The sequence below is a fragment of the Sciurus carolinensis genome, chromosome 15, assembly GCF_902686445.1.
Source record: "Sciurus carolinensis chromosome 15, mSciCar1.2, whole genome shotgun sequence".
NCBI lineage: Eukaryota > Metazoa > Chordata > Mammalia > Rodentia > Sciuridae > Sciurus > Sciurus carolinensis.
The window spans coordinates 40,989,215-41,112,515 of NC_062227.1; the positions used below are offsets into that span (position 1 = coordinate 40,989,215).

At 36.5% G+C, this 123,301-nt stretch overlaps 2 protein-coding genes and 2 long non-coding RNA genes across 5 annotated transcripts; 2 read left to right on the forward strand and 2 right to left on the reverse strand.

Moving 5' to 3' along the window:
- The first annotated feature begins 11,144 nt into the window (after positions 1-11,144).
- On the forward strand, positions 11,145-44,435 carry Dsg4 (desmoglein 4). The gene is made up of 17 exons (XM_047526796.1): positions 11,145-11,185; positions 14,975-14,981; positions 18,640-18,675; positions 20,261-20,392; positions 22,811-22,966; positions 23,340-23,484; positions 25,215-25,381; positions 25,642-25,776; positions 26,603-26,788; positions 30,052-30,323; positions 31,627-31,766; positions 34,462-34,680; positions 37,109-37,414; positions 39,094-39,233; positions 39,386-39,449; positions 41,059-41,267; positions 43,695-44,435. Exons 1-17 carry the CDS (start codon positions 11,145-11,147, stop codon positions 44,433-44,435), a joined length of 3,096 nt encoding a protein of 1,031 aa, XP_047382752.1.
- Positions 44,436-81,234: 36,799 nt separating this feature from the next.
- Positions 81,235-111,501, forward strand: Dsg3 (desmoglein 3). Of its 2 annotated transcripts, none has more exons than XM_047526089.1 (16): positions 81,235-81,442; positions 89,908-89,943; positions 90,449-90,580; positions 91,637-91,792; positions 92,238-92,382; positions 93,066-93,232; positions 93,972-94,100; positions 94,329-94,514; positions 96,635-96,906; positions 97,534-97,673; positions 98,724-98,951; positions 100,532-100,789; positions 105,505-105,644; positions 105,953-106,016; positions 107,097-107,341; positions 108,829-111,501. In XM_047526089.1, the coding sequence occupies exons 1-16, from the start codon at positions 81,395-81,397 to the stop codon at positions 109,441-109,443; spliced, it is 2,961 nt and encodes a 986-aa protein (XP_047382045.1). In that variant the 5' UTR covers positions 81,235-81,394; the 3' UTR covers positions 109,444-111,501. The 2 variants fall into 2 exon arrangements, with proteins under 2 accessions (XP_047382045.1, XP_047382044.1); XM_047526088.1 differs by having other exon boundaries at positions 81,236-81,442; positions 107,094-107,341; positions 108,829-111,500.
- On the reverse strand, positions 87,804-98,939 carry LOC124965254 (uncharacterized). The gene is made up of 6 exons (XR_007105142.1): positions 98,769-98,939; positions 93,824-95,696; positions 93,348-93,440; positions 93,072-93,220; positions 91,676-91,951; positions 87,804-90,534 (listed from the first exon to the last, which is right to left on the reverse strand). It is a non-coding gene; the product is annotated as an uncharacterized LOC124965254 (long non-coding RNA).
- Positions 111,417-119,073, reverse strand: LOC124965255 (uncharacterized). Its single transcript, XR_007105143.1, has 2 exons — positions 117,412-119,073; positions 111,417-112,141 (listed from the first exon to the last, which is right to left on the reverse strand). It is a non-coding gene; the product is annotated as an uncharacterized LOC124965255 (long non-coding RNA).
- Between the last annotated feature and the right edge of the window lie 4,228 nt (positions 119,074-123,301).

Genomic DNA, 123,301 nt, shown 5'->3' on the forward strand with positions numbered 1-123,301 from the left:
TTATACCTAATTAGTGTTTTGTTAGAACTATAAGGTAAACTGAAAGAAAATCAGTTTACTTCCAAATATAGGAAACATTTGAAAAAATAGTGTAAAAAAAGAAATCTAAAACTGGGGGGAGGAATATGACTTTAATTACATAACTGAGACCATAGTAGCAATACAAATGTGTTCCCAAAACCCTGAGATATCAATAAATATATGTGTGTAGAAACACACACATATATAGTCACCTAGGAGATTAAATCAAACATATGCAAAGGTTCTAAAACTTTCCAAATACTATTCACTAGAAGAACAAATATAAGAATTCCCTCTCATGAAGCAAAATAACCCTGCAGCTCAGGTAAAGACAATATGGAAATATCCATCCATCTTTACTCTCTCTTCATGACCAACAAATATTTTTGAACTATTCCTTGTTTGCTAGGGCAAGCAGAAAATATTCTTTGCAGAGAGCATATAGTTATTATCCATGGATTAAATTATTACATACTAATACATATTAATAGATTAGTATTCTGCTTTAAAAACTTCATTTCTATTATTCAGTTATTGAGAATTCATTACTAAGAAAACTAATCTGCTTTCAAAATATGAACCTTGCAATGGGGGAACTGTAGTCAAACGAAGTAATTAATAAACCCCATTGTTATTTGAGCCCAGTCCTCCTTGTGAAAACCCTGGGAGACTGGGAGACTTCTGGCTGAACTTTTTTTTTTTTTCTGCAATACTAATCATTAACTGCTTAAAAGTCTTCCTTCTATGGCATTATTGTTTGTGAAGAAAGGTAAATGAACCAGATTTTTAAAAGATGCCTAATACATTTTAAAAGTCATTATAACCAAAATAAAAAGAAAATGAAATATAATTTTAAATACAGGAAGAAAGTTATCATAAACTAGATTTTATGAACTACAGTAGCAAATGAGAAATAGAAATCATGTTTTATTATATAAAAGTTTTGATATATAGAAAAACTTAGATTCATACCTGCCACCATAGACTTTAATAAATACCGAGTATGTTAAAGATATAAATTCTCCAGAAAGAGAACCCTTTACAAAATGCTAGTTTCTTTTTATAAATACATCCAATTTAATCTCCCAAAATTCTCCAGGGAGGGAAATAGATGAAGAAATTGTAATTCTGTAATTTAGAGAGTTGAATTTACTTACTCAAAAAAACATCAAGTTGCCAGGCACAGTGGCACATGACTGTAATCCCAGTGGTTTGGGAGGCTGAAGCAGGAGTATCACAAGTTCAAAGTCAGCCTTAGCAAAAGTGAGGTGCTAAACAACTCTGTCTCTAAATAAAATACAAAATAGGGTTGGGGATGTGGCTCAGTTGTAGAGTGCCTCTGGGTTCAATCCCCCAGTACCAAAAAAAAAACAAAAACAAAAAGAAACCAGATCAAGTTAGTGGAACGCCTAGAATTTGAACCAGATCTGAACCTTCAATGCTTCAATATACCATATTCACATAGCACATTTACCTTAACTGCGAATAGGGATAATTGTATGATTATTGAGCAATTAGAAGCCTTAATTAGGGACAAGATGAAGAAATAAGAATACATTTTAGCTTCTACACAACAAAAACTGACAACAAGGATGAAAATGGAGACATTGAGAATGTACACCAAATGATGATAGAGTCAAGATATTTTTACTCCTCTACTGGGCTCCATGAAACCAAATAAAAATAATAAGTAAAATAAGAATAGAAAATAATCCACCTTCAACAAAGAATTAAAAATGGTCACCAACCCCCTCTGTCCAAACACACCTAACACCAAGAATGGTGCTAAATCTAGCAAAATTTGTATCCAAACTTGAAAGGTCTAGAACTAGTGGATTTTCCTCCAGCTCTACTTAAGGATTGCTATTATCTAGATGTTTGGCCCTCTCCCATTCATATATTGAAATTCTAAACCCCAAGGTCATGATAGTAAGAGGTGGTACCTTTAGGAGATGATCAGGTCACAGGGCTGAGCCATCACTAATGGGATGATTTGTCTGATCAAGCAGGCTCAAGGGAGCTCAATCCCTTCCACCATGTTATCGTACAGCAAAAGATTCCATCTACAAACAGGAAATGGGCCTTCACCAAATACTGAATCCGCCAGCACCTTGATCTTGGACACAGCCTCCAGAACTGTGAGAAATAAATGACTGTTGTTCATGAGCATCCCAGCCTCTATTGTTTTAACGTTTTAGTCCAGTCAGTGGACTATAATAAGAGTGGAAATTTCCCTAAAAGTGACACAATCCTTTAGAATCTAGGGATGTAAGAGAACTATAAAATTATCAGAGAACATTCCTGTGGGGACCCAGTTCCACATCACTGGAGCAGGGGAGGGAAAGTTGAAGGTAAACTCGGTAAAAATGTCGCCTGCACTTTCTCTAATTAAGTTGCATGTGTTTACAAATCAATAATAAATATAATTGATAAAAGGAAAAGGAAATAAACATTTCACATTAAAAAGAAGCACAAATGACCAATTCCACCCCCCTGCCTGCACATGAAGAGATACTAAATGTTACTCACATTAGAAAAATTTCCTCATTTACATGATGACGTTTCTCCCTAGACCACTCATAGGACCAGATAATTATCCTGACTCAATGGTTCTTAAGTTCAGCCTGCAATCCCAGAATTACCTGGATAACATGTTAAGTATGAATAATTCTTGTTCTCATTCCCAGAGATTCTGAGTCAGTAAATTTGGGGTCAAGAAACAGGCACTTTCTATGTACTGGCCCAAGAAACATTTAAAAAGGCACTTACCATCTTTTGACCATCTTATTCTTGATTTCTTCCAAAACAAACTGAGCTGCCCAGATCCTGTCTCCAAGTTGGCCAGATGTATAACTAACTGCATCAAAGAAGAACCATATACATGGTGCAACTTTGCCCAAGAGGTCACTTCCAGTGTCCTCAAAGTAGTCAGAGTGATAGCTAAGTAACTACTGCACTATGATACAGGTACCACTGCCATGATCAGAAGTCAGGTATCAAACTAAGACAATACTCTCCAGGATAAGTATGTAGCAAGTATGCAATAAATATGGAAGTAGCACACTTTAATTAATACAGAGCTGGAAGCCACGCTATTCTATCTCCTTGTATTTGAAATACATCCCACACCAGTGACTCAAATTCACAGAAAGAATCAACAAGGTACCTCTCTGTTGGGTGTAAGTATGAATTTAGGGTGCACACTAACATCATGTTTATGGTATTAACATAACTCTTTAGGAAACTGACATTTAAACTCCATGATTTCTAACATCCATTAAATAACCTGGTTGGTGGGCCTCTTGTTGCCATACATAAATTGACTTTAATGAGGGGATGGGATGCTTATCTTCAGGGCTGTAGGTGAACCATCAGACATGTACTCACAACCACAATTCTAGGTCAAAACTCAGACAACCCTGTTTACCTTTCGTCCATCCCCCCAGGCCCAGGCTAATGAACACCTTTCTTCTTGTGTCAGCTCTACTGTACTACATTTGACAGTTAAGGACCATAATGTTTTTTTTTAAAATGTCCTTTCCTCTAACACATGCTTTCAAGAAATATAACTGCATTGAAATTTTTCAATCTATTAGTAACCCTCTACTATGACAATTTGTTGGATAACTTTTCTCTAATGTCAATTCTACAATATCTTTGCCTATGTAGATTACATTTTTTTTTCAAAGAGAACTTGTGCTGGCACATAATGAATTAGCTGCCTTCTTATGGCACTACTTTGAAAAACACTATGTTAAGAGTTCTATGCTCCACATGTAATAATTGAAATGAAAATGTCCTGCTATTTTGGACAATATTATACAAGCTCAAGAACAATCGTTAAATATTCAGAGCATCCCTGAAGTTCAAGGTACCCTTTTATCTGAGTAAATAAAATGACATCAAAGATAAACGCTATGAACATACTAAAAAAAATTCTGTTCATAGAAACAACTACTAAATTCAATAGTTTGGTAAACTGTAAAGTGTGTAAAAGTTATTTAAAACCAATAATATTTGACCATCAATTATTTTGCCTTCATGTGTGTAACTGATACTTAAAATTGGATAGATATTTATATAGATTAATGGTGAAGTAGGAGACGGAATTCTTGCCCTATCTTTGGTCTTTCTGGGTTACTGCTATATCAAGATCAGAAGAGAAAGAAGAAAAGAGACATTACTTTATATAATCTCTATGGTATCTTTAGGCACTAATAGTTCATGCTCTTTTTTCCATAGTATCTGGAAGTTCTCAGGCAAAAAAGAAGTAGCTGTTCTTTATCTACCCAAGCTCAGAAACATGACCCAGTACTGTCTTTGAGGACTATACTCTCCCAAGAAGTAAACACAAAAGAAATAATGGAGCATGAAGTAGTCTCTTCTTCATTATTACAGAATCTTTTAAAACTACTTGCTATGGTTTGACTCTGATTTGAGTGTCACCCAGAAGTCCACATGCTTGAATTATTATCTCCACTGTAGTTGTAGAGAAGTGATGGAATCTTTAAGAGGCGGAGCCTAGGGGAAGATAGTTAGGTCACTGGAGATACTCTCCTAAGAAGGTATTAATATAGTTCTTGAAAGGCCCTCGTTAGTTCCAAGGAGAGTGGTTTGGTATAGAAACAGCAAGCCTGGCCCCTAAATCTCACTTGTTTTCTCCCTTGCCATGTGACTCTATCCCACTGATGTGTGTGCTCTTGCAATGGTGCCATCCACCATGTTGCTTTGCAGCCTGAAGGCCCTCATCAGAAGCCAAACCAGTGGGGTTGCCTGATCTTGGACTTTCAGCTTCCGAAAGTGTGAGCTACATAAACCTCTTTTCTGTATACATTACCCAGCCTCAGGTATTTTCATAGAAAAATTAATCTCTCATGATGCAGAACAAAGGTGGAAACCTTCCTGAAATATTTCCATTGGACATAGTAACAGAGTAGAATATAGTTTTCTCTTTGTGAGAAGCAAAGTCACTTCAGGATCTAGACTTATTTCGCTAATTCTTTTAAGAAAATAAAATTATTCTAATTCAATCATACATAAAATAAAACAAAAATATCTCTATTGAGCTAAACAATGGTCAGCTTCCTATCTGATACATGTTGGTATTATACACTATTGTAAGTTGTCTCTGGGTCTGCTTGGAAGCAGTTAGTTCTGAACTTCTTACATTCTGACTGACTCATTGTGTATAACCATAAATGTACTAAAGTGTTCTTGCTTTGTCCCACAGTTTTTCCCATTGCAACCAAAGGTCTCTCATGTTTATTTTTAATTAATGGTCTTAGAAAATAGTACTAGAAGCACTAAAGCTCAAATTCCTCAAATTCCCCTTTTGTTGCAAACACTAGGAAGTATTTTACATGAATGGGCTCTGATGAGCTAGCTAGTATATAAAAAGAAAATGTCAGCCAAATTATATTTAGCCTGAAAGTCCATCAAATTGAGATCATTTACATTCTTGGCAGTACTCACTACTTCAAATAACCTTGGAACTACCTGAAGAAGTTTTTCAAAATATGATACCAAATATGCCTTACCTGGCCACCTTATACCTTTTCAAATTAGGCATATATTCCCAAATTTAAGGTTTGACTTGGGTAGACAACTTCAAATATTACTTCTTTGAGGCAATTCATTTTTCCCCATTGCTTAAATATAATTTTCTTTTCTCTTTCTCATAAACGTGTCCAACATATGATTCATTTTTCCTCACTTTAGAATACTATGCTGCCCCTCTAATTGCCTAGAGTCTTTCTTTCCCTTCCAAAAAGGCTACACTGTTTCTCAAGAAAGCAAGCACTATTTAGCATACATTCCACAGCAGAGTCTGCCTTGTTTATGAATTATAGTGACAGGACGGTGAAGATGCCTCCTCTCTTTGAAATTCTCCAACCAACATGTATTAGCAATTAGAGAACACTTAACTACATTTTTTTTTTTATGTTGGTTGATGTTGCTGCCAACCTGCAATTTTTTTTTTTTTTTAAAGACTCTGCCCTATTCAAGACACATACTAAGGGAAAGAGAGAAATTAAAACAGGAAAATGAAATCCCCAGTACCGCAAAAAAAAAAAAAACAGGAAAATGATATAAAAATACCATGATAAGCTCTGATTTTTGTTTTTGTTTTTTGGGTTTTTTTCTTAAATTCTCAGGTTTCCAACTTCAGCTTCTCCTTAACGAACATTTGTGATGGTTTAAAAGGTGTTCCTGGCTCAATTTTAATACGTTGCTGATTAGTGGTAATGCCCATGAGGAGCGAGGAAACTGTATTGTTATTTTAACATAATTCCATAAGTACTGTATCATAGAGATTCAATTATATAAATCAGGAGAAAGGTACCAAAATCTGTAAACACACATCCTTGTACTAGTTAAATCAGTTTCTTCATCTTAACTATGTTATTCCAAAACATTTTAAAAATTGAGAGTGCAGGTGAACCATAGGACTTCTTAAAGAGGAACAGGAAGCTTATGAAGTAAGGGAGGAGAGTTTCATTATTCTGCCTTCCTCCCTACACCATTCTTTAGGTCTGGTGCCTTTTTTACAATGCCCTTTGCTACGAGTATCATTCCTTGAAGTTGATTCTGTAGTGGACATGTGTGTGTCTGTGTTGTCAGTATATGTAATTTTGCTTTTACAATGTTGGCAGTAAGAAACAGCCTTCTAATTTTATTCAGCATGATGATAGGCCCTACCATTTTAATTATTTTTTATGTTGTGAGTAATTTATTATTCATTGGGTATCTTCCCTATAAATCTGGTCCTCCTCTGTAAGATGATTTTTTTTTTTTTTGGTGTCCCACAAAGGGTTTCATTGCAATAAGAATCAAGGTGTGTCTACGTTCTTACCCAGAGCCCAAACAATGCCAGCCTTCCAGACCAGCCCAGGAGTTTGGGGTGGGGAAACAGAGTCATTATAGAATATCTTCATCCCTCGGCCCAGAGAGCATCAGAGTTATCACCCATGCCCTCCTAAAAGGGCATCTCGAAGCACATCGTGCCACAGAGCCTAATTCAGGACCCAGAAGACCAGGACTAAAATTAAATCTCATTGGGGTTTGTGTGCAAGAGAGACCGACAGGAATGGATTGGCTCCTTCTCAGGAACATTTGTCTTTTGATCATTTTAATGGTAAGTAGAATTTAAAGACCAAGGAAGGAAATGCAGCCTTCAGGTCTTGTCTCTTTTGTCTCCTTTGGGCTTTCTACATGAAATCTGCTCCATTTTTTCATCTCTTTTTTGCAAAGAGAGATCTACTAGTCCAGCCTCATTTGATTTCAAAGGATTCTCTGTGCCTCAAGGGACCCAATGGCATAGAAAAACAGGGTGAGAAATTAGTTCAATTAGATTTAAATGACCTCAGAGACACAATCTAATTCAGATTAAATGCTAGGAGAGTTCTAAGATTTATAATCAGAAGTAAAATTCTTTTTCATTATCTTTTACTTATATTTAGATCTGAACGATTGCTGTGAAAATTCCTAGTATGAATACATTTGAAATTTGAAAGCGTGTAAAGTTGAACAAGTCCATTTCTTTTAAACAGTTATTTTCCTGAGTTTCTTCAAGGTAGAGGGATGTCAGGTATGTCAAAATTACATTGCAACTAATTATGAAATATTTAAATCCTATTATTAAATCATTCCTCCTACAGGCCAGGAAGGAAATTTATTTAGTTAGTTAGTTTTTGTTTTTTTATTTATTACTTTTTTTTTTTTTTTTACTTTGAACAATTACAGATTCACAGCAAGTTACCAAAATAGTACAGAGAGGTCCCCTAGATCCTTTTACCCAGTTTTCCCCAATGGCAACATTTTATATAACTACATACAATATTAAAACTAGGAAGTTAACATTGATACAATGCATAGACCTTAGGGAAATGACAGGCTTTTTGTCAACTTTTAGTCAGGAAGGAAATATTTAAATGATCTATTTATTTAACATAAATATGACTTTTAAGAGGTTATATTACTTTCCTCAACCCTGGGTGGCCAAGGTATGAAGTGCCTGTCTGGGCACCACACACAGTGAGTATCCTACCCTTGGACAAGGTTAACTATTGCCAATTCAATTAGAAAAGGTTATGTAAAGAAGCAATTAAGCTAGTTTAGATTAGATTAGACTTAAGTCTATGATGATCAAATGACAAAACAAATCAGTAAAAATACATTAAAAGAGTAAGAGAAAGATAAGGGGAGGGGATCATTTGGAAATTATATATTTTTTTTTCCAAGCAAATTAAGCAGATACCCCGTACTTGGCTCCACCTCAGTCTCCCAGGGATGTCTGCAGGGGTATTATGACATAGCTTCAAAAATGATTCCCATGCTATTCCCAGACAAGTGGTATTACATTCATGAACTTCAGTTCTAAAAGACCGGGCAGCCAGGGCTGGGAAAAATGGGAACACATGGTTGACCAGTTGGCATAGCAAGTGTCGTTTCTGGAGTTTACATTTCTATGAACTTCAAAAGCAGTGCAGGAGCCCAACACTGCCAGAGGGCACAGAGCCCAAGCTTGGTAGAGAACAAGAGAACAGTGGTAGAACATTCCGTTCCTTAGTTGAAGAGACATTATTAAACAAGACCATTTTTTAAAAATATTTTAAACTGGAAAACACCAGAGAAGTGCAATGCCCTATTAGAATGATTGCTATTAGTTACTAAATGAAAAAGTTACCAAAGGAAGGTTAAGAGTCGGACTTGTCTTTAAGTAAAAATATCAAATTATCTACATATACCTCTTGGCATACTTCTTCTCTGGGGTATATCCATGCTTTGGCTCAAATAAACATTTTGTTTTCTGCAAGGAAAACTGCATGGGTCAAGATTTTAGAAGCAACTTTTAAGCACTAAAGTTTGCCTCCTATTGCTGTCTGCACAGGCATGTTTTATGAAATGTGTTATTATTTAATTAAAGAGTTAATTCATCTTCTCCTTGATCTTGAAAGAGTGTTATATTTCAGATTCCCAGGACCTCCTTTTGGTAGTATTAATTTATTTTTCTTGGTAATCCTAGTGGTTTGATACTTAATTCTTACCCACTTCTCGTTGATACTAAAATATTTATTTTTGATATTTTATGATAATTGTGATAAACGTAAGTTCTTATGCATTTCTAATAGCTTCCTTAAGATAGCAATTAAAAATGGAACAGGGAAGTAGAGACTTATAGCATATTTTAAGATTGTGACAAATGAAAGAAATGTTTAAGGAGAATCAATATGATATTACAGGTATTATAGGAAAATAAGCATGCCTATTTTTCTTCAATTTCCTACACTTGAACTCTGCCCCTTTTTCATTAACTAAATCAAAGACTCTCTGGGGCATCATTGCAGCTTAAACTAATGAGGGTGTGGTGACCTCTCAGACTTATGGGTACTTTGTGTCAGCTACATCTCAACCACAAAGAGTACTTTAAACAAAGTTTTGACTGACTGAACCAATAAAAGTACCCCAAACTCCAGGTTTCAGTAGGGTGTTTTATTTTATTACTTGAGTCCTTTATCATTTTCTTCCTAAGGATGTTCATCATGTTCTTTTGCTATAAACCCGATGGGGAGGTGAGGTACAATCAACACTGAACCAAGACTTAGACATTCCAGGTTTGAGTCACGGCTGCCCTTCAAAAGGCTGTGTAACTTAGGCGAAAGCGCTCCACTCCTCGGGGCTTTATTTTAACCCAGGGAGAATGTGTGGTTAGACATGATGTCACTAAGCTTCCTCCCCTGTGGAAACTCTGCTATTCTATGACTATCACTACTGAATACCTATGCAGTAGAAGTGCATGTCTGGTTCCTGAATCTTGGTTTCATAAATTTGCCCAGAGAATCTAAAGATTTAGGTAAATGTCCTAGGTTGTGTACATTTTACTAGGAAGGAATCACTAGAGGCAGAAGAGTTACTAGCTGAATGAGGACTATACTTCATCAAGGGATAAACCCATAAAAAACAGCCATTGATCAGATTAACAAGTTTTGTCCATATATGGTAATCATTTATGCTTCATATGAGATATAAACACTCCAAGTAAACATTCTGATTCTTGGAAAGTAAAAAATATTGGTGGTTACATAGAAGCACGTCTCACCTCTCTTGTTTATTTTGGCTGGCAGGTTTCCAGAAATATAATAATGGGGGGCATATTATCTGATTGTTTTTTATTTGTACTAAACAGAGTATCCCAGATCACATTCAGTGGTTGGTTTCAGTACTGCATGTTACAGAAACTCCAAGGGTTACATGGAAGCATAAAATCTCTTACCTCTATTACTTTTTTTCCTTGATCTAAGTGGCTAAGGAATTACGTCCATTAAATATTATTTAAGTCAAGTGAACACATTTGTAATTTTGCCTTCAAATTCTTGCAAAGTCCATAATGGGAACTTCAACTTTAAAAATACATATATTTTATATTCCAAGAGATAGCAAGTATTATCACTATACTGTAACTTTAGTGCAGTTTCTTCAGTGATATCTACCTATAGAATTTCAGGATAAAAATCCTGCCTTAAAAGTATTTTTTGACTCAGAAGATTATGTGATGCTTCTCCTTTTTAAAGGCACTTCTCTTTTTTTAGAGAATGTTGAATCCTAAATGCCTAGTCTGATGATGATTTCTTTTTAGTGTTTAGGGGTCCAGGGAGGACTTCATCACGGAGCAATGAATTCATTGATTGATTGGGCTGTAGCCATACTGCCTTCCCTTTCCCAAGCGGGAAGTCTGTTGGAATTCCTCCCTCAAAGAGAGCAGTTTGATGACAGGGTGTGTGACGAGAGGACTCGAGTGAAGCCCTCAGATATTACTTGCATGAGAAATGTTTGCCCTTCCTTTCTACAGAGAAAATTACATGGCTTACAAACTAAAAGGCCATTACTTGATATACCTTCAATTATAAACAAAAGTGGTATAATTAGGCTTGAACTTGGCAGCTCCACCATATCCCTAGGAAGATGGCAACTACTTTACTCAATAATTTTTATAAGCATTATTCAAGAGAGAACTGCTTATTAATAGGATGGTCCTAGGTGTGCAAATGACTTCAAAACTGACTTCAAAAAGGCAAGTAAGTCATAGACTCACAAATAGCCTCGTTCAGTACCTCTGACTTTAAATGCACTCACTATGGAAGAGAATAATATGTATTCTAATATTGCACTGAACCCAGGAAATGATTTAGATTCCACATGTCTTTTATAAAGTCATCAGATTCCCTCTAGGAGCAAATATTGAAAGAGAAAACAAGACCTAGAAAATTCTCTGCGATTTGCTAAAAGTTAAATGGTCATATATTATTACCATATACTCTGTTATTCCTTTTGGAATTGGGTATATCATAATCAGTCAGAACTTGCATACAGAGAACAGTGCCTATCACATATTTTGTCAATGACACCTTTTCAATGAATGAATGGATCTAGTGTCCACCTTGTGTTTCTTTTGCCAAATCATTTCACAGTATTTCCCATCCACATGTTGATAGACATCAATGTGGTTAGTGGGCTTCAAAATGAGCTTAATCGTTTTAAACTCAGACAAGAAGGAATAGGCTCTGGAGGTAGGGTTTGTCATTGTACTGTCATTTCACCATATTACAGTAACAAAATGTTTTACAATTAACAAAGTTATTTTAACATATGACAAAAATCCTGAAAAGTAAATAGAAGTATTCCTTTTTAGAAATAAGAAAAACAGTCTGGGAAAGAAATGAGAACCCACAATTCGGACAGGCTGAATTTGAATCCAACAGTGCAAGACTAAAAACTCTTTCAACTGGGTCAGAGTTGACTCCTTACACAGGTCCCATTGATGTACTTCTTTTATAATGTCAAATACTTTCCCATATTTTTTTTCTTTTATCTGCTTGCCCTCTCTTTTAATATGCAACCCTTTCTAGGCAAGAACTATGTCTTACTCTCCACTGAATTCTCATAAATTAACACACACACACACATATAATTATTTTCTTCAGCACTTTCCAGTTCTTTCATTAATGCAATTTATTATAAGGACACACAGAGAAAAAGAGAAGACAAAAAACTCTGTCATCAATGAGGCCCACAGAAACCATCATACATTGAGGACGTCCCGCATATCTCCAGGTTATTCTGTTCCCTCAACAGCAGGTGCCTCCAACTCCCATTTCTAGTATTCTGCCACCATGGTGACTGGTTCAGCCAGTTCCATTCTGCGTGGGTGTCTTTTAGCTAGGCTTTCAGGCCAAGCCACATCAGAGGATCATGTCTGGCCCACCTATGCTCTGAAAAGCACAGGGCAAGGGATGTTCACAGGAGAGGAGTTCTGCAATTACCCAGGAGCCCATAAATATTCTTCAGAGCTTCAGGTTCACAGAGTTATGTTACTTTGTACAGTTTGGGAAGGCGATGTCATTTCACATTTTCACCCATCCCGGGTGTTTTGGAAAGTAAGGAGCTCCTGACAGGGTTCATGATTTCAGAGGGCTCCAGGGTAACACCTGCTGAGTTCCTTCAGGAAGACTCTCACATAAAGAGGTGGCTACTGTCATCCTCATCAGTAAAGTCAGCTGAGCAGAGAGCAGAAATACCAGAAATACCTGCACAACACAGGTACTGTTAAATGAGAATTTTGACATGGGCTGGGATCTAGCATTGCATTTCCCTGGCATAAAAAAAAAGTCAGGATCAGTGAAAAGACTTAAAGGAGGTTATTCTCTAGGATTCTTAGGGTTATTTGAACTGAGCTCCATAGAAAGGATGAGTGCAAAATAAGAGGAGCTCAAATGCTTTCTTATTCTCTTTGAGTCAAAGACAAGTCTGGTTGATGAGGCTACTTTGCAGTCTCTAAAAATGATTGACTAGTACTTTTTATATGACCTGTGTGCTATGAACACGTCCTCTCAAGCAGAAGAAAACTTCTGGCATTCTTCTCTTTCGAGATGCACCAAAGGTCTGCTGAGTCCTTCCATTTCTCACCGTGATTCCATTTGGATCAGAGCCTGAAGCAGGTGTCCTGGAGGGCTTGTCCAAAGGCACATTGCTGGCCAAGGACAGAAAAGACTCACACTCAGCTCTTCTGCCTCCACGTCTAAGGGATTTGTGTCTTTAAACCACATTGCTTTTTATCGAGCCAAACTTGATAATATAAGCCAAAGCATCCACTATGGAACAAAATTTATTTGACTTCATGTGCATCAATTTAAGAACCTTGATACCAGCTTAATTGTTATCATAACAATGGTCTTCGGTTGGGCACGTTCACTGACATGCACGAGCAGCTCAAAGGGTAGAGCGCACACATAGTCTTAAAGGAACCATTTTCTAGGTCCTCAGCATCTATATTCTTTCTGTAAATTGAACTAGCTGAATACACACCTGAACCCAAAGTATCAGGTGGTTCTCCTCTACCCATTCCCCTTTTTAAAAAAAATTACCCAAGGAATATATTACTAAGTTGCAGTGCAATTAATTGTAAAACTATCTGGGGCATTAAACTACAAGACAATGTTAGTATTGAGAAAGAAAATTGACTCAAATACTTTTTTTTTTTTTTTTTTTTTGGTAACCAGGAATTGAACTCAAATCAAGTTTTATTTTTGTATTTAAATGTATCACATCAAAATTTCTATATTTTCATATTGTTTGTTCTGTTCATTATTATTGTAAGGTTAGTCTAGTCCACCAGATCATCAATGGAAATAGGATATAAGAGTTCAAGGAAAAATAGGAATAAAATAAATACCAATTGTTAAAGAATTTAGATCCCTTTTTTTTGTCCTATTGGGTGATACTAGGCATCAAATGACAAGGTTTAGTTAACACTATAGAAAGATTTAAAGAAGCACATCTCTTTTCAAAAATTCTTTTTCTGTTGTTTGATTTTTGGGGGAAAGGGAGAACAATTTCTTTTATTTCTTTTTTTATTACTATAACTCAACTCACATTAATTGTACAAATTAATGGGTTTCACTCTGACATTTCTGTCACACACATTTATTGTTCTTTAATTGTATTCTCCACTCTCCCCCACCTGCCTTTCCTTCCCACTTCCCCTTCTTCTTTCAGGCCATCTTCTTCTGTTTTTCTTGTTGTTGTTGTTGTTGTTGTTGTGTTCACGTGTGAGAGAAAACATGTGGTACTTGTCTTTCTGTGTCTGACTTATTTCACTTAACACAATGACCTTCAGTTCCATCCTTTTTCCTATAAATGACATTTCATTTTTATTTATGGCTGAATGATATTCCATTGTGCATATATGCTATATTTTCTTTTCCATTCATCTGTCGTGAAAATGCCATAATAAAAATAGTTATGCAGGTATCTATTTTGTATGCTGACTTCATTTTCTTTGGGTGCACACCCAGGAGTGGTATGGCTAGATCATATGGTAGTTCTATTTTTAGTTTTCTGAGGAATCTCCATACTGTTTTCCATAGTGGTTACGTTAGTATTGTATTCCCACCAACAATGTATAGGGCTCTTTTTTCTCCACATCTTCACTAACATTGGTCATTTTTAATTTTTTTGATAATAGCCATACTGTGAGGTGGAAATTCAAGTGGTAGTTTTGATTTTGCATTTCCTTGATGGCTAAGGATGTTAAGCATTTTAAAATAAATTTTGGGGCCATTTGTACTTGTTTTTGGAGAAGTGTATGTTCAGATCCTTTGTTCATTTCTTTAACGCATTTCAAAATGTCTAAAGTTTTCATGAGCAAAATTTGTGAAGACCTTTGCAAAGAGAATATCAGTACTAGTCAACATAAACATTAACATTTACTCAGAGCTGGGGCACAATTATATGACTCAAATACTCAAACAGAATCAGACAATTTGATAACATAATACTAGGTGATTCCAAAAAAAAAGTTTTAGGTGTTGAAAAATATAAAAATGAGTCGGATGGGGACTTGGACCCATTCTCAGTTGCTGTTTTAATACTTTATGGGTACAGGATTAACCTGTAGGCTTGTCGTAAGCAGGCAGAAACCACAGAGAGAATGAGTTGCACCACAGAGTGAAAATGACCTTCCACATCTCTAAGTGAACTGTGAACAGAACCCAGCTACGGTTCACTCTCACTGCTTTCAAGTTAAAATTAGGTGATTAACTCTGAAGTTCTACAGCTCTGCTTGTCCACACCAAGGTGGGTGGGGAAGCAACATAATGATGCTACTGTGGTTCCATGGGGTCTGAGACAAGGTCCGGAAGGGAGAAAGGAACAACTGGAAGAGAATATCAAAGAGGAGAAAGAAAGAGAGTGGTGGAGAAGAGGGAGGAAACAGAAACTAGTGTGAAGCCAACGAGGAGGACAGGGAGATACTTGTTAATAAAGAGCTCGTGTGCTCTGAGCTCACCAACCTGGCATTCACCAAGGTAGGGCTTCCAGTTAACCTCCCACTGAGAACCACATGTCGGAGTTCAGTCTGCAGCATGAACTGCTCAAGGCATTGTTTCTCAGTTACCCTAATGTCCCAGTGACTAGCATGAAAAACAGCTACTACTAAGTGATATGTAAGGCAACCATCAAAATGTATGTCTATATGTATTCATGGACACAGAACTTACCATGATAGCCATTGAGTACAAAAGGAAAATCACGAAATTATATACAAATGGTTTCTTTTCCATTAAAAAAAAAAAAAAAAAAGTTAGCCAGACATGGTGGCATATGCCTGTAATCCCAGTGACCCAGGGGACTGAGGTATGAGGATTGCAAGTTTGAGGACAGCCTCAGCAAACTAGCCAAGCCCTAAGCAACTTAATGAGGCCCTGTCAAAAAATGAAAAATAAGAAGGGATGAAGATGTGGCTCAATGATAAAGCACCTCTGCATTCAATCCCCAGATCAAAAAAAAAAAATTATAGTTTGTAGAATATGGGTTTACAAAGAAAAAGTGTGAAAAAAAATTGCCAATCTCCTATTAGTGAGATCCTGTTTGATTTTTTCGTGCACCTTCTAGAATCATCTGCTTCTCTAACATCAAAAATTTAATCCCCAAAATAATTAAATAAAATAACACATTCTAGGCAACTGAATAATATTATCTTCTAGTAGCTATTGATATTCATTCCCAGGCATAGATATTTTACTAATGTCTAATAAAATTGCACATGAGAAAATGAGTTAAGAGGAGACTCAATTCCCACCAACGAATCTCTAATCTCTGTTGTTGCCCTTCTGGTCTCATCTGCCATTACAAATCTTGCCCATACCCTCCCTCTGCTCCATCTTACACCGGCCCCCACCTCAGAATTTACTCTGGCCCACACTACCTGTCCCAGTCTCCAGCCTCAATTCATGGTTCCCCCTGCTCCCTGATTGGCTGGAGTTCACAACAGCTCCTTATCTCCTCCCTAACTCCACTCTGCCTCCACCACCACCACCTCACCACCCTGGGGTAGTCCTTGTGTCCTCCTTTCCTCACTCCCAGTTTGCCAAGTTCTACAGAGAAGTCACCAAAGAGAAGAAATAAGCACCCTATTCTTACCTCCTCATCTCAACTTCTCCACAAACTCTTCACCAACTATGGAATAATGTTTTTTTTCTGTTTCCAATTTTCTGAGTTCTAATGTTTCCTAACTCAAGAATACAGGGTGGGCCTCCCTCTCTCTTCTATCCCATGGCATTTAGCTGGCTTCCTGTCACCTCCCTAAAGACATCTAGAGACTGTTGACAGTCACTTCTAGCCCTCCTCATGCCTGCTCACCACAAAAGTGAGGGAATAGAGATGTGAGTCATTTTCCTCCAATTATAGCTCTTGATTTTTTTTTCTTCTTTGTTGTATTCTTCTGTTGGTTTTTGAAATGTTTATTTTTCGTATGACATGCATGTGTATTTGATAACATATATATATCATACTTATGACATACATGTTGACATTCCACTCCAGAGGAAGAAATATTCTTTCTCATTATCATCTAACTCGTTTACTCATACTTTTAATTTAACCATTCCTACTCTCTGAATCATAACTATAACTACTCTTTCCTTTCCTCCTCTTCCTCCTCCCTTTCTCCCTTCTCATTCTGCCATTCTTTTCCCATAAACCCCTTCTCCTCTCCCTACAGATTATATATTTGGTCATGGTTTTCCAACCTAAAAAAAATATGCCTTGATTTAATGAGACTTTGAACTGCTTCAAACCTCTTATATTTCTCTTTCTTGCTAACTTATTCAAAATATAATCTATGATTGCTATTTCTATTTTCTTAATAGCTGATTTACTGCAGTCTGATATACGCCACTCACAAAAGTGAGCAATGACTGCCTGCTTTAAGGCCCCAAGGTCTCTCAGTTCCCTTTCTCCTTGACTTTGCTACCACACATAAGCCATTAAATAGTCCTTGTTTGTCTGACTTCTTAGCACTGTACTCCTTATTGCTCTGGCTATCTCTCCACCTTCTTATCCAATCTTGTCTTCTTTCTAAACTCTGCATCCATACCAACCATCCACATTTCTCATTCTTCTTACACTAAGAACCTGCTCTGTGCCACACAGTGTCCCTTGTCCTCTATCAGAGCCCTCTGCCTCCAGACTTCTTCCTACAGTTCCTTGCCCAAGAGTAAGCCTTTCCCACAAGACTCTGTTTACTCCATTTATCTTCTGAGACTGTTTCATTTCTTGTCCTTATTTCTTTCAACTTCAAATAAGGCTGTTCAGAAAACTTTCAGCTTTTCAGGTTTTGTGTCTATTCTGATATTAGAAGTGCATTGAAAATAAATGGAACAAATTTCAGCTATCATCTTCCCTCAGTGATAGTCTCTTGCTAAATTTTCCATTTCTGTTAGTAGTACTTCCATTCTCCCAGAAAGTTAAGCTAAAGTCACCAGAATTGTCTGACTCTTCCTCCCTCAAACCCTCCATCAGTTTTTGGGGTGATATCTTTGGGGTGATATCTCCCTTCTCTCTCCATTGCCACTGCAGCCCTGAGGGACCTATTCTAACTATGTCTTACCTAATCAATTGCTAATTCCTAAGTGTCTTGACTTAGAGTGCTTTGCTTTGTAGTCTTTCCTTTATATCAGTGTTTTAAAGACAATGTCTTTGTCACTCCCTGCCTCTACCCAGTTAAATCCAAGCTCCTTAGCCTGTTGCATAAAGCACCTCATGATCTTCCTTACAACTGACATTCTGAAATTTGCTCCAAGACACCTCAACCTTCCCCCTAATATTTACCATTTTTATAACATCCTCGGAAGCCTAGTGCCTTTCCATGTGTTCTGGTTTTACTCTAGCTGAAATGTTCTTCCTTATCAATTCCTCTTATCAAAATAGCTTCATCCTGCAAATTCTCTTCGTACCCCCACTTCCCTATGAGGCCTCCCTCAAACTTGTTACATGTAACCTTGAGTTACATGTTCTACCCTTCCTTTGAGTACATGAGTGCCTCCATTGAAGCAGGTAGCTTATCCTGCCTTGCTGAAGAGTTATTCTTTCATTTTCTCTAAAAGTTTAAAAACCCTTCAAATGAAAAAGTCTTACCTGCTTTTTTATTGCTCAGATTTATTCTATATTATTAATTAATGCATATTTAAGAAATAAGTTAATGAAAAAATACCGCCAATGCTTTTATGACACTGCTTCTTTTAAATATGAAAATGTATGCTAATACTGTGCCTTCCATGACAGGTGGTGTTGGAAGTAAACAGCGAATTTATTGTCGAGGTAATGTACAATAAAATTATTTTCTCTACCTAAAATTAAAAGAAAACTGGATTTTATAATGTATCATATGTCAAAAATTAGAATATTTGAATCTGTAAACATCCAGATCAAAATTAAGAGGAACAACCTCAACCACATTGACATAGCAATGACAAAGCCCAGAGTTCCAAACTTCTATTTAGAGCAGGCTTGCAACTGTTCAGTGTCTCAGTAATGACTCCTACTCATCAGACTATGTTAGTAGCTTAAGTATATGTCCCCCAATCTATGGCAAAGCAAAATAAGCAAAGAAATGGTTCAGAATGTAAGAGGAATTTTAGTCACATCAACAAGATTGACAATTGATGGTCTACGAATGAGGAAAAGATGCAAAAATAAAAAACATTTGCAAGCATCACTAACTAAGCCAACAGAGAATTGGGTAACTTTTCGAGTGAGAGTCACAGGGCTGGGAATATAGCTCAGTGGTAGGGTAGAACACTTGCCTAGTACCAGTGAGACTATGGGTTCAATCTCGGCACCCCCCACAACCCCCCTCCCACTCACACATGGAAAAAAAATACACTGGGACTCAGGAAATAAACCTATCTCTGGTGATGCTTAATTTTATTATCATAGCTTGATTTTCATTATAATCCTCTGGAATCATTGGAAAAGATGAAATTACTTTTCTAATCTCTATTTACAAAATATATGTACCTTTCAAGATATTGTATTAAAATGAGGGAAAATATAAATGAGTTGGTTTTTGTAAAAATAAATTCCATTCACATGGAGCGTCTTCTTCCCCAAAAGTGGTTATTAAATAAAATCTTAGCTTAAGTAAACATATAATCACTTATGCTTCAATAAGGACATCAGGACTTCCAAAAATAAGTTCACATATGTATATATTTATGCATGTAGTAGTGTTTTTAAACTCTATAGTACTGTAAAATTCTTAAGCACTCATCAACAATAGCAACATGAAGTTATAAAGTTATATAGCAAACAGAGATACAAATATACAACACTGAGAAACCATAAAGGTATGTATAAGATGATTTCTGGTCCCATCAATTCAGTTAAAAATATTCTTCTAATTTTGCAATAACATATTTGGATGTTTAGCCACAGTGGTGTCCCTTATCAAAAGAAAAGAAAAAATCCCTTCCCTCTTCTAGTTGAGCACAACTATCCAACTACCACTTTGCATGGGCCATGCTCACATAGAAGAGTGCAATCTGCACTCTAGAGATGGTAAAGTCTGATCCGAGCTCAAGGAAGGGTGAAGTAGACTAGGCCTCTACCTGGTCAGGATGGATGAACTAGAGAAAAATCCCACCTGCTGAGAGCACCATAGACAGCCAATGAAAGTTGTTTCACTAAAAGTAAGATGATTCCAAAAGAAATAGTAGTCAAAGGTGTGCAAGTTTTATCTATCCAGAGTTGTGATTTAGTATGGGGAAAAAAAAATCCGTTTGTTCCTCAAATTCAACACCATTGTTTTATTTCTTCTGGATGCTCCTTACAGTGTTAAATAAATGTCCATCCTAAGTAACAGTGCTTTAACACTGTAAGATATATGAGTCATGTTTTGCTTAAGGTGAAAGAACTAGACATTGAAAATGGCACGACAACTTGGCAAACCGTCCGAAGACAAAAGAGGGAGTGGATCAAGTTCGCTGCTGCCTGTCGCGAAGGAGAGGACAACTCAAAGAGGAATCCAATCGCCAGAGTAAGTGGTGACAAGTGGGACTATCCTGAGCTGCTAGCAGATGCTTTTGTGGGCAGGAAAGCTCTAGAACATGCGCAGTCTTTGCTATCCCATAGTGATTTAAGATGGCATGTGGCCATTTGCTTGTGTTACTGAGGCACTTTTTGAGTACCACGTCCTGGGTGGTATGGAGCAGAGAGTCTTTTACAAGTGGTCCAAGAAGAAGACTTGGATCTCCAACACCTGTGGATTTTATTTGTTTGTGTTCTGCTCATAATTGCATGTATGTGTTATAGGAAATTTATGGTAGCCTGAAGACTCTCTCTCCAAAAAGTCAAGGGTATACTGCTCTTGACTGAGTTAAGCAAGTTGACTGAGTTAAGCAAGATGGTATCAAATGTTCCCATCAGATCTCTACAACCAAGACAGAAAGGGTATTAAAAGGCCTTCAGAAGCCAGGCCTGATGGCACCTCCTGTTTCCCAGCTACTGAGGATACTGAGGTGGGAAGATCACAAGTTTGAGGCCAGGCTGGGCAATATAGGGAGACCCTGTCTCAAGGAAAACTGGTGGGGGTGCTGAGGATGTAGTTCAGTAGGAGATTGCTTTCCTAGCATACATGCTAGGGTTCAATAAAAGAAAAAAAAAAAAAAAAAACAAGAAAAAATTTGAAAAAGACTTCATAAACAATGGTTACCAATAAGGAAAAAGAGCTAAAGGAGGAATGATGTGTAATTGATTGATCCATGAAGGCTGGGATCCACATTTGCATTCACAGATTCACCAGCTCTTTCTGGCTGTCTTGACCTTGGGCCACTATTGAAATCAATAGCAGTTTATCTACCAAAATTTCTCCTACCCAGCTTTACATTAAAAATAAAGTATCAGCCAGGAATGATGGTGCATGCCAGTAATCCCAGATACTCAGGAGGGTGAGGCAACAAGATTGCAAGTTCAAGGCCAGCCTGGGCAACCTAGTGAGATCCTGTCTCAAAATTTTAAAATGGTCTGTAGCTCAGTCGTACAGCTCCCTTAGGTTCAAATTAACAAACAAACAAACAAAAAATAGAGTAAGTATTAGCAATGATGTTACAGGTGCAACCTCAGCTCAAAAAAAAAAAAAAAAAAAAAGGCTAGGCACAGTGGCACACAGTTATAATCTCTGCTACTTGGGAGGCTGAGGCAGGAGGATCACAAGTTTGAGACCAACCTGGGAAATTTAGCAAGACCCTCAAAAAACGAGGGTGAGGGGATAGGGAAAGCTTTTAAATTATATTTTATTTAAATTATTTTTAAATTATTATTTTTTGTTAATACTATAGGATAGATAGATTTTATTTTTAAGAGAAATGCTAATTATGCAGGGATAGAAGAAAATATTTGCCTAGATGTATAAGCTTCATTCAATTCAGAGTTACACCTTTATGTTATCCCCCTCATAATGCACATTCTTTTTTATTTGCTTTGTGGATATTCCTGAGTTTTCTTCCACATAAAAAAGATCTTTGGAATAGACCTGAGCTAACTGAAGTTTTATTCCCCACTGACTTGAATTAATTGTAGCTGTTTCGATAATAATTCCTAATGTTTACCAAATGTTTTCATCTTTAGTATTCAGATAAGATTTCAAAATGTAAACTATCTTATTTTGAATTTATTAGCAACAGTTACAAAGCTATTTTTAAAAATCCACATGGTAGAGAGCCAGGCATGGTGGCATACACCTGTGCTCCCAGTGACTTGGAAGTCTGAGGCAGGAGGATTGCAAGTTTGAGGCCAGCCTCAACAACTTAGGCCCTACGCAACTTAGTGAGACCCTGCCTCTAAATAAAAATAAAAAGGGGCAGGGGATGTAGCTCAGTGGTGAAGTGCCCTGGGTTCAATCCCCTGTTACCTCCCCCCAAAAAAAATCCATGTGGTAGAATATTAACCATAAAATCTATTTGTCAGAAGAGTGATACAATAAATCAAATTTTTTTTAATTTTCCAAACACTGTATCTCTCTTCCAATTTTCTTAATTTATCTGCCATTTTGGCTAACTCTCAAACCCAAGTCTAAGCAGGGTACTTATTAATATAACATTCTTAAATGCTGACAATTCTGATTTCTTCTATCAGATTGCCTATATGAAAACAAAATCAGAGAATTGAACGTATTGCTAATATAACAAATCTAACATCAAGTGTGTGTATCCCATATGCACATATGCATTGTGCTGGGGCTGTAAAAAATCATCTCATACAACAAACCTATCATGGAACAGTATTGTCCTCTCTATGAGCTGGTGCTTGATTAAGTTCAGTGATTCTAAGGTCACATGGGACCAAATCTTGGGCTTTCAAATCAAAGCCCATCTGACTACAATTCCTATTTCCTTTCATTCCATTACATTCTGAAGCTAATGATCTGCTCTCATAATCCTAACCACTTTGCCCACAGATTCGATCAGACTGTGAAGTGAATCAGAAGATTACCTACCGAATCTCCGGAGCAGGGATTGATCGGCCACCTTACGGAGTGTTCACCATTAATCCTCGCACTGGGGAAATTAACATCACTTCAGTGGTGGACAGAGAGATAACTCCACTATTCTTGGTAAGTCACAGCAGTGTGTTGTGATTTATTAATATTTTTTTTCTTCCTTTTTAAAAAATCATTTCAGGAGTATGGCTGACTTTTGATAAAACAGTACAATGAAACAAATGAAGGACTTGACGGGGTGGGAAAATTGTAAAAATGAAAGTTTATAGTGCAGGATTCTCTTGTGTGTTGCAGTTGCATGTGACCAAATGTCTTGATGACATTTAAATTGTAGATGATAATATGGTCCGACTTCGGTTAAAAAAAAAATGCTTCTTTACTTATTGCATCATGCATTTTCAAACACGTAACTTTATTTCCTTTGGTGGAGAATGATAGCTTTGTTTTTTGTTTTTTGTTATTTTTTCTTTTTTCCAACTTTCCACAGATCTATTGCCGGGCTCTGAATTCACGAGGTGAAGATTTAGAGAGACCCCTGGAGCTCAGAGTCAAAGTTATGGACATAAATGATAACCCCCCGGTCTTTACACAGAATGTGTACACAGCCAGCATCGAAGAAAACAGTGATGCCAGTAAGTCAGAAGATGCCCCTTCTTACCTACACCGTATCTAACTCCTTCCGTCAAAAGCGTTAGAACACTAAAATACTGGTAATTAAAGATCGGAAAAAGTTCGATTTACCTTTTGAATAAACTCTGCAAAGCTCATCCTAAAACTCAGGAAAAAAAAAAAAAAAACCTCATACCTAAAAATACTAAATAACCTCTTATTTTTAGAAATTCTTGCACATGCATCAAGCCAGTGCTCGCACCCTCCTCAAATCTTAGTCCACAAGAGTAACCTGAGGAAGAAACCATGAATGTTAAATAAGCCCCCGTTCAGGTCTGTCCTCAAAATTGTTGGCTGAACCACAGCAGGCAGAGTGATGGTCACACCTGCACAACTGAACCATGGGAGACTCACTGAGAGCACTCCTCTGTCCTCAGTCTATGCAGTCAGTGACATTATCTTCTCTCATTTGTTTCATTCCTTTCCTTCTTGCTTAATTCCGTTCCCAAGTCTAATGCCCCTTTGCTTTCTCCCTTCACATCCATTCTCCTGAACTTCCTTTCTTTCTTCCTCTTAGGCTTTGCTTCTGGGTGCTGGTACTCCTCTTCGCCTGTCTTCTTGCCCCCTCTTCCCCACAATCCTCTGACATCCCTTTCCCTTCCAAATCCTGCCAAAAACCTCTAAATCCACTTGGAGGGAAATCTTGGTGGAGGGGGAGACAAATTTCAGAAGCAAAGCAGATAAACCCAAACTGTTTTTTAATGTATAGATGGGAGAATATAAAGAGGCAGAGAGAAGGATTTGCCAAAAGGAGGCAAAGCAGAGAGTGCTTCCTTGGTAACTGACTTTAAAACAGCCTTGGTGAAGGAAGAGAAGGCGAAACCCTCCACCAAGCCCCCACCATCACTGATTAGAAGTTATTAATGTTTCCTCCAGAGATATTAGTTACTGGACAAAGGTTGTAGGGCCAGGGTACAACCTTCATAGACTGTGAAGCCCTTGAATCCTGGCTCTTTCTATTAAGAGGCTCCCTGGTTCCCTGGAGTAGGATTTTTTTTACTTTGATAGCTGCAAAGCAAAAGTATGTCAGGGAATCTGTCAACTCTGAAAAACGTGTCCCATGCACTACTGTCTTTGCAGATTGGCTTAGGATGCCTGTTCTTTGTTTCTATGAATAATCAAGAATGTCTTATTTTCCTATAGGCAAATCTCCTTTTCAATAATTATGTATTTTGACTGCTTAGAAAAGTGTTATTAACTTCCAGTGTAACCAATAGTAATTCTCAGGTTTCTGGATGAGTGACAATTAAGAATGTGGGTGCTCAGTAAATAATTGCAATGTTGAATTTTTTTACTAAGTTATAATCTTTCTTAATTGGGCATTTTAAATTAATTTCACAATATCATCGCAAAAAAATGAAACTGATAAAATCACTTCCTTTGTCTTTTGATAATCTTCTGAACTTCTTTTTCACACATTAAAGAACACTATATTTTGCTACTAATTTGCCATATAATTATTTAAGGAGTAAAGTACTTTATCGACAGTAGAAAACTTTCATAGAATCACACCACTGCTGTTTTAGTAATCACCAGCATAGCTATAAGTTATGGAAAATATTTTCATAGAAAACTCTAATGGAGGGAATTAAGAAGTCCAACCACTCTTCCTTTTCATGTCTACTGATTTGCTGAATTATGAATTAATTCTAATGGAGTCCCAACCATTGTCTGCCACAATCTTCATTTCCAGATGCACTGGTGATAAAGCTAAGTGCCACAGATGCAGATGAAGACAATCATTTGAATTCTAAAATCGCCTACAAAATCATCTCTCAGGAGCCCGCAGGTGCACCAATGTTCATTGTGAACAGGTACACTGGAGAAGTTCGCACCATGTCCAGTTTCCTTGACAGAGAGGTAAAGCCTTCTGTGAATGGAATGGTCAGAAATATAGAATTCATTTTTGAAGAGGCAAAGATGAAATGATCTATGTATGACCTTAATCCAATGTGAAGGAGGGAAGGAAAAAGATTTCAGTCGTTTTTAATGAAAAGATCAATTACATAGATTTTATTTAATGTGTATATGAAAGAAAAGACAAATGAAGGCACTGAAATGTGTTGGATTCTATTCAAGACAAGACCTAAGTCTTACAATTTTTTTTCATCTTAATTAAGCAACACAGTATGTACAACCTACTTGTGCGGGGCTCAGATCGTGATGGAGCTGCAGATGGGCTATCCTCTGAGTGTGACTGTAGAATCAAGGTTTTAGACGTCAATGATAATTTCCCCATCTTAGAGAAGACTTCAGTAAGTGGTTATTCTTATGATCTTTTTTCTATAAGAATCAGTAATCGATTTGATTTCCTACTAGTTTGTGAACCTGGTTCTGCTATTTGTGTGGATGGACTCTGCCTTCTTCCATAAACCTTGGAAATTCTTATGTATAATAATATAATTTAATGTTATATGTTTTTCTTTAATTCACCATTTCAAGAAAACCTCTTTGAAAGCAAAAACTACCTACTCCATATGCTCTCCTCACAGAAATGTATTGATATAACTGAGAATAATATAACAATAGTAATATGTTCATACCTGACTCATGATTGCCTGAATTAAATCCACCAGAATCTCAAGCAGTCTCAATTTCTATTTTCATATTCAGGCATAAAGAAACATAAAATTCAAAATACCAGGGACAAATCTGGCTTGCCACCTGTTTTGGTTTAAAAAAAAAAATGTATTTTATCGATCATTCCTTTCCCTTTGCTTCAACAGCAAAGATGAACAACTGAAAAACAGATTTTCTGGTCCATAAAACCTAATGTATTTATTATCAACCCTTAAAAAAAAAAACCCCTGATTCCTTAAAGGAATGGAGTCAATAAAAATAAGCAAGACAAAATGAAACAATGCCAGTTTGATCTTGATTTCACGAGTAGCACTTGAAAATCTCTTTTTATCTTAGCATCATTTAAATCTTCTATTTATGATTGGACATTTGCCATTTAATAACAGTATAAAATCACTGACATAGTTTATCATTAGCATTTTAGAAGATAACTATGTATAAGTAAATATCGTTTTGCTTTTAAAAATTCATTGATTATAAAATCAATCTATATCATTTCAGTACTCAGCAAGTATTGAAGAAAATTGTTTGAGTTCAGAACTGATACGACTGCAAGCAATTGATCTTGATGAAGAAGGCACCGATAATTGGTTGGCACAATATTTAATCCTTTCTGGAAATGATGGGAATTGGTTTGATATTCAAACAGACCCACGCACCAACGAAGGCATTTTGAAAGTAGTCAAGGTATTGTATGGGATCTGCAATATTTTCTTCCAAAGAATTTTTAAATAACTCTCAAAGACAGAATCTGCATTTAAAAAAGTACTCCATAAAACCTTGAATGCCCCTCATATTGGCATGTATCTCAAGCAGGCCACAGTGTCAGTCTGAGCCTTCCCTACCAGAAGCACAGTTGTTACCAAGAAAAAGAAGCCTGGTTTGTTCTCATAGTGCCCAAGATCTAGTTGAGAACATAAAGGAAGTACCTCCAAATTAAATAACATCTGTGAATTTAGCAATAAAATAAATAGTGGTACAGAAGTCATGATATAAAACCTAACTGATTGCCAAGAGGATGAAATGTCAACTAATTAATTGCATAACTGCAGGGGAGAGACTTCTGTGCTAGATTTGTCTGAAAAGCAGAGAGTAGGATTTAAGCAAGACCTTATAACTGAGATCGCTACTGTAGATAATGACAAGAGGAAACACACAGAGGCAAGAAAACAGGACATATGTTTGGGACCTGGTAAGAGCCCTGTGAGGCTGTGCCAAGCAGAGCATTCACACAGGGAAGAAAGAGAAGCAGGAATGGAGATGCCACATGGGGTCATTTTGCTGAGAATCTTGAATATAGAACTCTGGAATTTTTCTTACAATTTTTCTTAAACGACTTTATTCTTTTACTTCATGGGCAACAATAATATCTAAACATTTATAAATTAAAAACAAAACCACAAACCAATAAAATCACATGAGCATTCATATAAAGAGGGCATTTTTTTCCTCCAATGAGAAATTGCTATTAACAATATAAACAATACTTATAGGTAGGAAAATACATATTCACTTACACACACACACACACACACACACACACCTATTTAGGTTGGTACACAATATGCTTGTGTTTATTCCATTCTGTCACTACTTTTCTCTGTGGTTGGAGTTACTGTGAATTTTTTTTAAAGTATATTAGGAGTCCATTTAGCCTTCACCTAATACAAACATACCATTCGTGCATTGAGTCTCTTTCCTTAAGTGTCTGGATCTATTTTTAAAGAATTATTACTTTACCAACAAAATACAACCATGTACACAGAAATCATGCAGTGTATTAATTTATGATAGGTTCACCAAATTTATAGAAAATATCTCTATATACTTTTTAAGATTTTCATTCAAATGAAAGCACAAAATTTCAAAATTCTTTCAGATACATAAGAACTCAAAGAATATATAAAATGGTCTTACTGTTTGAAAACCTTGCTTTGAGGTCAAAAACTATGGCCCATAGGTCGAATCTGGACAACCTTCTGCTCTGCAAATAAATTTTTTGTTGGAATACAGCTACATTCATTCATTTATATATTTTCTGTGGCTATTTTCAGACTCCAAGGGTTGAAATGAATACTGAGACAGAAACTGCACATGATGCCCCCAAATCTAAAATATTTACTCTCAGATCTTTGACCAAAAAGTTTCCCAGTCCTTTCTTAAACACTAAGAAGTGCTTTGGAATTTTTAAAAAATAGTAATAGCATTGTGAGTTCAACTCTAGAAAGATCAAAATTCTGACAATAATCATTATGTTAACCAAGTCCTTAGGTCCTAAGAATCTGATTTAGTCATTTACTCCAAGAAGACACTTTGGGGTAAGCAGTTTGTTATTGTTCCTCTTTGCAAACCCCAGATGTCTAAATGCAATCAGAAAATCCTTGCCAGAGAGTCCCCCCTGCAAAGAATGAATGCAAATGTCTGCATTTCCTCTATTTGTCCTTTATAAACATCCCTGCTAGAAGGAAAATTGACCTTCTGTCCCTAGATTCTGTGAGTTTCTATGGTACAAATTTAAACACACATTAATATATTTGCATTACATCTGCTCAATAGGGAGAGAACAATTGTAATGAACAGAAATGTATTTGTGCATATATACACACCAGAAAACCCCAGGAGATTTCTCTATTAGAATAGAGGTTCCCAGGTTTTTCATTTACTTAAAGAAAGCATGGAATTCTAGAAAATACAAATAAAAAATAAAAATTGAGTTATAGAAGAGAGATCTCTTCCCATTGAAAATTCATCTTTGAGTATATAATTCATATTTAACTCTGTGGTTCTTCTCATGTGCACTGGAACATTCATATGTGAGTATTATGGTGACAACTGTCAAAAGATGTATAAAAGCAATCAAAATCCTAGAACTTAAGGGTTTTAGCTGAAATTCAAGTGAAGCATGCGAAATCATGTCCAAAGAAAAATCCAAGTGAATTTCTGCTTGTATTTCTGTTTTATCAGCACTTCTGGAAGTTTTAGCTCCAAAACCTAATAAAACATTCATGATGTCCTGGAACTTCCCAGGGGTCACACACATCTTGACTTTTGTTGGCAAATGAAAGCACAAAATTTCAAAATTTCAAAATTTCAAAATTTCTTTCAGAAACACAAGGACTCAAAGAATATATAATATGGTCTTACTGTTTGAAAATGTTGCTTTGAGGTCAAGAGATGCTCACCTAAGCTTCCAGAGTACTTCTGGATAGACATTGTCAGCACTCGCTTGTTTACAACAGCTTTTTCACTTGAGACTTTTCATGTCACCACATCAGTCATTCTGGATAAAAAGAATCCATTCATCTTTTACCCAGGAAACCCAGTTCAAAGGTTATTTTTCTCAGGGTGTGGTATTTACTTTTTTGAATGAGCTTCATAAAGGACTCTTCTTATCCACCAGGCCCAGTGCAGTTAAATTACAGTATAAGGCTGACTACAATATTTCTGAGTTCTTTAGAATTGCTTCTATCATTTAGAAAAAGAATTACTTGTTTAAATATATCATATATTTTGACTACTTTATCCTGCTGTTCATACTTCCAGGAGATTCTCAAATGTGAATTCGACAATGGAAATCTGAGTCCTATTTATTTATTCATTTAACAGTTTTGAACATTTTTTATTTCATTCTAAATTTATTTTTTATTTTTTATAAACTGTTCATTTGAGAAAATATTATTTTTCATTTTAGGGGTTTTGTATAAGAAATTCAAAACTCCAAAACATGATTCCAATTTAAAGTCACAGATGTAAATATCCTACATACCTGATCTTGCCAAAAGGCAAAAAGAATCGGATGTCTAAAATACCCAGTGCAGAAATAACTAATTTTTTCCCATTTAAAATCTGAATCACATTGCTTTAGTCTAGTGTACAGCTTGCCCACCATGACTTCTCGTTCTATAAAAAAAGAGTTGTTTGTTGTTTCAGAGTTTTTCACTTTTCTTTAGATGCTGGATTATGAACAAATACCTAATGTTCATCTTGGTATTGGAGTTAAAAACCAAGCGGATTTTCACCACTCTGTTGCTTCTCAATTCCGAATGCACTCAACCCCTGTGAGAATTCAGATTATTAATGTGAGAGAAGGACCCGCATTTCATCCAAGTTCCATGACTTTCAGTGTACGAGAAGGAATAAGAGGAGATTCCTTATTGAATTATGTGCTTGGCACATACACAGCCATGGATCTGGACACAGGAAATCCTGCCACTAATGTCAGGTACTGCAAATACTTGGTTCGTGTTGATATGGCCTGATTCTGGCCAGTGTTAATTTATGTGGTATATGCTAGTGTATTTTCGTTGTAATACCTTTTTGGGATTTTTGTCTTGCTCTTCTTTGTTTATTTATTTAAGAAAACTAGTATGGCATTTGAAATTTTCTTAGAATTGTAACAGTGTTTTAGATAATGAAGCTGTAAGAGCTCCAATTGATTTTAAGAGTAATCGTATGTTAAAAAAAAAATTGTAGGACCAAAGAGTCACCTAAGTTAGTGCAGCAGTCTCTTTGATCTCTTGTACCCAGCTGTCCTAGCCTGGACTAGGGCTGATTAAATCATATTGTAGACAGGAACACACTATAAAGATGCATCACTGCTTGTTTTCTTAAAGCCTGTGGGTGTCTATGACTTCAGATTCATTTCAACCCTCTGCTTAACCTAAGGGGATACAACAATGGAAGAAGCTAAAACACAGTTGTTTGATAAGCATAAAGAGTCAGAATGGGAGAAATAGAAAGGTAGGTATGAGGGGCACTAGGTACACAGACACAATGATGTAAAATGTTCTGGAAGTAACTACAGTGAAGTAGATGAGTCTTCTCTATATGCTTCCCATCTCTCTCCTTTTCTTCCTTCCAGTATTTTTGTACTGAAGGAAGTCTACTGACTTACAAATTACTTTGATAATAACAGTTTTAACTAATCAGATAACAAGTTGAAAGACTTAAAAAGGTATGAAGTCTGTTGGTATGGGGGAAAGGAAAAAGAGTATCAGATAAATGAACTGAAGATTTGAAATTATGCCTGGTACAGAGACCCAAATCTCCTAACAGTTAGGTCAAGCACTTTACATCCATTATTATAAAAAGACCCAGACAGAGAAATAAGGAGAAGATACCACAAGATGCCCTAAAATCCACAGCATATATACTAATATGCCCCATGTGAAAATGAATACACAATATTTGTTTTTTAAAATAAATACAGGATATTTAATATTGCTGTGATTTAATAAATAGATATGAAATAAACTCACACATTTTGTTAATTTTACTAAGAACTAGAAGAGTAAGAATGATGAAATTTCAATACTTTGCTGTCAACCTATGCATACATTTAATATTGGATTCTTACTGTCATATATATATATATATATATATATATATATACTTCTTACAAACTAAGGCAATTGTCACTATAAAGCAAGTAGAAACAATATATAAGTTTACCACATTGCAACTCTTATGTGATTGTAAAGTATTAATTTTCATAAAAGCATAATGATGAACTTATTTAAAAACAGGTATATCATAGGGCATGATGCAGGCAACTGGTTAAAAGTTGATTCAAGGACTGGTGAAATACAATTTTCTAGAGAATTTGATAAGAAGTCAAAATATATTACCAATGGGATGTACACAGCAGAGATCCTGGCTATAGATGGTAAGAACATTTATTTTCAATATGTAAAAAAATTGCTCCTATTAGATTAAATATTTTCAACATTATTATTCTAATAATGAAATATGAGTGACAAAATATATCACTTAGTGGTGCAGGCAAGACTTAAGGAACATTCTAAGCACCTCAGATCCAAAACTGAATTTAATTACACTTATAAATGTCATTTACACTTAAGGTATAATTTATTTCACATACATTCAAGAAAGAATTTAATATGGTTTATAGCATAAAGCATAAAAGTTAAAATATGTATATGTAGGACTGGGGAGTTAGCTCAGTGGTAGAGAGCTTGTCCTATATGTGTGAGGCCCTGGTTTTGATCTGCAGCATAACCAAAAAAGAAAAAAAAAAAAAGTATATGTAAAATTTTATTTCCATTTCTTACTTCATCTCTTAAGTATGACTAATCCCACTTGTCAAGTATGTGAGGATTGTTTACCTAAAGTAAATTTTACAATCTGTGCACAAAGTTCATTGTGGAATCACCTGCTGGGAAGGTAGTGTCCCCAAGAGCATAGTTATTTTAGAGCCACCAAAACTGAATTTCAATGACAAAAATTGCATGAATGTTGTTTTACATATTGTCCAGAATAAGATAGCATGAGCCAAGAAAGTACAAGTTTATTCCAAATATAAGATTCAAGTTTAAAGCCTAGAAACACAAATGCACTAAATGAATTTGTTATTGAGCCACTTCCCACATGGGAAAATCTATTACACATTTCTCTTGGTGAGTAGCAACAGGATTTGTTGATTTATCAGCAGTTAATGATTCTTCAGAGTAGTGCCTAGGAAACCAGCTGCTACAGAATGAAACAACAGAGAAAGGTCAGTAACCAGGAAAGAAGAGGAAAGATGGATTTCTCAAACACATGCCTAATGTAAGGTAAATACTGTAGGTTTGCATTACTTTTATATCTGACTTTTACCAAACGAAGATAAAGATAAATGAGCAGCATAAGATTCAAAAAGAAACCATGATTAAAATCCAAGAAAGGGGCCCACACATTCTGGTCTTTATCCTGAGGTTGTTACTCTTAACATCTGAGTCAGTTATATGAATAATATTTACTATCAGTATTCTGGAAGGAAATGGATTCTAACCATGTTGACCACACCCCATGTTTACATATTGATCATGTGTGAAATCTGCCTAAACTCGAATTAGAAAAGTAGTCATTTCAAGTGTAGAAAGAGAGAGTAAAAGTGTAGTCACAATGTACCCGAGGAAAACTAAACACAGGCTCATCATCTGTTCACCTGAGCAGTGTCTGCACAGGCACAGAGACATCCAGATGTTTCTGTTTTGACCCAGGTTGCCTGGCCATCATGAGAGGAGACAGACTTCTCTGGGCAGCAAACTGCATTGGAGAACAGATGCTGTAAACAATAGCTTGAGCCTTGGTTGCCACATCATGCGGCCATGAGAAAGCCAAAGAGGACCAGAGAATGTCAAAGCAATCTATGGGCTCATCTGATGTCTCGCTAATAAGAAACTAAGTAAATAGACACTTTAGAAAATCCATGGCTGAACAGGGTATCGGAACAGACTGTACAAAGCCATGCTAGACATGGATGGTCTCTTGGTTTATTATCAGTTGATAAACTCAGTGACTTCACTTAGGTATACACACAAAAACTCTAAACAAAATTTATTAACTTCTCAGAAAATGATGTAGTGAACTCCTAGAGGTGATAATGTTCTAGTTTGCAAATGATGAGGAAACCAAAGCAGGGCAAAAGCAAACATAGAATTCTTTATTCACCGTCAGAGAACATAGACTAGAAAAGTGGACCAGGCCCAGATTCCTAACCCAGATTCCTAATTCTTATCCCCTGACTTTTCCAATAAATTATGCTAACTAAAATATTGTTTCAAATGCGTTAGGGGAAAAAATCTAATAGATTCATATTTTTTTTCAGAAGTGCCTTTTCAGAGGGAAATGGGAAGGGATTAAAATCAACAAAGTAATGGAAAGAAAAATGCTCAATTATTTAATTTTAATTGCAATTATTTCCACACACCTACATCTCAGTAAGCATCCCAAATAGAAGGTTGCCAGCTGGTCGGGGGGGCCTAGTTTTTTGGGACAGTATGAGAATAGAAAGCAGTGAAACTTCCCTAAGGAAGAATATTTAATTTTCCATCTTAGGGGGCTGAGGCTGTAGCTCAGTAGCAGAGCACTTGCCTAGTACACGTGAGGCACTGGGTTCAATCCTCAGCACCGCATAAAAAACAAATAAATGAAGTAGTCATTGTATCCATATTCAACTAAAACAATATATTTTTAAAAATTCCATCTTAGGATGCAGAGGATTTAGAGGAATAAAATGAAGATGAAAATTACTTTAGGAAAAGTAAACAGAATGCACAAGAACCTCGAGTTAGGAAAAAACTTGTTCAAGCAACTCAAAAAGGGTTAGTGATGTAACTCAGTGGCAGAGCAACTTGCCTGGCAAGGCCTTAGGTGCAGTTCTCAGCACTGAAAAAAAAAAAAAAAAATGCAAAAGAAGCCAGCGTGACTGAATAAAATACACAAAGGAAGGGCCAAAATAACTGCAGGTTGATGAAGTGGTGCACGGTTCCTATATACTGCAGCAGCATCATGAAGATGTGAGACAAAATTTTCTCCCTGGCATGTTTTACCCCAACCCATAATGCTTTGCTTTTCAGATGGCTCTGGGAGAACTGCTACAGGAACCATATGTATTGAGGTTCCTGATGTCAATGACTACTGTCCAGTCATTTATTCTGAGAGCAGAACCATCTGCATGGTCTCTCCATCGGTCCAGATCTATGTTAGTGATCATTCTTATGGAGCTCCATTCACCTTCTGTGTTATTGATCAGCCAACAGGAACAGCTGACATATGGAATATCAAATCAATGAATGGTAAGTAGAATGTAAACTTGCTCATACTTTAAGTCCAAAAGCAAAACAGTTATCAAGTAATTAGTTGTCATTTAATTTTTTCTATGCCCTTTTCCATAATTCTTGCCATATTCACATTAAAAGGTATTTTAATCAGCTTTTTTGCTGCTGTGACTAAAGATTCAACCAGAACAACTATAGAGGGGGAAAGTTTATTTGACGGTTCACAGTTTCAGAGGTCTTAGTCCATAACAGCCAGCTCCATTCCTCGGGACTCAAGGTGAGGCTGAACATCAATGGAGGAAGAGTGTAGCAGAGGGAAGCAGCTCACATGACTATCAGAAAGCAGAGAGTCCACTTGCCAGATACAAATATATGCCCAAAGCCACGCCCTAATGTCCACCTTCTCCAGCCACATCCCACCACTTCAGTCACCACTCAGTTAATCCCTATCAGGGGATTAAATCACTGAGTGGGTTAACACTCTTACAACCCAATCATTTCTCCTCTGAACCTTCTTGCATTGTCTCACACATGAGCTTTTGACACCGCATCTAAACCATAACAAATGGAAAAAAAAAACTTTTCACATCCACACTTAGGATATTTGGGAAAAATTTTTTAAACTGAAATAAAAGTCAAAATATTTCATCAATACTGCATTTATAAATAGTGGTGTATAAATAACAGTTTACCCATCATTTTATATAGATAGTTAACCAATATTTGATCAGATAAAATAAGCAGAACTAACTCACCTAATGTAACAATCCCTATTCTGAATAATTTCATTCATGTCACTAGTCTCTAAAATTTGGGTATTCCCATAGATACATTCACATATAGTCTACTTACTTAGGAGCACATAAGATCCATGACATTGTTTCTAATCTGGAGCTGTTAGTTAGTAAGGATAAAAATTGAAACCCAAATTGCCCAGTATTAGAAGAAAGGTTGAGCAAATTCTGGTACATATTATCAAGATGTGGTACTATACAGCCATTAAAATTAGAACTATGCAAAGTATTTAAATACAAAGGAGCGCATAAACCAAAGAAAGTGAAGTGAAAAACTCATTCTGTGTATGTGTGCTGACTATAGCTACATAGAAATGAATGCCTGACGTTGGTTTAAAAGAAACAGTGAATTTCAGACAACATAATATATTATCTACCATGGATTTTTTTCTCCTGAAATGTTAATTGTATAAATAGAAAATGAAATACTATGAGAGGACCTCATTTGGACTAAGATATCACCCTGAGTTCACATTCATTTGGGGCATTACCAAAGACTTTTTGGGGTACCAAAATGGGGCTCAGACTGCCCTCAAGGTGAGAGGAAATTCTTCCCATCTCTCTGAGACCACCAGGCTTCATCATTCACAGACCTCACGGAATGTAGAAACCCTAATTGACAGTGGAAAAACTATCACCAATAAAGACTTAACAAAATGCTTTATTTTTTTTAAAACAAAACCACATTAATATTTGAAAAGTTAAACACATTAAAGCAATTCCACTGAAATCAAGACAACTCTGAATCCACCTTCCCCTATAAAGCTGAATAGGCCATTCTTAAATGGTAACTGGTAGCCACTTTTTTCTTCATTCATATTCTCGGTATTCTGAGTAAAAAATATTTTTAAAAATTGTTTTACATGGAGGTTGGCAAAGGTGTTCAAATGATATTACAAATTTGCCAATAAACATAACCACACTAGAGAGAATATTCCTAGAACCCGTTTCAGTGTTGAAGATGAAGAATGCAATGAACTTTGTCTACTTGCTGTGATGTTGCCTTATTTGATTCTTATTTTGCATGCAGGTTAGATTTTGGTAGACCCAGCTGGCTTGTCATAAAGCTAACTGAAGACAATAAAACAACAAAAAACATTATGTGCTACAATTAATCAGTTACTCTTCATGGTTTAGGTATAAATTTAATCATCTCTAAACCCTCCTTGGGTTGATAAATATATTTCAACTAATATTTTAAGCAATATTGTACATAGAAATTCATAAGCAATGGTAGCACCAAGAATTAGAATAGTTATTGAATTCATTTTAAATACAAAGGCAATTAATTTTAAACCATAAAATAACAGTCCTGAGGAGGTTATTTTATAAACTGTAACACTCAATAGAAAACTTCCAATATTTTCTTTCATATTTTCTTTTACTCATCATTAGACCAATTTTATTGAGTGTATATCAAATGCCAGGTACTGTTGCTCCTGAATTAACCAACAGAGTCCCTGTCTTATTTTTGTAGAAATAAGCAGGGAGCAGTATTGAACAATTAATTATAAATTAAAATACAAATTAAAGGAGAGGGTGCCCTGTGACTGACCAAGAGCATGTAAACTTCAGTTTTTAAGTTATTCTTGAATATTAAGGGCTACCCTCAAGGAATTTGAATTGATTCTGTTTCTTCTCTTCCTTTTCAGATACTTCTGCAATCCTGAGTACCGGTGAGGTCATATCTCCCGGACTTCACCAAATCCCAATCCTAGTGAAGGACAACTATAACAGGGCATGTGAATTGCCACAGATCGTGCAGCTAGATGCCTGCAGTTGTGACAACAACCACATATGTTTGCACTCTAGCACCCCGGGCATCTATACAGGGGACATCAGCTCATCTACTGATGACATGTATGGGATAATCACTGAAGACCAAGCTGGGAATTCAAATGTTGGTCTTGGCCCAGCAGGGATTGGCATGATTGCCATGGGTGCCTGCCTTCTGCTGCGTAAGTACTGTACTAAGTCCTCTTTTCATCAGTTCTTCAAAATAGGGCTGGTCACCAGGCTCACCAGGATGTTGAGGCTCACATGGCTGTTTCTTTTTGGAATCTATAGCAATTTTTGTGTGTCCTTGGAAATAAATGATGGGGCTGATACGATATGTACCTATTCCATAACGGTACCTGAGATGATCTAGAGTGAGTGTCCTGAAAATGAGAAACATGCAAATCATTGAGTGTACTATAGAAAAGCATAAAATAAATTTTATAATGGAATTTCATCAACACGCTTTAAGATTAGAAAGGCAGAAGCAATTAACTCAGAGTAGGAAGGTTGGGAAAATCTTTAAGGAAGAAGGGAATTTTGAGGCAGCCTCTGAAAGCTGAGGATTTTCTTAGAAGGATGATGTATGTGGGAAATCCAAATGGCCATCTAGAACTAAGAAACAGTACAAACAGGAGAGGGACTAGGGGTGTAGCCCTGGTAGAGAATATGCCTAGCATGAATGAGGTCCTGGGTTCAGTCCTCAGAATCAAAAAACCAAAATAAAACAACAGACAGGAGGAGGCTGGAAGGGCAGAGCACACTCAGAAAGTGGACAGGCAAAAAAATAGGTTGGGGACCCCCCTGGAGGCACATTCATGATACACCAAATGTTCTGGGCTTTGGTCCACAGGCAACAAGGAATCACTGAGGACCTGGAGTTCAGGTGACTGGTGACCTGCTCGCTGTGATGCAATAGCATACACGGAGGCGAGTTTAGAAAAGAGAATTAGCTTCTGGGCTCTGAACTAAGACCATGGTGGCAAGCACGTCAAGAGCCCCAAGCAAAACTTCCAAAATGAGGTTATTTTCTCCCTGTATCACCATGCAGAGCCTCAAAAAAGAAATACTCCATGCATTTGAGGTTGCCCTTGCAATACTTAAATTTCATGGGGATCAAACACTGGTTCTAAAATTTAAAAAGATTGAGTATGCATTAATAAATGAGCACAAATTAAAACATCATTTCAAAGTATAAAAAATTAACAACTGACCTTTGGACAGGTTATCATACTTAAAATTAATCTATGGTTTTGCAAAACTATTTAAAAACTATTTAAAAAATAATATTAGAGACATTTTCCCAGAACACAATTACAGAGCAACTGAGTAGAGGTGGCAGCTAGCCTTTAAATCAGCAGTTCTCAGCCCTAGCAGCACATAAGAAACACCTAGAAGGCTTTATAATTACTTATATCTGAGCCCTAACCCAAAACAAGACCCAAGCATCTGCATGTTTAAATAAGTCTTTGGGGATTAAAGGTTAAATCCCCAGAATCAGCTACATTTTTTTGCAGGATAGCACTAGAACTTCATCACTCTTCCTGACCTGAATATGCGACTAACAAGTTCAGAAGTCTTGGAAAGATTGGACTTTATTTTCTTAATCTATCAATAAAGGGTCTGGATTAAATGATCTCACAATCCCTCCATTTCAGTTCCAAAGTCCTAGGTGATTTGGTATGTTTGTACTTATAGACATGGATATGTGTTCTCAATTCTCTAGGGGGAAAATTGAATTTTTTTTACCTTAGTATTTATCCCTTTGGTTCTAACTGTAATGTCACAAAAAATGGTAAATTCGTTGGCTCCCTAGGTTGAGCAACAGGTGTTAACTCTTCCTTATTGCTTTCTTGGGTAGTGTCTCCACTCTTGCTGCTCATGTGCTGCTGCAAACGAAGACGGCCAGAGGGCCTGGGGACAAGGTTTGCTCCTGTGCCTGAGGGCGGAGAAGGAGTGATGCAGTCCTGGAGGATAGAAGGCGCCCATCCCGAGGACAGGGTGAGTGGCCTGTCACTTTCCAGAGAAGCAAGGGTTTCAATGGAAAATGTGCATGCTTTGATAATTACACATAACACAAAAGTGAATTGATGTCAGTGTTAAAACGTTTAACAAAATACATTTATTTTAAAATTTTTTTTTTTTTTTTTCAGGATGTGTCAAATATATGTGCACCCATGACAGCCTCTAATACCCAGGATCGAATCGATTCCTCTGGTCAGTGAACAACCAATTCTGTTTCTCTTTTTAAATCCGTTAAATTATTCAACCAAACCAATCTCATCTAAAAGTACTTCCTAAAAAAATAACGTATCTGTTGACCTCCTTAATGGATGATATAATCACAGGGAAAAGTGACGTGGCTGAAGCGGTCACTTTATTTTTCTATCTTAAATTCGTCTTTTACAACAAACTCTGAAATAAGAGTGCTTCCATTTGATTCCTGACTCAGTCACTCATTAGTAAGAAGTCCCAGGGCAAGATTCAACTTCCCTGAGCCTATTTCCTTCTCTTTAAAATTGAGGTTATCATAATACCTACTTCAAAGTGTTGCTAGGAGGAATCAACAAATATACACACACAAATATTAAATATGATACCTAAACTTATTAGGTATGATACATGTGTATGTCACAAAATATACATGAGAACAGTCCTTGGCAGAGTACAGTCTCTTGTAGGAATTATTTACAGTATAAATAAGAACAAAAGAAAAAGCAGCAAATATGTTCTTCTGATAACACACTGAAGACCTTCCTTAAATTTAAGTGTGCTTTTGCCTGAACAATGTCTTATACTCTTCTAACTTACCAGTCTCATCCATACCTTAGAATACTGAAAAATACCCAGATATTGTGCAATGATGGAACCTACCAGAGAGCTGCCCAATTCTGAAGCAGGCATGAGATTTCTTAGTGATAATTCCTTAGTATCCCAAGTCTGACAGTTTCCATGCAAAGGTAGGCATTAACTGAATATTCCTGTGAGAGCCAGATCTCTATTCAATACCAATATGAGTGAGGACTTGGAGTTTCAGTTGGAAACATGAGTCACATCTTTTCAAAGGGGTTGGGGCACCTCACCAGAGTTAGCAAAGGCAGGAACTGGCACCTGTGCAGAGACCCCGCTCCTCTTGGCAAGCTCTACCCCTTTACATGTAGAGGCAAAGGTTGTGCACACACATCAAGTCCACCTCCCATAGCTGGCTCCTTCTGTTTTGTCATCAAGCTTGGAGATTCTGGGTGAACTCCTGCTGCTCCTTGCCTGGTTTTCCAGAGCCTGCCTGTTGTATGGTGATGGACAGCAGCCAGCAGTGTTTGAGGTGCATGAGCGATGCCGCAACTCAAGCACTGTTATGGGGATGTTTTAGTCAGCTATTTCACTGCTGGGACTAAATGATCTGACCAGCACAATTATAGAGAAGGAAAGGTTTATTTGAGGACTCATGGTTTCAAAGATCTTAGTCCTCAGAAGGCAGGCTCTATTCTTTGGGGCTTAAGGTGAGGCTGAATATCATGGAGGGTGAGGGTAGTGGAGGAAAGCGGCTCACATCATCAGAAAGCAAAGAGAGAGAGAGAGTCTCCACTCTCCAGATACAAAATATATACCCCAAAGTCATACCCCAAATCCAACTCTTCCTGCCACACCATACCACTTCAGTTACCACTCAGTTAATCCCATGTGGGGGCGGATTAACTCACTGATTGGGTTAAGACTCTCACAACCCAATCATTTCTCCTCTGAACCTTCTTGCATTGTCTCACACATGAGCCTTTGGGGGACACTTCACATCCGAACCAAAACAGGGAACATCCTCTCTTTTCAGAAATCTACACCAACACCTATGCGGGCGGAGGAACTGTTGAAGGAGGTGTGTCCGGAGTGGAACTCAACACAGGCGTTGGAATGGCTGAGGGCCTGGTGGCTGGAGGAGCTATGGGGACCTTGAGGAGGAGGAGTTCTACCATAGGTACCCTTCGGGAATATGCAGACACCGGCATGAACATGGCTTTCCTGGACAGCTACTTCTCAGAGGTAATTCTCTTACACAGTTCCACACAACAGATCTGTGACTAACCGTGATAATAACGGCGGTGGGCCCCTTCAGAAATACATTCAAATATTCGTAGCCCTATCCTACTCTTAATAAAAAAAAAAATTTTCTTTTTTTAATTTTTACTTCTCCTTAACATACATAAAGGCAATTCACAGCAGTATTACATATTCAGTTATAATTCATAACATATATTAATACTGTAAAAAAAAGTCAGCATCCTTCTTCATTCTCCACTTCTCTTTTCCATTTTCCTGTCTTCTGTTTCCTTCTGATTTCTTCTTTGTTTGCCATAGCATCAAAAAACAAGAAGAATGCTGATCAAAAAACAGTGTGCATTCATGTCCTCTCTTTATGATGTCCTACCTGTTCTCCAAGAATGGAGAAAAAAAATAAATTAAAACTCAGGATTGGTAACTAAGGGAATAAAAGCTCAGGAACATATCATCACAACTTGGTGACAAATGAGGACCTAGAAGCAAGGTCTCCCATTCTGTCATCCACTAAACTAGGTCTATCTATGAGCATCCCAAAAGAGAAAAGCCATAGTCACTGAGCTGACCTAATACAATGGTGTAATGGGTAAACAAATCTTGTGTATTCTAGTCCGAAAGTTTAATTTGCTTAATCAGCAATTCATTGGATCTCATATTTGAGTAAGCCCATTTTATTCTCCATTACTGATACATGAATTTCATCACTGCTGTTCAAAGAAAAAAAATGCTGAAGATGTTGTTGCAAATGTAAACTACATATTAAAACTAGTAGTTAAAAAATACTTTGACAATAAGCGGGGCTCAATGGTGCACACCTGTCTTGGAGACCTGGGAGGCTGAAGCTAGAGGATCTCAAGTTCCAAGTCAGCCTCAGCAACTTAATGAAGCCCTAAGCAACTCAGTGAAACCCTATCTCAAAATTACTTTTTAATAAAGTAAAAATACTGTTTCAGACCATAAATTAATTGAAATAAATGGGAGATACCACAAATCAGTTCATTCAACAAATGGGCACAAATTATATGTCATAGAAGAAATATTTTTTAAATCATTCATAAGACCCACACCAGTATCAAAGGTGCTCTACTATTAATGTCGAAACTGCACCTGGCATTTTTCCTTCGGTTATCATTGGTGCTTTATGAGACAAATAAAAATGTGTTCTCCTTTATGGGAACTGAGTTCATCCTTCCCAAAACATTTTAGTTCTACACTTAAAAAATGGTGCGAAATTTCAGAGGTGACTTCAGGAGACTCAACCTCTCCCCACCCCAGGTGAACCTCTGCAAAATTGTAACAATGCTTCCTTCCTGCCACTTTACACATCTCCATCATCCACCTCAGCAACTAATTTGTGTTCCTTGTAAGAGATGACCCTCTTGCTGAGGTGTCCTTCTAAATATTACATAACAAAGCCTTAAGGTAATTCTAGACTCATGAATTATTGATTCAAAGCCTAAAAATCATTCATTTCTAATGGTAGACTTTAGAGGCTAGTACAGAGGGGAAGACGCTATATTGTGTAAAAGGGACAATTGGATTTGATTTTATTTTACTACTGTTTGGGTCTTGGGCATGCAATTCACCTCTTACCTTCTCTGGGCCTATAATTACTTTACGAGGTAAAGAAAAAAATTGGACTACAACAGGTGATTTCAAATGCTGGACCTGGAAGATTCCTTAAGATTTATGGCTAAGCACTTTAGATAAGACTTTTTTAGTTTTTTCTGATTTTCAATAACAAAGACCATAATGGGTGAGGGAAGGGGAAAGAAAGCAGGCAGGTCTCCACCCGCTTCAAACAGGGATTTTCTACTTATGTTTGTTTTATTCTATATATTGTACTCCTACCTATGATTCATTTAAAATGCCTTTCTTTAAAAATAATTTGAAAATTATGGTAGATGATCTCTTAGTGTCTTTCTTTTGTTAAAACTAACTCCAGAGGTCATCCCAACTCTTAAGTCACATGGAATTTCATGAACATTCTAATACAAGTCTCTGTAGCACAGAAGGATTTAGATCTTTATAAATGCTTTCATTCCAAGTTGATCAAATATCTCTATATAGTTTAAACATGACTAAATACAATTTTATTTCTAGATCACCTCAGAAATGAGACTATAAATCCAAAAGATTTAAATATTAGTTTGATTCAAAATGTGAACAAAATATAAACATTATCGTTTATTAGGTTTCAAATAAGAGAAATTCATATTTAATCTTCAAATCCAATGCTTCGTTAATGCACTCTGATCTCCTTTTAAAAAATTCTAGTTGCTTAGTTCTTTTCCTCAACTTATTCCTCGATTTAATCTTAGATCAGAAGTCTCTGAAGCATTGATGTTGGTCTTCTCTGATTATTTTAAGGGAAAAGAAACTTCTACTTCCCCATTTTTCTTCTAATTTTAGAAAGCATATGCATATGCCGATGAGGATGAAGGACGACCAGCCAATGACTGCTTGCTTATCTACGACCATGAGGGAGTTGGATCGCCCGTGGGCTCCATTGGTTGCTGCAGTTGGATCGTGGATGACCTAGATGAAAGCTACATGGAAACTTTAGATCCAAAATTTAGGACTCTTGCTGAAATCTGCTTAGACACAGAAATTGAGCCATTTCCTTCACACCAGGCCTGTATCCCTATCAGTACTGACCTCCCTTTGCTGGGACCTAATTACTTTGTTAATGAATCTTCAGGAATGACTCTCTCAGAAGCTGAATTCCAAGCAGAAATGGCAGCATCTGAACCCATGATGCCTGGGGATATCATAGTGACTGAGACTTTTACTACTACTGACCCATGTGTACAACCTACAACGATTGTTTTTGATCCTCAGCTTCCTCCCAATGTTGTAGTAACAGAAACAGTGATGGCACCTGTCTATGATGTTCAAGGGAATATTTGTGTACCTGCTGAGTTAGCCAACACACACAATGTATACTATGCTGAGAGAGTCCTGTCCAGCCCTGGTATGCCGGACATGAATAATGGTAGCATGACCGATGGTTGTATGGGACCTATGATGAGTGGTGGTATTTTGGTAGGGCCAGAAATTCAAGTGACACAAATGGTGAGTCCAGACATTCACATAAGCCAAACCACTACATCCCCAATGACATCTCGACACAGAGTAACACTATCGATATAGTAACATACATTACTCCCAACAGTAAGTGATTTATGACAAGTATACTAGATGCAGATGCTGCAGCTAATAGTCACCAAAATATCCATCAAAGATGTATAACATACTATTTTTAACATTTTAGTAGTCAACAAACACTCAAATATTCTAAGTTCAATATGGCTTTGATTGTATCTTTTGGGGGATAAATATGGCCAAGCACTTTAGATAATAAGTCTTTTTTAGTTTTTTTCTGTTTTAAATAATATGCCAAAAATCTTGGAGAAAATATATTTCATCCTTTGACATTGTCTAAAGTGCATAACTCATTTCACAAATCCAATAGGTCTTGAGGCCTGCAGCAAGTCACTTAAACCAGGATGTCCATATTTTGGAATTTGCAAAGAAGTCTTATCTGGCCTTATTATTCTTTAGAGAAATATTTCTATTAATTTTTTTTAATTAACAGGTGAATGAAAAGTACATTTCTGAAAGAAAATGGTAAAAGAATATGGAGCATATATTAATAGATATCTGAAGTCATTTGTTTTTTTTCAAATAATTTCTCAAGAAAAGCAATATGAAGTGATACAGGATGCTTAATTTTTGTTTTTTGTTTTGTTTTGTTTTTGCTGTGCTGGGGATTGAACCCAGGGCCCTGTGCTTGTGAGGGAAGGATTCTACCAACTGAGCTATATCCCCAGCCCAGCATGCTTAACTTTTTAAGAAGAGTTTGCCAACTGGAAGTGGCTCCTCAAAAGGATATATATATATATACACACACATATCAATTTTACTGCACTTTATTGATTTGTATCATTACTGTAATGTTAATTTAGAATTGCAAAAGAAAAGTTATGTCAAATCTACAATAGAAACAGATCTTAAGGGAAATCTTAGCATTTTTTCCTACTTTTTCTAATTATGTCTAAAAATATATGGAATATTGTTGAAGCAGTTTCATTGACCTGAATCTTTCATTTGGCAGCCAGATGTTCTCTAAAGTGCACCTGTAGTTTTTTTAATATACTCAATAATATTTACTTAGAAGCTACTGGATGTTGAACATTGGCCTTGGTTCTGTGAGCACAGAGGTAAAAAAGACAGACATGATTCCTGCCTTCATAGAGCCTTTAATTCATTTCTAGACTTAAAATAAAACTCTGAAATATGGTTTTGAGTTCCTACCAAGAATAACTAGTAACCTATTTGATCCATTACCTAGTTGGGTTTCTAATATTACTACTCATGCTGAATGACTGAAATGGAAATGTGCACAGATTGCTTTAATAGGCACAAAAGTTGACTTAAGGAAAATAAATTCTGGCAGGGTAGTTTTAATTCTGTAAAATATGTAAACTATATAGTAGAAACTATAATGTGACTAGAAAGATAATGTAAATGAAATAAAATAAACTTATTTTCAGGGCTTATTCCTTTTGGAAGAAAGTAATTGTAGGACTTCTTGCTTATTTTTTTGGTTTCTTTATGAATAAAATTATTATAGAAATTGAGTCATCTTATATAATCTTTTGCCCAGTTCTCTCATTTTATAGACAAGGGATCTATAAATAGATTAAATGATCATAAGGAGTCAGTTGCAGAACAAAACCTTGAACCCGTGACTCAGATACCCTAGCCAATGTTCCAATACTATAACTTCATCAGAATGAAGAGGATTCAATTTTGTCTATTGCATGGACTTTTTTATTATTATTTGGAACAAAAAGTATCTCTTAAAAATAGATTTTATGAAGTTTAAATACGAAATAGCTAAAACATTGCATACTTTATTTTCAAATTGTGTGTACTGCCAACTGTTACAGTCATCCCTCATTTTAGTTATTCACATCAAAGATTCTGCTACTCTTCACTAATCTATAATTTGATGAAATCCAGAGGGTAACCAAGCATCACTGATTTGTGTTCATTTTAACACTCACTCAACAGCCCATCCCATAGCCTCTTGCATGTACTCAATTCTGTCCTGAAATGGACATTACTCTTGAAATTTGTATTCTGTTAAGCCAATAATCCTAAAAATTATAAAACATTAGTGGATAATTGAATGTAAAGTGTTAGGTCAAAACTGAAAACACTATGAAATTTGAGAAATGAATAAATAGAAATAAGCATTAACAGATTAAAAGTTTGAAAGGAGATGAAACTACTTGTGAGAAGAGTAAGAAAATTTTTCTGTGAACTTTTTCCCCTCTCTTTACCAATACAAAAAGACTTATAAGTGCCTCCCAAAGAGGAAATTCACCTCTTGTGGATGCCTTCCCCCACATTCTCTGTGGAAACAAGAATAGAACCATCCATTTTCTCTCTCAGCATACAGTGAGAGGCAACTTTCCCATCATGCCAAGATGGTCAGGGTTGTTCACATATAACTCCAGCTTCTGAAAGTGAAACATTTCTAAATATCATCCCAAACAAAATAGAAAGCATAAACTAAGGTCCCTCTTTACTGCTTAAGAATTAGGATATTGTTTTATCTAAGAAGTAAACTTACTATAACATTTATGTTAAGGTTTGAAAATGCACCTGGAAGCCTAGGAAATGAAATTTGATAAATAAACATAACAGCATATAGTTTGAGTCACATTACCTGACCTGCGGAATCACTTAAGTAGATGGCATTACTAAATAAATAAATGAACTCTCTTGAAAAAGTTTTAGGCAAGGGGAAAGGAAATCACTTAAAATATGAGCATACTTATTAACTTGTTCAAAAAGAGTTATTCTTTTAAAAATTTCCTCTTTAAATATTTCTGATTGTAATGTCTTACTAAATGTAAAAATGTTTTATATATTTCTTCAATTAAAAAATATGTGCCAAGAGAGGGAAAAAATGCTTCTTTTTATCCTTGGTACGCATCATATTCCATACATAAACACAGATACCCATTGGGAGAAGCTTTTCTCATGTGTCACTAGGTAATTGTCATTCTTATCATTGTGTGCATGATACAGGGGCATGGCTTCATTTGTAAATTGAAATTCACAATAATCCATTTATTAATGGAAGAATTCTTAATAGAATCATTGAGTTTTGAATTGGTTGATTTTTGAATGCTCATTATAAAATAACAAATCAAATGAATAAACATCAGAAATTGTTCTAGACATTGTAATTATAGTCTCTTATACTGTCTCTTCCCACCGGATTTAAATTCAACAAGATTATTATTATCATTTCTGTACTGAGTATACCAATTTCTATGGAAACAAGGAAAGAATGATTAATTTCAGTTAGGGGAATTCAGGAAGCTGCTTGAAGATGGTGACATCTGGCTCAGTCAAGTAGAATTTTGTCTGACAGGAATTAAAAAGGTTCAAAGGTCAGAAATATATATCTAAAGACTATTAAGTAGTCAAGTTAAATATAATAAAAAAATCTGAATCAATATTATAAAATTGCCATGTAATCATAAATTATCCTATTCAATTCTCAAAGCAATACTAATGAGGTATGCTTTATATCCATGACACAGACGAAGATGCTCAAACTTAAAATTGTTACTTTTATGTTAGAGCTTAAGTGAGTAGCAGACTTAAAAATCAAATTGAGGACTACCTAACTCCAAAGACTATTCTTACTCACCAAATTCTGTTACTTTTTCTGGAGGGATACATGAGAGGAAGAGGATTTTAAATCTCATTTACGGGGTTGGATTTAACTGGTGAAACTTTTGTGCCTGGCAGTGGCCAGGTCCTATTTTATGGGACAGCTGATGTGCCACTGATCACCACAATAGAGACACCCTCATGATTGGATCACTGAGGCAGAGAACCTAGTATTTGCTTCTGTAGCAGTCAGGATCTGTTAAATCAACATTCCAAGACAAGGAGATCTTTTAGATCACCACTGAAGTGAGCTCTGGTTTGGGTTGAATTATCTAAAATGATGCTGATTAGTCATTCTCTGTTTATCAAGTTTGCACAATGAATGCCCTTGACCTTTTTCTTGCTTTAAGAGAAGTGAATGGCCTATTCATAATTTCTGGAACAAGGCATGTTTCCTCATACTTCTGTCACTCTGCACCCTAGTTCCTTAATCTGGAACTCTCTCCACTCCCCTCATCTGTTTAGCTTTCTCTTGCCCCTCAACACAGCTCAGGCACTGCCAAGTCTCAGGAACATTGCTGGATCTTCCTCCCACTGCCAATGCTTGCCTATCCAGCTCTCCTTCCTTGCTCCCTTCTGTAATGAACACACTATTTCTCTATTTGCTAGACTTTGAACTCCTTGAAAATAAAAACAACACTCTTCGGTGTCTGCAGTGTTAATAGAATGTCTGGGATGTAATATGCACTTATTAATTTTAGAAGAATAAAGTTCAGCTCTTTCTAGGACCTGAAACCAGTTGTCTTCAGTTCAATGGTGTGCCTCTAGATAGAAGGTTCTGGGGTGATCGTCCAAAAGCTTGTGCAAATGTCACCCCTGGCAAGAAGATATAGTTATGTAACCCACAATGACAATTCAGGCAAAAAGGATCTTTTGCATAAAAAGTAACAAAAAGAAGTTATGGCCTCATGCTTTTTGAAAGCACGATGGTGTAGATGGATAAAACAAATACTAAAAGTATTACAAAGAAAGTGAGTCTGGAATGTGAATCTGGAAAATGACCAGCATAAACATTGATTGAGATGGATTTCTTTATTATGTATTTAACAGGACGCACTGACTGAAGGGGACTTTGGTGGAATTTTAAAAACTTTAAAAGTGGATAAAGATAATAAGGCAAAGTTAACAATACCAATCCAGCACAAATATTCTTAACAGCCAGTGTTTACAGCCAGTGTTTACAGCCATGACAGCAGATTGGCTTTTCCTATAGTTAGCCAAAACAGAAGTATTACAATATGAGTTTGGTGCCATAATTTTGTCATTGAATATTTTTCTGTCATACTCATCTGTAACTTGATTTTCTCACATTATCATAAACATCATTCAATGTCAGCACATATATATTGTTTTAGTCAGCTATTTCACTACTGTGACTAAATGATCTGACCAGCACAATTATAGAGAAGGAAAGGTTTATTTGAGGGCTCACAGTTTCAGAGGTCGTAGTCCATGGAAGGTCAGGTTCCATTCCTCAGGGCTCAAGGTGAGGCTGAACATCATGGCAGAAGAGGGGGTAGGGGGAAGCAGCTCACATCATCACGAAGCAGGGAGAGAGAGTCTCCCCTCTCCAGACACAAAACATATACCCCAAAGACACACCACAATTCCAATCTCCTCCAGCCATACCCTAGCATTTCAATTAATTCCATCAGGGATTAATTCATGTATTGGATTAAGACACTTACAACCCAATTATTTCTCCTCTGAACCTTCCTGCATTGTTTGACACATGAGCTTTTGGGGGACACCTCACATCCAAACCATAACATATATCTACTTCATTCTTTCAAAAAATCTGCATAATATTCATAAATTTGCAACATGCATTGTTATCATTTTCTTGTTACCAAAAAACAGACAGATTCCAGTTTTCACTATTTAAAACAATGCTTCATTGTTATATATTTTATATATATATATTACATGCACAGTATACACACACATTCACATAGACACAGAAGCTGAAATACTCTCTTCAAAGGGTAATAGAAAAGAATATGTCAAATAATTTTTACAGAGTTTTTCCAAATTTCCCTCAATAAGAATTTAAATTTTCATTTCCACCAACTGTTTTTGGCAAGATTGCTTAACTATAAGCAATAATAATTGACTTATTGAATATTTTAATGTTTAATAACCACAGAATCTAACACTTAGTAAATATGTTGACTAAATGAAAGAAATGAATAATTAAATAAGTATTACATATTATCACAAATACTTAAAAAGAATCTATTCTTTCTTACATTAATATAGTATTATATATGCTGATAATTCTAATATTACAGCTATACTACACTGTTTTTCAGTATGTTTTAGTACTTGCTAGGTACAATACCATTCATTTCTTCTCTCTCTTTTTTTTTTAATTATCTGGGAACTTCTGGTACTTAAGTTAAAAATATAAACTTGAAGAATTTTCACTAGCAATAACTAATTAAATGGAATTTATAGTTTAATAACTTTGAGACCCTCAAAACTTAAGCATTAATCTATATTTTTGCCTTTTATAGTATGATACATTGCACAGGATACTTCAGAAAAATGTTTAAAACTTCTGGAAATTTGCAAGTCAGTGAACAAGCCCATTGATAATGAAATTATCTTTCATTATAACCATTGGTTGATAGATACCTTGTATTTTCTTTCAAAAGTATTTCTTATTATAAATTCAGTAAAAACAAAAAAGATCAGTCAGCTGGAGCAAAATAGAGTTGCCAATATTATAATCAGGATAAAAGTTATTTGCTTTCAATTATAATATATTTCTCAGAGTAATCATGAAAGCCAAACAATTGATCCCAAAATATCAGATTCCCATGCTACATGGAAAAAAATTTCATTCCTAGAAAGCCAACTTATTGTTACAAAATACAGTGTAATATTTTATTTTTCCATGAATATTACAATGTCTAACTATTACCATATTTTAAACATAATCTAAATGTTAAACACAGATAATGAAAGTTAATTTGCTAAAACAATATCTTTAAATTCTACTTCAAAATGTCAGTTTATTTGAAATAACAGTCTCCCAAGTTTATATTGGGTAGGAATAATTGGCAGCAACTTTGCCAGTGCTATTGTGGATGAAAACAGCAAATACACAAAAGATCATGAGATGTCATAGCATTTTTTTTAAATCATAAGATAAAAAACAAGAAAATTATCCAAACTATTTTTACAAATAAATTCTGTTTTACAGATAGAGTGATTCTCTTATTAATGTGTTGGCAGACAGCAGGATCTGCTAGGACAGCCAGACAGCGCTTGTTCATTGGTTCATATACATGTTGCATTGTTCATAAGAGGGGCAGTGTAGGGGTTAGGGTTGTGGCTCAGTGGTAGCATGCTCACCTTGCATGCATGAGGCCCTAGGTTCGATCCTCAGCACCACATAAAAATAAAATAAAGGCACTGTGTCCACCTACAACTAAAAATTATATTTAAAAAAAAGAAGGGCAGCGTAGGAGGGTCAATATGTGAGGTAGATAAAACAAGCTAAATGAAAGCAGAACAAATGAGAATTGAACACCACAACCTGTAACTGTTGGCATAAAAGATCAACCTTAAGCACTGAAAAAGTTTTTCTTAAAAAGAAGATCACGCTTTGGTTAAGAATTCATAGAGCTGAATGAATTCTCTATGACTAATAGATAACTAAGTTGAAGGTGAGAGAGCTGTTGAATGTGTGTCTAATAGGGAGCCAGTGAATATATGGGGAACGATGGTGGGTATGATAGAAAAGTCTCAGGGCACACTCTGATCAGCATAAACCCTGATTGCCTAGGACTTCCTCGTTACACACTTAACAGGAAGGCACTGACTGGGATGAGACTGGTATCAGTGAGGCATGAGCCACCAGGTGAAGGGGCATGAAATTAGACAGGGGTTAGAGAAAGGGGGGGAAAAAAGTATATATTATTACATGTCTAATGCAGTGCTGATTGCTTTTCAAAATCTTTCTCATTCAATCCACCTTATGATTTTTTTTTAAAGATGAAGGAAATTAAGAAAAGTTAAAATTATGTGGGAATCACGGTGACCCATGAGTACTTCCAATGTTCATTCATTAGATGTTTTTTTGAGAGTTTTCACTATTTGCCAGTGAGCTAAGAGCAGGGTAGACAAGTAAAAGAGGACCTTCACCATCAAGGCCTTCACAGTGAGATACAGGAAGAAGTGAAGGGCCAAAATACAGTCAAGCAAGTATCGTATGATATAAGTGTTATGAAAGAGTACAGATGGAGAGAAGAGGGGTCCCACCTAGTGGTCTTGGGGAAGACTTCTCAGAACTCACCTTTGAGCCCAGTCTAAAAGGAACCACAGGAAATAACCAGATGAAGAAGTGAGAAGGGCATTCCCAGCCAACAGAACAGAATGGGAAAGAAGAGGAGACACAGAGAAGCTGAAGAAAGAGCTTGGCTCCTCTGAACCCTGAAAGTAGTTGGTAAGACTGAAGGATGAAGGAAGATGTTTATGTGAACAAGCAGTCAGATGCTTGGATGTGTGGGACCTGCTAAGGAATAGCTATTTTTATCTGAAAGTAAAAGAGAATTGTCGAGCTATTTAAAGGAGAATGGTGAATTTGAAGTCACTTATGAAATTTGCTCTGGCATGAATAGAAGAGAAATGGAGTTATTCACAGGGAGACCATCAGGGAAGTTGTTTTAATGAACCAAAGTAGTAAGAAAATGATTTGAGTTTCATGTACATCCTAATCCTTGAGATAACTGATTTATTAACTGCCCATATCCCAAAATCATATGATAATTGTGCATTTGACATCAGCAGCAAATGGTAGTGGCCAGTTAGGCCAACTTTGTCCCAAAGATGGCACTGTAACCTAAAATCACAGAGCCCAGTGAATGCCCTTCTGTAGGATCTGCCTGCACGTCCATGTGCTGGAAGAGCAGAACAGGGAAATTCAGACCCAGTCCTTCACCTCCAGAATAATATGCTTTCTACATTTAGAAGGAAAAGTAGTGAAAACAAAAGAAAACTCAGTGTTGAGACTTTGAGCCTTTTTTTTTTTTTTGCTAGTAATTAAGTACTGATTATTTTCCTAGTACAACAGTAATGTGTGCCATCGTATGAAATTTGGAAAATATAAAGAGAAAGTAGAAATCATGTCCCATTACCCAGAAACAACTTCCGTTAATACTAAGATAGTTTTCCTCAGGTAATGTTAACACATTTCTCCCCCTCAGCAGAGAGCTAATGTCTATAGAATCCATATTCTGGGCTGTTATTGAGTTTTTCTCTACACATTTACTCACTGCATATATTTTTAAAGTTGAGATTATCATATGTAAAGGTTTCTACCTGTTAGTCTTTCTACAAGCATTTTAAGAGATATTGCATCCTAGGCATGAGGTTTTCCCTACTCTTTCTGTATTATGAATAATGATGTGATTAATATCTTTGTGCTTGAAGCTTTACATGCACTTTGCATCCTTTCCATTGCAATTGAAATTTCTGGTCAAAGACTATGTGCATATTTAAGAATCTGTGTGTTACATCACATTGTTAACAACATAGTCCTTGATATTAGTGAAAACCTTAGATACCAATATGAAATAATCATAGCTCCATGAATTGTTTTCATCTCTAGAGTTCCAGTATCCCTTTCAGTTCTAAAACTAAGTCTGTAAGCCTGTGTTCAACATATATGTATATCACTATGAAGCTTTTATTTGTTTGTAAGGATGCCAGCATTATAAAAGAATACTTAAATACTTAACCCCTACTTATTAGGTTAAGGTTGTCCCAGGATGTGTTTGGTGGCCATGAAAGTTAAATGTCTTTTGATATTACAAGCCCTGCTATCTACAGATGTGTTCAGCCCTTATTTATTTATAGTATAATTCTAGAACTAAAGTTATGGGATATAGTTTTCTAAGAAATTACCTAATGACATCTAATAATTTAAATCTTAAAAAAAAAAACCCTCTCACCCACAAGAGGCATGAGAACCTCTGAACCAGGATACTCCACTGTCATCTCCCAGCTTCCAACCATGGACTAATTGACTAAACTAGGTTAAATATCCATCAAGAAGGATCCTTAGATTCAAATAGTTTAGTAGAGGGAAAAATATTCCCAGCAAAAATAGGACATGATCTGATGTGATAATCATAGATCTCCTCCTGAGATAGCACTTATAACTTATCTTGATTCTTAATCTCAAAAAAATTAGAGATTTGTATGCTGTCCAGAGTACATGACATTGTAACTGATCTTTCCCAATGCGTAGATTTCATGTACTAGCCATGAGTTATTGTCCATTTTCCATTTTCATCCTTTTCCCTGCCTCCCTTAATGTGGGGAGTTTTTTTTCCTATCACACCCACACTGAGATGTCAGCAGGAGAGAAGTTCCAGTGACAAGTGACATTGAAAAACTAGGATAAGATGTTGAGTTTTATATCAAAATCTCTGGGACACTATGAAGGCATGCTAAGAGGAAAGTTCATTACCTTGAGCTCATTCATTAAAAGAATAGAAAGTCACAAATAAATAAACTAACATTACATCTCAAAGCCCTAGAAAATGAAGAACAAATCAACACCAAAAGCTGTAGAAGACAGGAAATAATTAAAATCAGAGCTGAAATCAATGAAATTGAAAGAAAAGAAACAATCCCCAAAAAATCAACAAAACAAAAAATGGTTCTTTTGAAAAATAAATAAAATTGATAAACTCTTAGCCAAGCTAAGAAAGAGAAAGAGAGAGAGAACTCAAATTACTGAAATTCACCATGAAAAAGGTATTTTCTCAGTAGACACTACTAAAATACAGAAGGTAATTAGAAACTATTTTGAAAATTTACAAATAAAAAAGTTTGAACACATCAAAAAATTTCTAGAGACATATGACCTACCCAAACTGAATCAGGAAGACAGAGAAAATTTAAAAACATCTATTTCAAGCAATGAAATTGAAGATGCCATCAAAAGCCTACCAACCAAGAAAAGCCCAGGACCAGACAAATTCTCAGTTGAGTTCTACCAGACCTTCAAATAGGAACTAACACCAATACTCCTCAAATTATTCCATGAAATGGAAAAGAAGGAAAACTTTCCAAATTCATTCTATGAAGCTAGTATTACCCTGATACCAAAACCAAAGAAACATTAAGGAAAGAAAATTTCAGACCAACATCCCTGATAAACATAGATGCAAAAATTCTTAATAAAATACTGGCAAATCACATACAAAAACATATTAAGAAGACAGTGTACCATGATCAAGTGGGGTTCATACCAGGAATGCAAGATTGGTTCAACATTCAGAAATCAATAAATGTAATTTATCACATCAATACCTCTTAAAGACAAGAATCACATAATTATCTCAATAGATGCAGAAAAAGCATTTGACGAAACACAGCATCCAAAAATTAGGGATAGTAGGAACATACCTCAACATTGTAAAAGCTATATGTGCTAAACCCAAGGCCAACATCATTCTAAATAGAGAACAATTGAAAGTATCCCTCTAAAAACTGGAACAAGACAGGGATGCCCTCTTTCATTTCTATTTGACATAGTCCTGGAAACTTTAGCCAGAGCAATTAAACAGAAGAAATTAAAGGAAAAGAAGAACTCAAACTGTTCCTATTTGCCGACAACATGATTCTACATTTAGAAGACCCAAAAAAATCCACCACAAAACTTCTAGACCTCACAAATGAATTCAGCAAAGTAGTAGGATTTAAAATTAACACCCATAAATTAATTGCATTCCTGTACATCAGTAATAAATCACTAAAAGAGAAATTAGGAAAACTACCCCATTCACAATAGCCTCAAAAAAAAAAATTGGGGAATCAATCTAACAAACGAGATGAAAGACCTCTATAATGAAAACTACAGAACACTAAAGAAAGAAATTGAAGACCTTAGAAGATGAAAAGATTTCCCATGTTCCTGGATAGGCAGAATTAATACTGTCAAAATGCCACACTACAAAGGTGCTATGCAGATTTAAAGCAATTTCTATTAAGGCTCTGATCATTTTCCACATAGAGATAGAAAAAGTAGTCATAACATTCATTTGGAAAAAAAAGAGGCCCAGAATAGCCAAAGCAATCCTCAGCGAGAAAAGTGAAATAAGAGGCATCACAAAACCAGACCTTAAATTATACTACAGAGTTATAGTAACAAAAGTGGCATGGTATTGGTACCAAAACAGACTCATAGACCAATGGTATAGAATAGAAGACACAGAGATAAACCCACATACAGTTATTTCATACTAGACATAAAACATTTCATACTAGACATATTTCATAAAACATTGGAGAAAAGATAACCTCTTAATAAATGGTGCTCAGAAAACTGGAAATCCATATGTAACAAAATAAAATTAGACCTCTCTCTCATACCTTCATAAAACTCAAAGTGAATCAAAGACCTCAGCATTATACCAGAGACCCTGTGCCTACTAGAAGAAAAAGTAGACCCAAATCTCCATCATGTTGGCTTAGGAACCAAATTGCTCAACAAGACTCCTAAACTGCAAGAAGCAAAATTAAGAATCAATAAGTGGGATGTTATCAAACTAAAAATCTTCTTTACAGCAAAGGAAACAATCAAGAATGTGAAGAGAGAGCCTACGGAATGGGAGAAAGTCTTTGCCACTTACACCTCAGATAGAGGATTAATCTCCAGAAAATATAAAGTGCTCAAAAAACTTAACACCAAAAACACAAATAACCCAATCAATAAATGGGCAAAGGAACTGAACAGAAACTTCACAGAAGAAATATGATCAGTCAACAAAGATATGAAAAAATGTTCAACATCATTAACAATTAGAGAAATGCAAATTAAAACTACACTGAGAGGTCTTCTCACTCCAGTCAGAATGGCAATTATCAAGAATCCAAGTAACAATAAATGTTGGTAAAGATGTGGGGAAAGATACACTCAGACATTGCTGGTGGGACTGCAAATTGATTCAACCACTCTGGAAAGCAGTATAGAGATTCTTCAGAAAACTTGGAATGGAACCACCATTTGACCCAGTTATCCCACTCCTCGGCATATATTCCAAGGTCTTAAAATCAGCATACTATACTGACACAGTCACATCCATGTTTATAGCAACTCAATTCACAATAGCTAAACTATGGAAACAACTTAGGTGCACTGCAACAGATAAATGGATAAAGAAAATGTTGTATATTACTCAGCCATGAAGAAGAATGAAATTATAGCATTTGCCAGTAAATGGCTGGAACTGGAGGTTATCATGTTAAGTGAAATAAGCCAAACCCAAAAAACCAAAGGCTGAATATTTTCTCTGATATGCGGATGCTGACTGACAATAAGTGCAGGGGAGGGAGGAGTGGAGGTTCACCAGATCGGACAGGGGGAATAGGGGGGAAGAGAGAGACAATGGGAATGGAAAAGATAGTAGAATGAATTGGACATAACTTCGTATATTCGTATATGAATACACAACCAGCATAACTACACATCAAGTACAATCACAAAAATGAGAAGTTACACTCTATGTACGTAGGATATGTCAAAATACATTCTACAGTCAGGTGTAACTACAAAGAACAATTCATTTTTTTAAAAAAAGAGATGTCAAGTTTTATCCCTTGAACAAAGAAGATGGAAGACCTGGACATGGGAAGGAACATTTGGTTTATACAGTCATCACTTTCCAAACAACTATAAGCTTGGGTGCCAACCCCCCAAAACAGATATCTGAAGCTAATGAGATTCATTAACTTTTTTTCTAATGGCTTTTATATTTTTATTCAGCAGCATACTCTCCAATCTCTTTAACAAGGATTGGGGATGCCTTCACTAACTACTAAAATCTAATAGTACTTGAAGACCAAATCACACACACAGCAAGTGCTATAAAAAGTTTACTGGGGGGAAAAAGAAAAAGTTAACTGGAAATTTAGCACCCATTCCAATTTTGTAAAAATGTATCAGTAAAAAATAACCAATTATTTGAAGAATTGAAAGTAAAGGAAAAATCCTTTATCCTATCCTGGTAACTGCACCTGGTTTAGTTTAGGAGTTGTGCCTCCCAGGTCAACCTTGCGAATTTCTGATGGGAGTCACAAGGAGCTTCTGCTAGAGAAAGCAAGCTGAGAACCTGGAAGAGGCAGCAATTCTATAGCTGAACAAGAGGGGGCAGCACACCTACCTTCCTTTGACTCCAGCCTCTCCAGTCTCTTGAAGGCACCAGTTACCTTCGGTCCGCACAGCAGGCTACCTCCAAATACAAAGTCCAGGGATTGAGAGAAAACCAGATTCCTCCCTTCACATACTTCCCTCCCCTAGAGCCAAAAGAAGGGGAAAGGGAGAGAAGACTCCAGAAAGTTCCACTGGCTTAGGAGTTGTTTCTGCAGAATAAAAAGAGAGGTCCTTTCTTTAAAGATGAGGGTGTGTTCAGTTCACTGTGTGTTTTGGCAAAATGCTTGTGGAGCACCCTCAGCTAAGGCCCAAAAGCATGTTGCTTAGCAGGAAAAAGACTTAGAAATGAAATCTGAAACCGAAGATCTTAAGCCCTGTGATATATCTCGCTGATTCACAGTGAGAAGTTGAAAGAGATTCTAACATCTGTCACTTTGTCAACTGGAAAATCTGGTCAAAGTAAGGAAATGCTTTATAATGAATTTTGAAATCTGAAGCAGTCTTAAGGTTGAGTGCATAATTAGTACAAACTATACTTTCTGGATTCCCAAGACAGTTCATGATTATTTTCACCACCCTTCCAGTCTTACAATCATCCACTTGTCGCCACCTTATATACAGTCTTGTTAGGTCAAGTTGAGTTTTTAAAAAATACAATGACATAATGGACTTTCATTAAATACTTGTCAATTTCACATGGCCAGTCATACATAACTTTTCATAGCATGCACTGAATTCTTTTCTTTCTTTCAAACCTGGGGAGACACTGATCCAGAATTGGATCACTATCTCTAGGTTCAGGATGTGTCTGGCACATATTAGATTCTTGATAAATGTTTGTGGAATGAATATTTGTTGATTGAATTATCTTCATCACTTTTTTTTTTTTTTTTTTTTTTGTACCAGGGATTGAACTCAGGGGCACTCCACCCCTGAGCCACATCTCCAGCCCTATTTTGTATTTTATTTAGAGACAGGGTCTCACGGAGTTGTTTAGCACCTCACTTTTGCTAAGTCTGGCTTTGAACTCACAATCCTCCTGTCTCAGCCTCCTGAGCTGCTGGGATTACAGGCATGCACTACTGTGCCTGGATATACTAACTATTTTTTTTTTTTTGTACCAGAAATTGAACCCAAGGACACTTAACCACTGAGCTATATCCCCCAGTCCTTTTTATTTTCTATTTTGAGACAGGGTCTTCCTAAGTTGTTTAGGGCCTCACTTAAGTTGCTGAGGCTGGCTTTGAACTTGCAATCCTCCTGCCTCTGCCTCTAAAGTCTCTGTGATTACAGGCATGTGCCACCAGGCCCAGTTTATACTAACATTTTAATGGAATTAAATAAAATATAGAAGAAAAAATATCAGAGTATGTCACACAAAGTAACAGGATTATTCTATAAAACTTTTTTTTTTTTTTTTTGGAAAGTTCAAATTTTAGATTTTAGTCTTGAACTATTTTTTCCAAAAAAAGATTTACACATCTCCTTTGAACATAAATTAGTATCACTGAATTTGTAAAATCAAACTCCCAAAGAATAACTCCAGCACTTATAAGCCATAGTAGAGGAAAATACTTAAAAATTCCATTGGTACAGTCCCTCAAAATGTTAAATAAGATTAGGATTTAATTTGTAGATCATAAGATACAGTAACAGCCACATGCAGAGACCCTCACAAACTTTATAAGTGATATTAAAATTTCTGGTAAATACTTCACTGTCTTATAAAACTTCAGTTAATTTAGAAAAGGGTGTTACAACAGGAAGTAAAAGATATATTTTCCTACACACCTTGGAAAACTAAAAATTCAAATGCTGATGGTTTTTTCCATGGGTGAACTGAATTGTACAATTCATACACTTATAGAAAAAATAGGTGATCATTTTTATGATTCACATATAAAAGAAAAATAAACTTTATGATACAATTTGATAGACTACTTCATACAAAAGTTTGTTCACATACAATTATGCAATTTCTGCAACACACAAATCCTCCTCGTGTGTACAAAGTCACGAGAGGCCTGTGGCTTCACCTGAAGCAGAACAGGAACCACTCAGGGTCACGGCTGAGCCACTCAATCATTAGGAAAGAGAATGTAAATTCATGGAGGACTCTTCACCAACAAGGTCAATGAGGTCAATGTTTCATTTCTGTATATGTATTTTTGTAGGTAGGTCTTTTCGAAAACATCAAATATGTTTTTGACCCTGAGTTGTGGTTCAAAGAAATCTGAGAACTATTAGACTAGTTCAAATTAGGTTTCTTCAAGTTCTCAAGTACCTGAATCCAATGGATAAGTTGAAAGAGTTAGGAAGTGTTTAATTCCAGGAATGGGGAAGCTATTCCCAGCTTCCACACTAGCCGCAGGGCAGAACCTCTTAGAGCAGTCAAACGCTATCTAGGAGAGGTACTTCAGTGTACTTGATATTATTCACATTACATGAAGGTCAGCACGGGGTAGGTATTTATACAGAATACCTCTTCCTGGAAAATGCTGGGAAGGTAGTGGCCATGACCCTGGTGTTCAGCAAAAGTATATGTAAAAATGAGTACCACCTACCACGGGTCTATTGTCACTGTCACTAATAGGAGACAGTTCGTCTACATGGAGCATAGGCAATGGGTTATAGGTGCCTCATATTTCTTTGCTCATTTAAATTAAACCAAGCAAACCTGCTTTTGATTCCCTTTGCTTTGATCTCAGCTTTTGTAGTATGAAACAGATTGCCTTTTGTAAAGGTTGAAACTCGTACCCATTACCCAGTGGTGCTTTGTCATGGTAACCTGAAAATTGGGAGTGAAATTCTGGTTCCAGTACCACCAAGAACAAGTTCCTTCCCTCTCTGGGCTTCATGGTCATCATCACCTTCAGAAAGTAAGTTTCTTGGCCAACATGGTCGGGGGTATTCCAGTCATTTTGTTCAAGAGGAAATCAATTTTGAAGGATCTCCTTTGTGGGAAAACCCCAGGCATGAGACTCCCGTGTTTATGGTCAATTGAGAAAGTTGGGAATTAAGCTTCTATGAGGGCAGGAAACCATTGTCCCTGAGGGATAACTTCTGAAAGACCTCAGGAATCCCCTGGGATATTGTGTTACACCCACTATGCTCTCTGTGCTGGTGTCCTGAGAAAAGAGACCTGAGCTCCAGCAATCCCCCTATTATTGGGGTCAGACTTAGGGCATCCATTCCCCACCCCCAACTCACAGCAGCCTGTTTTTCTTTAAGTTCTAACATAATGAATTTTAATTAATTCTAAATAAATATCAAGCAATTTAATTAGTTGATCTTCTAAAAGTATAAAAGGTGGGCAGGAAGGCATTTGGGGCATTACTTTTTTAAGTGAAAATGCAAAACATAAAATTTCCTCTGATCGGTAGAGAATACAAACTTAAACTTACATTCTGCCCAGATGTAGTGAAGAAGAGGGCCAAGACAAAGGGGGGAAAAAAATGAAAGAGAGGAATGGATAGGCAGAGAGGGGAAAACTGAAGTAGCTGGAAGGAAAGGAGGGAGAGGTAGGAAGAATAGAAATCCTGGGAAGAGGGAGAGAGGGAAGGGTGTGCCCTCAAGGCATCAGAAGCCTGTGCTCACCTGCACTGTGGGAACCTGCATGTTCTGGACTCAGCCACACCTTCCAGGCTTCCTCTCCAACCTTACCAGGAAGCCAGCACAGGGCAGAGCTGGAGGCCTTGTTCTAGAACAGAGAGTCACTTCTGGCTTTGGAATTGGGTAAACTAAATAGCTACCTGTTCAGATTCCTGATGTATTATTCCTACTTTATACTCTACTACCATTTTTTAATCTTTGTTTTTGTTTTTGTTTCTTTCGACCTAGTCTTTACCTCCAAATTCTTGACACTTTTTTTCTGACTGTATCTCCCCTTAACCCAGACTTGGATTTCTAATCGCTATCTTAATAGATAGCTTTTCAGCCACTGAAACTTGTGCACATCCTACAGTATGACCTCGTATCTCAGACTCTGATCTTAGATTTCCTCTCAGGACTCCCAGCCCTGTTCCTCAATATCATCTTCAGAAACACAATTTGTAACTCACATTTTGCTCAGCATTTCAATCCACTGAGTTTACTTCAGTTCAACAAATATTTATTGGGCATCTACCATGAATCCATGAGTCACTGGGATATGAAGAGAAACAAGGGACAGTCCACATTGTTGGGGATATTGCAGACTAATAGGACAGATCAACTCTTAAACAACCATTTCAGTATAACCCTTAAGTAAGCTCTGGGTTCAGAGTTAGCTCAGTAGTAGAGATCATGCCCAGCATGCATGAGGCTCCGGGTTCAATGCCCAACACCACAAAAAAAGAAAAAGAGAAAGAAAGCTCTAGCCAGGTGCTCTTGGCATTCAGACACAGACACAGGGCATATCCTAGTCTGGGAATCATAAATGGGTACCTGGAAGATTCTGAGCTCAGAGTTAGGATAGTGCTAATAAAGAGATGAAGAAGTGCTGTTCATGGAGGTGGGGTGGACAACAAACCGCAGTCTGCAGTCTGCTGTGACACAGGCAGAAAAGAGCATGAAGTGTTTGCCAGGGAATGGCAGGAAATATGGCTGGAGATGTTCCTAGAACCAAAGCATAGAAAACTGTGGATTTACTTTAAAGAGAGGCAAGTTTGTCTTGCAGGAGTTAAGGAGATGCTGGAGGGATACAAGCAAGGAAAACATGTCTAGACATGCATTTCACTGTGTCTTTTCAGTGCCTCTATGATGCCGAATTTGAGGATAATAAAAAGAGAGGAAAGGAGGAAATTGGGCTGACTCAGCTTTCAAGTCTGCACCTGCCCTTCTGTCTGAACCTGTGACAGCTTGTGATCTATTGAGCACCACTGAAAACAGCTGAAGGGCCAATGAGTTAGTTTAACATCTGATATATTTTTGAAACTTTACACAGCAGGTGAAATATTTTGAAAATGAAGTCATAGGTTAAATAGACCTTCACTTCAGATTACTAGAATCTTCTTTGAAGTTCGAATTCCTTGTTTTAACCCGAACTAATTTGCAGTCTGAAGAACAAACTGGAGAGAGAGAGAGAGGAATGGGTCAACCAGACATTACTCTATGTTCTAATGAGCTGCAGTATGAAATATCCAGAATGCATTCTGCACAAAATGTTTGATTTGAATCTCACAAATCTTTAGAGATAATAAGGAAAATAACACAGGATTAGACATACTATAATGATAGAAGGACAAGTTAAACAAAACCAAAGCAAAAGTAGGTCTTTGGCAGGATAACAACTCAACCTTTTCAACAAGTTGATGTCATTAAAATAATCACAAAATAGAGGGACACTGCTAGAGTAAAGGAAATTTAAATTATAATTGTCCTGAATCAGATCCTGATTTGGACAAATCATCCTTAAAAGTCAATTTTGGCTTATTTGAATTTTGAATATGAACCAAGTACAGAAAAGTGAAATTTTATTGACATGGCAAGGTAGAGCTAATTCATAGGTAAGAAGAAGCAAGTGACAAAATAGCAAGTACAGTAGAATCTTATTTTGGTTTAAAAAACAAATATGTGTAAATATAAAATAATTGCAAGGAGAAAAGGGAACTAATATTTACTAAGTACCTTCTATGTACTTAAATGTAATTCTAAGTATTTTCTTTAAGTTGTTTAATTACTTTATTATCCCCCAAGCCCTGCAAAGATAATTAGTTCAATTTTACAGACAAGGCATAAACATTAAGAGGTACACTAATAGAGGTAATTTGTGGATGATCAAAATTTGGTGACTTTATTTTCTTTTTTATTATTTTCTAACTTAATGCCAGGCATATTGACTGCTTTTGTAATAATAAATAAAGAGAATTTAAAGAATGGGATATATATAGTAGAAAAGAAGGAAGATCTAAAACAAGCAATCTAAGTTTCTACTTTAAGAAACTACAAAATGAAGAGCAAATTCAATCCAAAATTAACAGAAAAAGGAAATAATAAAATTCTAGAGCAGAAATCAATTAAATTAAAAACAGGAAACCATAAGATAAGGTCAATGAAACCAAAATCTTGTTCTTCAAAATGATCAATAATATCAATAAACCTCTAGACAGAAGAAGGAAAAAGAGAGAAAACACAAATTATTAATCAGACATAAAAGGGGTGACATCACTATAGATCCCATGGACATTAAACGAATTATAAAGGAATTCTGTGTTCGCAAATTTGATAATTCAGATTAAATGAACCAATTCCTTGGAAGTCACAGTCTTCCAAAGATTGAACAAGATAAAAAGACTACTATCATTTTTCACTAACAGATTGAGACAAACATCATTACCCTATGTACATGTATGATTACACAAATGTTATGACTGTTTCATGTACAACCAGAGAAATAAGTTTTACCCCATTAGTTTACAATGAATCAAAATAAATAATTTTTTTTTAAAAAAACTACTATCTGGATAGGCTTGTCTATAAAGAAATCAATAAATAACAACCTTCCAAAACAGAAGACAACGGGTCCAAATGTGCTCACTGGTGAATTCTACCACACATTGAAGGAAATTATACAAATTCTGTACAATCTATATCAGAAGATAAAAGCAGGAAGAATACTTCCTAACTCATTCTATAAAGCCAGCATTTACCTTAATAACTAATACCACACAAAGACATCACACACACATACACACACACACATATCAAAAAAAACCCACAAACCAATATCTCTCAGGAACATAGATGCAAAAATACTCAACAAAATATTAGGAAATTCAACAACTTATAAAATGAACTATACACCATAGATGAGTAGGATTTCTTCCAGAAATGCAAGGCTATTTCAACATTCAAAATCAATCAATGTAATCCATCACATCTACAGTATAAGATAGAAAAATGACACAATTATATCAATATATCAAAGAAAAAAATCACATGATTATATTAATATATTCAGAAAAAAGTATTTGACAAGACTCAATGACCACTCATAATAAAAACTCTCAGTAAACTAGAAATAGAAGAGAACTTCCTCACTTGATAAAGACTTTCTACAAAAAAAGGAAAAAAGGACTCATACAATACTTAATGGTAAGAACCCCTAAGCTTTCCCACTAAGATGAGGAGGGCAAAGATTTTCCCTCTCAGAACTACTTCTCTACACCCTCCTAGAAGTCCTGCTTAATGCAATAAGACAGAAAAGGAAATAAAAGTGATACGAATTTGAAAGGAAAAAATAAAACCAACTTTGTTTGCAAATGTCATGATTGTATACATAGAAAATCTGAATCAACAACACAAAAAATCTCCTGGAAGTATTAAGCAATTTGAGCAATGTTGCAGAGCACAAGTCAATATACAAAAGTCAGCCACTTTCCTATATACCAGCAATGAATAAGCAGAGTTTGAAATTTAAAACAATACTATTTAAATTAGTATCCCCAAATTAAGGAGTTAGTTATAAATCTAACAAGCTATGTACAAGACCTAAATGAAGAAAACTATAATAAAGTTTTGAAAGAAGTCAAAGAACTAAATAAATAGAAATATATTCCATGTTCATGGATAAGAAGGCAATATTGTCATCAATTATTCCCTACATGATCTTATAGATTCAATGCCATAACAATCAAAATTCCAAGAAGATATGTTTTAATAATGACACACCAATTCTGAAGTTTATATGGAGAGACAAAAGACCTACAGTAGACAAAACAATATTAAAGTGGAAAAGCCAAGTTGGAGTACTGACCCCACCTGACCTCAAGACTTACTATAAAGCTTCTATAATCAACAGTGTAATACTGACAAAAGAATAGGTAAATAGATGAATGGAACAGAACAGAGAGCCCAGAAAAAGATCCACATAAATATAGTCAACTAATTTTTGACAAAAGAGTAAAGTCAAGACAATGGAGAAATGATTGTCTTTTCAACACATGGTTCTGAAACAACTGGATACTCACATGTGAAATAAGTAAATCTAAATACAAATATCACAAAAAGTAAATAAAGTGGACCATAGACTTAAATGTAAGATGCAAAACTATCAAATTCCTAGAAGAAAACATGGGAGAAAAATTTAGGTGCAGAAATGACTTTTTCTGCAAAAATCTCAATAATTGGGAAGGTAGACTTCATTAAAATTAACTTCTCTGCAAGAGACAATGTGAAAAGAATAAGAAGACAATCTACTAACTGGAAAAAAATTGCAAAAGACAAATCTGATAAAGGACTATTATCCAAAATATATGAAGAAATCTTAAAATTCAACATTAAGAAAACCTGTGTCTCTGTGGGCAGTTAAGTCTTCATCTACTAGTCTTCATGTTCATGGTTCTTATATTGCTCATGAATCTTCATTACAAGGATCACAAATGTGACTCCAATTGATGTAAGCAAATCTAGCAGGTGAGGAAAGAAGAACAAGAAAATAAGAATAAAGAAAAGAAAGGAGAAAGAATGACAACTTGTCAATTTCCAATTTTCCAATTTATCTGCACCAACAGAAGCAGGCTGTGCAGAGAGCTATATGCACCGATGCCTTTCTAGGTACTAGAAAGGGAGGGGACTTATATTTTGTCCCCTGCACCTGACAAGTCCGGGACAAGTCCAGGATGAACAAGTGACTCTCCTTTTTAAAAGAAAGGAAGAGGAGGAAGACAGGAAGGGAGAATGTTTTGATTCATGCAATTGAAAAGTACAGAGCAGAAATCACTTCAGGCATTAGCACGAGTGACTCCCTCCACATACAGATTTCCCAGCTCCACATGCCTCAGTTCTGACTTCATTTTCCATCAACTCTTTCCACGCAGCTCCACCCTGGGACTTGAAACTTCTGTTCTGCTAGTTAGGCAACTTTGGTCAAAGTGATTCAGTTTCCCGATAGTACACATCGAACAACCCAAGGATTAAGTTCCTGGCAATTACCAATCACCAGGGTCTGGGGCATGGACTACAATGCTAATTCAACCTGAGTCACTTGCCTCATCCTGGACTTAGCACACATATCAGGAAAAGTGACTTTTAGTGTAATCTTCCAGGAGAACAAAATAAAAGTGATATCTAAGACCACAAAACCTCAAGAGCTGGGAGCTCACAGTCCGTTACTCAGGCCTTGGTGTATTTCTTAAATAAAAATAAAAATTAAAGATGGTAGTGAGGAGAAGATCAATAAAACTGAAAAAGTTCTGTACATTTCATGGAATTTCAGTGGGGGAAATGGTATCTGAGGTTTTTAGGGGCACACATTAAATGACCTCCAGGCCCATTTTACTCTAGGGCTGTGGGTGTTTTCTGCAGTTGACAAATGTATTTATTTCATGTGTATGTAAGCAAGAGGAAAGGAAAACAAAACAGGCTCCCTCCTAGGAACAGGGGAAAACTTCAGTCAACAGAGTAGACCACAGTACCTGACTTTTTCACCCACTGATATGCACTGCCTACTTTTGAAAAGTCAAATGTCAGCTTCTTTGGAATCAAATGACAGCTTCCCTGTCCTTCACTCTAAAGAATGGCTATAGTACATTCCTGCTGCATAAATCATACAAACTCTAGTCCTCTTCAAGCTTTCATGAAAAGAAATGATAAAACTTTTTCATAGAAGAAGAAAAGAGTTTCCAACATTCATCTAATTGATTTTGGTAGTAATGACTTTGATTAGGAATTTCATTTCTATGTATTGCAAAGATTAGCACTGTGGGGAGCTGGAAGGATCCACTGTTTTCTTTGTTTTACTTTCTTTCTAATATTGATAGTGATTTCCAAGTTTTATTACAGGTTTTCTTTAAGCAATCAGAATGTCTGAAAAACAAAAAAACTTTGTAGCTTTGGTCAAAGAGATTCTTCTGGTGCCTAGAGTGAGAGACCATGGCCCAGTCTCAGTGCATCCTCCTCACTGGCAACCAATGCCATCATTACAGTAACAAACGTGACTTCATTTCCCCTGCTTAAAGCTCTAGGTGGTCTTCCACCCAAGGATAAAGGTCCCTGATGATCTGATGTCTTCCTATATGGTCTCCTGCTGCCACATTGCCAAAGGCCCCCTTTGCACGAACCATACTAGACTACTTTGGCCTCCAGAATGAAGGATGGCCTATTATTTGACACATGCTTGTCTTCTTCTTGTTCCGTCTACCTATAATATCCTTCCTTCTAGCTCCTACTTAGCTCCTGGAAGCTTTTCCTAACATCTTAGTCCAAATGAGGACCCTTCTCTGCATCACACTCTATAACCACAGCAAGGTGACATAGTCACAGGGTACTGTGCCCACAGTTCTATACATTTAAGACTTCTAGAAGACACGGTCTGCTTCTCATTCAACTTCTAATCCCCAGTGTCTTATTTAAAAATGAGCCAAAACCTGAGCAGACACCTCATCATAAAAGATAAATTTATGGCAAATAAGCTAATGAAAAGATCCTCCATGAGATATGTCATCAGGAAAGTGCAAATTAAAACAGATACCACTACACACCAATTAAATAGTCAAAACACTGGTAGCACCAAATGCTGGTGAGGATGTAGAACAAGAGGAACACCCATTCATTTTTGGTGGAAATGCAAAATGCTGCTTTGGAAGGTAGTTGAGAAGTTCTTACAAAACTAAACTTTTCTTCCATACAATCCAGTCATTGCATTTCTTAGAATCAACGCAAAGGGGTGAAAACTTATGTTCATACAAAAACCTGCACACCAGTGTTTGCAGCAACTTAATTATAATTGCCCAAACTGGGAAGCAACCAACATGTCATTTAATAGGTGAATGATAAACAAAGTGTATATCCAGACAATGGAATAGTATTCAACACTAAAAAGAAATGTGCTATCAAGGCATAAAAAGACATGGAAGAACCATAAACACATGTTGCCATATGAAAAAGCCAATCTGAAGAGACTACATACTGTATGAGTCCAACCATATGGCATTATGGAAAAGGTGAAACTAAGGAGGCAGAAAATATCAGTGGTTACTAGGGTTTGAGAAGGGAGATGGATAAATTGGCAGAACACATGATTTTTAGGATAGTTAAAATACTTTGATATAACAGCAACTACATATTATTATATATTTATCCAACTCACAGAATGTATACCACCAAGAGTGAACTCTAATATAAACTATGGACTTCTGGTGATTATGATGTGTCTAAAAATAGAGGCTTTTAAAAATTCAGGGATGGGGTTGGGAATAAGCAATTCCTAGCTAAATATTAAGACATTGTAATTCTTTGATTGTTGATTTTTAGTAAAACTTTCAAAATAAAAGATTAAAAAATTAAGAAGAAAGTGAACACAAAATAGGCAAAAACAATTTTAATTGTCAGTTTCTCCACCTATTCTTATATCACAACAGCAATTTGGTGACCTCAAAATGTGTGGGGATTTCTCCCCCAACACCAGCAAGCAATCAACCCTATAGTATACACCACTAGCTGTCTCCTGATTCAATTTAGTTCAGACACTATTTGGAGATAGCTTCAGTCCCACATCTGGGGATTCAGGTCCAGGATCTGATACATTTTAGATGGCAGCCCCAAATCCTAGACCATTTTACTTGTTTTTGTTGTTCTTCTTCAGGGAATTGAACCCAGGAGCACTTTTACCACTGAACCACATCTCCAGCCTGTCTTAATTCTTACTTTGAGACAGGGTCTCACCAAGCTGCTTAGGGCCTCACTAAATTGCTGAGACTGGCCTCAAACTTGTCACCCTCCTGCCTAAACTTCCTGAGTTGCTAAAATCACAGGTGTGTACCACCGCGCCCAACTTTACCTGTGTTTCTGACCACAGACTATCAATCATGGTTCCTACAACTCCCTCCTCAGGTTACATCAATTTGCTGGAGCCACTCACAGAATTCAAGGGATATTTACTTACCTTTACTGGTTTATTTTAAAGAATATTACAAAAGAAACAGATGAAGAAATGTATTGGGCGAGGTCTATGAGAAAGGACACTGAGCTTCCAGGTCCTCTCCAGATACACCACCCTCCAGGAACCTCCGTGTGTTCAGCCATGCAAAAGCTCTCTGAGCCCTAATCATTTGGATTTTAAAGGAGCTTTGGTTGCATAGGCATGGTTGCTAATGGGCTGGGTGGAGAAACCCTGCAAGGCCTCTCTGCTTTAACATTTTTCTTGGCCTTCTCTGCAGCATTCCTCCCTCCAGGGTGCGGGGCAGGACCCTCTGGAATGAGGAGTGTCTTCTGGCCTTGGATCCAAAAACAGAGAATTTCTCCGCGACCAGTTACAAGACAGAGAGGCGCAAGGGAAGATTGAGTTCTGTAACTACCTTGAAGAGCAGAAATTCAAGTCTCTACAGCCAACCTTGACTCTAGCAACAGTATTTTCAACATCCCATTATGATATGCATACAAATCTTTGTAATCTGGAATTCCAGTAAATACCATATTTTAGGAAACCAAAGGAATAGTACACAAGTAGGTTCTTCAAGAACATTGCCTTGAATTTGATGAGGAGGACAACTGGCTGGCATACTGACCTGCTGGGATCTGCCCGCTTGTCTTGAGCCAGGCCCTCCTCCAGCACAGCTGGAATACTTTCTGGAAGCTTTCATGCTCCTAGAAATGACTAGTGACTCCCAGTTCACCAAGTACTGTCACTTTTTATTAACACCCATTGCCAGAACAGCAATTCTCTCATCTTCTGCAATAAAAAAATGTTATTTCCAAAATAATGAAAGATGCCGTTTGGGAGTTTTATTTCAAACTTCCAATAAAATAATGCTCCTTTTTTATTTTTGCTCTTATCTCTCTCAATTCAAGTGCACATCTCTACCAGTCACACCAGAAATAAATGTACACAATAAATTGATCACTCTGCCGACACTTTCAGCAGCATATGTATATAGCTGACTCCTATGTCTTTAGACCATCTTGTTTATTCACAGCAAAACACAGTTACAAAAAATTTAATAGCTTCACATTTTCATGCTATTTTTATTACCGGACAAGCCCATAAAATAATAACTACATATGCCTTTTCAGGTTTGGAGTCAAGTCCATTTTTATCTAAATGGTTTAAACATCAAACAGTAAAATTCCTATTTTCTTAATAGTTAATGCTTTGAAAAAAGGAAAGAGTAACTATAATTTATCAAAATGTTATTTTTATTTTTCATAATTTATACATATCTATTTAATTTGTTATAGATGAATAAATGTGATATTATAATATATCCTATTAAGAGTTGTCGTGAAACTTCTATTTCCATTTCCTTTTTAGTTTACTTACCTCCCCTCGCTCCTGAACACATACTTGTGGTTTTGGTGGTTTTTTTGTTTTGTTTTCTTTTGTTGGTATCAAGGATTGGACCCAGGGGCACTTAACCACTGAGACATCCCCAGCTCCTACCTTTTTATATTTTATTTAGAGACAGGGTCTCACTAAGTTGCTTAGGGCCTTGCTAAGTAGCGGAGGCTGGCTTTGAACTTGCAGTTCTTCTGCCTCAGCCTCCCCAAGTGTCTGGGATGACAGGCATGTGCTACAGTACCCAGCCATAGTTGTGGTTTCTTTTGCATAATAATTCATTCTAGCAGCTTGTTGTTTATCCATCAAATTTTTCTCTATGTTCAAATTATCTTTTACAGTCCTATAAAACATACAAATACAGGTCCACACAAAACACACGTAACAACATTAGATACACTATTCTACATCTTGCTCTTCTCACTCAACAGTAGCCAGTAATTTACCAATAAATCAATAGGCATATCTCAGATCAATGCCTTTTCTTGTCTGCAGAATATTCTACTCCGTGCATTCTACTTAACCGATTCATCCACTTCTAGAACAATACCATCTTTGTTAGATGTTAGGGCACCAACTTCTCTCACCTTCTTTTATGGGAAGCAATTGAGAAATAAGGTAGAGGAAACAGACAAAAATGTGCTTTCTTCTTTGTTACATGATGTGAATGATGTGGGCCAGAGGGGCAACCACAATGAGCATCCTGATTCTCAAGTCAGACAGCCGCCACCACCGTGGCTCAGGTGGGTTGTGACCTATGAGTTTATAGCTGGAAGAGGCACAGCTGTGTCTGGTGAACAGGCTGGTTCCAAAAGAGAACACCCTAGATGGGGAGTCCTGGGGACAGAGCCCAGCAAGTTCAACTCCTCCAGAGATCACCAATCAGATGATTTCCTCCTCTACCCATAATCAGGAACAAAGGAGGGATGTGAAGCTAAGTCAGCCTCACCTTGCTGTAGACTAAGTTCCCCTACATGGAAACACTCCAACCAGAAGCAACTGTTCTAAGTTTGGTTTTTTGGATTACAATGGCATTAACGTTTCATACCTAGTAAGGCAAAACCCTTCCATATTCTTTTTATTCTTTTTTTTTTTTTCCTGACCCGTGACCTCACACATACTAAGCCTGCACACATTCTACTGCTGAGCTATACCCCCAGCTCCCAATTACTCTTTTATTAGTTTTTAGTGACATTTTTTCTGCCACACAAACTTTCAGATTTTAAAAAAATCTTCCTCCCACCTCCATCCCTTATTTAGACTATAGATCAAGCATGAGATTTGCATTAACCTTTTTTTTAAATAGGAATTGATTACTTTACAATAGTAATTCTTTTCATCTAGGAACATAACTATATCTTTCTATTTTCTTTGATCGTATATCCTTCTTTAATAGTCTTCTTTACAGTCTTAAAAAATTGCTTCTAAGTATTTGACAATTTTTAATTGAGATTCATTTTACTTTCTAGATTCTCACTACTAAAATTACATTTATTCTTTAAAAATCCTCCATAAAATTTCTAGGAAAAGTGCTATGTGCAAATACTTGATAATAAATCTGAAAACGCTAAAAGATGTGAATAATTTTTTAGCAAAATATAAATTATCAAAAGATAGTTCTCTCCATCCCCAAAAGGAAAACTCTTGATAGATCAATTGAATATTAAGAAACAATACTAAGAATATTAATAATATCAGGAAGAATATTAAGAAGTGACACTTAACTAGAGGTAAGACATCATACCTCCAGGCACTTCCTTCAAATTAAGGCTGATCAACCCAATTTAACTTAATTTGTATCACTTCAAAATCTAAAGAAACAGAAGGGTGTCTTGAGAATCTGCCAACCCTGACTTCACACTGGAGCGTGGAAGATTAACGTTAAGCTCCTGAGTTGTGCAACACGCACACATATCCATAAAATTGGTCTTTTGTCTAAGGCATCAAAAATGAAGCCTAAACTGACTCATGAACACGCTGTCCTCGCCGAGAGATAATAGAGATGAAGTTTTTCTCTTTACTTTTTTCCAACATGCTGGGAATCAAATCTGTAAGCCCATGCATGCTAGGCAAGCCCTCTACTTCTGAACTACATCCCCAACCCCCTTTCATTCCTCTATAGGTAAACTTTCCAGAACAAGTTCATATATGTTCCAGCTCTTCTAGTCTTGGATCAAAGAGCAAAAATTCATGCTGCAGGGATTGAACTCTGAGAAACACCTATATTAAATTAAATGAACCATGGGACTCTTTAGAAATTTCTATAAAGGAAAGAAAATTAAAATGATGTTTTTAAAAAAGTTAAAGTGAAATAATATAGAAAAAATATTTTATAGGCCAACCAACATTTTTCAGAAAGATTTATAAACATTTCAGGTAGGTAATGAATTCTAATCTTCTTTGTTTTTCAATGTATGGGATAATGATATTTATTCAAAGGAAGGCCAATTAGAATATCCAAAACTATTGGGAAAAAAGTGTTAAACTGAGGGGAGATAGCTCAGTTGATAGAGTGCTTGCCTTGTAAGCACAAGGCCCTGGGTTCGATCCCCAGCACCCAAAAAAAAAAAAAAAAAAAAAAAGTGTTAAATTGAAAGTCCAGTTTTCCTACACACTACGTAAAAACAAAAAAAATCCATGTGAGATGAAAGTATTGTTCTTCCCCCTGAAAAATGTCAGCAACAAAATATACTTAAAATATCTATTCTCTCCAATTAATCTTAATAGAATTAAGATTAATCTGAATTCAGGAGGTTTAGTAGCTTCCGGTTAGGATGCCAATAGTAAAACACAGAGTACAGTAAGTTGTGCAAGTTTTACAGGTTTGACAAACCTCCTGGGAACTTGCTAATCCTGAAGGCATCAGTGTATGATGCCTAAGTACAAAGCTGGTGACATGTGAGTTCCTGGTGGGAAAATGCACTGACTCTGAAAATGAAAAATGACAAGCTGCTAGTTTTCAGAAGCATCCCATTTCCTTCCATGCTGGGGTTGGTGGTTCTCAGTAATCTACAGTGATTACCAAGATCCTTGGAGATTGTTTCTTAGTGTTCCATGCTGCTCCCACACTCAGTCCTCCTTCAGATCAGCATCTGAGGCAGAGCAGGAAACCCAGATGCTGCTTCCAAAAACCAGAGTGCCCATTTCCACTGACAGTCACATCTCTTGTCAGCAGAATATTCCCTTGCTATTTCCTCCCCTTGGTGGAGAGTTCAGATTTAATTTAAAATAATTATTTTTTTTCTGGGCATGGTAGCTCATGCCTGTGATCAATCCCAGGAGACTGAAGCAGGAGTTGCAAATTTGAGGACAGCCTTAGCAACTTTGCAAAATTCTGTCTCAAAATAAATATTTCTTTTGAGGGGGGGGGGGGGGGGGGTACTGGAGATTGAACCCTGACCTGAAACACCCTAGCACAGAGCCGCATCCTCATCCCTTTTTATTCTTCATTTATATTTTTTTGAGACTGATCTCAAACTTAACAATCCTCCTGCCTCAGCATCCCCTTACTGGGATTACAGGCATGAACCATTGCTTCAAGTTTTAAAAAATAAATAAATAAAAAGGGCTGGGAATGTATCTCAGTAGTTGAGCACACTTGGTTCAATCCCTGATACCAGTAAGTAAATAAAAATTTTTTTTTTAAATCTCTCTCCTCAGGAATCACTAATAATAATAATATTGGTACAATTTGACTACTAGAAAAACAGAAGTCTAGGCTCCCATGACACTTAAAAATATTTGAGAACCTCTGTGAAATGCTTTCTTTATCGTCAAGAGGAAGATTTACAATGTGTAAATGAAAAAGACACAAGATAATTGGAGAATATACTAAATTCATATTAACTTTGAATATCTCATTCTCAAACCTTTTCATATCATATCATCATATCACTTGAGATGGCAGAAAGGCTAAGACAATGTTCAGTCTGGGAGAGATGCCAAGTTCCCTGAATCTAACCAAGATCCGGAAATTAGTTTAGTTCTGAATCTAGATTCTTAAATTAACATAATCAGAATTTTAAACTTATTTTAATTTCTTATAGTCCAACAAAATATTAGCATTTAGATAACATTTATGTCTCTTAATAGCGCTAAAATATATTTTTTCATAAAAATACTATTTTCTCATAAAATATTCAGAAAATAATTGTCAGTAACTCATTTTATGAGGAAGAAGACAGAGAGGAAGGACAGACACTGTCCTAGACTATCAGTGGGGAATGTAAATCAGGGCTATAGAGTTTGGATGACAATCTATTAAAATTTTGAACTATATCTACCCTTTGACCCAGCAACTATACTTACACAGATTTCATAAAGATATTTTCATTTATTTATTCTTCAAAGTCCTGGAACTATTCTAGCAAATGGGGTAGGCATAATATCTCCCTGATAAACCTCACAATATAGTGGTGGAGAAAAACTTGATGAGAAAATAACAGATTATGCCATGTGGGTTAAGCTGTACATGGGAAACAAATTGGGATAAAGAATTTCTCTTTTTAAATGGGGTTGAGGGTGCACAAGCATTAGGAGTAGCAAGGAAAGACCTCTGAGAGAAGCTCCCCTTAGCTGTCATCTGATGAATGAGAAGTCAGTCAGTAAGGAGAGAAACTGAATGAAAACGTGAGATAGAACTTAGAGGTTTAAAAGAGTGAAGAAGGGGCATTTTGAAGGGAGGAAGGGATTGTGTGATATATTTGGAGAGGAAAATAAGTATGGGATCAGGCAGTTTCTTATAAGCCATGACAGGAAGTTTCAATTTTGTTCCAAGTACACTGGAAGCCATGATCTTTCTAAGAATAGCACTCAGGCAGCCTCGTGAGGGGTGACCTGGGCAAGATACCAGAAAGGAACAAGAGCAAAGTTATAGATAGGTCCACTGCCTCGGTTCCATGAGAGATGTCAGAAGTGTGGCTGCTGACAAAGCTCAGAAAAGGACGCACCTACATGACTAAAATACATTTTGTAAGTAGGTTCGCCCTTGTCGGTTGGAAGTAATTCCAACAAACCAAGGAACAAAAAGAAAAACTTTCCCTGCAAGAAACATTTGTTGAAGTGAATAAGAGTTTTCTTTATTATCTTTCAAAAATACTCCCACACATAAGCAATTGCCGAATTAGACTAAATCAGAGCCAAGAGTGTTTGACCCTGTGTCACAGTGTGAGTAAAATGTTTAAAAAGGTAACTTCACCAATATTTACCCTTCTGAAGTCTGGGTTTGAATAAGTATATGATAGAAATTATACACATCTTTTAAAAATTAATTCCAGGAATCACAGAAGCATGATGAACAATGTTGCATACCATCTGAAAGGAAAATGGGATAGGAGCCCCATTTTTGCTAATTATCAAAGTACAAACTCTTTTCTACGGATACACATCTACAATTTCTGACATGTCTGGATTCCTTCAGGCGATGATCCTAATGGAAGAGGTGGACTATTTCCATTACCTTAAATAACAAGAAGCGGCAGATCACCACTTTTGCAGGTCATTTCAAGATGTACGTGTAATGTGGTCAATGCCTGACTTGTGGAACTAATATCTCAATTCATGAATTTGTGGAAAGCACAAACAGCATAGAGTAGTAATGTATGACATATAAGATTTATTACATACATGTTTCCAGTCAAACAAAAGCCACTGAAGGCTTGCCACTGAAGCCAAAATTTAATTAACATTCTCTATTTCATGGGCAAGAGAACTGCTGTAGATAATGAGCATTAGAAACAGCATGAAAATCTTTGAAGACACAGCCTGTTTGAATAAATATTTGCTCTCGCTAATTCTCTTGTTATGCCACAATATGATGTGGTTGAATTTTCAGCAAAGAAAGTTTTATTTAGCTTTTTCAACTTGGAGTGGGTTGTACCTACTTTCCGACTCTCCTTGTTTTCAATATGGCACGTTAATTGAAGCATACCATACACATAAAATAATGCTCCCTTTTAATGAGTATTATTGTTATGATTCTCCTTTTTATTTCAGGTTCTTGAACAAGAGCCAGTTTCAAGTCAGGCTTTAGTTTGCAAAGTCATTATCCAGAGAGTAATAACAACCACCCAAGCAGAAGCCCCTTGAAATCCCTCCCTTCTTTCCTTTATCTAAACACGAATTAAACAGCAAGAGAAAGTACTGCTTAGCCCAGAGGACTGTGCAAATGCTCCCTCCAGAAAAATAACCTCCAGGCTAGCTCCCTGGCACCATGTAAATGTGACCACAACACCAGGGTGCTCTGTACATTACTGAGGTCCTCATCTTCCAGTGAAAAGGAAGTGCTGTCAAGGGCACATGGAAAAAACACAAGAGAATTCTGTCTGTCTACTCAGTAGGATTTGTCATTGATTTCTCTGAGCTCCTTTGATTGGGACAAGTCAATGAAATCAGCCTGCATCAAGCCAAGAATGCCATATTACTCTCCTATCCAGGGTGCCCATACCTTCTATGTACCACCTCACCAAGAAACTTTAGACTGCATTTCAAAATATAAAAGTGAAATACCAGTGAGTTCTTTAACTTTTATTCAAGTAAGGAAATAAATGATAACCCTTTTAAAACTGGCATTAATTAAATTTGTGAACAAACTAAAGTTTTAGGAAAGATAAATCAGAACAAAGTGAGACATACCTAGAATTTGGTCTACAATGCCACTCAATAGCTATAGGTCTACAAATATTGTAATTCACTGCTATTTTTATGTCCTTTGTTATTAGCACGATAATATTATGAAGAATTGCAAGGTATTATGGGTAAGAATTATTAATTTTGCCCCCTTTCCCCTGCCCTAAAGTTTAGAATATTATTCATGAAGACTTGCCTACTTCACATCATTTTCAAAATAACTTTTTTAATTGTAAAACTAATATGTTCTCATTACAAGACAAAATCAGAAAAATAAATAAAGATGCAATGAAGAAAAGCAGCAAGATACTGTCACTCTCCACCCCTCCACCCCCATTATATATCATCCTCCACTTATCAGGGAAAACATTCAGCCTTTGGTTTTTTGGGCTTGGCTTATTTCACTTAGCATAATATTCTCCGCTTCCATTCATTTACTTGCAAATGCCATAATATTATTCTTCTTTATAACTGAATAATATTCCATTGTGTATGTATATCACAGTTTCTTTATACATTCATCTACTGAAGGGCATCTAGGTTGGTTCCACAATCTAGCTATTGTGAACTGAGCTGCTATAAACCTTGATGTGTCTGCGTCACTGTACTATGCTGATTTTAAGTCCTTTGGGTATACACCGAGGAGTGGGATAACTGGGTCAAAAGGTGGGTCCATTCCAAGTTTTCTGAGGAATCTCCACACTGCTTTCCAGAGTGGCTGCACCAATTTGCACTCCACCAGCCATATAAAAGTGTGCCTTTTTCCCCACATCCATGCCAACATCTGTTATTGTTTGTGTTCTTGATAATAGCCATTCTAACTGGAGTAAGATGAAATCTTAATGAATCAAAATGCAGTCTGTTAAAATATTTTAAAATAAATAAACAATTTTTTAAAAGAAGGAAAATATATCTATAATTCTCTCATTCAAAAAATAAGTTCTAGTGTATTCTGTTGGTCCCATCTAGAGTTTGCTCATACTATATTTTTTCTCATTATACAATAAGAAAAAAAATTAGCACCCCAAGTTCTCCCCACTATTAACCAAACTCAAACATTAAACTCGGAAAGGTAACCAACATTTTAGTTATGAGATTCACATTATACAAATCATCAACAAATTCAGTAATACTTGTCCCAGCTTCCATTCACAGATTGCTCACTAGTCTAATTACAGAGAAACCACTTATTAATTTCTGAAAACTCTGTCCCACACTTCAACCTCTCCATGTGGGAAAGGATTTAGTCATTATTCACTTTCTGATTCTAATCAAAAACTGTTTAAATAAAGGTTTCTGGAATTTGGAGGGAACTCTATGAAGAATGTCAAACCCAATCTTTTTTTTTTCTGGGTGCTGGGGATCAAACCCAGGGCCTGTGCTTACAAGGCAAGCACTCTACAGACTGAGCTATCTCCCCAGCCCCAAACCTAATCTCTTGAAGTTTTCCTTCTAAGTAAAAACTAATTTCAAAGATTCCCTAATCCTATTTTTTTATTGTTCTGATTAGTAGTACATGACAGTAGAATGCATTTATACATTTTGATAGATCATACATAAATGGCGTATAATTTCTCATTTTTCTCATTGTTTTTAGACTCAATACCCAACACATTAGCCACAAATGTTATTTAAAACAGGTGGTGTTGGCCAGTTGCCATGGTGCACACCTATAATCCCAGTGACTTGGGAAGCTGAGGCTGGAGGATCCCTAGTTCAAAAACAGATTCAGCAATTTAGTGAGGCTCTAAGCCATTTAGCAAGATCCTATGTCAAAATAAAATAATAAAAAGGGCTGGGAATGGAGCTCTGGAGCTCAGTGATAAAGTATTGGATTAAATCCCCAGTCCAAAAAAAAAAAAAAAAAAAGCATATGGCATCACTCAGGAGTCAGCAATTTTTTTCCTATAAGGAAAACTAAATATTTTTTGGCTTCATGGCCACACAACTCCTTTGTACTTTGTCCAACTACTCCTCTGTCTTGTAGCACCAGAGTGACCATTCGCAATAAGATAAATGATCATGGTGTGCTCCAGTAACATTTTATTCACAAAACCTTTATTTCGAAAACAAGACTTTTCTGGAAGTGGATGGTGATAATGGTTGATTGCACAGCAATGTGAATATTCTTGACAACACCGAGCTTACACTTAAAAATGATTGCAACGGTAAAGTTTATGTGTAGTATATTTTTTCACAGTTTAAAAGAAACAAAAACTAAATTTTTCCTGCAAGACGTTTTCCCAACTCCTGGGCCATATAATCCTTTCTGCCCAAATGGAGCCCTGAAACTAAAAGGCTTCTAAAATCCGATGTATCCTTCCTTCCAAAGATAAAATTACTCTTCTACCAAACACTTCCTTGGATATCCTGGAACTTTAAAAAGTGCTTTTAACTGCCAGGTAATAGGCAAACTAACTAAAAATAGTGTTCGTAGCTTTTCCCCACCACCCTAAATTGGGTAAAATCCAAAAGTTTAGGAGCTTAGACTCAGAATCGAGAAGATTGATTGCTGGGGAAAATACCCAAAGTAATTAAAACAGCACAAAGATAACCTTACTAGTCAATCTGGTTTTTTTAAAGGTCATAAATGAAAAGAAATACAATAAGAAAAGTGACATTTAAGTATTATCAGAGATCTGATTTTGCAATGCATTCTTTTTATGTCTCAAATATACACAGTACCATAGAACCATTCACTTTTATTTCTAATTACTTTACTTGAAATTTACATTAATAATTGCTTAATGTAATTTTCCCCTCTGTATTTCAGATAAAAATACATTATTACTTAAGACATTCCACTTAGATGTACCCACACATACTCAGCCTGAAATCAAGGGCTCTTCCACAAGCAGATTTTGGGGGAATTTTGTGTGTTTTGTTTTGCTTTTTAGTTTTAGTCGTAACCACAAGAAGCCATGTAGCTTCTTTTCCATGCGGTCAGGGCTAGCCATGACACTTCCACATCATGATTAATTGTTATTCATCTGGTACCTTCCCATTCAACTTTGTCTTTAACCTGTGAGCATTTCTTTCAGCTTCCAACAAAGGATTTCATTGCTGGAGGAACTGAGGTGTGTCTGAGTTTTTACCTGGGAGAAAGAGTGATGCAAGGGTTTCTGTTGGGACCAATCCCTGGGGTAGGGTGGGGAGGAACTGCCTAACAGGCCACCTGTAGACTCCTGGGCAGATAGCAAAGAATTGAAGACAGGGCTTTTGCAGACATCACAAGCAGACAGCTCTGAGGACAGCCACGGCGGATCTCTTGGATTTGCTCACCAGAGAAATCAGAGACCAGCCATGACTTGGCTCTTCCCCAGAACCACAGAGGCTCTGGCCATTTTAATGGTAAGTCCTGTCTTTTTCTAATAATCACAAACTTTCTCTATTTCCTTCCTTGCTAGAGTATATTATGTTTGGTTGCTGAATTCCTATTATAAATTCTTGAAAAAGAACAATGGAACTAAACATTATAAAATGAAACTACCAAAATTTTCAATTTCCTCCTTTTGTTGTTTTTTTAATGTTGTATTTTACAAAGAAAAGTAAATCAGAAAGGAATTTAAAGTAACCATTTTAGGATCTTAAAGTAACCATTCAGTATTTCATAAGTTAACCAATTAAGTAAAACTAATCTCAGATAATATTTTGCACAAAATTTTCTTCAAAGTAATTCTCTTATTCATTTTTTTTTAATACACAAAGTAAAACACATGGGAGTCCCTTCTATTTTCCAAGATTATGTGTCTCTTCTGAAGCGTCTGACTAAGAGCTCTACATGCCTGGACTTAGTACTTGACATGTTTTTAAAATAGCTGAAGACTGTTGACTTAAAATCAAAGCAATTTTGCTTTTAGAGAAGTTGGGGGATTAAGAAAACAGTTTTTATGTTTAGCCATCATGTGGGAAATATATCCATTCTTTTATAGCGGGGAGTGGGGAAGACATGAACCATTGTATAATGTAAAAATTTTCAGGAGAGTAATACTTCTGATGATTGGGAAAGTTTGATGTAGTGTGGTCTAAAAAAGAAGTGGAATCTGAAGAGCAACTCAGTAGCACAGATGTTACAGGTTGGTTTATATCTTAACTGTGTTGTATTATGGAAAAAAAGATATGTCATAGCATTAACAGTTATATGAAGACAGTCAAAGAGTGAAACGACCATAAATGAATATCCAAAGATTCCCAATGCTAACTCCACTTTGTCAATGACAAGTGTGTTTGACCTAGGCATTAGCTCACTTCATTCCCTCATCTCAAAAGATTGAAATAAAGGAACTTCCAGAAGTTACAGGAGATAGATCTCAAGAAAAAACTTTCTACAAACTGAAAGTTGTCTAATATTATAAAATCTCCAGCCTTCCCTCTCAAGACAAGGTGCAGACAGAAAATTAATATCATCCCTTCATAAGATTCTTTCTGTTATGACAAGGTAACTGCTTTGGTTACCTAGTGAATTTATTTGACTAGGTATTTGAATATTGGAAAGAGAAATGTGATAGTTGCATGACTGTCCCACCTTTCCAGATGGGAAAGACTGGACTGAACTGCAGGTAACTTGATCACCCAGATGTCCAAGTCAGGGACAAAGCTCAGGAAGTTAGGGGTCATGCAGCCAGGGATGTCAGAATAATGTGATAGCATGTAGAGTTGGCTCACGATGGCTTAGGGGAGCTCTTACCTCTAGTCACCTCTCTTATCCTACAGTGACTGTGAAATTCTTACATCAGGGCTGTTACTTTGTCTTTGATAGCTTTCTTATAGTGGGCACACGGTTGTTGGGAGAATGAATACATGATTGAATTAAGCTTGTCTTACACTGAACCTCCTTCAGTTTTATTGCGCTGGTGACACGGGAGAAGATGTGACATGGAAGACATGTTCCTTCACTCAGGAAAATTTTCACACACACACACACACACACATACACTACACTTAGCTATTTAAACAATAGCATAACTTCAAACAAAATATTAAAATTAATGATCCAGACCTGACCCATCCAATATGGTAGCCACTAGCCACATGTGGGCATTGAAGCACTGGAAATGGAGTTGGTCTGAAGTGAGAGGTGTTTGTCAGTGTGCAATACACATCATAATTTAAAGCCTCAGCAAGAACAAAAGAACGTAAAATACATCATGAACAATTTTTGCTGATTACATTTAAATGATAGTATTTCAGATGTAGTCATTTAAATAAATATATTGTTAAAATTCATTTTAAGTTTTTTAATGTGATTATCAGAAATTTTAAATTATATGAGTGGCTGGCCTTTGCGCCTCTCGTTACATTTCTGTTAGACAGTACTGGTCTACTATGAGCATTATTAGCGGAAGTCAGGAGTGAATCAGGAAAAGAAGGTTCCATGAATTCATTGAGATTTGAGAAGTGATAAGTAGAGATGGGTCCAAGGGAGATCTCTTCTGTTATCAGACCAACATAAGCAAAGACAGGAGTAATAATGGTATTTGCCTAGAGGCAATGGACCCAACAGTTTGACTAGAATAAAAAGTTTTGTTGGAGAATCTGGACATGAATTGGAAAGGTAGATGACGGTGAGATTGAAAAGTACATTCTGTGAGTGAAGGTGAATGGAATCCTTTCAGAAATGGGGAACCACCCAGAGTTTTGAAATAGTGTGGTTATAGGGGAAAAGCAACGTTCTCCAAAGCATCGTTGAGTGAGAATGTTCACCTCTTGTTGTTGAAGGGTGGGGTCTGAAGATTGGAAGATGTGTCTGGAGGTTTTGAAATTCTGCCACCCAATGACCATACAAGGGTGGCTTGGTAAGGTGAGATAGAGCAGCTAAGTCATCGACTTGGATCTATTGTTGTTCCATTGACTCACTCCCACGCCTGATAGCCACAACTGTCAAATAAGAATAATCACGCCACACCCTCTGCCAACTTAAAATGACCTTAGTGAAAATAAAGCAGCAAGTATGCAAAACAATGCTTTGAGAAATATAAATTGCTTTGTAAGCCTCTAATATTTACCATTTGTAATATTTTAGTAATCGATCCTTGACAACATCTCCATATTGTGTATTAAATTTTTTTTTTTTCTTTTTGTACTGGGGAATGAATCTGGGGGGGCTTAACCACTGAGCCATATCCCCAACCCTTTTTTCAATATTTTTTATTTAGAGACAGGGTCTCACTGAGTTACTTAGGGCCCCGCTGAGTCATTGAGGCTGGCTTTGAACTCAAGATTCTCTTGCCTCAGTCTCCTGAGCCACTGGGATTACAGGCATGCACCATCACACCCGACTTACACTATTTTTAAAACCCACAAACATCCACTTTAATAAGTCAAGACATTTTCTTGAGTTAGAGCATATCAATAATAGTTGTAAAGGGATGGGTTCGTGGCTCAGTGGTAGAACACTCACCTAGCATGTGTGAGGCACTGGGTTCAATTCTCAGCACCACATAATAATAAATAAATAAAATAAAGGTATTGTGTCCATCTATGACTAAAAACATTAAAAATAAAAAATAGTTGTGAAATTAATTCTTTTGAAAATTGACATAAAAAATAATAAATATATTTTAAATGAATATAATGGTGGGGAAAAATGGATGTTTTCAAATGTGGAACTTTTCACAAAATTTCAGCCATTCAGTCTTCTGAATTAATTATTTGGAAGAAGAAGGCATGAGGAATACCTGCTTATTCTTTTTTTAAAAAAAGTCATATTTTTCATTTTTTATGCTTGTCTGATGTTTCACACAATACAAAAAAACATTTTTAGGGAAAAACATGTGGTTGAAAATGCTTGTCCTCAGAGATTTAACCTCTTAAAAATTTTATCTTCAATGGAAACCATTGTTCACTGTTTTATAATTTACAAAAATCCAAAGCACATTTTGTCATCTAGCATTCCTGTAAGCATTTGAATAATGAGCCATCTGATTTCATGTCATTATATTATATAAAAATTAACTCACTACAAAATGAATAGAGATGTTTAAAACCCAAAGATTTTTTAATACAGCTGTTTTAAAGACAGAGAAGGAATTTAAACATCAAGTTCAGAGTAGAATGTGTTCTAAATACAGAAATACCTTCAACTACCTTTTACATAAAACTTGCAAAAATTAAATTTTTAGGAAAAGGGTTTTAGACCAAATAGCCCATTTTAACAAAAGGAAAATCTGTGAATTATCTTTTCTTCTCTTAACCAATAAAACAATTGTTTCCAGTGCTAATAAACATATGAAGACAAATTTTCTATAGAACCTCTCAAAAAGTTAAGCTCTAAAATGTAAATAACCTTGCCAACGGATTCTGCCCAGCCCTGCCTGACTTGGGCAGAATCAGGAAAGATGTAATTACCTCTACCAATTAGCACTCCCACTTGCTTCATACCTGAAACTGGTTTTCATCTGGAACTAGAACACACAGTGTTCATGAGATTTCTCATAAACCTCTTAGCCCTTGGCCATTCCTTCCCAGTAAAGAGTCAATCTGCTAGCCTAGGGTGAGGGCTTGCTTTGGGAAACTCGTCACAGGAAAATTATATAGGCAATTGGTTACCATCCATAATTACATGATGAATAACTGAATCTATCTAATACACACATTTTTCCTACAGCTGACCAGGTGGTGCATTGTACAACTCCAGTTGGGGTTCACATAAATGACTGTGAACAGGGTCCCCTGGACTTGTGCAAGGAGCAGCCTACACAGTTGTGTAGTGGAGCACTCTTTGCTCAAGAAAGAAAGTGCTCCTATGTGCCTTATCAGTTATCAATAAGAAATGACTCCAGATTAGTCAAAGTTGCTCTTTTATGCTTTTTTATTCTTCTGGTTTTTATGGTTTGGTTTGTTGACAAAAGTGTCTAACTTTTGTGTGTGTGTGTACCAGGGATTGAACTCAGGGTCACTTAACCACTGAGCCACATACCCAGCCCTTTTTATTTTTTTTATTTTTGAGACAGGGTCTCACTTAGTTGCTTAGGGCCTCACTATATTGCTGAGGTTGGCTTTGAACTAGTAAGCCTTAGTCTCCCAGGCCACTGGGATTACAGGCACACGCTGTCACACCTGACTATTTTTAACAGTTATTAAGCACTTATTGTGGGCCAAGATGGGGCTATCAATGTGGTTTATACCTATTAATTTTTTCATGTCTCACAAGTATAAGGTAAGTAGGATTATTATCCCTATATTACAGATGACCAAACAGAAGGATGAAGTAATGTCCCCAAGTTTTACAATTGGTACATGACTGGGACTAGGTTTCAAATTCAGGATTTGGTATCCAGTTTGTTTTACCACATCCTATATCCCACACAGCATTCAAAAGGAATGTTTGCTAACATCTCAGGGCATTTGATGTTCTTAGCATCTCCATCATAATACGAAATTTAACAGTCTACTTTAATAGAGTTTACAAAATCAGTTATTGACATATGAATTATCCAAAGTATAGAGTTTCTAAGTAATTGAACATATGTAATTTTGATTCACTTAAAGAATTTGTTATAATGGGAACAAAGTTTATTAGAATGTTTTAGGGTTCTTAAATTTTAAAAATTCAATGCAGATAGTTCCAATTAATGATAGCTTGCCTAGTGAATTTTTAATTTATGATGGTGAGAAAGCACACCCATACCACCATCCTGTTTTCCTCTTTCAGTACAGAATTCAATAAATTACATGAGGCAGACGACACTTAATTATACAGCAGACTTTGTGATACGATTTTCCCAAATATAGGCTAATGTAAGTGTTTCAACCATGTTTATGGTGGGTTAGGTTAAGCAATGGTGTTCAGGGTTAGGTATATTAATGCATATACAACTTAATGATGGTTTCAGCTTATAATGGATGTATCAGTACATAATTCCAACGTAAGTTCAGGAGTATTTGTATGGGGAGCAATCAGGAAAGATAAAGTACTCACATCTTCTGAATCGTGTGCATGTAATTTATTCATCAATCGTATATTGAATGATCTCTGTGATCTGATACATTCACAATCACTGTATCTGATCAATTATAGAAATAAAACCACCACTTTTTTTTGCAAAAACATTAATAAAATAAAAGGGAGGCGTGGTCATGGCTCAGCCCAGCTGAACTAGCCTCCTACACCTGATCATAGTCTAATAATCCTCACACTAAAGTTTGAGGTAATTCTCACCAAAATCTTGGCCTTACCAAGTAAAATATAGGGTGTCATTACAAATAGTTTATAAAAATCTAGTCACCTGTATCCTCAAATTCAATTGAAACATTAATAACGATACTATCACTAGCAAATAGGGTATATGAATATTAAATTAGCTTATTTATAAACTTTCTACTTAATAATTGAATTTTCTTATAATGTACTATAATTTCTATCTATACCAAAGTATTTGGTCTGTATCAGTGTTCTAAAAATCATATAATCAAAATTTGCAAAATAATCAGGCAGGGAACAAAAGTATAAAAGAAAAGCACAGAAATTCCCAAGATAAGGAATACTTTTTCCACATTGGTATTTCCAATTCATTTTATTAAAGGACAAAACAATTGATTTAAGTTGTCAGGAAACTATATAAATATTTGTTAGCTCAATGTAGCCATTCCATAATGTATACCTATTTCAAACATTGTACATAAGTTTATACAACTTTTATTTTATAATTAATTTTATAAATTGTTTAATAAAAATAATTATATTAATAAATTAAAATAATTAGCCATTATATAAGTATTTGTTAACTAAAATAACATTTTTTAGAAAATACTATTCTAAACGATGAAAGACTGTGATTATATTTCTAAATATCTGAAGAGCATTGCAATATTCAGAAATATTTCTTATCAACTACCCCATATTCCTAAAAGAAAAAAGAAAACATGAAAGCATCATAGTTTTACAATGTTTCCTAAAATTAGGGGCATTCTTGTTGGTCTGACTTTAAAAGACAGGAAAGAGTAAAGACTTAGAATGAATAACTTTTCCAAGTGCTCTGATGCTAGGGAAAAAAATTGAAAAAATAAACAACATCTATAAAGTTAACTCTGCAGAGTTTGGGGTTTGTCTTTCCTTTGCTTCCCAAGAAAATAAAAATTGTGCCCTACTGCCTACTAGAAGAATCCTCCTCTGTGGGATTGGGTCAGACGTGATTCATATTTTCTGGATGACTCTGGTTTTCCTGTAAAGGCAAAAGGTGCCTGGCTCATCCTTCCCCTCACGTGTAGTTGAGTGTCTCCTCTTGTGATCTGAGAAAGGAGTTGTTCAATCACTACCTTGCTAATAAAGAGAACGATGTTGTAAAATCCTTTTGAGACATGTTATAATGACTTTTTCATAACAATTTGAACACACTCTTTGAAATCAGAGTTTCAGTTAAAAGATTTAAAATGGAAGGGTCTGGACATCCTAAGACTGATGTGATTAATCCTTTGGTTCAGACTTGGACTTGTCCATTCATTGTAACCTTTGAAAATTAACAATGTAGTAAATTTACATTGTTTCAGGAGCCACCATAGCCTTTGACCAAACAGAAATCTAAATTAACTATCCTATAAGTTTTTTCCCACCACTAGTTTTCTTGTTGGTTTGGTTTGGTTTCCTGTTTATTTCTGCCAACTTTGGTTAGAATCTAGTACAGTGCTGTTGTACAAACCCTGAAGTCAGGCTGCTAAGGTTCAAATTCTGACTACGAGGGTCCCTTTCTTCATCCATAAAATAGGGATTATAACAATGGAATCTCCTTCCCATGACTTCTGTAAATATTAAACAAGATAGTAAGTATAAAGCTCTATGAATAAAATTAACAAAAGTCACATAATGAACATTAGCTACTATTACTACTCTTCTATTTTTTTTTTCTTCTGACTGGTTTTCCACAATCATTTTCCTACCAAACTCTCTTTAGATCACATAATTAGCAGGTCACTGAATAGTGGTTAAACATCTGCTGAAGGGGAAAAAAAAATTAAGATAAAAGCACAGACTGAGAAAGTTTGCAATTCTCTTGACTTAGCAGAGAAATTTTTTTTAATCTTGTAAAACAATAAAAAGTAATAAGTAATGATAAACTAAATAAAACAATAAAAAGTAATAAGTCATGATAAACTAAAATACTAACTTGCATGGTACAAAATGTGAGTTGTACAAACTCAAAAAGACAGACATTAGTAAAGACAGTTTCATGGGGCATTTTGGAATTTGAACACAGACCTTAAAGGATGAGTAATATTTAAGTGGAGGGGAAAGAGGAATGAATCCCCAGTGGACAGCAAGATGGGAAATGGTACATATGAAGGTCCCATATGCTCTTGAGAGTGTGAGTAGCTTGCCTGACTTCAGTAATTCCATTCTGCTCTTTTGGCTCTTGTACGACTAAAGAAAATATCCAGGAATTGCAGCTAATACAGTTTTGTTTTTGCAAGCCAGTTGAACAGGTGATAGTCTTTAATCAGCCCCTATAACCACTTTCTTCCTTGCCCAAAACAATGCCTTCCGTAGCTTCTGCGAACTGTTCAGAGAACAGCTACATGAGAATGTCTGGTTGCTGCAACTGGCCGTTAGTATAGTTTTGCAAAGTCCAATATGTTCTTCTTATGTCACTAAACTCTGTAGTCAGGTTAAAGAACTGGAAGAACTTGTTTATACTGAGAGCAACATTCCTCTTCCTGACAGGAATTTATGCTTTAAATACCACCTCTCCAAACCTACTTCTTTTGAAATAGAAACAAACTATAACATGAACATGCAAATGAAATAATCAGGATAATTCATTGTTTGTGATTATTTATTTTAAGAACTCACATGTAATTTGACTCTATTTTAATGTCTACAGGTGGTGGTATTGGTTCATGGAGAATTGCGAATAGAGGTGAAGTATGAAAACTATTTTGCAATTTAAATAAAAGTTTAGTTTTAAAAATTAAAATTGTATTTAGGAAAGATGAATATTTGATGTGTAAAATCATTTGATTTTTTAAAGTCAGTGATTTTTTAAAATCAGTGACTAACCCAGCAATACTTAGAAAATACCATCTATAAATGTTATTGTTAGGATTTATCTCACGCATTCTTTCTTCTCCTTAAACAACCCAACTGGTGAAATCCTAGGAATCTAGAACACTTGACATTGTGATGTATATAAAAAATATAAAATATGATTAAATGTTAATATTATAAATTATATAACTTTGTAATTGTTTTAGTTAATTAATGTTTTTTCCTTTACAAAATGTTGGGTTGAGCAAATTAAACATCTAACAGTCTTAGATACCTTGAAACATAGGGAGTTCCTCAGCATAGGAGTCCATAATCAATATTCAAAGTAAAAATTATTGACAATGTGCATAATAAAATGGAATCCCTTCTTACATAAGACAAAAGGACATCATGGAGAAGATGAGACAGCAGTTCAACAAACCAAACGAAGATATAAACGTGAATGGGTGAAATTTGCAAAACCCTGCAGAGAACGAGAAGACAACTCAAAAAGAAACCCAATTGCCAAGGTTAGTCATATCATATCATTTTTTTTTTTTTTGTGGGCCTTATGCTTGCAAGGCAAACATTCTACCGACTGAGCTATCTCCCTAGCCCTCATATCATTAAAAAAAAAAATGTATTACATGTAAGTTAAAATAATGTAGAAATTCCAACGACCAAAATACAGACTGGGAAGTCCATAGAACAAATGAAAGAATATAAAATGAAAATAAAAAAGTAGAAAATGAACTAGAGTACCCAACAAAAAGTACAATAATAATAATATGATAGTGAAAATTTTTAAAAATATAAAAGGAACTAGAATGTCCAACAAAAAAGTGCAATAATAATAATATGAAAGTGAGAAAGAAAACGATGAAGGAACTCTGGCTTCTAGAGTTATAAAATGGAAATAAGAGACACATGGACCAATTTTAATGCTTAAGCTTATTTGGGTCCAAATTTAATGAACAAAGAAAAAAAAATAGAGGTAAGACAATTAAAGAAATGGTTGATAGTAAACGTTGGATTAGCCACGAATGGATAATTGGTGAAGCTAGGTGTTGAAATGTATCAGGTCTATAATACTATTCTAACTTTGTGTTCATATTTAAAGTAGCCCTACTTTAAAACTTCAAAAGCAAACCATTTTAATGTGTATTTTGAATACCTACTATATAATTCCTTTCTGTTTTTTTCCCTCCATTTCCTCCTCTTTAAACTTAAAGAAACTTAAAGAAACTTTCTTTTTCTAAAGTTGTCAGATAAGGAGGGACTTAGCCTTGTCAATTTTAAGTGGCTTTGACCTTCTCTGAACACATTAACATCACTGTAGTGGTCACAATCTGATCATATATTCTAATGTCATGATGACTAGCACATATTGGTCTGTGCTGGTCAGCAGAAGCAACAACTTGACTTTATTTCCTAGTCCTACTATCTAATAAGGCAAAAAGTAAATGGCACAGTGTCAGAAAGTGTACTGAGAGAACAGAAAACTATGGAGGTGAAGGAGGGCAAAGCAGAGGAAAAGGCCTGAGGGATGATCATCACCTTACCATTCTGGGTGTTTTTGTTTGCAGATTACTTCAGATTTCCAAGCAACCCAGAAAATTACCTACCGAATTTCCGGAGTGGGAATTGATCAGCCCCCGTTTGGAATCTTTCTCGTTGACCCAAACACTGGTGATATTAACATAACAGCCATAGTTGATCGAGAGGAAACTCCAAGCTTCCTGGTAAGTTTGGGTCTTCAACATTGGGCTACCTTCTCCCTGTACTTCATGGTTTCAGAAGGTGACTGTTCTACTGGTAAATTTAGGAGCACATGAATCAATCCAATAACAAGTAACAACATTAATTCCTCTACCAAGATCCTCTACTGATGGTTTGTGCACCTGAAGGAATACATAAGGAGGGAACAAGAGTGAGGTCCAAAATCCAGCACATGGTATGCCAGTAGCTTCATTTGCTCTGAGACACATCATCCTGGAGGAAGGGACAACTTGCCCAAGGGCAAGAGTGGGCACCTTTTTCCATTTTGTCTATCTACCCTTTGAGGAAGCATTTTTCTTCTTTGCACACAAGTTCTGTACATGCCAGCAGAGACCTTATGTATAAAGTTCTAACAATATTCAAACTAAGTTTGTAGAGTACTAATTAACATTTTCCCTCTGTTTCTAGATCACGTGTCGAGCTCTAAATGTCTTAGGACAAGATGTAGAAAAACCACTTATATTAACAGTCAAAATTTTAGATGTTAATGATAATGCTCCAGTGTTTTCACAAAGCATATTCAAGGGAGAAATTGAAGAAAACAGTGCTTCAAGTAAGTCTTTTATGGTACCTACCACTTCTGATTCATCTACTTTTCAAATATAAGTATCACTATTGTATATCCTTCATAGAAAATAAATTATTCTCTTAGTTTCCTCAGTAATTTTGCAAAAAAAAAAAATATATATATATATATGTATATATATATATATTCATCAAGATAATTTGGTTGTTCCTTTGTGAACATAGTTCAACTGATTACCCAGCACCAATGTGTTTCTAGATTGTAGTCCTGTTATGAGGTTGATGATATCTTATTCTTCGTAGGTAATTTATATGAGTATCAGGCAGTCACAAAGCTGAGGGGGCATCCTTAGGCAGCCTGGATGCATGATCTAAGCTTTTTTTAGTTTATAAGGAACAGAAACATACTTGCATTATTTGGATAGTTTGGGAAAGGGGGAGAATAAGACCATCCACTAAGGGAAGAAATCAGTACAGAAAATGACCTCTGCCACAAAGCCAAGACTTAGGGGGAATCAGAATTCTTATGTAAAGCAGCAATTTCTACCAGGTTGAAAGAGACAGAAAGCTATAACAAGCAACAAGCAATTTTTTGAGCATATGGGTGGTTTTAAGATATTAAAAAACAAAATGAAACTATGTTGAATATTTAATTTGAACACAATGTCAACCATTACGTGTGCTTTAAAGAACATTTTCCTATATTCTCAGACTCACTGGTGATGATATTGAATGCCACAGACGCAGATGAACCAAACCACTTGAACTCTAAAATTGCCTTCAAAGTTGTCTCCCAGGAACCTTCAGGCATGCCCATGTTTCTCATCAGCAGAAACACTGGAGAAGTCCGTACTTTGACCAATTCTCTGGATCGAGAGGTAAAGAAAGTAACTTAGAAGCATGTAAAGAATTTGATTGTAAGACACCCAAAAGAGGTGACTCCATTTTAACTGAGAATAAAAGGACAAAGGAAAAGGACGTGCCAGGACTTACCTGCTCTAACCTAGGAACATGGTTTGCCTTCCTGAGTGTGAATCCGCCGGTATGAACTGTGTACCTGGGAACTGCTGCACAATCAAATGCACCCTACACATAGCAGAGGAAGTCAAAGTGAGAGCAAAAGAAGGCATTGGCTTACATGCACAAAGGCAGCACATGATAAATTTCTCAGATGATGGAGAAAGGAAATCTCTGAGAAGGAGAAAGATATTTCTATCTGGAATCAAGCCTTCTTTGATGTCATACCAAAAAAAAAATCCCCTTCCCCTTTTTTTCCCATCCCCTCCCACCACCACACCTACCTCCATCACACAGGCTGCCATGTCAGACTCCATACTGCTTTCATGCAGATGGTTTTCCCAATCGACGAGCGGAGAAGCTCCATGAGTGAGCTTCCTTCACATATTATCCCCCCAGATTCACTGCTATCAGAAGTTTACAAAAGAGGAAATTGTTCCCGCCCTACAAACCTTCTCTTTCATGAAGAGCTAACAGTGCATGTGATCCGGGAACCATGAAGTTCAATGTCTTCACTGGTTTGCCCCTGGAAAGAAAGTAATGGCTATTCATATTCTTAGAAGACTGATAGTACTTCTTTATTTCTTTCTCTAAATTCAGCAAGTCAGCAGCTACCATCTGGTTGTGAGTGGCACAGACAAAGATGGAGAAGGGCTGTCGACTCAATGCGAATGTAATATTAAAGTGAAAGATGTCAATGATAACTTCCCAGTGCTTACAGACTCTCAGGTAAAGCCCTAATTCCTTGAAGGGTTGTTTTTACATTTATTTAATACTTTGTCATCCCAATTCAGAATTGGCTTGCTTGTTGGCTCTTCAGTTATCTGAGCTTTCCTTAAAAAATAAACTTTATGAAAATATTTGAGAGGTAATGACCAGTGCCATTTAAAATAAACATAATCCTTACAGGTCAAACCTAGCAATGTGAGTCTTAAATACTGCTTTTCTCTCTTTCAGTATTCAGCAAGTATTAAAGAAAATACTTTAAATTCTGAGTTGCTTCGGTTTCAAGTGACAGACTGGGATGAAGAGTACACAGATAATTGGCTGGCCGTGTATTTCTTTACCTCTGGAAATGAAGGGAATTGGTTTGAAATAGAAACTGATCCCAGAACCAACGAAGGCATCCTGAAGGTGGTTAAGGTAAAACCTGAGTTGCCTTCATTGGTAGAAATCTTCGGTACTAACCCAAATCATCACTTTTACAAATAAACTTTATTAATAAAAATGTCCTTCATTATAGAGAACAGAAAATACATAAAAATAGACAAACTTTTAAAAATCCTGTTATAGGGTCATTCCTAAATACAGTCTCTCTTAGCACTTTTGGTTTATTTCCTTCTAAGCCGTTCTACTTTCCAGAGTCCACATGTCTCAGGAAAACAGGGAGCTAAAACTCCAAACCTCGGTTCTCGTGTTCCAATTGGAAAGAAAATGTAAAATCGGATATGAAAAGTCATGCAAGAGAACTTTATTATAGGTGAAAGTAAAATGAAAACAAGGTGAAAGTAAAGTAAAAGCATAGTGAGGCTCAAGCAGAGAGCACACTCAAGATGGAGTGGGCCATCTCTGGACAGAGAACGACAAAGAAGACAATGCTGTCTCCAAATTTATTACCGTTTGATGTTTACCAGGAGAGCTGGGGACCACCTTCTGTACTCCTTGTCAGTCAGGTGTTCAACTCCTCCTTCACATTGGGTGGTGAAGTTTTTGTCCTTAGTGAGTCCTCTCCAAAACTGTTATAGCGGCCATTCTATTTAGGGAGGCTTCATCTACAAGTCAATCCCATGTTAATGTGGCACTGGGGTCAATAGCTGGTCAGAAGTTACCTTAGTGCACCTGCACTACTAAAGGAATCTTCCTTCCCAGACAACTGAAGACACTTAGAGCCATAATTCCTAATGTCCCATCAACCTCAGTGGACCCTGTCACGAGCCCTGTCCCATCAATCCTTTTCTCTTGATATGTTTTACAAATAGCTCCCTTGCTTTTTTTTTCTACAGATTAACTGCCATCATTTGATTTCTTAAGGTAGTTTAAAGAAGGACCCTAAAGTAATTTAAAGAATACTTTATGACCTTACCTTGCATTTCACTGCTCAGTGCTAGCTACTACCGAACACACATACCTGTGTTTATGGGCAGGCATGCTTTCAGCACAAAAGAGCAAAGCACATTTCTTCAGTTAATCAAATTCATTATCTGCAATTGGATTGACAGTAGCAAGAGAAGAGAACGCACACGATTGTGGTTTGTGCGTTTGTCAATCCAATTTAAGTGCAGTAGCTGCAATCATGTCTAGAAACTGGGAATGGATGAACAAAACCTGCAAGATAAAAAAAAAAAAATAGATAATTTTGTAAAGCTTCCATTAACAGGCTTCCTTGTGACACATTCCCCATTTGGAATAATGTAAGGATATTTCTGCTTGGATATGGTACAGACCAGAATAAAAAATGACAATAAGCAAATACCTTGATAGGACTGTGGACCATATGGGAACTTCTTTATTTAACTCCTTAAGTCCAGTGGAACAACAGACTCACAATGTTCCCTTATGGAGGGATCTGCTAGCAGATTTGCAAACTGTTTCTTATTACTTTACTTTTCAGACAATGCCACAGTGAACTCCGCTTGCTGGTGTTCTATTATAAACTTCCAACAGTGCCTGGGAACGAGAGTTTCCCTAACTCCTGTATTGGTGTTGTTTACTCTCCCAAACTAGAAACCTGGATCTTTCCCTTGAACTATGACATTTCCTCACAACACATAGCCAGTCACTAAAGGATGTTCTCCGTAGTTCTCTACCGAGAACATCCTTTAAAATATCACACCCGCCTCAACCTCTTCCCACTGGTCTTCCAGCCTGGCCTTGTTACCTCTCTTTAAACAACTGCAGTCCTCGCAACTTGATGAGGTGAGGTTTGGTTTTCGAAGGGAAAACTTGAGTTTCAGAGAAGGTAAATATTGTGCCTTGAGTCACACAGCTCTGAAGTAGCAGAACCCAGATTCACACAGGATTCTTTCCCTGTACCTCACAGCCTAAAAAGACTATAGTGATGTTTTGCTAGCCTAAAAAGGAGGTATCCTCCTTTGTAAATATCAGATACCAAAATGAATCTCATGATTAAGAAGCAGATATCTTTCCTCTATCACAGTGTCACAAAGACACATTCCTTTCATCTTGCACTGAGCTCTCTGTACTCTGCTAGGTTGGCAGGATTGTGTTTGTGACACTTCCTTCTAATTTTATTTTCTCTCCAGCCTCTTGATTATGAACAAATGCAAAGCATGCAATTTAGTATTGCTGTCAAAAACAAAGCCGAATTCCACCAGTCAATAATCTCTCATTATCAAGTTCGGTCAACCCCCGTTACAATCCAGGTTGTAAATGTCAAAGAAGGAATTTCATTCCGCCCTGCTTCCAAGACATTCACTGTGCAAAAAGGCATAAGTAGTAAAAAACTGATTGATTACGTCCTGGGAACATATCAAGCCATTGATGAAGACACTGGCAAAGCTGCCTCATTTGTCAGGTAAGACTTTTTTATGCAATCTTGTTATTCTAGGCATAGTTTAAATCTATAAACTATCCCAACATAATGCACAGACAGTCATGTGCCAACAATATACAAAAGTGATGACGATAAGGACCTGGATAACTCAAGAAGTGACATTTAGATAAATTATTAGACTATACTGTGCTATGGGCAGAAATAAGCAAAAAGTGAAAATGAAGAGAATACCTTAGCCCATCAAGAAAGGTCAGGAAAAGGTTTCACAGAGACTTCCAGTTTGGTCTTAGAAAAAATTAAAAGTTCATCAGAACCCCACACTTCAATCATAAAAAACATTACTGCGCATGATTCCAAGGAATATACAAAGGTATAAATGCCTAAAATATCAGAGTATGATGCAATGGCTATATTATAAAGAGAAAGGACACGGGTGTTTTATTGCACAGAGCAGAAAATTGAGTAACCAGGCTAATACATACATAAGTATTACAAAATATGGTTCATCCATGTCATTAATTTTTTATAAGCCCATACTTCAAAGTTTTATATTAAGTGTAAATACATTAAATATAAAATTAGTCATATTCATTAAATAGCATTTCAAGTCTGAATGAAAACTATTATTTTTTTACAATTATGAAACAGATATGCCATGGGTCGTAATGATGGTGGCTTGCTAATTATTGATCCAAAAACAGCTCAAATCAAATTTGTCAAAAACATTGACCGGGATTCTTCTTTCATTGTTAACAAGACAATCACAGCTGAAGTTCTGGCCATAGATGGTAAGAAAAATATTACAATCGATTTTAGAGAAATATTAGTGTAGTTAACATTTCTTTTATGATTTGGTGATTATAATTATTTCACATACTTCCTTTGTCACTAGATAAAGATCATTACTTAGAGGTTGTGGACTTCAATTCTGGGATAACCAACTCTAGGAGAGAAAACAGAATTATAGTGGCTCAGTGATGTTTGTGGCACTACTGATTCTGTTTGGTCCCTGTGGCTTACTATGGTTGAGGGAGAAATTTTGACCTACAGAAAGTCCTGGGTTTCAGAGAATCAATAAAGTTTCCTACAGAAAACCTATCAGGGAAGTTCAACTCAAAAGTGAAATCTGTGTTACCCACAGAGATCTTCTATGTATATCATTGAACAATAAGATTTCTTTTAATGAAACGTTTTAAAATAATACTCATTGAGTTTGTGTGTTTCCTCAAGGATAAAATTATTTTTGGTCATCACAATAAGCAAATACCAAATTAGAATCCCCCCAAATTAAAAAAAAAAATTACCTGCTAGAAAAACTGCAAAAAGCACTAAGAGTAGCAGCAGAAAAGACTAATAATCTCACCATCAAGAGATATTTATTATATTGTTTTCCATTATCAAGATTTTAAATTTTTCTCTGATAAACTTTTATATCTTAAGTAATAAAAACAAATCAATACTTTGGCTCAAGATTTAGAAGCAGAAATCTTTCACACACTGATTGCAAATGAAACCAACACAGTTCAAAAAGGTCTTTATTGTTTGTTCTCATTTGTAATCAGTGAACTTGTCACCTTATAGATCTTGCTTTTGAGATCCTAAATTCATAGGCCATGCTACACTTCAGAGACACTGGGCAATCTGGTAAATATAACTTTGCTCTTTGTAAGTTGCAGAAATAAGATAACATCTCTTTACTTTTGACCATAACAAATATAACTTCTCATGAGAAGATACACTGACTCACCTGCATGAAAGAGAAATTTTAAAAAATTCTTTTCTTTTTGATACAATTTTATTCGATATACTTCTTTAACTTTAAAATGTTATTCTTACAGAAAACACGGGCAAAACTTCCACAGGCACTGTGCATGTTGAAGTACCTGGTTTTAATGAAAATTGTGCACCAGTGGTCCTGGAGAAGGAAGAAGTCTGTGGACCCTCACCTTCTGTGGTTGTCTCTGCTCAGAACCTGAAAGGGAACAGATACACTGGTCCCTACACCTTTGCACTGGAGGAGAAACTGCAGAAGTTGCCAGCTGTGTGGACCATCACAGCACTCAACGGTGAGTAAGAGGAAAGTTGCTGCCATAAATGAAAGTCGCACTTCTTTATATTTCCAGAACAGTAAGAGAATTCATTTGAGAGTAGGTCTTTTCCAAGAACTATTGAAAAAAAAAAAATCTTTGCAATAAAGAAGTGATCTCTTTCTTCAGAAAAGAATTGATAAGATAAAATGTTAGTACCATTTAAAATTTCCTGTTTTCATTAAATAATTTTTATATTTTAAATGTGTTTATTTCTACCTTCACAGTAGAAAAAAAAAAAAAAAAAAGATTAGATTCAGGCATCTATTTTACCAGAGAACTGTCTATCTCTCTCCATACATACACTTTTCCTAATAGGGCAGGCTGTGAGCAGACTTAAGCACTGGAAAAATTGGACTGCTCAAGGCTCCTCGTGAGAGTCACTTCATCTGTCACTGGTCAGGAACTGTGACAGCATGGTGGACTGAAATTTGTAAACCCACTAGCCAATGGAGATTTACTCCTTTTCTCCTAATCTTTATTGTGCTCACTTTTCATTTTCTGTTTTCCAGAAGTCTAATACATATATAGACATGAAATTTAATAAAAATCTTCTCCTTTGGGGGATTTTATTTTGGCCCTCAGTCCATTTCAGATCCCTTGCAAACTCATTCCCTTTCTCTAGCTCTTTCCTGAACCAACGTCACCTCCTCTCATGAACATGGTCCATGGTGCCCTATGGTCTGTCTGCATGTAGACATACAGGTTACTGCTATCGCCAGAATCAACAAAGAGACTTTGTTCCGCGTCACCTTCTGCCCTTGGGCCTTTTGGATCCTGGTGAAAGATCTAGCTCCAAACTATACATGTAGCATTTGGCTCAAAATGAGTTGACCAGGTAGTCACTAAAGATGCCACTAAAAGAAGGCCAGCACAAGGAACCAGCTCAGGTGGCTCTGGGCACAGCCACCATGGTTGGACAGGGTGAACAAGACCCAATGTGATAGGGCATGGAGAGGTCAACAAGGATTCAAACAGCACAACACCACTGTGGGATCCCACTTAGAAAGGGGCACGTTGCCATGGAGACTAGAGAACCGCTGGTACTCAGGAGTCAGATAGGCAATAGGCCACATCCCTGGGAATCCCATCCAGCAGGCCATCAGCTTATGGAATGAGAACTAGGAGGAGCAGGTGCATAGCAGCAGCCAAAGATGAAGTTCAGTGTTGATGAGGTGAACACAAGAACACAGAGTTCAGGGTCAAGTGTACCCTCAGAGGGCCACATGCCTCTGAGCGAAGACATACAGGAAAGTAGTAAGCCCTGGGACAGGGGTCCTGATATTTGCATTCCCTATCCTCTGGTGGGAAAAGCAGAGCAAGACTGAGTCTCCATGGTGAAGAACAATGGGCCTGTCTGGGTCAGTGAGGACAAGAAGCCAGATGTAGACAGATTTACCCCATTGATCTCTTCTAGCCCTCATCGCTGCTCAGATAACATCAGCCCTGCTATTTATGACAGTTATCTTTAAAGCATCTCTAGCACTGTTACCAAAAATAAGCGGTTTTAAGAAAGAATATACCTGGTCTACAACTGATTCACATGACTTTCTTTACAGCTACCTCTGCTCTTGTGAGAGCCCAGGAAAAGGTATCTCCTGGAGTCTACACAATTCCCCTCGTAGTTATGGACAATCAGAACATGCAATGTGAGACACCAGAGAGCTTGACACTGACAGTCTGTGACTGTGACAACAGAGGCATCTGTGGAACTTCTGCCCCAAACAAAAACCCTGATATCAAGTACAGAAATCAGCCCTCAAGACTGGGACCTGATGCCATTGGCCTGCTCCTCCTTGGACTCTTGATGTTGCTATGTGAGTATGCCACTGCCTAGCTCTGTGTCCACTGGGGTGGCATCATTTGCAAAGGCTTTGTGCTTCTTGTGCTCTTCTGTGTACTCTGTGAACCATTCCCAAATCATATTATATGCATAGCTGGGGGGAAATGGCATTTTTTTGGAAAGAATCTGGAAAGTTTAACTTGTCACTTGCTAACAAACTATATGAACATAGCAAAGAAAGACATATATGCAGACATTTAGAACAGCACAGAAGAATCAAGAGGGAGAAAAAGAAATCATGAAGCTGGGGTTGTAGCTCAGTAGTAGAGCGCATGCCTAGTAGGCATGAGGCCCTAGGGTTCAACCCAGCATTGCAAAAAGAAAGAAAAAGAAATCAAGAAGACTCCCCACTTACTGCCTACTAGTAATATTCATGAGCCATAAGTTCGGTGCATTTTTTTCTTTTTTATCTTCTTTGTTCTTTTTTTCTCTTTGCTTTGCTGGGGATCACCCAGGGCTTGCACATGCTAAGCAAACACTCCAACTCTGAGCAGTATCCCCAGCCCCAGCACTTTCTAAGATGTCTTCTCCATATTCAAGTCCCATGAGATTCTAGAGTAAAAAGAAAAACCTGGTCAATAAACTTTGGGAGATAAACAGGCTATCATAGACTTTAAGCTTTACAATGTGCATTAAAAGAGCATGGATCTGAGAAGTTATTGTTTAACCCAGCATCTCCTCAAAGAAAGAACTTACTAACCCAATATGCATCATTTTTAAGACTTCACACTTAATAGGATTAAGTATTTTGAACACATTAAGGGAAATTACACATATGTATTATTTTTCAATTAAAGTAAAATATATTTTATTCAGTAGAAGGATTTCTGGAAATTTTCATTCAAATCAAAACCTTGTGAATCAAATAGTAAGAGGTCACTATTTAAAAGAATTTTGTGACAAATTCTTGTATAAACAAGAGAAATCCTTGATACATTCACAATAACTACCCTAATTCCTTAGAGAATCATAGATATTTAGGGTTAAATTTTCATGATGGTACTTTCCACTTCAGTTCCTTCCTTTAAATTTCCTTTGATTTATGGAATAAATTAAACCACTAAAAAAAACAGAAAATTTTATTTAAAACATACATATAACCATCACTCAGACTTAACAAATATTAATATTTTGCCATATGTTCTCAGATCACTTTTTTTCAATTAAGAAAATCATTTTTATAGTCCATGGACCTTTATTTTTATTCTTTTTTTTTTTTTTTTTTACATTTATTATGCCATGAGTTCATAGGGAATAGTTTTCAGAAGCTCAGCTTCCTTTCCATTTGTTCTCACAAAGTGTACTACTTTGGGCAGAGGAGGCTGGCACTTCAGTTGAACCCAGGTACCTTTTTCTTTGGCTTCTTTTTCTGATCACTTTCCTTCACATGTTTCTGGCTCTGAGAGTGCTTAATATGCTCTATGCATGTATTAATTCTCTTGGCAAGAATCTTGCCCTTAACTTGCTTGTTTGCAACAATGCCAACAGCATACTGGTGACACTGGACTCTCCCAGTTTTGCTGTGATGACATTGTGGGGCATTCCTTTTTGAAAAGCACCCATTCCCCTAATGTCTATAATATCACCCTTCCTGCAGATTCACATATATGCGGCCAAAGGAACAACTCCATGTTTTCTGAAAGGCCTAGAGAACATATATCGGGTTCCTCTCCTCTTTCCCTTTGTGTTCTTCATTTTGGAAAACCACTGGAAGATGGTGATTCTGACCTAAAGAAAAGAGTTCAGATCACTTTTTTAAGAGCAATAATTTTTGTTATAGATACAGCTAATGGCCTCACACATGCCATACTTATCTATTCCTCCTTCCCCCAAAGTGTTAAATGTTCTAAAATTATTGTGCATCGTTTTATTAAATAACTGAAATTCACATTCAGAGTTTCAGTTTTCAATCTTATATTACCCAACTCCAGCAACAAAAATATTTCAGGTTCTTTTAATCTAATCACTGTGCTGGCTTCTAGCTTAAAAGGGATCTTGATTGTAGTTTTCATGCAGTTCACAGATTTAAACATAACAAACTATGGGGGGGGAAATGATACCATGATAGAACTATAGTAGAAGTGAGTACAACAAGGTATTAACAGAAGGTTTTGTGGAATAGGGGAATCATGCAGTTGACACTTGGAGAATAAGTAGGGTATAATAAGTATCAAAAGAGGGGAAAGTGGGCTGGAGATATAGCTCAGTTGGTAGAGTGTTTGCCTCGCATGCACAAAGCAAAAAAAAAAAAAAAAAAAAAAAAAAGAGGAAAGTGTTTCCAAACAGTGATAGCATGACCCACAACTATAAAACTCTCACCTTGTCTTAGGAAGCACACAGCCTTAGGAAGCTAAAATATGGGGAAAGGAAACTGGAGAATTCATGAGGCCTAGTTTGAGAGGGTCATAAACACACGCTATGGTGTTTGTACTTTAAGTGGAGAGAAAGGAGAGTAGCTAGAAGTACTTGAATGAAACACTACCTTGATCGTGTTTGTATTTTAGAAAGATAACCCTGGCAGCAGTGTGTACTGTAAACTAGTCAGGAAAGAACAGTTAGGAGGAGGTTGCAGTGGTTAGGGAGAGATAGTGAAGGCCAGATTTAGAGCTAGGACATGAGACTAAAAAGGAAAGAATAAGTGTGCAAGAGATTACTATGACACTTCATCAGGATTGTTGGACTAATTGCTATGGATAGAATATGTCTGCTTCCCCCTAAATTCACATTATGAAACTTAATGATCAGTGAAATTATATCAAGGGTTGAGGCCTTGAGGGGGTGATTTGATCATAAGGACTCCACTCACACGAATGAGACCAACACCTTTACAAAAGAGGCTTAAAGAAGCCTACATGTGCCCTTCTGCTACATAGGGACACACAGAAGGCATCAAGTTTGAGAAATGGCCTTCACCAGATACCAAATCTCCTGGAACTTTGATCCTGAACTTCCTAGCCTCCAGAACTGTGAGCAAAAACTTAAAAAAAAAAATTCTAACATGTACAAATTGCCCAACTAAAGGCATTTTTGTTTTAGCAACCTTAACAAACTAAAACAGTCTTGGATAGGAAGATTAGATAAGAAGCCCAGATGACACCTCAGGGTCTGTGTTTGAAGCCATTAAATAAAATTGAAAATAGAGGAACAGATTGTAAGGTGGCAATAATAAGTTTAATTTTGAAATGTTTAATTTTGAAGTGCATGGTATGTCCTATAAGCCACTGTACATTTTGAAAGCTTGGCTCACAAAGGCAGTCAGAGAAAGTATACCATGTTATTCCCACAAAAATATTTGTTTCATGTGATCCTACTATTTGCAAAATGCCATGTTTTGAGTTGTGTGTTTAACAGAATGTGTGTTTTTCAGACTGTAGAAACATACCCAACACTTTGTAAAACTTTCTCTGACACATATATAAAAACATTGCACACACAGTAATAGATTTCTAAAAGATTATTATGCCCACTGAAAAATACTGACCCACTCAAATAATCTTTTCATACATTGAGTAAATTCATAGAATTGTAGATGGCAATAAATAATGTCTTCAAAAGTATCATTTATATAAGCTTTATAATAAATGTTGAGATGCTGTATTCATGTTGTCCAACCTATTTTATATACTTGGACTTATATTTTTTCATACTTTATACAGGACTGACCTAATTTATGTAACTGATGTAACTCGTCCTACAATACTATCAAATTTTCATCCATCGCTACTGCCCTTTGCCTGTATTAGCTCTTTAATCCTCATGACACACTATGTTGGAGATACTATTTATTTCCCATTTAATGGATGAGTTAACTAAGCAAAGAAAAATTCTATAACATGCCAAATATCACATAACCAGTAAGTGATGGAACCAAAATTCAAACTTTAAGAAATCTGACTCTGGAGGTTGGGCTCCCAAGCCCCTCATTAAAGTACCTCTTTGAACAGTTTAAATGTTAGGATTCAGATAGCTTGTAGGTCAGAGGTGCGAGTGGGTCTTTGACAGTAGTGTGGGAAATGCCTGCTTTCAAGAATGAGTATTTTTCTTGGGCTCTTAGCATGAGAATGACATTCATCTTTATTACCAAGGATATGCACAAAACGAATGATACACAGAATGGCAGTAAACCCTCTGAGCCAGGGAGTCTCAAGTCAAAATTATGAATGAATCCATCTCCATTTATTAGGTCATTTCTTGGGATGCTTAGGGTGTTTGCTGGTCAAGTACTATTTACTAAGAATTGATTAGAAACCAAATTACTAAAACAGTATCATACACACCTAAAATCTTGGTCATTCAGTTATCATAGTCATCTGCATATTCACCTGACACAATATATATTTAGCCTCAATATGTACAAATGCAATTATTGAAAAAATTATATTAAGGAAAAGGATTGAGGAACTGAGCAATCCCCTTTATCATTCATCAATCAAAGTGTATCTTATGACAACAATATACCTACAAGAAGAAATGATCTGGCCTGTCTCTGCAGTTTTGTAGTAATTTGAAACTTTAGCATGCTTAATATACTGAATTTTATTTTGTAGAAATTAATTTTACTTTTTTATTAGGAATTTTCCTTAAGTATTTAAAATATTGTATTCTCTTTATAACATTTCTGACAATTATCGTGTCAAATAGTTTTTAACTGATGCAAATGTTCCCATATTTTATCTTGTTTTTCACTAGTGGCCCCCCTTCTGCTGCTGACCTGTTCCTGTGGGACAGGTCCCATTGGAGGGGGGACAGGTGGTTTTATCCCAGTTCCTGATGGTTCTGAAGGAACAATTCATCAGTGGGGAATCGAAGGAGCGCAACCTGAGGACAAGGTAAGGGTTCCATTTGTAAAATATTTATCGTAATCACATAGAGAGAAAATGTATTCATATTGATATAGGAAAAGGGGGTTGAGGAGTTTAAAAATGAGATTTCTTGACCCCAGTTGTGAGTCACCGATGTAATGGAAAGAGTCAGTTAGGATTTTAGCTCTTTAGATGTCAGATCCTAAAAATGGTTACTCCCTAAAGGATTTGGGACTCATATAATGTTATCATTAACAAAGGACCACATTTCATCTATATTGCTCTAACGTCTGCTTCACTGTTAAATGTATTTATGTTTTGAACATGATTTGCAGGAAATCACAAATATCTGTGTGCCACCTATAACAGCCAATGGAGCAGATTTCATGGAAAGTTCTGGTGAGTATACATCAAATGTCTATTTGATAGCAACAGTGGGTTAAATGAGAAAGATTTTAAAATATGAGATGCATTCAAAATTATTTTCTTCATTTGTGTATGTTAACGTAAATATAACCAACGTTTATGTAACCACAGTCCAAATTCTGTCTGTTCTTAATTGCAGTCATATTTGTCATTCCTCGATCCTGTTTCCCTTTTCCTTCCCCCAAACCAACACTATACTGATTTGAGTCCAATTACTAATTCTAACATTCAGTCTTAATGTAACATGACAGCTTTGTTATCATAAAACTGAATTTGTTTTTATCAAGTGACTACTTTATTCATATTATCTCAATTCCACAACTACACTGTAAATTAAAGGAAAATAAGATCTGTGGCCTACTAGTAAAATTTTTCTTTCTTCCATATTAGCAATAGGTTGTTTTAAAAATGTCCAGCATATACAATCTGCATGACATTCCCCTAAATATGCAACTGCCTTTGTTGGCTGCTCTAATCCTTACCTGCTTCCCCCATTATAACAACATAGCAAGAACTATATTCAAAATTCACTAGAAAAAATAACCCATTAAATCATAATGTAAAGTCATCAGGCAGAATAATCATAATGCATTAAATTTTTTTAGGCACCAAGATGCCAAATTAGCATCTACTATTTACATGATTACATAATATATTTTTCCTCTTTGGGTTCCATACTGAGCCAATGTAACTGCACAATTACTTTTTTTTTTTTCATGAGAAAACAAGCACTTCCTTAGAAGCTTTTCATGATCGTGTACTAAATATTTTGTTTTTATTTTTCTACTTCTAGTCATTATCATCAAAAATCTATTTCCTCTGTACACTTTTTAAATTAGGATCTTTTCAACCTTTTCATCTGCTAATGTTCCCTCTTCTGTTACTGTCCATAACACACTCTGGGGAGTTCTTAGAGTCTCTAATCACATAATTGTATTTTCTCCCACATAATTGCTTTACATAGCAATGGCTCGTGGACATAAGAAATCGCTTTTTAAAAAATACAATTCACAGCATGAGACGTCAAGGAATTTTCTTCCCTATTTTTAGAAGTTTGTACAAATACATATGCTGGGGGCACAGTGGTGGAAGGAGCTTCAGGAATGGAAATGACCACCAAGCTTGGAGCAGCTACTGGATCTGGAGCTGCCATGGGGTTTGGAGCAGCCTCTGGACTTGGTGCCTATTCCTCTGGGCAGTCAGGAACAATGAGGACAAGACATTCCACCGGAGGAACCAATAAGGACTACGCTGATGGGACCATAAACATGAATTTCCTAGATTCCTACTTTTCTCAGGTAAAAGGATGGCAAATTTTGTGGCTTTTTAAAATCTTATTGACATCAGATTTTACTTGATTATATACTTTGGTTGTGTTAGTTTCTTCATTTTTTAAAAAGTTCTTTAGTTGTTGAAGGATCTTTATTTTTATTTTATTTTTATGTGGTGCTGAGGATCGTATCTCGTGCCTCACTCATGCTAGGCAAGTGCCCTACCAGTGAGCTACAACCCCAGTGCCTCACTCATGCTAGGCAAGTGCCCTACCAGTGAGCTACAACCCCAGTGCCACACTCATGCTAGGCAAGTGCTCTACCAGTGAGCTACAACCCCAGTTCTGTAATTCCTTCTTTTTATAGCATGTTAAAATGTAAAAACAAACAAAAAAAATTGGTTTCATTTTACCAAAATAACACAGATAACTTGGGTCACCAGTCAAGAAGAGTGGGGAGACAGCCAAAAACCAAGAAAATATGGCGAGTGGTTCCTCCTTCCCCAACTGGAAAGACAAATGAGAGCAAAAATCTTCTGCATTTTGGGAATGCCAGCATTCTCTTTAAGATTACAAAGCAGTTTAGTTTTATTTTCTATCCCACAAAGCATATTGAGACACATGCATATATATTTTCCTGAGACTGAAAGTACTCTTTATATTTCTTCAAAGAAGTCCATGGCCAAAAGGATTGAACAACCACTGAATTAATGACCTAAAAGTAAAAGGGGAGGAAGGGATGGGATTGAAGATCCATGGTGGGAAGAATGAAGTATCTGGAAGCACCATCAGAAAAGGGATAAGGGTGTTTGTTGGAAAAGAGAGGACTTCAGGAGGTAGGTTGCTTACCTCTTGTTTGGTGACCATAGACTAGTGGGACAAGAGACCTGTTTAGATGGAACCTACCCTGGATTTTTGATACCAGAACTGGTAAGTGATAGAGTCTAACTTAGTGTCGGAAAAGATGGAAACTGACACTTTATTTGAAGTAAAGACTGGCAGGAAGTGCTTATGTAGGATGAGGATCCTTAAGGGTATTTCAAGATGTAGTGTGGACCCTATGCACAAGCCAGGCTCCTGCAAGAACTGTAGAATCTGTGCACCTGTCAGGATGAACACTATCTCTGTGCACAGTGGGAGACCTCCACCACCACCACCCCAACACAGACAAGCATCCACAAAGCCCTCACTGGAAGCCCAGTGATGACCTCCAGATATCATACAAATCTGCTATGTAGACCTAAATCTATGCCAGGGCCTCTAAAATCGAGAACTAAAACATAAGCCCAAGCTAGACTCAATGTTGATGGAATGTCAACCCTGTTATTATCCAAATCCCAGATAATTTCTATAACAAGATGGTTAATATAAAAACATTTCTTTCCTTCTATGGATTACGGAATTTGGGCATGTGTAATCAAAACTAGAGTTCTCTGAACAGTTTTAGACTGTTCAAAAATCTTTTTTAAAATTCTTTTTTTAAGTCTTTTTTTTTTTTTTTTCCTCCATATTTAGAAAGCATTTGCCTGTGCAGAGGAAGAAGACACCCAGGAAGCAAGTGACTGTTTGTTGATCTACGATAATGAAGGAGTGGATGACGCCCCTGGTTCTCCCGTGGGTTCCCTGGGTTGTTGCAGTTTTATTGCTGACGACCTGGACGACAGTTTCTTGGACTCACTCGGCCCCAAATTTAAAAAACTTGCAGAGATAAGCCTTGGTATTGATGAGGAAGCCAAACAAGCCCAGCCACGCACTAAAGACACGGGTTCTGCCACTGACCCCTGTGGTCGCACCATGGAAGTCCAGCAGCCAGGATCTGACAGGGGCCAGACTCTGTCTGGTAGCCAAGGGGCTCCTGCTTGGTCAGCTTCTGGGTCTTTCCAACCAGCCATTTCCATCCCTGATCCTCTGCAGCATGGTAACTACTTGGTAACAGAGACTTACTCTGCTTCTGGTTCCTTTGTGCAACCCACCACTGCAGTCTTTGATCCACTTCTCACACAAAATGTAATAGTGACAGAAAGGGTGATTTGTCCCCTTTCCAGTGTTCCTGGTAACACAGCTGTTCCAACAGAGCTACGAGGGTCACGCAATATGCTCTGTACAGAAGATCCTTGCTCCCACCTATGATCAGCACAAACCAGAGTAACATCCAGACAGAATCTGAGTATTTGGACCAAATTACTTAAAATAGCAGCAAAGCTCACTGCATTGGGTAAATCTGGCACTTATTGGATACTCTCCTAAACTGACCATGATTATAATTTAAATATTCTGGCTCACATCTCAAACTGAATATGTCATCACTCCTAATTCTGGAGTATTTTTCAAATTATAGTAAACATTTATGTTTTTCAAAAATCTTATGATCAGATTGGGTGGAAAATTTTCCTAAACATTTTTAAACCTCTATGCTTTCAGTGCCAAAGGAAGGTGTTTATCACTTTAAAATGAAATGTGGTTGAGTGGATTAGCACTTGGAGTCAAGAGTCCTCAATCTTGTCTCTGTTGCCTTTTCTTGTATCATTAATAATGATATAAGAACCTTATTACTAATGATTTAAGAACAGAAAGGTATTTGCTAAAGCATTTTAAACTGCTTAGAATAAAAGAAGTAATTGCAGTTGAGTTTTTTCTGTCTTCTTGGTGCTGGGAAACCATTAGTGTGCATCTTCTGCTCAAGCTAAGGGCCATGGGCTTATGCATTCAACTTGCTCCATCTACGAATTCCATGTATGCTCACACTAAGATGAATTTGAAATAGAAACACCATAGAATGTTTAAGAATTCTAGTACAGTGTAAATAATATTTTGTGTATCTTAATCACCATGAAAGAATCTATCAAAAAATACTTTACATTGAACTCCCTCCTAAACACTTTTCAGTAGTAAATTCTGTATTAGTCTTTAAAAATGGGTCCTTTTAAAAAAAGTGTCACTGGGTAGGTATGATTTACATATGACACATAGTGATGTTATGTTAACAGTGTCTGTAGACTTTGTGGGAATATGAAACACAGCTTTTCTTATAAGCAAAAGGGGTTATGAACTAGAATAACACAAGGTTAAATTTGTGAATATGTATTATAAGCAGAATTTCAGGAAAATGATTGAAGAAGTGCATTTCAAGTTAAAAAGGGAAATGGTGGTGGGATTATGTGTAAACTATTTTTTAACCATCACTTCTAAATTTAACTGCTACAGCAATTTAATGCTTGACTGTAGCAATGTTAGGTGAGAGAAAATTTAGAATATATGTCATGCATGTTACCCTAGTGGTAATGCTGTTCTTCCAGTCATTTCTAGTCATTCAAGATATTCACCCTTTAGTCCACAGAGAACACCCTACCTCACCTGCTTCCCAACATTTTTGTTTAAACTGAGTCTTTACAATGTCATTGTTCAACTCCATTATTTCCAAGTGTATATATATAATACAGTTTTAAATTTTCCTGGTTTTTTTTTTTTTTGTCATAATAAAACCTAAATATCTTTGTCCAGATGCCCTGAAAACTAACCAAATATTTATGTTTTAACCTAGAAGGGGTACAGTCTGAGAATACCCACAGTAAAGCTACCCCCTAAATGCTGCTATTCCTATTGCTCATCCCTCTCCTTGGCACCATGACCATCAGGAAGGTCAGTGCTAGAACAGACCAGAAGCAGAAGTGCAGGCAACCTAAGCCTCTCCATGGAGGCTGCTGCTGCCCTGAGGCTTTTTACTGAGCTGGTCTTGAAGTGAGAGGTGCAGGACCCTGTGGAGCATCCTGCTGAGAGTTGAGAAGTTACTCTGCTCTTAGGGCTTCTTGCTTCCCTGTGGAAGCTGACTCTGGGGTTAAGAGCACGCACATTGACTTGTGACTCTGTTCATGCCTAAGGGTTAAATTAGCAATAATAACTCTTCTCTAAAGCTCAAAGTCATATTCAGGATCCTCAAAGCATTTTTAACTTTGCCTCTTAAACTCCAACATATGAAGCAAAATCTTGGTTGCATTATAAAAAGGCAGAGGAATCCAGGTCATGGTAGTAAAGGTTATTAAGGGAAAAATTGAAATTAATTGTTGTTAATTTTTTTAAAAAATTTATTGGTCTTTTGGATGACCTAAACATTTATTTTCTGTATAATGAATCTGCATTTTTTTCACCAAAAATAAAAGTTGTTTTAAACAGAAAAAAAATTTGAACTGTTCTGTGACTCAATGTATTATACATTTTAAACAGTATATATTAAACATAAGCAGTGTACCATTGTTATAATAAAACTGGCAATAAATATATGAGTACTTCCTTAACCATTTGGTAAAAGATGAATTCTCCATAATGAATAGTTGTTAAGGAATGTGATGTAAAAATGGCTTGCATATGAATTTTCAACAGTATTTTTACTTTTTTTTTTTTTTCCAGCTGATTCCTTTTTTGCATCCTCCCGTACAGGAGGGAAGTATCTTGGGTCTTAGGATCATTCTGGGTGGATGAGGTGCTGGATAAGGTCAGGGCAGACAGACTATTAACTAGATGCTTTCACTCATTTATGTTTATTTGGTTCCTTGGAATACTCTCCTAGGCAAACGTTGTGAATTCTAAGAAGACTCAGAGAGACATCTGGAATAAAGGGGAGATAATGCTTCCAGTCTACCTGGATGGAACGCTGTGCCAAGGCACTGGTGAGCACCATCTACCCCAATTTGGGATTTGTATCTCAATAAACACTGTGCCCTTCTGTCTCCAAAGGAATGCCACAAAAATAAGTTTCTTCAGAACTTCAGAACTTGCTTTTAGCTGACATTCCTCCTTCTTAAATCTGAACAGTGAGGCCTGGACCCAGGCTCTAGAGGAAAAAAGCAGAAATTAAAGTGAATATTGGGTGAAGAATGGTGTTTGCCTTACCTCAGTGCTCCAAATGGTTTCTGGAAAAGTGAAAGTTACACAGGTAAAGTTCAAAAATATTATTAGCTTCTATTCATTGAAAGTTCATGAAATAAAAATGGCAAAATTGGTTTATCATAATTTGGAGACTACATCCTCAAAGATCACATAACCATATAAAAGAAGCACATGAAACTGACAAGTTTCAATGCAAACAACAATTAAGAAGTAAGTAAAAACTTAGGATCCTTCTTGTTCTTGGCAGTCCATTTTCTCATATGCATTACCAGGCCTATTAGAGGAATTCTGAATCTGAAATCATATGGTTTAACACTTGTTCAATAGCATAGTCTGAGATGGTTTTGTGGAAGACGTATAACTGATAAGAAAAGAAGACAAACAATTATTTAAATTCCAGGTGCCAGAATCCATGTGTTTTCCATGAGGAATACTGAGACTTCTTCACCTTGTCCAGAGTGGGCTGAGATTCCCTCCACCATTAAGGCATTCGCCATTCTCCGGTTGGTGTCTTTACTTCCATTCCTTCTTTTTATATAGATTGACTTTTTTTTTTTTTTTTTTTTTACAAATGTGAAACAATAAAACCTAGACACAATGAAGATGTGATTGAAAGTCAAGATGTCTTAAATAACAAGACATCCAATTGGATGTAGTTACCAGAATAGGGAAGAAAAGAGACATTGGTGAGGTTCCCAGACAGTCAGGGGAGTTCTACACTCCATTTTAACTCTTAACAGTCCACCCGAGAAGAAGGTCACAGAAACAGAGACTCAGAGAAGCAAAGCAATCTTTTCCAGGTTGCACAATAAAATGACACACATATCAAAGTGTATCTATGGTCACTCAACAATAGAAACAATTATTACTCTCAGAATACTCAGTTCAATTTCCATTCTGAGACTTATGTAGCACATATAAAATTAGAAAGAACACAACAGAAAACAATAAAAATTATTAAAAGGATTAGAAACCTAGAGATTAATTCTAAAGATTAAAGAAGCAGGGTGATATAGGCAAATACCTAGAGAAAAAAATGAAGATGACAGCTACAGAGATAGAGATATGTTAATACATGATTTGCTGCTATTTTGAAGCATACATGGCATTATTTTTCAGGGGAAAAGGACCCATTTTCTTCTGCATGTAATAAATGCCAAAGAGTTTAAATTGAAGAACCAAGTATTTAAGATGAACTTAAATTACGATTCTAGCTCCTCTGGATGCTATAAGAACTGAAATAAGCTACCTGAAGTCAAAGAATCTTTTCCAGTAAACTTTTAAGAAGTATTTGGATAGCTATTAACACACTAGAAGAAGTAGTGTGAAATGTGTCTAGATATAGAAATTATAGCCTTAACTGGGTCTTTCCAGCACAGCATTTCCATGATTTGCAGAAAAAGACATATTTAAACAACTAGGATGATTTTCTTACTCCTTCAGGATTCTCCTTTTTTACTGTTATTCCACTGAAGCACATGAGATCAAAGTATTTTAAGTTTTATGCCTCAACATTTCTGATATTTTCAATGGGCTGAATTCATCACTATTAACTTAGCAAACCATGAATTTTATGTGAAAATACAGAGCATGAAGTAATGATAACATAAACAAACCACTGATATTCACATATTGTGTGTATCATTTCCACAGGAGGCAGAAGTATTTGTGTTCTTTCAGAATCAAAGAGGATTGCAGAGAACTTAATTTTAAATAAGGCAGTAAAGAATGGAACAATTTTCTAAAGTTTTAAATGGCATATTGACATGGTTTTCATTCTGGTAAGGAGGCAAGGTTACTGAGCCATAAATAAATATTTAAACACAAAATGTGTGATTAACTTCAGTCACATCTCCCCATGTCCAAACTGTCTAGTACTGATATAAGATTTATATAGTCCAACTTCTAAGGCAAAGCCTAGGCATGCACGAGTGCTCACGCACGAGCGAGCGAGCGCACACACACCCCTATCTGCCTCAGGTAACCTCACAGCTTGGTGTGGCCATAGTGTCTTTCCACTATCAAAAACATTTGCTTTGGGAAGCTGAGGCAGGAGGATCCAGGGTTCAAAGCCAGCCTCAGCAAAAGTGAGGCACTAAGCAATTCAGTGAGACCCTGTCTCTAAATAAAACAAAATAGGGCTGAGGATGTGGCTCAGTGGTTGAATGCCCCTGAGTTCAGTCCCAGGTACCCCTCAACCAAAAAAATGTGTTAATGTTTACTGTGTTGTGGATATAAAGTTTTTGAAATTAATGAGTCTGTTCTCTAGTTTTGTGAATCAAAAGATAATAACAACCTAGAGTTTCCACCTAGCCTTCTTGAGGTAAGGCTTAATGAGGAGGGCGTGTTGAGCAGACTTCACTCTCAAGCAGGGCAGACATCCCCAATTGTTGATTCATTAAAATGTGTAGTCGATTCTCAGTCTAGTAAGTTCTAACAGTTTTTCCTTTTCTACATCTTCCCTCTTCCTCTTGGCTACTAGAAATTGCTACATAATTTTCCTCAGAAGCTATTTGATGACTGTGAACTGATACCCAAGTTGATTTTCTTTTTTTAAAAATTAATAATTTGGGGGCTACTAAGATTGAACCCAGGTGCACTTTACCACTGAGTCCCCAGCCCTTTTAATTTTTTTTATTTTGAGACAGGATCTCAGTAAGTTGCTCAGGCCTTGCTGAATTGCTGAGATTGGTCTTGAACTTGTGATTCTCCTCTCTAAGCCTCCTAAGCCACTGGGATTACAGGCTTGAGCCACCATGCCTGGCTCCAAGTTGATTTTCTGACATGCCCCTCTTTCTACCTATACCCTCTTGGATCCTGGGAATGTCCTCTTTTGTGCTGATATATGATATATTCCTTTTAAAGACTAAAACCAATGATAAAGGCTTATGCTATGAAGAGGATAATAGAACTTCTACTCCATAGAGTAGTTTCTCAGGGCCTCTAACAAGTCAGTGCATGTGACTGCTACCTTTGCCAACTATGGCTGCAAAAGGATCTCTCCACTAACGGAACAAGTCAGGAGATGTTTCTGGATATAAGAAATGATGAGTTGTCAGGCAAAAAAAAAAAAAAAAAAGGACAAATTTTAAATCTCATTCCATCTACTATTCAATCAAAAAAAACTCTATATTTTAATGATTAGCAAAAGATAAACTTGAAAACGTTTTTGTTCTGTTTTATCTTTTGTGTGTTCTAAGTTATAAAATTAACAGTTCTTAAATTCTAATCCCAACTTCACCACTTAACTAGTTATGGTTTTGAACAAGTTGTTCAATCTCTCCAAACCTGTCTGGTCTATTATTATGGAGATTATAACAGTCTATCTCAAAAAAAAAAAAAAAAAAAAAAACAGTCTATCTCATGGATTTTCTGTAAAGTTACAGGAATATATTTTGGACATAGTAAGTGCTCAGAAATAGTTGTTTTTCTTGTTTTTAATTCTATACTTTAAATCTTCAAAATAAATTCATAGTTGAGAGTATTGACATAAGAACTACCAAAACCACCTTCATTTCATAAAGTTGCTCAGAGGCTGGGAAACCTCAGATTGAGGTTGTCAATGGCACATTTAAGAAGCTAGGTTAATGCTGGGCACAGTGGCACACACCTGTAATCCCAGCAGCTCGGGAGGCTGAGGCAAGAGGATCAAGAGTTCAAAGCTAGCCTCAGCAAAAGTGAGGCACTAAGCAATTCAGTGAGATCCTGTCTCTAAAGAAAATAAAAAATAGGACTGGGGGTGTGACCCAATGGTTGAGTACCCCTGAGTTCAATCCCTGGTACAAAAAAAAAAAAAAAAGTTAGCTAGTTTAATTCTCTTCTGCTACTCCAAATGCCACCATAATATTTCTTTTCTATTTATCTTTTCGCCTTAGCTAGCAGACTTGTCTCATCTAGTCTACTGTGCACTAGAAGTTCCTATGAATGCATAGTCAGATAGAGATAAATTAATTCATATCTAATTTTAGATGGATATCCAAACCAATCAGAATTCACCAGATGATTGCAACTTTTCAGCTGAGCTTCCTTGGAAAAGAGCCTTTAGACTTCAGAAGGGAAGACGACATTATCTTGTTTGGTATACATCATTTAAGTGTGACAAGATGGTAGTGTAAGTTGTTTATTTTATTGCATTCTGCTGACATCATGGCAATGAGCAAAACAGAAGCCTCCTTTCCCTCAAAGTTCTCACTATGTCATTTCTGTCAAGTACACAGGGCAGCCAAGTGGATTCAGTGAAAAAACAGTTATTTGAAAATTAGCAAGTAAAGAATGATGCTAATTGACTCAACCTCCTGTAGGATATATATTTTAGATAATGTTAGTAGAAGAGTGATTAACTACATGAAAACATGGCCACGTTTCAGTTCAGTTTCTGCATGATTTATGGTGCCAGGCTACTGTCAAGCTGGAAAAAGAGTTTTATTTGCAAAATCTAGTTGATCTAAACTAAAATGAACAGAAATTATTTTTTTCTTTATTTTTGCATTGTTTTTAGCATACAATATACCTACTGGCTTCATATTCACTACCTCCTGCTTCCTCTAAATATCTGACCATAACTAGTAGATAATTTTTTAAATTATTTGAGAAAGTAATTCACAGTAAGGTATAAATCACAGAAAGCACTTTGTTCCTCCTTGTTGGAGTATGTGTCTCTAATACTTCAAATATATTACCTCAGGAAACAAAGTGATATTTCATTATCATTAAGCCATACGTTAGAAGGTAGGAAATTTGGGGAACAGACACTTTCTACTGCTGGACCAGCTCTGTGTGAATAACAATTTTTTTTGGTGGGGAGGGGAGTGATTTTAGATGGTTTATTCATACTTCTAAAGTGAAAATCAAAGATATGAAGAACAAGGAACTATACCCTTTCCATATCTATAATCCATTCTCAAGATTCCAGTTATTGGGAATTCTAGAATATAGACTCATTCTCTCATGATACCGAACAATGAAGAGTCACCTGGCACTTTTGTCAACCACAGAGCAATTCTTCACATGAAGTTTCATGTAGATTTAACTTTGTTTAGCTCTAAGTTTTCCCTGTAATACTGATCAGCTTAACTCATCAAATTGTTATATGAGATTTACTGATTACTTCAAATGAAGTTCTAATCCCAAAGCTAAGAAAGAAATATGATAGACTTCTCCTCTTTCACACCCATAGGGAAATTAGTCACAAGAAGTCTTCGTTGACTAACTTACCTTTATTGTAGCTGATTCTGCATGAAGGGGTGTGACTCACTCCAAAGGTCTGATGTTATTCTGATATTATTTCAGTACATGTTTCAAGACGGTGACACCAGTTGGGTGGAGGGGTTGGAAATCTTGTAGTAAATTCACACAGTTGTCTAGCTGAATGATAGGCCAGCTTTCAAGGTATATAGTAAGGTACATTACAAATGTTTTGATTTATATAGAAAATCTTTAACTACAATGTCTTCAGACAAGCTGGTAAGAGTCACTGATCATTGAATCTAAATTATTCACAGCAATTTTTCCCTTTGTTTCCTTTGTTGCAAACTTTTGCTTCCATTTTGCTTGATGTTTGAACATATTTCTATCTGATAAAACTTTGAGAACTAGAAAAACACCAAAAATAAACAAAAAAACAAAAACTTCCAATCCAAACAAAATAGATTTAGAAACCAATACCTTCCTGAAATGCTAGACACTAAAGACAATTTTCGTTCTCTTCTCTTACAATATCTGAAAGGCTCCTTCGACTTTCCAATTTGCCAGATGTGTGTTGATGTGACTGCATTGATTAAATTATTATTTATCCTGTTATGAGGTTTTCAATTAATTTTGCTGCAAAAGTGAAGTTACTACATAAAAACAATTTGCTATTCATAATATCTACTTTAAATTCAAGAATAACAATATTGTAGTTACTGCAGCTCATGTAAGCATAGCCTCCAAAGTAGTGGCTCCTGATACTTTTCCAGCACATGTGTGACTGGACTTTCACAAGCTCATGCCCTCCCATGGACAAGCTCACACTGAGGATCCTTTCTCATTCCCTAATGGAATCTACCTCCCTGATCCACCCAAGGCAGTATCAGAATGCAAATGAGTAACACCATTTTTTTATTCTTATGCAGTGCTAGAGTTCAAACCCAAGACCTTGCACATCCAAGGCCAGCAGTCCACCATGGAGCCACACCCACCCCAGCCCGTAGTGTCACTACTGAATCACCTCTAATGTGCTCCACTCATTTTCACCAACTAAGCCATTCACAAATCTTAGAACTTTATTATTAACAAATTACTATATCAACAGGGATGGTACTAAAATTTTTAAAACACCACCAAAAAGACTAATTTTTAAGGTAAATGCAAACAACTCATTTAATTTTTTTTTTTTTGAATCATTGTTTTTCCTTGAAAATGGAAATCATGTATTTTTGAGTCTGTACCTCTCTACTAAAGCATGTCTAATTATCATCCCAGGACATTTTGAAATGATGTTTCAACCCACGGTTTTACTTTTTTAGGTTTTTCTCTCCAAAGCTAATGTTCTGCTTCTCTTTTGCTTTTGGGTTACACATAAGAATGTCATTTGAGGACAAATGAAGGAAACAACTAAGAAAACAGGGAAGGTGGGTTTTTTTGTTTACTTGTTTGGGGTTCTGTTTTCTCTGTCTGCTGAGAGTTTCTTCCTGCGCATCTGCCTGGGCTCATTAGTCACATGGGGTCGGCGCAGTGGTTTCTGTCTGACACTCTGGATAAACACCATCATGCCTGCCTGTAAAACCCTTCAAGTCCTGTCATGCTGCTGACAGATTCCAGTCCAGGGCTGCTGTTAGCAACCAAGAACTCCCTCCTCTCTTTGCTCACCACTGCCAGAGCCTTATCTTTCCAAGGATTCCCATAAACAAATCCTAGGGCAAAACCAAAGCCATAGATTATCACAAGTAGGAAAAAAAAAAAGCATCAACATTCCAAAGTGTCACACTCCTGTAATGAATGCCTGCTTGTTCATCTCCAGAGGGAAAGGGGGTTTTCTGTGTTGTTTGTTTTCTCACTTTGTTCCCTCTGCAAGGAACAAAGTCGTAGAACAGAGCACAGAAATGCTCTCTCCTGGTCTCTGTGCTCCTCCAACTTCACCCAGCTCAGGCCAGTCTTAGCAAGGCCTTCCCTTGACAAGTGGGGGAGTTTTGCCCACAGTGAACCAAGTCTCACACTGAGCTTCCTCCCCAAATTGATGATAGTTACCCATATCCTTCCAAGAATTTAGTGTTCTCTTGTTCTGCCCTTGGTCTTCATTATCCCCTACCCACCCACCCACCCCCAATCCCTCTCTTTTTCCCTCTCCAAAATAACATTGCAAAGGTAGTCATACATTCAATACATTCAACCAATGTTTACTGGATGAATTAAGTCATTTTTTAATGCGGGAGACAAAGCAGTTCACAGAGGAAAATACCAGCCAGTCAGGAAGTTTGCAATCTAGGGAATGGCAACCAGAATAGCAAGAGAACACACCATCTTTTAGAATGCAGTGCATCAAGAAGAAACATAAAACAAGGAAGGGAAAAGAAGGCCTCGGGGCATCTGAGACACTACAATTTTAAAATCATCGATCAGGGAAGGGCTTCATTGCCAGGCGAGGGTAACATTGTAGGGGAGAAAGTCATGCATACACTTTGTACATTTCCCTGTAGGGAAAAGGGACAGTAAGCACAAAGACCCTGAGGTACAGCATGCACGGTGTAGTTGTGATGTCAGACTAGGATGTAAATAGCAGGTAATGGATTAACAGGCCACCCTCCCAGTAACATGCATCGAACTGCCAAGGGAGCCTTCAGCTAAAGGTTTCAGGCATTACTCTGTGGGAGGGAGTGGCAATCTCGAGGAATATCAGAGGTGTAGCTGGGACTTCCCAGGCAGGTACCCATTTTGTATATGCCTCAATCCAGCATTTTTATATTCTGATCACATTCAAACACCAGTGTAACTTATTTCAAAAACAAAAGAACAACAACAACAAAAATCTCTTAAGATGCGCTCAGCATTCTACTTAGGCCCAAGGATAGACTATTTTGCTTTCTCCACTGCACCGAATCCTGTTTTGCAACTTTTGCATCTTCCCTCATTCTTCTCTACTTCATGAACAATGTGAACAATTTCCTTAAGATATTTCAACTTGGGGACGTTGCATCTGAAGTAGTAGGTCCTCACATACTGACTCACAAGAAGGAGCATGTAGGGAATTGCCCAGGGAGACGCTGTGACTCACTGAACTGGGACTATCTCACTCTCTGGGTTGTTGTTGTCTGTAGTTGTGCTCTCTGGGGTGATAATTCTGCCCCCTGAGTGTGGTGACTCTTCATTATGATGTGCTGGCTTCTCTGTGCTAGGCCAAAGGGCTTGGAGTCAGCTGGTTTTATTACTCAGTAAGTTCTAACTTAAAAAGGCAACAGTTTTTCCCCATCAAGCTTTTAGACCTTACCCCCTTTCCCAGTCTGCCAATGCTCCTCTCTCATCACCTGAGGCTGAGATGGCTCTTGGTCCCTCCAACTGGAGAGTTCACTAAAGTTTTAAGATTCTAACTCCTATGGTGGCATTCACACCTTGACTTCCATGGCTTCAGACCTTGGTTCTTTCTCCAGGATTCCGGGGAAGGATAAACGTTTCCCAATTCTCTACTCTCAGGGTAATAAGCTCTTTGTCTTCAATTGGCCCATCTTTTCCCTGTCCCTTGCCCTCCTGGCTACACTCAATTCCATGTATATCCTGAACACTCACACCTCTTCATTATCAGACAGGTCATTCTGTAACCCTGACTCATACCCGTAATCTACTAATCTATTCCACTCCTAGGCTGCAGTGTTGTTGGGGAAAACACACATACACAAATCAACATGTGCATAAGTTTTATTGGCTAGATCCACTATTAATTCATCCAAGGTGGATATCCAAACACCTTCCCTAAGAATACTTCTTTTTCACTTATAGTTAACACCTTCTGGTATATGGGCTTGGTTCAACAAATCTTTATTGATCATGTAGTACATTCTGGATACTAGGGGCTGAGCCTACCATGAATATCATGTGGCCTCTGCTCTCATGGAATTAACAATCTTGAAAAAGAGAAATGGATGGCGTAGATCTGAATGAAATAATCATAAACCACTGTTATACACCAGTTGTATGAATCATTTTGAACAACGTTCCAGAAACTGAAGAAGTGATTTAATACAGAAGGTATGGGAAAAAGAGAATTGATCATGACACCCAGGGTCCTGGCTCAGGTGACCAAGTTGACAAGGAAGCCATTGATTGGGTTAGGAAGTTTGCTCTGGAGGGTGGTAAAAGAATGGGAAACTATGCAGTTGAGGTGGATGGATATCCCTACAAAATTATCATGACCATTTGAGGTTTCTGTGAAATCTCCAAATGGTGATGCCCCACGTTTGAATTTTAGGAGGGAAAATGTGATGGGTTTGCACAATAGAAATGGCTGTGGAATTATGCATAGAATCAATTAAGAAGAAAATAATGAAAGGAAAACTCAAAAAACAAGCATTTTATGAGCAGGCAGAGGATAAGAAATGAATTCAGAATGGCCAGAGAGATTGGAACAAAATTAGATTATTATTTCTGCCTCCCAAATCTATTTTCAATTGTGTCTTCATTTCAAACTGCTTGCTAGATTTATCTAATTGAATACTCTTTTAATATCTCAAATTCAATATATTTTCACCAAAAGGAAAGCTTTTGCTTCTGAATTCCCTGTTTGTATTATTGTGATAAGAACGCTGAGACCATGACTCTTCACCGATAGTATCTATGCTTTGAGTTACTCTGCCCTAGAAAGTTCAATGTCTCACTCACAAGCACACATACTTCAAGAATCAGCTCACCACAACAGCCCCAAGAAACCTTCTCTAATCCAGGGGTTGCAATTGTGAGTTAGGGACTCTCCGCAACCTGCACCGTTTTACCACTGCAGTTGTATTCTTTTGTAAGTATCTACTTTTGTTTCTTTGGAACAATTACATTTTCTTTACATTTAGGAAAGTAAACGTAAAGAAATGCAATGCAAATAAAATGTCTGTTGAACCAGGGTAAACTAAATGTCAAATAAGTGAGTGAAACTAAACCCAAACCAGATTGCTCCTTTTGTTGTCCTTCTCACATTACTTGGAGTATTTCGTGGTTTGTTCTGCGTCTTTTTTGCCCTTTGTTTATTTATTTACTTATGAGGTGCTGGGGATTTGAACCCAAGGACCTTGTGTATGCTTGGCAGGTGTGCTAACATTGAGCTACATCCTAGCTCCGGGCACCCTTTATTAACCACTGTTGTGAGACAAAGCCTCCTGACCCCAATAACCTTGCTTTTATAACATCTATATATTGCTGTGATCTGCTTATATGGCATTTTAATAGGGTAGCAGCCAGATTTAACTCTCACCTTTCAAACATTAATTCTAAAAAAATACTCATGTGCATATATGACTACATGACTGATGTGATCCTATAATATGTATAAGAAAAATGAGAGATTACACTCCATTTATGTATGATCTAACAAAATGTATAAATGCATTCTACTGTCATGTACAACAAATTAGAACAAATTTTAAAATTAAAAAAATACTCATTGGGATTTTCACTAGAAATAAGTAGTCGGTGTAGAATTTTAGCCAAGAAATATCAATTTATAAAAAGATTTTTGATTCTGGAATATTTTGGGAATAAGGAGGCAGTGAGAATGGAAAAGAAATGTTAATTTTTATAGGTGTTTCTGAAATCTTTAAATTTTTGTTTGTTTGTTTTAGATAACATTATGAGGAGATTCTAAAGAGCCAGTCACTTGAAGATTATTTTGACCTACATACATGAAGTAAAGCATTTTAGAAAACATTAACTCAGGTACATATTTTGAATATATCTAGGTATTAAATAATTATTTGCACATAATATGTTTTGAACTAATGTATTATAAAAATCTTAATAAAAATGTATTTGCCATAATGTTCAACTAATTTGAGGGGCAGGGACCTATAATTAAATGTTTCACATCCTATTAACACTTCTATTTCTTTTAAAGCAATCACTAGTGCTTCATTAGTAATAGCCACTTTGT

Bases quoted from the DNA above. Each gene is read 5' to 3' on its own strand.
- Dsg4 (XM_047526796.1), top strand. From the start codon at position 11,145: ATGCACTCACTATGGAAGAGAATAATATGTATTCTAATATT. The intron at 20,393-22,810 runs GTAAGTGGTGAC...CTTTGCCCACAG, and splicing joins AGAGGAATCCAATCGCCAGA to ATTCGATCAGACTGTGAAGT. The intron at 26,789-30,051 runs GTATTGTATGGG...ACTTTTCTTTAG, and splicing joins GCATTTTGAAAGTAGTCAAG to ATGCTGGATTATGAACAAAT.
- Dsg3 (XM_047526088.1), top strand. From the start codon at position 81,395: ATGACTTGGCTCTTCCCCAGAACCACAGAGGCTCTGGCCATTTTAATG. The intron at 93,233-93,971 runs GTAAAGAAAGTA...CTCTAAATTCAG, and splicing joins CCAATTCTCTGGATCGAGAG to CAAGTCAGCAGCTACCATCT. The intron at 100,790-105,504 runs GTGAGTATGCCA...GTTTTTCACTAG, and splicing joins TGGACTCTTGATGTTGCTAT to TGGCCCCCCTTCTGCTGCTG.